General features: G+C 38.7%; 4 protein-coding genes and 1 long non-coding RNA gene across 7 annotated transcripts; 2 read left to right on the forward strand and 3 right to left on the reverse strand.

Annotated features, from left to right (window-relative positions):
• Nucleotides 1-15,999: 15,999 nt before the first annotated feature.
• Nucleotides 16,000-17,491, forward strand: LOC103035980 (histone H2A, sperm). The gene is made up of 2 exons (XM_007254817.3): nucleotides 16,000-16,044; nucleotides 16,978-17,491. Exon 2 carries the CDS (start codon nucleotides 16,988-16,990, stop codon nucleotides 17,414-17,416), a length of 429 nt encoding a protein of 142 aa, XP_007254879.3. The 5' UTR covers nucleotides 16,000-16,044; nucleotides 16,978-16,987; the 3' UTR covers nucleotides 17,417-17,491.
• Nucleotides 17,492-27,598: 10,107 nt separating this feature from the next.
• Nucleotides 27,599-60,825, reverse strand: pspc1 (paraspeckle component 1). 2 transcript variants are annotated; one of them, XM_022674835.2, is made up of 9 exons: nucleotides 60,316-60,825; nucleotides 57,453-57,754; nucleotides 57,254-57,349; nucleotides 56,967-57,163; nucleotides 56,757-56,841; nucleotides 56,518-56,641; nucleotides 48,046-48,103; nucleotides 45,480-45,625; nucleotides 39,189-41,096 (listed from the first exon to the last, which is right to left on the reverse strand). In XM_022674835.2, exons 1-9 carry the CDS (start codon nucleotides 60,688-60,690, stop codon nucleotides 40,887-40,889), a joined length of 1,593 nt encoding a protein of 530 aa, XP_022530556.1. In that variant the 5' UTR covers nucleotides 60,691-60,825; the 3' UTR covers nucleotides 39,189-40,886. The 2 variants fall into 2 exon arrangements, with proteins under 2 accessions (XP_007254882.2, XP_022530556.1); XM_007254820.4 differs by lacking the exons at nucleotides 39,189-41,096; nucleotides 45,480-45,625; nucleotides 48,046-48,103 and adding an exon at nucleotides 27,599-28,126.
• Nucleotides 60,826-65,951: 5,126 nt separating this feature from the next.
• LOC103025817 (gap junction alpha-3 protein-like) lies at nucleotides 65,952-74,484 on the reverse strand. Its single transcript, XM_022674834.2, has 3 exons — nucleotides 74,327-74,484; nucleotides 72,922-72,977; nucleotides 65,952-69,487 (listed from the first exon to the last, which is right to left on the reverse strand). The coding sequence occupies exon 3, from the start codon at nucleotides 69,468-69,470 to the stop codon at nucleotides 68,112-68,114; it is 1,359 nt and encodes a 452-aa protein (XP_022530555.1). The 5' UTR covers nucleotides 69,471-69,487; nucleotides 72,922-72,977; nucleotides 74,327-74,484; the 3' UTR covers nucleotides 65,952-68,111.
• A 466-nt stretch (nucleotides 74,485-74,950) lies between these two features.
• LOC103035666 (gap junction beta-2 protein-like) lies at nucleotides 74,951-76,926 on the reverse strand. The gene has a single exon (XM_022674389.2). The coding sequence runs from the start codon at nucleotides 76,874-76,876 to the stop codon at nucleotides 76,076-76,078; it is 801 nt and encodes a 266-aa protein (XP_022530110.1). The 5' UTR covers nucleotides 76,877-76,926; the 3' UTR covers nucleotides 74,951-76,075.
• A 35,998-nt stretch (nucleotides 76,927-112,924) lies between these two features.
• On the forward strand, nucleotides 112,925-116,285 carry LOC125785883 (uncharacterized). 2 transcript variants are annotated; one of them, XR_007428193.1, is made up of 3 exons: nucleotides 112,925-113,233; nucleotides 114,589-114,631; nucleotides 116,151-116,285. It is a non-coding gene; the product is annotated as an uncharacterized LOC125785883 (long non-coding RNA). The 2 variants fall into 2 exon arrangements; XR_007428194.1 differs by lacking the exon at nucleotides 114,589-114,631 and adding an exon at nucleotides 115,257-115,299.
• The last annotated feature ends 24,396 nt before the right edge of the window (nucleotides 116,286-140,681 follow it).

Genomic DNA, 140,681 nt, shown 5'->3' on the forward strand with positions numbered 1-140,681 from the left:
TCATTCATGATTTAATATATAGCAGAAATCCAACTAAAACATTGTTACATTTTTTATTTGGTGCCCACAACATTGTCAAAACAGTGTTACAACATTCTAAAATATACTGTTGTTAATAGATAATATTATAAGCAAGAAGCAATGTTACCCAATCATGAAGTTGCAACAACATTGTGAAAATATTGTTAAATCATTTTTACAACGTTCTAAAATATACTGTCCTATCAGAAAATGAATAATGGCATATGATTAGAAATTTGGAAAGTTGTTAATAGGTAATATCATGACCAAGAGGCAATGTTACCCATTGATAAAGTTGCAACAACATTATGAAAACGTTGCAAAAAACAATATAAAATATAAACAGTGGTTGTAAGGATGTAGAAATTGTTGGGAAAGCTTTGTTTGTTTGCTATTAAAATTTAAATCCAAATGTAATGATGTTTAAACCCTATTCATCCCCATTCATTCATAATATAAAATAAAGCACAATGTAAATCTGAAGAACATAATTGGCTTGTTTTGTCTTGAAGAACGGTTTTGTATTCTGTTGTGTATAAATGACTCTGATACTCATGTACTGACGTTAAAAACTCTTTTTTGAGGTGAGTAAAGGTAAGAAGAAAAGCTGAAGTTGCTCTGACAGTGAAAGAACCACTGGAACAGCAGATGAGAATCGGTTCAGTTCACTGAGTCTGGTTTTAGGCAGATTAAAACAGATTTGCCTCTGGGTCTTAAAGCCTTTCCCGTATTTCCAGTGGTTCTTGATGCTGCAGTAAGCCTAGCTTACTAAATTTAAAACTTTTGTTGTAACAAATCACTTAAGAATTTCAAGTCCATGTAATATAATTTTTAAGTACATTTTGTTTTGTAAGTAAGATTTTACCTGAACTAATATAATTTATTTACAAAATTATTTCCTCAAGAACTATATACTACATTGTTTTTAGTAAGGATTACATAATTGATATAATTATTTTGTTCTTACAGCCTACAAAACAGAGGCCAAGCAATTAACCATAATATATAACCTACAAGTTTATCTAAGGTAGCCCGTGGGGGGATCACTACAGACTGATAGTGAATGTCAGGAAATATGGGACACATTCAGTGTGTAAATAGATTGTGCCAGAGGCCAATGGAAAAGAAGCTGCCAATGGCAACATTTGATTAAACTTAGTACTAGTATTTACAGCTCTGGAAAAAAATTATAGCCCACTTCAGTTTCTGAATCAGTTTCTCTGATTTTGCTATTTATAGGTATATGTTTGAGTAAAAATAACATTGTTGTTTTTTTCTTTAAACTACAGACAAGTTTTCTCCCAAATTCCAAATAAAAATATTGTAAATTAGAGCATATAATTACAGAAAATGAGAAATGGCTGAAATAACAAAAAAGACCAAGAGCTTTCAGGCCTTAAATAATCTACGTTCATATTCATAAAGTTTTAAGAGCTCAGAAATCAATATGGTTTTTAATCACAGTTTTTAGCATCTTGGCATGTTCTCCTCCACCAGCCTTACACACTGCTTTTGGATAACTTTATGTCACTCCTGGTGCACAAATTCATGCAGTTCAGCTTCGTTTGATGGTTCGTGATCATCCACCTTCCTCTTGATTATATTCCAGAGGTTTACAATTTGGTAAAATCAAAGAAACTCATAATATTTAAGTTGTCTCTTACTTTTTTCCGGAGCTGTATTTAAAAGAATTTTCCAAACTGAAAAACCTTCACATACACTCCCCTACAGGACACACATTGCTTTTAAACTCTGAACTGGGGTTACTGAAGGGGCAGCTGGTAAAAGAACCACACTCCAGTTCCAGTTCAAGGTCCATTAATCTCTGTTGTAGTGTCTGTCTAATCTAACCCGTAATCTGAATCATGACTGTAGTCATTGAGGATGTTCCAAGATACTCATCCACTTTGCATTCGTCTCAAAAGACAAGCCACTGAATCCTGCTAGATACAGCAAGTCACAACAACTCTAGACTGCTTTGTGTTGGCTACTGAAAGCTAACAGTGGCCTGTCACTCTTTTAGCCGGTGATCTAAGGGTTGCTTAAAGCTGGAAACAAAAGGCCAGGGACAGCATTTGAAAGTGGCCAAAAGCGAACCATTCAAAACGGCAATAAACATTTTATTATTCTGCGTCTCCCTCTGCGCAAGTCAGCTGGGGCCTGTTAGGACGATCCGTTTTACGCTGCAAGCAGAGAACAACTCAATAAAAAAGCAATTACTGGGTTAGTGTAAAAACTGAGAGGAAAAAAAAGTGTCCCTCATTGTAAATTGTGTTAAAAGTAAGGGAAAGTAGGCCATGAACTGTGCTACAGTTAGCAGAGGCTGACTGAAGAGGGGAGGGTACTCTGGAAACCTCATATAATTAAGAAGACCAAGATAAACTCCTTCAAACAATTAGAGAACCATCATAACGATGGCAGCAGCCCAGTGCCCCAGGCAACAGCGACCAGACTCTTCTTCATAAAAAAAAAAGTTTGGAGTGTTAGATGATAAATGGGGGAAAAAAAGGTTGAAAAAAGTAAAGTCATAATTATGGCATCTCTCTTGAGGATGGAAATGATCCATCTGTGTCAGCTCATACTACATTAAAAAACATTCTAAAATGTTCTAATGAGATATAGGATATAACAGGATATAACAACTGTACTAACTGTACTAACTTTTTTTTGTTCTTCTCATGGGACAAACAATGTAAACATAACCTCACAGTTGTAAAATGTACAACATATGGCCTCACTCACAAATCATTCTTAGTTGGGAGAGGAACTTTTTCCCCAAGTAGTGGATCTATTGCATATCTCTTTACTCAGATAAAAACACACTCATACCCTGAGGCAGAGGCGTGCAGACATAGACATCAGGTGGTACTCATTTATTATTATTATATTATTATATAATATTATTATATTATATTATTATTAAGATTTACTGAAGCCGGTTTAAAATTATCTTTTGAAAACCTGAGCGATTAAAAACGAGTGAAAACAGAATGCCCTGAAATCAGCTCGCACACACCAGACCTCTCTCTTCCTCTGTCACGTGACCCTGTGCGGTCACACGCAAGGCACACTAGATGCACTGCAGCAGCAGTTCAGTTCAGCGAGTCCTCAGCACAGCACGCACGGCACAGATAGGCTTCTTCTCCCCTGTGTCCCACCAGCCAGGTAACATACACATCAAGTAAAATCCTACCGTTTGCCCTCTAAGCCCAACGTGAAATCATTTTGTTGTGCAGTAAAATGTCTCATACAGCACCAAACTACTAAGCATCTTTAGCCGACTGCTCACCAGATAAACTAGCCGCTCTAGCCCAAATCAATGATAGATAACATGAGGACCACCACATACAGCCCCGGTTCTGAACTGATTTGCTTGGGGGGCAGTAAAATTAAGTGAGCAGGTTGATATTCATGTTGAAGCCAGGAATATATTCAGGGCTTGATTTGTACATATGGTATTGATAAAAAGTGCCCTTTTTCCCCCCTGAGCACTTGCCCCCCAAAATGTCTGTGCACGCCACTGCCGTGAGGAACAGTAGCAGGAATGTTTTATTTATTTTTTACTTAACTAAAGATACTAAAGCCATACCCCTAAAATAGCAGCATTTGTAACCTGAAAGTTAAAAGGTAATACAGTTTTTTTCTGAGAGTGTAGGAATACATAAGCCCTATTCAGACGGGATCACTTTCTCAGGTGGATGTTTGTGAAAATTATTTCACACTTCTACTCAGTAATAAAATACGGAGCCCAGGAGGGTCATGGATAAAAATAAATAAATAAATAGAGTGAACGATATAGCATTTCTTTCAGAGAAAGATCTGCAATTCATGCTCATGATATTACCTGTAGCATGTCAGTTTATAGCAGCCACATACTGACTGCAAATGTCACAAATTATTAAATAGATCCTTAAGTTGTTTTATTTGATTTAATTAATTTATTTATAACTATTTATTAACTTTTTATTCTAATGTGTTTATTTTTTATTCATATTTTCATTATTATTCATTTTATTATTTCTTATCATTTTACTTTTTGTACTTTTACTGTTATCTTTTTATGTATTTTATATTTGATAAATTCTTTACTTTTTATGTCAATTTGTTTTTATGATCCTTTTTTACACAAATATTTTATTAATCTATATTAAATGCTGATTTAAAATTTTCATTTTTTTATTTATAATTTTGTTCACTATTTTGTTCCTTATTATTTCAATTTTTGTAATAAATGTTTTCAATTTTTAACTGTAAATGCTCGGCAACACTGTAAAAGAGGGTCATCCTCAATGCATTCCAGAATGTAAATAAAGGTTGATTGAGTGATTGGTTGATTGATAAAGTCCTTGCTGCTAACTTCTTTCACATTAATCCTGACTAACTCTTCCATCTAGTCTCTAAATGAATGGGTCAGAAACTGTCAGCAAAGGTTCATCAGCCTATTTCTGCACTTTCAGTCAATGTGAGTGAGTGAGCTCAGGCTGTGATTAAATACTGAAGCAACATAATCTAATAATGAATAAGAATGTGGAGGAGGACATTATCTGATTGTAGGAGGCCATAAAGAAGAAATAAGACTACTGCTGTTAGTTCCTTATTTCTACCATATCTTCTTGTTTACTTGAAAAGACTGGAAATAGAGCATAGAGAGGAGCAGCCAACCAAACCAGAAGGTGATCTTTTTCTTTATTTGTCCATAAATTCTCAAAATTCTCTTTGAATGGGCGTCCAAAACATAAAGCCAACGGTACGTAAATCCCTGTTGCTTTTTCCATGGTAAACCTATAAAATTGTAAGAATTACTGTCATATCAGGTTGAATTAAACTCTCTCCAACTTTTTTCAAAGCATAAAAAAGTTGAAGAGTTGGCGACTTGTTCCTTCAGACTGTCCTTCTCCTGAAGAAAAGCCTGCGAGGCTAATAAAAAAGGGGAAAGGAAAAAAAAAGGTTTTAGGAGCATGTGCCGTCCCCGCCCTCCACAACACGCTGGCAGAGGACAGAAATAGACAAAGATGGAGCCCTAACCAGCAGTCTGCGCTTCCCACCAGGCACTCCTCTCTGTAATTTGCTGGATCGGTCATGGAACGGAGCGAAGGGTTGGGGTTTAGTGGCGAGAGTGCGAGAGCTCTCTTTGTGTTTTTTTTTCTGGCCCATTCCAGATTTCTGTCATTACATCTCTCCAGCACGACTGACTGGGAGGGAAGTATGGTCGCCACATGGGGCTTGAGGGTATGCCTCATTCGTCTTCGTGCCAGTTTGAGAATCTGCGATCCTATTTTTTGCCAAAACTAACACAGCAGCCTGTTATGAGCGAACACGCCAGTATATCTTGGTAGCGACAAAATTATGATGCAATCAACTGTGGAAGGGTTTTCCAGGCCCAGATTCAGCCTGGACTGAAATATACTGTCAGTGGGGATTCTCTGCAGGAAATCTCTCTACTCTAGGATTTGGTCTGGTCCAGAAAGCAGGCTGTAAAATATGCAGGAATTTAGAATTAACATTCTTGGTTTGCTGTCTGAACTGACTTTAAGGATGAGCTGTCTTTATTAAATATGGAATTCCTGCTCCTGATACGATTCCTAAATGGTCATGGACATATGGGTCTTATTTGTTGTTATCAAACTTTTACATTAAAAAAGTTACAGATACTACACACTTTCATACTCAGTCTCATTTAAACTGAATGCCTCTTAAAGGGCAACACCCAAAATGCTTCATTCATGAGTTAAAAAAGAATGTTTATTAAGGATGGTCGACCAGTGGTACACTTCATTCTTTAAAGGGTCACTAAACCCCTTAAATTTTAGCTGACTCCACCCTCAACTTCGAAAACTAGTAAAAAGTAGTTTGGAAGGGGCACTTGATGATGTATGGGTTTGGGGGTGGGGCAGGACGGAGGGGGCAGATTGGTTTAAGCTGTGTGGCTCTGATAGCAGTGAGATTCAGATGGTTGGAAATCAGCAGGGGGTGGAATTATTAATTGATTCATTTGCATATTTTGACGTGGCTGCGTACCAAAGTATATGGACACATCATCCATGCCTATGGTATAGCTGAACCTGTGAAAAAAAACACTGCCTGCCCACACTAAAACTGATTGGCTGGCTCACAGACTCTTTGCAGAAAACAGGCCAATCAAAACCCTCTCTGTTTTGCATGTGCTTCATTAATATGCACACAAGAGGAGCGTATTTCTCTCCCTCTCTTGTTCTCTCACACACGACTGGGTTTAAAAAAGTCTCTGTCGCCTTTGTGTGCCTTTGTGTTCACTTTTGGGCCACTTGTTCTAGATTCCAAGAGATTTTATCTGACTTGCGGGCATCACGGAGATTTTATTGATATGCGGTAGACGCACGAATCTTCCGGGAGACTTATACTGTGTATTTAGCATCTATGAGTGTTCATAGATAAAATACATGAACATATGAATTTGGTGCAGTGGGCATAGAAACCTATGTAAACAAGACAAAAATGCAAACAGTTAGTGTGGGTATTTGGTAGAGTTTAGCTGATGTATGGTCTAGGGGAAGAATCTCTTCTAAAGTTTGTTTTTCTGATATGTGATGGACCTGGACTGTCTCCCAGAAGGCAGCAGATCAAACAGGAGATTTCCAGATCAAACACGGGATGTCTAGATCAAACAGGTGATTTCTAGTCCAGTGTAGGATAGGTCTTTGAGTATGTTAGCTGATTTGCTGAGAGCAGCCAGTGATATTCTGGGAAGTGGTGATGACCCTCTGATAAGTTTCTTCTGATAATGGAACCTGATGATTCTATACAGCAGTTCTTGAGTCCACCGTCCTGACCTTTTCCAGAATTGACTGGTTTGGTTCTGCATTGGGAAAAGTAAAAGGTAAGTCATTATCAAACATTCTGACAGAATCCTTTAAAGAAGCAAATACAGCAAAGGTGTTCAATCTTATCTGTTAAGAGACTGACCAATTGATAAAACAAGTGGAATCAGATGTGCTCTGATCACCAACAAGCTAGTTCACGCACGACAGAAGCATAAAACTCATTATTCGAAAGTACTTCCTGTACATCTTCCTTATCTGCTGACTTGCCGCAGGCAGTAGTTACAGATCCCTTCCTCAGACGAAGCACCTTGCTGGTAAAACCGGCAATTCGAAATTGCCGATCTTGGGTCTCTGGGGGGGTTGATGGGTGAGGGGTGGTGCCAGAGTGGTCCTTGAAGGTTTCCTTATCGTGATATCACGATAAGGGAACCATCCAAACAGCTCATAAAAGAAATACGTATGATCCCTGACACCAAAATCTTTCAAATGACTCAAAGAAAATGGACTTGGAGTGTTTATATGATTAAAGGGGCAGTTGAGACCCAAGTGGAAATACAAAATCTCGCATAAAGTGAGTTTTGCTTAATATATGTCCCCTTTAAATTAAAAATGACTGTTTAATTCCTTTGTCTGTTGCCTACTCCCTTGACCACAAGGCCGTTCCTTTCTTCATTAGGCCAATTAAGCCACTATCATACGCAGTGTCAGAGAAGTCAGGCTTCCAGCGAAGTAAGAACTTTTAATTGCCAGCTTTCTACAATGTGCAGATATGATGCTAACAGAAGGTGACATCTTTTATTATAGTTCAAACACCACCTCATAAATTATGGTGAGATAGAGGATCAGAGACATGCTCAGGCCAAAAGTGGTTGATGAGGAAGATAATCCTTTAGGAAAAATCTAACGCGAAATGTGGTGGGCAGACAGGGTGGCCTTGTGTGAACAGAAAATCTTAAGTGGTTTCGTAAATCTCCTGGAAGACCATCCTTCTCCTATGTATTCATTTAGCTAATGGAATTACATGAACTATCAACTGCTTTAGGTGAGCCACAAATAACGCATCTACTCTTCATGGCCAAAACGCCGTCCACACGGCATTCCTACAGCTGGTAATTAATCAGTGTATGAACAAGTTTCTTCCCTCCACATTTTGCAATGAGATCAGAATGAAGAAAAGACTGACCTCAACCTATAAAATATTTTCCTCTAGAGCTACATTTTCCTCTGCTATGAGTCACTGAATCATTCACTGTAATGTCAGGAAAGAGCCAATATTAAGCATGCAAAGCCACTTTAATAAGAAAATAAATAAATTAAATTAGTGCTACACTCAAGGTTCATGCTATAATATGTAATATTGGCTCTGCTACAGAGTGTTGTAGATCAGCACTGTCGTGCCAATGTTACACATTATAGCCTGAACCACGAGTGTATTATTGCGATTATACCACAGTTCCATTATCACTGGTTATTAAAACATTTTGATTGAAAGAGGACGAGAAAATACGATCTGTTTCTCCACTGCTGCTCTGTTTGTAGCTGCGCTTTTGGTTGGTAAGCTCTGCATCATTGCTAGGTTACCTGTATGGGCGGAGTAATACATGAAGAGGTTCGGTTTCAGTGCATTACCAGCTGATTACGGCACTCATCGAACACCTCTCAGCCAATCACTCTGCAGGGTGGGAACTAACTGTAATATAATGGCTAATAATTAAAATTCTTACAATATCCACATAATTCCTAAAGGGACTTTCGCTTCAGTGTCTTATTTTCTTGACTCTCCTCCAATCACTGCTTAGTAACTGTTGCTATCTGCCATTGCTTTAGGCCTTCAGTTATTTATCACCATCCGAATGTTTGAATAGGACAGCATCAGCCAAAAGATAAAAGAAGCATAATCCTTTATATAATTTTCAAGTTTCTCATTTTTTGAAATTTGAACCTGGAACCTTATATCTACAGTATTTTAAAAGCCACAAAATTGTACGTAGCTAAGTTGGTGATATAACTTCAAATAAATATAACGGTTAATTACATTTCACCTTGATTACACCTAATCAGAGGTGAATATTATCAGCCTGTAGCCTGCTTCTAACTCCGGCTAGCACTGCTGGACCAGCATTAGCATTACCCGCTAACCGTGCTTTTAGATGTTTAGAGGAGAGTATTATTGGCCAGTAGCCTGCAGCTAACCCCAGCTGGCACTGCTTGAGCAGTGTTAGCATTAACCTTTTAACTGTGCTAGCTCTTTCACTGTTCAAAGGTGAGTATTATTGGCCGGTAGCCTGCTCCTAACCCCAGCTAGCACTGCTGGAGCAGCATTAGTTAGCATCACCTGCTAACCGCGCTAGTTCTTTTGCCGTTCAGAGGTGAGTATTATCAGTATTATCTACAGTATTTTAAAAGCCACAAAATTGTATGTAGCTAAGTTGGTGATATAGCTTCAAATAAATATAACGGTTAATTACATTTCACCTTGATTACACCTAATCAGAGGTGAATATTATCAGCCTGTAGTCTGCTTCTAACCCCAGCTAGCACTGCTGGAGCAGCACTAGTAGGCAATACCTGCTAACCGTGCTAGTTCTTTTGCCATTCAGAGGTGAGTATTATCAGTGTGTAGTCTGCTTCTAACCCCAGCTAGCACTGCTGAAGCAGCATTAGCATTACCCACTAACTGCGCTAAGCACTAGCTCTTTCACTGTTCACAGATGAGTATATCAGACTGTAGCCTGCGTGTTTACCGTGTTAAAACAAGCCATTAGCGGCTAACTGTTAGCTCTAGTGGTTAGTTGTTAGTGCTAATGTTCCAGCTTTAGTGAAAATCTAAAAAAAAAATTACTGTAATTTAACAGTATTTTTGGGAGAGAAATCTGAATAGATTGTATAGAATGACATCCAGAGCTCATTTGACTTGTCTAAAAAAGTTTTTTCTGTAGTGTGAACAGCATAATAACTAATAACTCAGAAAGTTGTGTAGTGTGAACGTTGTATAAGTAAACACAGTGTTTCAGTGTTTCTTGCTCTTTTTTCAACACAGAATGAGTAGAAACATAAATTACGTAAAATGACCAGATTATGTCAGATCTAGGATCACTGCACAGCTATACATGACATAATCCCAAAACACATTCTACCCAGGTGGCCTACCCACTTTTTCACAGTCAGCCCATCCAAAAAAGTGTATTTCTGTAAACAGAAAGGAAGTTATAAAATTAGCTCTCCAAAGCACGGCCGGTGTGTTGACCAAACTTTGACTTTCTTTGGTGAACCTGCAGGGGCATCAGTCCAACCAGGTTGCATGAGGCCGCACTTAAATGAATAACATGGGAGACAGGCAGCGAAGAGTAATGAGATTAGACACAGACTGTCTGGGCCTAGAAGAGGGGGAAAAGAAAAACAGATGTGAGACACTTTCATTCATTTTCTGCTCCTACAACTTGCCTATAAAATAAATGTTTGGATGTACGTTAAGACTTTGCTACTGAATGCAGGGAGGAAAGTCAGGGAGAGGCACATACACTATACTAATGCATCTCAAAACATTAGAATAACATTGAAAAAGTTACTTTATTTCAGTAATTCAGTTCAAAATGTGAAACTTATATATTATATAGGTGTATTACACACAGAGTGATCTTTTTTTAAGTGTTTATTTCTTTCATTGTTGATGATTATGGCTTAAAGCCAATATAATATAAGACCAATTGGTACTTTTGGCAGTGTGCCAAGTCCTGCAGGAAAATGAAATCCACATCTCCATAAAAGATGTCAGCAGAGGGAAGCATGAAGTGCTGTAAGATTTTGTGGGAAAACACTGTACTGACTTTAGACTTGATAATAAAACACAGCAGATCAACACCAGCAGATGACATGTCTCTCCAAACCATCACTGATTGTGGAAACTTCACACTAGACCTCAAGCAGCTTGAACTGCTTGAACCTTGAGACTCTGCTCCCTTGATTTCCGAACGAAATGCAAAATGTACTGATCAGTGATGGTTTAGAGAGACATGTCATCTGCTGGTGTTGATCCACTGTGTTTATTATCAAGTCTAGGATTGTGGATCTTGCTCATGAATATACATACATGCAAAAATACAAACATATCATCTCTGATTGGCTAACAGCACTGCGAGGCAGTGTGACGAAGAACAGTTAGAAATGTTTAAAAAAAAAAAAAAACATTTTTACACTACAGCAGTCTTTGCAATGTCTAATGTTACTTTACAACCTGTGTAATGCCCTTCTAAGAGCAGTTGACTAGTCTGAACTAGTCTTAGAGTCTCTGTAAAATGCAAAATCCACCGGAGATCCTATGTAAACCACACACAGAGGTGGGTAGATTTTTATTATTACTTTATTATTACTGTAAACAGAACTGTTTTAAACATACACCTACCTATATCAATTGTACTTCACTGGTGATGTTCCATAGACAAATTCTAACCATTTGTTCCTCAGCTCTGAATTACTGGGTAAAGCATATAACACTGATGTGATATTTGCACAAATTTGCAGGAGACGATGTCACTGCTTAGCTTCAGCTCTGCCTGTGGGCGGTCGCAAGTCATGGTGGGTGAGGCCTTGAATACTAATTCACGAGTTGATGTAGACGCTGCGCTTTTTTTGGATCGACTTGTTTTTCTAAATATTCTCCTGAGAGCAAACATTCTTTTCACAAATGTTTGTAGAAGCAGTCTGCATGCCTAGGTGCTTGGTTTTATACGCATGTAATCATGAAAGAGATTAAAACACCTGAATTGAATGATATGGAGATGAGTAAGTGAATACTTACACTACGTAGCATTTTTTCCTCTTAAACCAACATTTTCCTTAAAACTGCAGCTTTAAAATCCTGTTTATGCTCTGTTGATGTATAATAAAGATTATATATAGCATCTCTGTTGTTGCTTTTTCAAGCAGGCAGCACAATTCTTGTAATCCAAGTCATCGTCACGTAAGTATCTGTAATTTATTACATAACATAATTATTTCACTATTAGAAACATTTCTGTATCCTTCAGCTTCTTGAGAAATGAACATTGGGTGGCACGGTGGTTTGGTGGTTGGCACGTTTGCCCCTCAGCCCTGGGGTGTTGGGTTCAAGTCCCGATCTGGGTGGAGTTTCCATGTTCTCCCAATGTGCCTGTAGGCTTTCTCATGGGACTCTGTTTTCCTTCCACATTCCAAAAGAGTACACTGTGTGCACTTGGCTGCCCTTCTCGTCGGTGTGTGCTGGTTAAGTGCAGAGTATATAGGATTGTGTAGAGATTACCATTATGTAGCCTAAGAGATTATGTATCCTCCAAACTTCAAGTCTCCCTTTATTAGAATTAGATATGGATTATTTTAATGCAGCCTACAAAGGTCAATGTGTAACGCTGAGCTTCATCCAATGTTACATAAGAAGACCACCTGCACAAATGATTAAGGGCGTTTTCACAACTGTAGTTGGTTTCTATGGTCCGGATCAGCTGATGAGTTTGTTTACTTGGAGCGTTTTCTTCCTCTGTTTGGTTTGGTTTCACACAGGCCCATTGTCTCCTCTGATTGGTCCGAGCTTTAAGCAAGAAAGTAAATATAGCAATAAAATGATGTGTTCTAGCTTGTATATCTGTGCTGTTTAAAACTGCTTTAACTCAACGTTTAAACATAGTGTTTTTAATAGGATGTGCGGCAGGCAGCTGCGAGTCAAGCAGCTGCGAGTTAGTGAACGCAGCACAGACCAGACCATGCATGTAAACAACATGGAGCAGCAGAGACAGCGTTTGTTCAAAGATGTGGTAAATAATGTTAATTGGCTAATATATCAGAAATAAACTGTGCCTTATCAGCAGTTTAGCGCAAATAAAAGGAGTACATTTAATAGCTGGGTCGGATCAAGATCGGATTACTTTCTCACCACAAGTGAACCTCTCCAGAGTGCGATTACTGTTTTCACACCTGCTCAATCGAACCGCACTAAGGGTGCAAACAAACCAGAGTCTGTTTTAACTGGACCATGGAAATACTGCTGATGTAAAAAAAAACAAACAAAAAAACACCCTCAGTAAAGAACAAAGGGTCAAGCTAGGTTTATTAGTCATACTGAGTTCTGAAGAGATCCTTGAATCCAATGAAAGTCTTTATTGGCAGACTGAAGAACATGCATTTTAATTACTATTATGTGGACAAATTACTTAATTGGACATATATTTGAGATATCCTTTGATCTTTTGTCATGTTTTGACTGTTTTAGGCATTAAAGATCCAGTTTCTGTACATATGCGACTGTGCTGGAACATAAATTGTGCTAGTGTTGAAGCCCCCCTTGATGTGGACATGTGTGCAAGTGCAGTAGCCATACCAAGCTATAAAATCAAGCACATTTTTTGTGCATTACGGAGGCTGCCTGGTGGCATTGCAAAGATTTAGTTGTAGTCAGGAAACTAGTAAACTAGCTAGTTCTTTTGAAACTCTTTCAATTCTTTTGGTGGAAAAGCTCTCACAGTAGCATAGGGTTTAAATTGGAACCTAGTAAACTGAGATATGCCCCAGTAGTGAAATTTGATGGAAATCTAAATTGTTTGGTACAATAAAAATAAAATCCCTGAATTACAATTTTACTGAAAATGTAATAAAGGTGGGCTGAGACACTTTCTGGGAGAAGGTGCAGAGCTATTGAATTAGAAGGCATGGCTGGTTTCTACTGTGCAGACTCAGGATGTAAAAATTATCATGGCATTTTGACTTCAATTCTATGGAATAGAAAGGAATGGAACCACAGTGTCTACATTTTTCAACAGTCACTGATCTCTTCCAACCTTTCATTTTGTCTGTACAAACAGGCTATTAAGAAGAACAGCCTGACTTTTCTAATGAATTTACAGGAAGTGGTGACACCAAATCCCTCTAATAGCAATATTTATGTTTTACATTATAAAAATGCACAAGGCCACAAGTGGGCTTCTAGATCCTTCTGCAGACATTAAGAACCAAGGCAAGGATCATTTCCAAATTCAGACAAAATAAGGGCCTTATAATGTCGTTCTTTATAACACAACTAGTGTTTATTTTAAACAGGCTTCTTCTGTCCTGACTGGGAGGAATGAGGGCTTGATAAGTCTAATTTGAAGATTGCTATGTTCTGCTATTAGCACAGCATCGTGGTTCAGTGTCAGATTCTGATGGATGGCTTGCTACTGACAAATGATCATTAGAAACCACATATCTTGTGTACTTTCCTGCATTTTTTTAAACCCTGCCCCCCCAATGGAAAACCTAGATTTTTGTATACCATTCTTTTCGTACACCATTGCAAAAGAAAGGTAATGTTAATAAAGCAGCGTTAAAGCATCACCTATAAATTCCTCAGTATTTCCACCAAATACCAACCACCCAATGCTAGCATCCCACTATTCTGTGGACAGAATAGACAAACTTGGCTAAACTAAGCTGTAGTTAATACAATGTAGAAAGTAGGACCTGGATTATTCATATGCTTTGGAGTTATTCTGAAGGTTGTTTGAGAGCATAGAAAGGTCAGGACAAACCATGAAGATGAAAAATGGCTTTGCTAATTGTTAATGTGACACAGAATTCTCTTCTTTGTCCTCTGCTTGTTTCTTGCCAGAGAATACAGAGAATTGGTGCACGTGACAAATATTTATAGGGGCTGTTAGTCACTTTTTCGCTCCAGCCATACAGTTTTCCTTCTGTTTATGAAGAGATCTTTTCTACACTGTTCACTCTGAGTGAAGCAGTGTTTTTGTTTAACGAAACAATGCTTGACATTTTCAATCTGTTTCATTAACAAGAACCAAAAGCATCAGCCAGCAAAGTCTTGCTCTGGATTTTATATAATATAGGCTAAATACAGGAAAACAATACAACATGCGTTACATTTACACTAAGGTTATGTTTACGTTGCAAGCCACACTGCTCAAATCCGATTTTTTAGGCTGTCTTGATGGTTCACATTCTCAAATGTAAGTGAGCTGTATCTGTGTGTAATGTGAACGAATCTGTCCCTGAAACTTGAAACGTCACATGGGCACAAAGATACATGTATAAATGTTGCCTTCTTCACCAACAACAAAATACATCATATTCGAGAGACGACTCTTAGCTTTCATATGTGGTCCTACATCGGATACCTATCCAATCTATGAACATGGGACACGAATGTGAACGGTTAAATCTGAATTCTGCAAAAACAGCAAAAGCAAGCTGCCTGGTCTTTAATCTCCTCGACCTGAGCATAATGTATAATGTGAGTGTAATGTGAACGTATAGCCAAAGTAGATTTGGTACGTTCTCACAGCCATAAAAAAAAATCAGATCTGAGCCACATTGAGCAAAAAATCAGATTTGAGTCACTTCATCCAGGTAATGTGAACTTTGTTTTACAATTGTGAATGTGAACCATCAATATAGCCAAATCTAATTTGAGCACCAAATCGGATTTGAGCAATGTGGCTTGTAATCAAAAGTGTAGGAGCAGGTTTGACATTAGGGGGGACACATTTGCTAAAATGAGACAAAGTCCACCCTAAAGTGACTTAGAACAACATTTGCGGATTTACAGTTAATTACAAAAAACGAAATATATATTTTCTGTACTTCTGTTTATTATTAGTTAAATCTAATTAAAGGTGACTTTAAACCCTAAACGTGTTACTCCACATTACATTTACTGTTGTTAAAAAAATGATGCGTGCAATGTCTAAATTATATATATAAATATATATATATATATATATATATATATATATATATATATATAAATTCTATATAAATTAATATAATTAAATCATATATATAAAATAATAATAAATCAATAGCGTTGGGTCCTATGTTTTTTTTTTTTCTACTGAAAGCACTCCTTGCTTTTTATTGAAAAAAAAAAATGTAACTTTTGGCAGCAGCTGATATAAACATTAGATCACCTAAACCCTTCTGGTCTGTTAGAAGAACAAGACATTATCCAAAAGGTATTTTTATTGCAGTATTTTGTCATTGTTGCGATTCATTGCTCTCATCACATTGCTCAATGTGAACGCAGCCTAAGATCACGTGGTTTTAATCATGCCCTCTCATCCAATCACAGAGGTGTGTGACTGACTGCACAGGTGAACTGAATCAGGCCTTCACCTTCACAGTATAAGAGCTGCCTGCTGAGATGAACTCTTCAGTCAAGCTGATATTTTACTATTGCTGTCCTGCACATCATCTAACAGAGGTAAGCCACTTTTGTTCATGTTGTTTCTGCTGTATGTTTGAACCCAACATGTTCTTTCAGCCAAGGTTGAAACTTATTTATTTTGTAATATAAGTGATGCATTCTTGGTTATACACTATTTGGACTAAAAGCAAACTTTAATTACTGTTTATTAGGGTTTTTCTTTAAATGTTACGCTTGTAGATGTGGCTTTAAATTGAATATAAACTTATATATAATATAATATATATATAATATATATAATCTTAAAAGCCTGCCTTCCATCCATTTTACCAATGGATGTATTTATGTACATCCATTGGTAAAACATTAGTTTCACACCACTAGTCTAGATTTTCTCAGCCCTGGTTCATCAGGACCAGTGCATTGCACTTTTACATACTAATCAGCTCATTATTGGCCCAAATTTATTTAGTGGGCCTTAGTTAGCTTCATTTATAACAGAAAATGAGTGCTTTTAACAGCTCCCTAGCAGTACCACTTTACTCTACTGGTTAAACATTCGTGTCATTAGCTTCTGGTGTAATGCTTGTAATCAAAAGGCTATTTAGTTTTTTGTTATTTTAATACAAATTGGCTGCTCTGTACATGCTTACGAACTGCTGGAGTTGCAGTGTAAAACTACAGTATGATTAAGGCATATAGTTTAGGCAAGGTGGGCTGGAGTTCACTTAAATTTGCTCCTTCCCTTTTTTCTTGCTTAGCATATCTATAAATCCTAACGGTTTCAGCTTTTTGGGGAAAAACCCACCAAACTGTAGGAATCCAGCACTACAGCACAACCAGAAATGCCCATCTCTAGGTTTAGACATTAGGAGCTGGTGGGTCAAACCCCTCTGGTCCCACTGCTTCTCCTGTTCACACCTTTCAAAGCAAACCTGATCCAGGTGAATTGTTCTCCAAGCGTCTCTAAATCCAATTTTACAATTTCAGACCTGCTATCATGTCTGGCCGTGGAAAGAAGGTGGGTGCTGCTGCTTCCAATCGCAAGGCCACAGTGTCCCGGTCGACCAGGGCAGGCCTCCAGTTTCCCGTGGGCCGTGTCGCTCGCCTGCTGAAGAAGGGGAACTACGCACCGAGGGTGGGAACTGGGGCTGCAGTCTACCTCGCTGCAGTGCTGGAGTACCTGAGCGCTGAGGTGCTGGAGTTGGCAGGCAATGCCAGCAGAGACAACAAGAAGCGCCGCATTTCCCCACGACACATCCAGCTGGCTGTGAGGAACGACGAGGAGCTGAACGCGCTGCTGGGTAGCGTCACCATCTCTGAGGGAGGTGTGCTGCCCAACATCCAGGCCCAGCTGCTGCCCAAGAAAACAAAGGCTTCCAGAGATGCTGCTGACAGCAGTAAAGAGGTCCAGTCTCAGGAGTTTTAGACCTTGATTATACATCTTTGTTGCCACTTTTGTTAAATTATTATTTTTTTATCAAATAAAATGTTTTTAAAGTAACTGCTGGTTGTCCATGAATTCTGTGACTGGGCTCCTTTCCCTAGAGTTAGTCCTGGCCTCTAGTACCTTTTTTTGAACTTAATTACAGTATCAGAGTTAAATTAATGTTTAGGGTAATCTGCTGTAAAACAAACGTCCAAATGCAAATCAAAAAATTAAACAGTCTCTTTCATTGTAAATTCAAGATTTCTAACTGGTGCATCTCATGTTAGAGTGTCACTGAAATTTTACTTTACTTCAGTAATTCAGTTCATGTGAAACTTAATGTATGATACCAAGTTTCTTGATTATGGCTTACAGCCAGTGAAAACCCAAAAACGAGTGTCTCAGATTTAGATTATATTAGACCAATTGGTACTGTTGGCAGTGTGCCAAATCCTGCTGGAAAATTAAATTTGCCTCTCCATAAAAGTTGTCAGCAGAGGGAAGCATGAAGTGCTGTAAGATTTTTCTGGGAAAACACTGCACTGGCTTTGGACTTGATATAACTGTAGGTTCTTTTCCAGCGGAATGGTGCTGGTGTTGGGTTCCCAAATGGTTCTTTGCGTTTCCACTGCAAAATCACAGGATCTCAGTCAGAAAAGACCACAATCTTGCTGGTCTGGAACCAGTGAACCTGTGACTTGTGTGGCCAAAGGGGGTGTTACAGCGTCTTCGGGGCAAACCTCACCTCCATTCTCAGCTAAGAGCAGCTAAATGAAGGAAAAATGAATCAACAGTGGTCCACAGAGGATGGCAAAAGTTTCAAAAGGAGCTTGGGTTCCGCCATGTTTTCAAATCGTCCCCCGACTTCTGTTAATGCCCACATTCACATATGTAGTGAGTGACTCCTTGAAGCAGTGGAAACACGGGCCGCTTCGCAGGAACCGGTACCAGCACTTTGTTGGTGGAAAAGAGGTAACAGTGGACCAACACCAGCAGATGACATGTCCAAACCATCACTGATCAGTAAATTTTGCATTTCATTTGGAACTCAAGGGAGTCTGGAGAAAGAGTGGAGAGACACACAGTCCAAACTGCTTGAGGTCTAGTGTGAAGTTTCCACAATCAGTGACTGTTTGAAGAGTCATGTCATCTAAATAAATTAAGCTTAAATCAATTAATTCTAAAGCAGTGTGGCCAATGTTGGCCCGGCCTACAATAAATACAGGTATTTGTTTGAAATATCTAGCTATCATTGTATTTTCAGATATTTAAATGGTCATTTCAATGTTTACCTTTACCACAGATACAAAATTATTTAGCTTCCTGTTACTTTTATCCAAATTAAAAGTTTAAAATGGCACAATCAACTTAAAACCACTATCCAAAGAAAAAAATATATGGGTAATGGACTCACATGCATTATGTGACCTTTCTTCTAACAAAGGGAACAGTATCTGCTCAGTGTGATAAGCGAGCTACAGTAATGTAGTAATTACATTTCTGGTGTCTTAATTGGAGACCAGTGGACTTCTATTTTCAGCTGCCACTTTAAAGAGACTCAAAATGTCAATCAGCATGGCGATTGTTTCTAACAATGGATCTTCCATCAGTTTCAATCACCCACAGTAAGATAGACTAGTACAGGCCTTGAACTTCCTAGAAAATCAGTTGGTATGAACTATTCTCTTAAAACAAACCTGTGAAATACAAAATGTCCCAGCATGGTTTCTGGATATCATTTCTAAAGCTCTACTTATCTTCCACTGGACAGATAATCTTTTGTATTCAGATGAAGATATAATATTCATCATAGATGGGATTTTCTGATGCTGATGATCAAAAACATTTATCTAAATTACAGCACTGCTAATGCCACAGATTACTTTTCCTCCAATGGTGGGCCATTTCTAGGTCAGATTGTGCTAGTTCTAATAAAAGAACTGATTACACCCATTCAAAATATGATTAATATATCTGCTTCACACACACTGAAACATTAGTATCAGTCTCTTCAATATATTTTAATGTGAAAATGGAGACCTTTAACCTTTAGAGATCACGTGTACTCATGTGGACATTACATTTCTACTTCTCTTTACCATAATACTTTATTTTTAAAACTCTAAAGTTTTAGCCCCATATGAAGACACTGCCAGTATTATCTAGTGCTCACATGATAACATTACAATCAAGTGACTGAAAACAAATGGCAGGAATCACATTTAAAAGTTTCTACAGCCAATCCAGACAGAAACATGAGTCAGTTAAAGTTTGTCATCATATTTTATGTTTGAAATTGGTCCTTATTGTAAGAAGGTAAAATTTAGTTTTTTGGACTAATTAGGTCATTCTGATCCTAAATGGCAGGGATACTTTTTAAATAAAAAAAACTACTGTCCCCATATGAAGACATTGTTTTTTTGCAAAACAACTCTGAGAAAATTAAAGGCTGAATTACCTACTGTTTTTCACTGAATTCTGTGGTCCTCCAGTAATTTTAGTCTCGTCCGGACGCACATCTCTGAGTGTCGTCTCCTCGCGTTTTATAATATAACTATTTGTGCGCTGCCACGCACCATAATTACACTTTGAGCACACGTTTCCATGGAGATCCACATAAACACAACAGCGAGTGGAAATGGAGAAGCTACTGAATGCGATGTCTTGTGACTGAGAAAGCCACAAAACTTTTTTATTGCAGTCTGGATACAAGAGTTTTATCACTGAGAATGAAAAATCATTTAATTTTCACAAACTAATGCCATCCAGATAGGGCTAAAGGTTAGTTTTTATACTTGTTAGGTCCTACTAATTCCAAATAGCTATGAGAAACTAAAAATGGACACCAAGCATAAGTCTGGTTCTTAGAAGGTGAAACAGTTTGAGACAGAATAAGAAAGAAAAACAACCAAATGTAGAGAAAGTAGCAAAATAGAGAAGTACATAATCTGTAACTTACCTGGAGAACTACCTTGAGGTAATGTGTCTTTTTAATAAACTATTTGTGCACCTTTAAAGTTCTCGTTTTAAATGTCAGGGCCCTCAAAATCCTACCACTGAAATGTGGAGCTACTTTGAGTGTGTTAATGGTGTAAAAATAGTGATTTCTTTGCATGGGCAACACTATGCCCAAATCGCTAGCATTGTAACCTTATTGAGAGAACTGGCTAAAAGCGCTGTATTTTGGAATACTGGGAGTGAACAGAGGTTGGCTATTTAACACCAGATTTATTGTTTAACAAATAATGTTGATCTTTCCGATTCTATGTTGAATAATTACAATGATTATAAATAGTCCTAGTGTTCCCCCTAAATTGTGCAGTTTTAGCTTGTGGCTCCCAAGTTCTTTATCTATTATCTGTTTGCCACAAAAGGAACTGAGATTCACCAGACCAACCTATGGTTTTCTAGTCTTAAGCTGTCCAGTCTTTAGCCTGTGCCCACTGCAGCCTTAATTTTCTGTTCTTGGCTGAAACAAGTGGAAACTGACAGTTTTCTACTACTGAAGCCAAACACCTCAAGGCTGGACACATTCTGAGACACTTTTTTTTTCATTTACTTACCACAATTGTACAACGTATTTATCAAAGCTTTTCTTTCTGTCAGATAAAAACAGAATGACCATTCTCTTTTCATCTCTCCCAACGAATAGGACTCCATCAGCAATAGTGGATGTTTTTCGCACTACAATATGAAGTTGCATTCACAAATGCCACTTAAAATTGTACAGTGGAAAACAGAAGTATTATGTTACCTGTGTCAGAAGCTGGAATCCACTCTGGGCTGGGAGACATTTGGAGTAGACCATCATCTTTGCAGTGAATTATCTACCATGCAAATTTTACTTTCTCTGGCGAGTCCTGAACATTGATTAACTGTGTACAGTGTAACCTATGTACAGTGGTATGAATGATTTTCCTTTATAAATCATTGGTTTTTCGGATCTGCATTTTCAGTTAAATATATCATATAGCAGATGAACACAGTGATATTTGAGTAAGCTCATTGACCCTTGACCTACATACACAGGTGAATCCAATTATAAGAAAGAGCTAAGGTGGCCAATTGCAAGTTTTTTCCCCTCTGTGGCAACATGGGAGCTTCAAAACAACCTAAACTCTCAAATGACTTGAAAACAAAGATTGTTCAATATCATGGTTTAGGGGAAGGATACAAAAATCTCAAATCTCAGAGATTCCAGCTGCAGTTTACACTGTGAGGAACATAGTGAGGAAATGAAAGATCACAGGTACAGTTCTAGTTGAAGTGGCAGAACAAGAAAAATCTCAGATAATCAGAGGACAAGGATGGTGAGAACAGTTATAGTCAACCCACAGACCAAGATCTACATCATCATCTTGCTGCAGATAGAGTCACTGTGCATCGTTCAACTATTCATCGCACTTTACACAAGAAGAGTCTGTTTGAGAGAGAAATGCAGAAGTGTTTTCTGTGCCACAAACAGAGTCGCTTAAGGTATGCTAAAGCAAATTTGGACAAACCAGCTTCATTTTGGAATAAGGTGCTGTGGACTGATAAAACTAAAATGCATTGCGGAAAAAGACCACAGCATTCCAAGACAAACACTTAAAGCTACCCACAGTAAAATTTGGTGGTTGTTTCATCATGCTGTAGGGCTGTGTGATCAGTCCACTATCAGCTCCTTTGTCTTGTCTGTGTTAGAGGCTGTTATTTCTGCAAAATCTACTAAATATTTTTTATAATTTTTCTGTTGGGGTGCCCAAATTTCTGCACCTGCCTAATTTTGTTTAACAAATTATTATACTTTAAATAAAAAAGTATATATACTTTCTGTAAATCCTGTAAACTTCATTTCACTTCTCAAACATTACTGTGTTTGTCTGCTATATGATATAATTAACTAAAATAGCTGATCCAAACAACCAATGATTTCTAAAGAAAAATCATGAAAATGATCAGGGGTGCCCAAACTTTTTTATACCACTGTAGTTACTGGAGCAAATGGATAGTGAATGTAGGAATAAGAAGGTCTTAATGTTATGGCTAAGCAATGTACATGATCATATGACTGCAGTATAGTCAGGAGTCTGTAGGATTTCAGTGCAAGTGAGGGTGTATGTAAGAACTAGGACATAGAAACCTTGTGAGAAGTGTAAACCTATATAAATGTTGAACTATTATTCAGACAACCCATTTGATCCACAAACAAAGCTGAATTGATACTGTTGAGTGTTGAAACTTTATTGCCTGAGGCACGTTGGAATTGGATACATCATTATGACCTACTTACTTTATTTGTTACATGTTCTAAATTTCTGAATCTGATAATGAGAGAAAAATGGGGGAATCGGGGACAGCATTATCCAGGTTCTGAGCATCAACCTCGTTTTCTGGCACCGTTTTCGTTCTTACGCTGACCTCAATTTAAATTAAATGATCAAACGTACAGCAGAAATAATACTTTAGAAGTGCCGGCAGCTTTTAGAAAAATGCACTCAATGTGTGTCACCAACTATTGAAGTACATGGCGTGAGATGTTTTGTAGACAAAAAAAAAACTTGAATTTACTTAATGATATTATAAAAATGCTTCTTGAACAGGAGTGCTTAAACGTTTCAGAGAACCATTTTAGCTTCAACAGATGCAAAATAAAACTGTATCTGTGTTTACATTTATCAGTGTTTACCGCTAAAGTCCTAAAGACCTTATCCTTCAGTGCATGTATGTTACTAAGGTGACAACCTCACAATGCATGCTGTGTAAACCAAGATACCCTCCTAACCTCCACTAAGACCAGAAGAGGACAATGGTTCAATAGGACAATAGTAAGAAAATACAGCAGACTGTAAACACAGGCACACACAGGCGTTGGTGTCCCACCATTCGTTCTGCGATCATATTTTAAGGTGCACAAAATATGATGCTCTTGTTTTAATTTACATTCAATCTCACAATTCTCCACACATTCTCAACTAAAGATTGATCAGGACTGCTGGTAGTCCAGTACCTGTAAACTTCTTTTTACAGCCATGCCTTAATAATGTTTGCAGCATGGGGTTTTGCATTGTCCCCTACGGAGCCCGGGAGGGGCCGTGGATAAAAAAAATAATTAAATCGAGTGAACGATGTAGCAGTTCGTGCTCACGTTTTCTTTAATTCGAGTGAACGATTTGCAATTCGTGCTCACGATTTCTTTAATTCGTGCTCACGATTTCTGTAATTCGTGCGCACGATTTCTGTAATTCGAGTGAACGATTTCTGTAATTCGAGTGAACGATTTCTGTAATTCGTGCTCACGTTTTTATGCGCAATAAGACAAGAAGCTCGGAGGGAAAGGAGCATTTTCTCTCTTGATCTGTTACAGGGGTGCAGTAATGATAATCAGTTATCTACCTTTATAACCTGCTGTTATTAATGCACTAGTGTTACAGTTAGATGTACAGTACAGTGAGCAGATTTTGCCTGGTGGTGGAATCTCTACAGCGCGTGGGGGAGAGCCGTCCGCGGCATCGGTTCCCCCGCCGCCAGACACCTGCCGCGCGCGCAGGTCTTCACGGAGCTTATTTACCAACAATGTAGACAAATACAGTCAATTCCAGTCATGAATAAAGGAAACAAACATTTTACTGATGCAGGACAACTGTGTGTTATTAAAACCAGATCAAAACAAAGTTATAATGCAATGTGCAAATGTGTTTATTAATTTCTAAATAACATTCAGCCAGCCTCCAAGGAAATGCACACCTTCTTAAATCTGGTTACATCATTATTACTTTTATGATAGATTTAATCTATATTTTAATAATTTGTATAATAAATAAACACATAATTCAGAAAATATACATTTAAGAAGTTTATAATTATTATATTTTTTTATTTGAAGCTTGTGGCATGTTTCTGGGCAGGACACTGTGATTTGAGAATAAGCAGATATTCAGGACATTTCATCAGATATAGAAACTTAATTATTTTAGGAAACATATTGGAATAAATTATCAAATTGATCCAAATTATTATATGAAATGCCTATTTACTAAATATCTTAATACATTGTATTAATAGTATTTTAGACCAGCTATTTTGATTTTATATAGTGTTACATATTTAAAGCAGCTCTTATATGAGCCATTCATAGACAACTGTCACACCTTGCATTAATTTTGTATTATCTTTATTAACTTTTACAGTGTACATTTGGACCTAAGTCTTATAGCTGTATATTTATATAATTATACTTCTTTACGTTATACTATTGTTGAAAATAAGAAATTATAAACAGTTCCACATTGCATTATAACTTTGTTTTGATCTGGTTTTAATAACACACAGTTATCCTGCATTAGTAATGTTTGTTTCCTTTAATCATGACTGGAATTGACTATATTTGTCTATATTGTTGGTAAATAAGCTCCGTGAAGACCTGCGCTCGCGGCCAGGGAACCCGTGCCGCGGACGGCTCTCCCCCACGCGCTGTAGAGATTCCACCACCAGGCAAAATCTGCTCACTGTACTGTACATCTAACTGTAACACTAGTGCATTAATATCAGCAGGTTATAAAGGTAGATAACTGATTATCATCACTGCACCCCTGTAACAGATCAAGAGAGAAAATGCTCCTTTCCCTCCCAGCTTATTGTCTTATTGCATAAAAACGTGAGCAGGAATTACAGAAATCGTTCACTCGAATTACAGAAATCGTGCGCACGAATTACAGAAATCGTGAGCACCAATTAAAGAAATCGTGAGCACGAGTTGCAAATCGTTCACTCGAATTAAAGAAAACGTGAGCACGAACTGCTACATCGTTCACTCGATTTAATTGTTTTTTTTATCCACGGCCCCTCCCGGGCTCCGTAGTCCCCAGAGGTGTTAAAAATTAAGTACAAATACTTCTTTACTTAAATAAAATATTTTGATAATCTATACTTTACTGGAGTTATTGTTTTTAAGCAGACTGTGTACTTTACTTTTTAAATTTTTTTTTCACACAATTAAGAAGAGCAGGAACATAGCAGACGTGTGTAGCCTAGTAAAAAAGATCTCAAATGTATCAACAATTATATTTTTAATGTAACATTATAGTCATTGGGTTTTTTTTTTTTCTGGGGGTGGTTGTGGGGGTTGTGTTGCTGGTGTGTGGGGGTAGTGCACTATAGGCTTCTGTGGCGTGGCCCTAATGGCATTTTTTTTTTTACCTTACTTTTACTTTCTTTTTTTTAAGTAGTTTGGAAATCAGTACTCTTACTCTTTAACTTAAGTAAAACGCTTGAGTTGATACTTCAACTTTTACAGGAGCATTCCTGAGCAGAGAGGAGACAAAATATTGTGTTTAATGAGACCAGTGTCCTGGGACGAGCATCATTGCTACCTCTAATAAATTCATTCTAAAAACTGTGGTGTCAGGTCGAATCACACCCACCCAGTCTAAAACGATTCTTCCGCATGCTCAGTGCAATTACCCATTCTCACCAGAGAGGGCCCTAAATCCCAAAACTTACAGACATCAGCTTTAAATGTGGTTTTCTGTGTTAAAGCTGCCCATAAAGAAGGGTGCAATTACCTTGACCTTGACTGCTCCTCAAAGATTTGTACTTATGATACTTATGATTACAATCATGTGTTTAAAATCATGTATTTTTTTAACAGGCCTGAAATGCATGAATGGATGCATTAATAAATAAAAGGAAACTGAAAGTATAAAAATATTAAAAGTCTGCTATCAAATAAAATTCAAAGTAAACACAAGAAACACTTTTATTCATTTAATATCATTATTTTGTATTTGAAGTGTTTGCTAAATGCCCCAACTGTTTCCTGACTTGCCGTAAAAACGTATACTGCTCTCCAAATGAATGTTTAATGAAATACTGCCAAGGTCATCTCTTTCACACGAGGCCACTTCTACAGGACTAACGAGGACTGTAAATATATACTGATTATGACTTGCAGTAAGTGCTCATCACAACACTGCTTTCTTAAGTTGCGAGTGCTCCTTCTCAGTAATGATAAATCTGTGCAATATTTATTTTAAGGACCAGAAATAACTCGCTTCAACAATTCCAGCAGCAACAGCTTGCCTCACTGATCTCCTCTTGACTTATTTGGAGAAACGGCTTTGCACACTCTTAAAGAATTCTAAACAAAGGCTTTCCATGTAAGTTGGAGGGCTCGAGGATGCTATACGAATGTTATTGCTTCCACAGAAGACGCTGGACACGGCTTACTGACCTACATTCAGAGCCACATCGATATTTACTTGAAAGTGGCGAAGTTATTACGGGAGGTGTGAGAATTTTCACTGCCACTTCATTTGGCTTGATTGCAGAACAGTGTCAAATGTAATCTAATGAGTGCCTCGTGTTTGTGCAGGATGTTCTTGCATCAGTGAACAGCCACAATGTAATGTATATAAATAATTTAATGATCTACAGATTATATGATAAATCCTGCAAAGCCTTTGGGTGATTATAAAATCTGATTTAACTTGATAAAAGGTCACGTTTCACTTCAGGCAGTTACACCTTATTTCAACGCACGTGTAACCCTGCTTTGTTTTAAAAACAGATTTGCCAATATAGGCACAGAGAAAACTTGCTGTTAGAATTAAACACTGGAGATGGAAAGAGAGTTTAGAGGAGATAAGTAAGATGGACAATCAGATGTTTTTTTTTAATAGAAAAATATGGCAATAAGCAGAGCTCCAAATTATACTGGAATCAGCCAGCAGAGGTGCTAGACCTGTGGTCACAATAATTGATGTCCAATAAATAGGACTGTCAACATTGTCAGTGACACATTAGCAGGTTTATTTAAGATCAGCAACAGCACTGCTTGCAGTTAAATTTCAGAGGGTAGATTATCTTTTATTTATGCTGAAGTTTATGCTCTCTCTCCATCTCACACTTGCATGTTCATGCACACAAACACACACAGCTGATCACAATTTTTTTTTTAAGCTGTTAAAGTGGAATATGAAGCTACTACTCCATTAACTCTCAATTTATCTCAGTACACAGTTTAAAAAGCATCAAAACTACCCCAATATAATATAGAATACAGTAAAAACAGGATCTAGTCTGTCTAGTACATTATCACTGTCCCTTTCCCAAAAATACACTTAAGTACCTTTTATTATATTGTGATTAATTTGACAAAAAACATTAAAAGTCAAATGACACCATTAGTAATAAGCAACAAAGTTTCATTAAAAAGAATACTTTATTTTGGCAATTCTGTGGATAAAAAAATTAATCACAGCAGAAATCAATTTACTACATTACCTTTTATCAAATATATCCTTATTTTACTGAACTTACCTGTATTAAAAATATAGACTTCAAATACAGAAAGTGGGCACTCACCTCCATTGGCTCATATAAACATGTATCTTTCTAACTGTGTTTTAATTGTGATGTAGCACCACCTAGTGGACATAAATATGGCTACTCGAATGATTCCAGAACTGCATTATGAAACTGTGCTTCACGCTATTAAAAAAAGACTTTTGTATGTATTGTATGTATGTGAGCATTTGCCACATGGGATACTACTTACCTGTTGGGTTACAGCAACCATAAATAACAGTAAATGATTTAAGAAATCCCATGATTCATAGGAACTCCTTCATCCTCAACAAAAATGACAGACACCATGTGTTTGGAAGTGGGATGTGTTTCACTTTCTGGTCCTGGTCTTTTCTAGCACACACTTTGTAGGCCTGAAGATACCTGGGAAAAGAGAAAACAAGAACACTTGTTTCAAAAAAGTGAAACAGGACTATTTCTAGTCTAAAGCAAGTGTTATGAAAAACAAGCATATTCTCTTGTATTCATATAGATTATTATGATGTGAGGCAGAGAAACCGTCATATGGTCAATCAATGCTACACAGTTATATCTATGACAGAATATAACATACATCTAAAGCATTTAAGGGTTCTTTACTAAAGGCAATAGCATTATCAAGGCCAATGACAGATTACAGATTAAAAACAGAAAAGAAATGTATATGGTTCTTTAGAGATTCGTTTCAAAATAGTCCTTCTATTGTTACAAGTGGAGAAAAAAACAATTGTGCTTAGAGTAGTGACCAGTTTCTTACAGTTACATGCATGAAATCTGTTGCTTTATGATTTCGTGTAGCATCTAAGCCAAATCTGCTGATCCCAAGCAAAATCCTGAAACGTACACTTAGACAATGCAGACTAAAAACAGACTGCCAAATTGGACTAACAGGCACAGATGTGCACACTTAGCAAATGTAGCTTTGAGACTGGCTACTTATTTTAGTTTAAACGAAATTTAAACACACAAATTGTGTTGCTAACTGCTGAACTGTGAGGCAAATATCACCCAGATCTAATGCATTATAAAAAATACAGGAACGAAGCAAAAACTTTATTTCTATTTTTGTTTTGGATCTGGCGGACATCCTTTACATTATAAACCATCAATAATAAAATATTTTAAAGATTTTTAATGATTTATAATGACTTCCATTAAGTGTATTAAAAAAAAAATATTGTTGCATGAAACATCTGGCCCGTTAGGTTGTTTGAACTATAATGGAAAAAATAATTAAATGTCTCTCTGGCCAGATTTTGTGTACATTCCTCCATTTTTTCTCTGTCGCTCAACTTGACTTTAGTTTCCACCCTTTCTTGTCTTTCCGCTCATTCTCGAGCTCCCCATCTCCTTATAACGGTGTTTTTTCACAGCTGTGTCCCGATTCACTAGCTGGGGCAGCGGCAGTATATGCAAGGAGTTTCTTTCTTTCTTTTTTTTTCCCTTCCCCAATCGCCCCTTGTTGCCCACCACGGAATGATTTGGAAAATATTTGGCCCGCAGCCAAACTTAATTGCCGACCCTGATCTACAACATAAAACAACACTCTTCAAGAGATTCCACTTTTTTTTCCATCACTGCTCAGCGATATCTATAACAAATTTAGTTTGTTAGTAAAAATAAGAAACAGATCTTCAAATGCAGTTATATATTATCTGTGAAGTTCTAATATTTAGAGAAGAAAATTATGTGGACATTACAGATTTATACCGATTAAGATTTTACACAAAGCATTAAGAATCATAAAATATCACCTAATGTTTAACCTGCTCCCGACTACTAAACTAATTTACTGACTTTACTCCATTTCCTTATATCAGCAGACGTGCCAACCTTGAAAAAATTGAGTACAAATCACCCCTCACACCAGATATGAATTTACAGTAACTTCTATACTTTTTGACAAAAACGCCTGCACTTCTTAAAGGAAAATAACTGGTTTCTCAATGTATTAATTAAAAGGCAGATTTAAGGCATTTTTTTTTTCTTGAAATAAACAAAAACATTAAGCCATTAACATTAATCACCAGTGCACGTGTACACCATGTGACCTCCCAGAAAGGGTATTTAAATATAAATAAACTAATCAGCATTAGATTAGATTAAAGATATTGTATATTATATATTTATACATACATATCATTGGTGTCAATTTAAATGATGGTACTTCCTGTATTATTTTAAGGGGGTACAGTAATAATAAAGTTATTTAGGTCAGGTATACTAGATCCTTTTTACTGTATTATAACATCTCAGGTGAGAGAGGGTGTGAGAGAGAGTCTTCAGCACAGTGACGGTGTGTCAACAGGTTGGAGAAAAAAGAAGCATAGATGAAAGCAGCGGATGATGAGTAGCTTGCTGAATTAGCATTGTTTGCTAACTGGGCAGCATAAACCGTGAACAAACTCAACAGACAAACTTGGGATGAGACGGTGAAATGTGAAAACAAATAATATGAGTACTTTACAACGTATAATCTTACAAGTTTACTAGGAAGTAAAAATGCAAACCGTTTGTGCAAAATGCATACATGTTGGCAGGTCTTTATCAGTAAGAGACTGGAAAACTAAAAGCCTGTGCTAAAAAGTGTGATATTGCACCTCATTTCCCATGATGCAGAGGCCAGTGTAATTAATGACAATAAATATCACAGAATGCTCTTCAAAAGAGACACGCCCTCCTAAAGGGGATGACTGGTTGCTGGGTGCTCTCTGTGCTGCCAGTGTAAACACAGTTAGTGCAGCCTGGTCAAGCAATGAGGAAGAAAGAAAGACTCAATAACAGTTTATTACACATCGCACACTTCTGAATCGTAATCCAATCATAAGGTGCCTAAAGATTCTCACCTACGGTAATTGTGTAATTTTTTAAAGATTTGGTAAGAATATGAAAAATATTTAAATTAGGGCTGCAACGACTATAAAAAATTGTTGAGGTGAATTTTTTGTCGACGGGTCGTTATTGTATGATGAAGCGAGAGGAAAAAAAGCTCACATGAGAGGAAAAAAAGGGAAAGAGAGGGAGACACAGTGAGAGTAACAAATCCTGGGCATACTGATTGGCCTCTTCTTATGCTTGGTTGGCCAATGAGGTTTTAGTGTGGGTGGGACATGCAGTGTGTGAATGGGAGAAAAAGACATGCATACAGTGTAATAGCAGCGCTGTCTCCATTAAACACAAATACACATTTTACTCCACAAAACTCTACAGTCAGTCTTTGCTAGTTCTGTACATGTACAATTACTGCAGAGAGCTGCCGAGATGCGTTTAATCAGGTTTCACTTCATTAACATTACTAACATTAGTTAACGTTTAGTTAAACATTAGCTGACTAAGTGTTAGGGAGATACTTTACTCTGTCCACTCCGTTAAAATTAAGTCATGTTATAGTAAATACGTTACATGTACAAAAAATATATTTTATATACATACACACATATACACACACAAGTATCCTAAAATCTTCTGAAAATAACATGCAGCCTGTGTGAATGTTTCCCATAATATACGTATAAATATACTAAATGTTTAGCTGTCCTCAGCAGTGGGAAGTACAAAAAATTGTGATTAATCGAACAAATAATCGGCAGATTAGTCGACTACTACAATAGTTATTAGTTGAAGCTCTAATTTAAAAATGTGGTATTTGCACGTTTCAAACCATTATTTTATTTATTTTTTTTTTTTTTACTTAGTCCCCCCACTAAATACATGCGTATGACAAGCAGTGGAAAATACGTGATGTAGATTTGCACATTATTATGCTTAGCTGGACTGCACTACAAAATGTTGAAGAAAGCATATATTCAGTGCATAAAAATACAGTAATTTTCAACAGAAGTAATAAAGCTGTCTCTGTATCAATGATTGCAGTAAATAGTACAAAAATTTGACACACAAGTAGGGCTGGGTATCAAAAGTAGATATCAAAAAGGCACCGACCAAAATATCTTGCTACTACCGGGTACCGAAAGAGCTTAAAAAAAAAAAAAAATTGGGTGCCTCTGTCTTCTTGCTTGCTCTCATTTGCTCTGGCCTTCTCATTTATGTTCTCTCTTTCTCACTCTGTCCCTGCTCATTCTACGCTGAATTATAGTATAGTAAAAAGTATCTAGTCTGCCAGACCCAAACCACACTACTCTATTATTACTGTCACCTCACAATTACAGAATTTCACTGATTAATATCACTCATATCACTCAGATTGATCTAACTCATATTACTTAAAAAGAACTCAAAACAAAAATGCATCCAGTGATATGCATAGGGAAAATATTTGTAGTTTAAGCAGTTATGGTAGGCTCTCATGATGACAGTATGAGTATGAGACTCATGTCGGACGTTAAATAAATACTTTCTGAGAATAACTATTGCTTTTTGTAATTTTTGGTGAGAATTTAAAAAAGTATCGAGAAAAAGTATCGTTTGGGTATCGATATTAAATTCTAAGTATCGTACCGGTACTGAGAATGTTTGAACGATACTCAGCATTATACACAAGACATAAAAGTATGTAAAAATGTGAGGTTAGGTTCCTGACAAACACAAAACATTGACAGTGCTACAGTGCTTTATATGGGTATTAGAAGTTGAGATATTGCATCAACTAGGGTTGCAACGGTATGAGATTTTCACTGTATGATAACCGTCTCGGAAAATACCGCGGTATCACGGTTATCACGGTATCACAGTTTGTTACTTATATTATTAAACTGACCCTTAAAGAAATTACAACAAAGGTTTTTTGTTCAATTAACTATTTATTGTAGAAACTACACCATCAGGTGAAGGAAACCATGTTTTTCCACTACTCTTAAGGGCATTAAGAGTGTATATATATAAAAAAGTTGGTATATAACCAGATACTGCAGAAAGAGGGGATTTATTTCTGACATGATCCTCACAATAGAGATTTCTATTTTAAGGCTTTCATACCTTAAAACCTTCAACATATGAAAAACAGGCACGTCAGAATTTGAAAATAAACGCATGTAAATGAATGGCGTCTTTCACATCCAGTCCGGCCAGGACCTTTACACGGACACGTGAATCCATCGTAGCACGCACTTCACGCCTGTACCTGCGTGCCCAAATTTCGGATAACTCAGCGCTTTTGCGGGCGCTTACCGCATGGGTTGTGCACGACTACAAAGAGGTTTTTATTTATGTTCAGATTAAAATTATAAACTGAACACATACTTTCCGCTGCACAGCGGGGTGGTGTTTTCGAAGATGGGAGAACAGGTTTGATGTATTTCCTCCTTTAGCTGTGACTTTACGGCCACATTGATTACAAGCTTGTTGATTACAAGATTACAAGTCTGTTTTCAGGCTGTTTGAATGAGCGAAATATGATCAGAATTATGTTAATTAACACTAACATAGAAGCATAGAACTATTATTTAATTAAAATTATTTTTAAGAACAGCTAAACACAGTGCGGAGAAGTTCACGTGCGAGAGAGAGACACAGAGAGAGAGACACAGAGAGAGAGAGAGATTTGCGTGTTCTGATATGAGCTACTCACAGGTAAAGGTTCTCTTTTATCTCCTCGTGCTCATTTTAGTCCAATACATAATTCTGCAGTTTCTCAGTGTTTTCTGTCGTATTTTGCGGCTAGCGCGAGCGCTTACAACTAACACCGCGGACCGCGAGGTGCTGCCGCTGTTGTGCCGAATCCGACTCCCTGCTCAATCCGACTCCCGCTTCGCGGACAGAATCAGCACAACACCTCCCGCTGTAGAACTGCGGGAGTGAAAACAGCGCTTATAAATAAGTTAGTTAAGTTTCACTTTCAGTTTTCGTTATTTGGTTCGTTTTCATTAACAATAATAATTGTTAATGAAGCTCTAGTCTAGCACTTTCTGCCGTTCTCACCGCTGTGTGCTGAGTAGCTGAAGCGGAGCAGAGTTGCGCATGCGCGGGTGAGTTTCACCGCTGGCTTGCGTTTTACCGGTAATAAGCAAACACACACGGTATGATAACCGTGCATTTTAATACCACGGTATACCGTGAAACCGGTTACCGCTGCAACCCTAGCATCAACCTTGTTTTAAAAGTACCTTTGCTAAACTGCATCTAGAGTATGCCGGACAAGATTGCACATGTAAAGAATGCCATAAAACCACAATCACAGCCGCTTACACTGTACCAACAGACTGAATGGTATATGTGAAGTTATTGCTTACCGAGGCTTTTCATGATATGACATCCCATTTTGTAAGGCATCAGTAGTCCATCAAGAAACGCATGTCCTGCTCAATTCCTCGTAACGAGCCGTTCAAACCATCGGAAACAAACCTGTACTCCTTTCCACATTTTTGTGTGGATCAAAAGAGCAAGCAGTCCATTCATCAACATTCCACCACTCCAAAAAAATAAATCAGGCTGTTAATAATCTTAACCAACCGATTTTAATGTGTACTCTCTCAAGGACAATTTGTTGTCTCATTTGATTAAAGAAATAAACTGGTGTGTGCTCATTGTTGCTTGCAGCTGTGAGAAAATTTGGCAACCCTCATGAGCTTGGCATCTAGGGCACAACACTATGGAAATTGGACTCTTATAGCCATTTCACACACTTACTTTGATTTTTTGCTGATTATTTCCTTTCAGCAGTAATGATCTTCATGTATAGGATGAAGAAATGTATTTTTTTTCCCAAATTGTGAAAGATCTTGGCATGTTTCTCGCAAATTCACAGCCCAACAACTGAGGAAAAACTCTGTCAAATCTGATGTGACAAAGGTCTTTAATTTCTAGTTCCACAAGACCAGACAAAACTGATAGTCATATTAGACAATTAAAAAAAACATTTTAAATTCACTGAAAATCCTCTTGAGTAATTTGTAGGGTTTTCCCCAATTCTGCATAAATACATGACTTGGTCTGGCTACAGATCTCCACATTGGGGTGGGTGGGTGCTTCCCACCAGTATGTTAATCCTCCTTCACTCACAATGTACAAAAAAGATGTCCCTATCAGTTATTTTAACCAGTGAATCCTTATTCCCATCCTCCCTCTAAAGGCGACTAAGAAACAGGTCAGATGCATTTATATCAAGTCAAAATCCAATCAAAATCATAATTGATTAAAAAGGCTTGTGATTAAATGTAGTTAACACTCTTAGAAAAGTAAAAACCTACTGAATGTACTAAAAACAGTTGGAGATCCCGGTTTCTGTGGAAGTAGGCAGCTTTATCATATTCAGTTTCTTGACTGCTGCACTTGCTTTAATAACTTTATAATATTTAATATTATTCTAAATTTAATATTACAATTCATCAAAATATCAGGTATTTTGATGAATTGGATACTGGTTAACCCAAGTCCAAGCTTCTTCATCTGATCCTCCCTTTTGCTTAACATTTATGTTCTCACTGTAGAAGTGACATTAGTAGACACAGCCTGCAGCTGCAAGGAACAAAATATATATATAAAAAATATATATATATTTATTGTATCTCTGCTTCTTGAGTAAGAATAAGCTTACAATGGAGTGTTATCACAGATCACTACAGCACACCGTAAGTTGCAAACCTTCAAACCAGCTACTGTTAACAAATGGCTGTGTGCACACTGATTGCTTAAACAAACCCACCCACATAAAGTGATGAATGCTGTCGTGGTGAAAGGTTTATATACACTCACCTTAGTGATCATGACTGACTACAGCTGGTAGCTTCCCTTTGCCCACATATAGGATTTGAGAGTGCTCACTCGACTGACCAACAAACAGTACAGAAAGTATGGGAAGGACTGAGGAGCAAAAGGCACATTTAAGAAGGATAATCACAGATTTGTTTCCTTTTTTTGCCATTTTAAAACAGCTGTTTTTAGAATGTGTAGGTGTTTTGTCATTGTCTGTATAGAGGAATTAAAAGGAATTTGTTTTCTAAAAACTGAAAGTCTGCAGGTAAAAGCCCCTGATACACATTCATCCTCAACTGATGTTTGCAGGTGACCACATGGACCACAAATGGAGTTGCTTGATCATAACAACGACAGACAGGATGTTTGAAGGTGTAAGGTTAAGTCATTTTACCCTGTACCAAGCATTACCCTGTTAAGCATGCTCTGAAGCTCTTTATCTTTAGTTTGTTTAATGTGTTTACTCAAGGATTTTGTTTGTTAGTGGCAGAAGGCCTTCAACCTTTGCATGCGTTAGCTCACCAACATACTGGCTGCCTTAATAATTCTGTTGTGGCTTTCTTGGTTTCCATATGGGTTTAAGGAAAATTAACAAAAGCAGAAATTCAACACTCAATCAAAATTCTCACACAACACATTTGTTTGTGACACACACGCACATACACTAAGGTAAGTGTAAGGAAACAAAAAACATCTGTACAGCACTAAATTAAAATGGCTGTTAAAACCATTGTGTTGTGCCACATGTACTGAAGGCTAAGTGAGACAGATGCAAGCAGTATTCATAACGAACAACTGTGGTGTCTATGAGGATAATTCATTACACGCGCAATCAAAAGTTTGGACTTTTCAATGCGTCCTTGATTTTCTTATGTTCTACACAGTAAATAAAACACCAAAACAACTAAGGGACACATGGAATCACATAGTTAACAAAAAACATTTGTGCCATTCACAATCTCTTGACCTAAACCCAATGAGATGGGTGAATTGGGATGAGCTGGAGCTTCAAAAAAAAAAATATGTAAAAAGTAAAAAATATTGAGTGAGAAGATGTGTGTCGAAATGTTTGACTGGTAACTGTATAAACAATATAGCCATATATATATGCGTATGTATGTATGTATATATATATATATATGATATAATATAGCCCTTCCAAAAGTATTGGAACAGTGAGGGCAATCCCATGATTTCTGCTGTTGACTGGACACATTTAATATTGACATTAAGAGATAAGGTGGAAAATATCCATAGTTTAGCTTTTACTTTCAGGTATTAACCTCTGAATGTGATACACAGTTCTGAAGAATAAGAATGTCTACACTCAGTTTCAGATTTGTTTTACGCCTCTGCAGTACGTGCAATTATAGTTAGAGGAATAACCAATAAGAACACCAGAGCGCTGTCTATGGGTGAACAACAACCAATTGTGAAGCTGCACAAATATTGACCATAGCCAGCACAGCTGTTTGGAACGTTCAGAAGAAAAAAGTCGTCACTGGTGTACTACATTACAGATATAGACCACAGATAACAGGTAGACCAAAGACAACAACAGCTTTGTATGAGGAAAGCCTTGTGAGTGCTGTTAATAAAGTCCCTAAAACACTGTTAGTGACATCAGCAGCAACCTCCAGAGGGCAGGACTGAAGTTAGCAAAATTTCCTGTTTGCAGAAGACATATACAAAAGTACAGAGCCTTCACCAGAAGATGCAAAATAAAATTTGTAAAAAAGTGCAAACAACAAGCTTTATGGTATGATAACAGAGATTAACAAAGATTGACCTTTGCCAATGTGATAGCAATGCTAAAGTGTGCAGAAATAAAGCATCTAGTCATGATCCCAAACATGCACGCTCATCTATGTATTACCTACATAGTGTAGGTAATGTAATGACTTGGCCTTGTATGGTTCCTTCATTGAGGTCATTTATGATAGCAACAGTACAATGAACACAAATATACAAAAACATTTTGTCTGTCAAATAAAAAAGATGCAATCAAACTGAGCAGGAGATCCTTGGTAATGCAGCAAATTAATGAGTGGTTTACCTGCAAAAAAGGAGACTGAAAGGAGTAACTTCCCAAAACAAACCCCAACTGAAAGAGGTTAATGCCAAATGTATATTTCTGTGTCAAATCTACGCCGTAGCCTGTGTGTATCCAGCTAGGCACAGGAGTGTGTTTATACTTCTGCATGCGCATATCAGAGGCTCTGCGTCACCCTGCACCGTGAAGGTGGGAATGTGTGGAAGGGGGCACGAGGCCCGTCGGACCAATCACAGCGGCGGCTGTTCGCGACATGTACTTACATTTTTAGAAAGAGGAGCTTCAAGCTACGACGTAGGCTACGGTGTAGGGTATGTGGTGACGTGCAGGCTATGGCTTAGGTTCAACGCAGAAGTAAAAAATTACCTAAAGGTAAGACATGACAGTTAGTCACAGGCTTGATGCAGATATTAAAAGCAAAAGATCTGCAACAAGTCTTATTTAGTTTTATTTTATTTTGACCTGGTTCAATGCTTTTGCATACAAGAAAAATGTGTGGGTTGTCTCAACCCTTTGTCTGAAAGGTGCTTGTCTTCTGAACTGTGTATCACATTCAGATGCAAATGCTGAAAATAAAAGCTAATATGTTGCCATTTTGTGTCATTAGTGTTTAAGGGTATACTCACACTAGGAACGGTTCGGTTGAAATGTGCTGGAGCACGGTTCTACCCCCACTTCCCCGCTGGCATGCACTCACAGTGCTTTTAAACAATCTGTGCCTGAGCACACATCAGTCATTACTCACTGCTTAGTGGGTTTGCAGGTGTTGTGCCGAATTCAGCATCCCTGCCATGAAAAGTGGAAAGCGTCTCATCTTGATAAAAGCGCCGATATTCCCCTTTAACTTAAAATACACGCCAAAAGTCATAGTTATCTTAGTGACAGGTGCTCATGCTCTAGACAGGTGGTGCTTTTTCTGAAGGCAGTGCTGAATTTGGCACAGCACCACCATGTTTGTTTACAGGGACATTGCATCGCTAACTTCATCTTCTGTGCTCAGGCAGGGATCACCCTCACACTGTGTGAGCACCATGCCCGAGTCCAAGTAAACAGTGTGGTTCAGAGCGATCACAATAGCCAATTGAGCTGTGCTTTGAGAGATAACTGTGCCCAGGTACGGCACAAATTGCCTGGTGTGAGTACACCCTTAAATGTCAAACTCAAGTATTTTCAGTCTACAGCATAAAACACACACACACACACACACACGCACACACGCACAGGTTATCGCAGTCATGCAAAAACCTTTTAATAGTCCTAAAGTCATGTTGAAGCATTTTCAAAAAGCATCTGAAAAAAGCACTTTTTTGAAGATTTTTTTTCTTGGAAAACGGTATTTAAAAATGTAAATAACTGTACTGTAACCATCACTCAAGATGCAGTACTTCAAACAAATAACATTTAGTGTTCAAGTTTCTCTCTGTTCAGGAACAAGAATCAAAATCGGTACCATTTACCATCAGTCAATGCAGACAAGATGTGTACAAACTGTCAACGTAGTAATATTGTAAGAAGGAGGTGTTTACACTGCTGCAACGTCTCAAATGAGTCTCAGACCATCTCATGAAGTGGAATGAGGATTTGTATTTGTTTTAAATGTGTCGTGAGTGTGTTCACACTAACATTTTAATGTACCTTAGTCTACACTAACAAAAAATGTGAAGAGGAACACTGAAAGCCAGCTATATAAACTGAGATTTCAACAACTATAAATATTTTCTGGTAGAGGCACAAATGCACAAATGTTGGTAAGCATTTTTATTTCAAAGGACTGCAATTTAGGAGAAAGCAGAACAACTCAATAACATTCAAAACTTCACTGAAAAAAAAAAAATACTGCTAGAAGGCATGCACGTTCTACATGACATACACAGGCAAACCATCACTATCCATTTCAAATACAAGAGATGCACTAGAATAAAAAAGGTATTGAACATATTGTCACAGTAACTGCAGGTGTTGTGCAAGTGATATTGTAGTGTGGCTTTGCTGAGCAGCAACAAGTCTCTGAACTAAAAACATTTACCTGATGACATGGGACTTGGATAAAATAAAGAAAATGAAACTCTTATTCTTTACTTCCCCAAAGTAGATGTAGGGGCTGGACAATATTGGCCAATAGTAGGGGTTGGACGGTATGGCCACAAATTACAAGTAAATATAAAAAAATGAGAATATTTATTTCAGTAATTCAGTTCAAAATGTGAAACTCATTATATAGATGTATAACACAGAGTTATCTATTTTAAGCTTTTAATTCTTTCATTGTTATTTATGGCTTACAGCCAATGTAAACTCAAAATTAGTGTCTCAAAAAAATTTGAATATTATATACTAATTGGTATTATTGGCAGTGTGGGCAAATAGATCACTATGTGTGTAATACATCTATATAATATGAATCACATTTTGAACTGAATTACTGAAATAAAGTATCTTAATATTCTAATTTTAAGAAATTTAAGAGTTAAGAAATTAAGTTTCTTAATTTTGGTACGTGATATAATTTGCCACAGAAAAACTGCCTAGAACACCCACATTGAACATAGAAGCTTGAACAGTTATTGTCCAGCCCTTTCCCAAACACTGTTTTTTAAAGACAGACAATGAAAACAAAAGAAATCAAACAAAAAACTAAAAAAAAAATAAATAGACATTTAAAATATTTTTTTAAACCATTTTGCCAAGCTAAAGAATATGGGCCACATGGATCAAAGGTACCACACAAACAGGAGCAATAATGTATTGTCGCTATTGAACAAAAAAACTCTTGCCTCTTTATGCTTGACATTATTTAAATTTGCCAGCTGTTCTATACATTGTAAGTTTTTAATGATGGCTAAACCAACAGTAGAAATGGTTCTATAATGATAAATAACAGAAACATTCATCATTGAAGAACAAGAGAGATAATGTTTTTGTATGACAGCGACAATATGAAAGTTTTAAATTCCCACAAAATCAGGCAAATTTTAAAAAGACAAGAGAGACTATGTCTATCTCAGCAAAGAGATGCTTAAAAAGCAACACATGACCTATAGCAGAAGTGTCAAATTCTAGGTTCTAGGTGCAGTGCAGTACCATCCCAGCTTTACCACATCTAACACAACTGATGAGCTTATTACACAAGATGCTCAGCAATAATCAGATGTGTGAAGCGAAGGAAAAGCAGTCAACCTGTGCACTGTGGACCATCAAGAGTCTGACACCCTCTTAAATGCAATCACAATTAAGGCAATAAACAGATTTGTTGGTTCACATTATCGTTAATCCTGGCTCATGCTATGTGTCAAGGTTCTGGGTCACTGGACAAAAGCTGGCGCTGGTCAGAAAGCAGTGCCACTGAGGACGTAAGAATGTGTCAGCTGGTATCAAGCAAGACAAGGGATGCTCTGGGTCTAAAACTGATCCACACAATAATAAAGGTGAACAAAAGTGAACTTAGTATCTACGACGTTTGTTGTTGGGCCCATCAAAGCCACCCCCCACTGGGTTTCCTTGCCCAAAGCCACCCTGACCACCCATACTGGGCACAGGGCCTGCACCACCCATCACAGGCGATTGCTGCTGCTGGGGAGAGTCAACACCAGGTCGACCACCCATGGGAGAACCCATCTGCGGAGGTCCTCCCTTAGAAAACCTCTCATTACGCTACAGTGCAAGAAGTATAGATGTGAGATATGGGCAAGAACATCCATCAAGGTAAGGTCATTTTTGTTGATGTACATTTCAGGTGATGAAGAGGCAAAGTCCGAAAAGGGCACAATTTTGAATGTCACAATGAAGTCGTTCCCAAGTGTTGTTGATGAAAAGCAGCAGAGTCCAGGTACCAACAAAGAAGGAAACAAATTTCATTAGTATGCAAAAAGACTATGTTAAAGACTTCCTGATAAATATTTACTTTAAATACAATGAAAATGCCAAAAATATGCCAGAAAACGACCATAAACTCTGCACCCGGTAGAAAGTATTTGATTGCAATGCCATTTGAAAAAAAGATACAAGATTACTAGGGACGATACATTTACAATTTATACTGATAAGGTCAATATTAATATAACATGCTAAATATCTGTGTGTGGAGGTGCTGAGGTTTGTTCAAACTACATTAATTAAATGTAGTTTGAATATTGAACCTCATTAAAGTAATGTTGGCTGCCACTCTCTGCACCGTGACAAAAGCACAATGAGCAAATATGTTTTTATTTGTTTTTTTCCTGGTAAACTTTATCTTTCTTCCAAATAGCACTGCAATCTAACACCTGCAACTACTTTCTGATAGTGTAGTTTAACAACTCTATAAAAAGCTCTAATACAAAATTGGGTTTGCTGACCACTGTAAACTCTAAAAATACCACTTTCTTCTTGCACATGCAATAAACAAATAAAATAAGCAAAGTAAGTCAAGTAAATGAGTATAAGGTAGAGGAAAAGAATATTCAGGGACCACAAAAGAGGAGAAAAAGTAGCATGGTCACTAGATACCATCATGTCACTTCTACAACTCAGGTCAAGTAGATTACTGTTTCAAAGTTTGGTTCAGTTGATAGTGACTTTTAACTGTCAAAAATGTTACTGATTACAAAATTAATTTAATAAGATTTATCACTACATTTAGCAAAAAATATATATATATATACAGGTGCTGGTCAACGAATTAGAATAATTTGAAATAGTGCAATCATGAAATTCTTTGAATGCATTTTTTGTGCAGAAAGCAAATCAGGTGTTCACCGCACCTGTCCTACTCGTTAGACTAATCACAGAACTCATTACCTGGAAAAAAATTTGCTCAGCTGAGCTTTCCAAAAGGCCCATTTAGGCCATTTAACTGTGACACTGTTGTTTTATTGAATTAGAATAATGGAGAAACCGTTTCATTGAATTAGAATAATTTTTATTATAATTACAATCATCACTTTCTCAGTATTTTGTGGCTGCCCCCTTGGCTTGTATGACTGCCTGAAGTCTCCGCGGCATCGATTTGACCAGCTTGTCGCAAGTTTCCGCACTCACAGCTTCCCAGGCAGTGGCGATGTTCTGCTTCAGTTGGTCCAGCGTAGTAGGCTTTCTGTTGCGAATTTTCCGCTTGACGATGGCCCAAAGGTTTTCAATGACATTGAGGTCAGGCGAGTTGGCCGGCCATGCCAAAACTTCAAGCTGTTTTTTAGTGAACCAATCTTTGGTCGACTTTGCCGCATGAGCCGGTGCAAGATCCTGTTGAAATATGAAGTCTTCTTCGCCAAACTGTTCCTCAACAGCATTGACAGTCTTCTTGAGGAAGCAGAGTTTCCCTACACCTCGAGTGGACATGCATCCCCAGACCATAACGCTCTGGGGAAACTTGACGGATCTTTTCACGCACTCGTGGTTGTAGGTTTCGCCACCACGACGCCAGACACGAGGACCTTGGTCACCGAAGGAGATGCAGAAGCATGATTCGTCACTGAAGACCACTTTCTGCCAGTCTTCAGCAGTCCACTCGCCGTGTTCTTTGGCCCACTTCAGCCGTTTCTCCATTTGTTTCTTGTTCAGCATCGGTTTTACTGCTGGAACGCGAGATTTGAAGCCGAGTTCGCGCAGACGACAGTAAGTGGTTGATCTGGAGACGTCAGCGCCGGTCTGCTTGTTCCACAAGTCGGTGAGCTCGGAAGTGGACTTGAACCGGTTGCTGACTGCGATCTTTCTCAGCTGCTTGTTGTCGCGAGCAGAAGTTTTTCGGACGCCGGAACAGTTGGTGCGCTTGCTGCAGTTTTTCTTGAGAGCTTTGCAGACGGAAGACTGGCTGATGCCGAGCTGCTCAGCAATTTTAGTTTGGGTCAAGCCTTGTTGGCGAAGGGCTTGAATTTGAGCCACTATTCCGGTTGAGAGGTTGCGCTGCTTACCCATGATTGATTTTACAACTTAGAAATTCTACTCAACCCTGACTTTATACTGCACAGTGAACACTCTTCACAGAAAACAAAAATTCGAGCATTTATTCTAATTCAATGAAACGGTTTCTCCATTATTCTAATTCAATAAAACAACAGTGTCACAGTTAAATGGCCTAAATGGGCCTTTTGGAAAGCTCAGCTGAGCAAATTTTTTTCCAGGTAACGAGTTCTGTGATTAGTCTAACGAGTAGGACAGGTGCGGTGAACACCTGATTTGCTTTCTGCACAAAAAATGCATTCAAAGAATTTCATGATTGCAAATTATTCTAATTCGTTGACCAGCACCTGTATATATAAAATAAAATAAAACTTTCGCATTAAGTATAACTGGTTTAAACATTTAAAAAATGACAATAGATTCTGTTCCCAGAATCAAAAATTTGAGAGGAATTGAAAGATACAGCACGTGTTTAAACACACCATACACATTGATGTTGAAGTGAGCGAGTTAAACTTTCGAAAACGTGACCTACTTGACCCTGAACTTCAAATGACACATTCTAATCTCTGAACAGAAAAATAAAAGGAAGCGTTATGATACAAGGAACTTGTAAAATTGATAAAAAAAGGAAAAAAGTCTTATTTAATAATGATAAAAAAAAATGATTAGTAGTTGTAGTGGGAATAAATGTAGAGGAGGGAGTCATGTCATGAATCACTATAGCCTTTTGTTAAACACAAAGCTGTGATAAAATAATGATGAAACTAATAATAGTGTACAAATAGTGCTATGTAATACAATTTTAGTGAACATTTTTAGCGCTCTGAATTTAGGGCCTTTTCACACCAGTACTATTTGGTCCGGTTAAAACGAACTCTGGTTCGTTTGTAACTTTAGTGCGGTTCGATTGAGCAGGTGTGAAAACAGTAATCGCACTCGGGTACCAAACGAACTCTGGAGCGGTTCGCTTGTGGTGAGAACGTGATCCGGTCTAGATCGGATCCAGCTATTAAATATAAGCCATTTATTTGAGCTAAACTGCTGATAAAGCAAGCACAGTTTAAACTGATATATTAGCCAGATAACGCTAATTACCACAGCTGTAAACAAACACTGTCCATGCACGGGCCGCTGCATTCACTGCTCACAGCCGCGTGACTCTGTTTATTATGTATAAATCTGCGCTGCACGTAGAAACACTGTGTTTGAAAGTGCAGCGTTTCAGCGTTCAGTGTTAAAGCACAGATATTTGCGCTGGAACACAAAATCTTCTCGCTGTATTTACTTTTTTAGTATATTTATATTTAATGTACTCCCGTGTCAGACAGCTCTGACCAATCAGAGGACACAGGCTGCTTGCGTGGTTTATTGATGCGCATTTTGGTGCGTTTACATTTATGCCTATGTGAAACCAGACCGAACAGAGCGAGAAAACGCTCCAAGTAAACGAACTCATTAACTGATTCGGACCAGAGAAACGAACTACAGGTGTGAAAACGCCCTTACAGATGCATGTGACTAACAGAACAAAACCATCTAAAAAAGCCGTGAATCTAAAGCTCAGCTTGTTGTACAGCAGTGGCTTAACTAGCAAATTTAAGGCTAATTTATGCTCCTTTTAAAAGCATTATTAAGCAACAAGAATACCACAATTCAAACCACTCTATTACGTTAAATGTAATGTTGAAGACTTGTGAACTGAAAAATACTAATGAATTTTTGGCAACTATTTAACAAATTCCTAAGTTAGAAATTTGGTTTGAAAATGTGAAAATCACACAAAAAGCACCTGGTTAGTCTACCCTGGCACATCCAAAGTACGTTTTATAAACAGAGGGTGGATGGTTAACCAGGTACATTTAAAGTTAGCCACAAACTATTTTAAGTACTTTTTTTTAATTATAAAACTATAAAAATGAAACAAAATTGCAGTACTTCCTATTATAAGGCAAAGACTGAACAAATAAACAGATAATACCAAACAAAAAAAATGACCAACTCTGGTCTTTTTTGTTACACTATTTACAGAACATAGTTAGAGGTTGAAGAATGCTAATTTGACAATTCATTTTACTGATGTTGCAACTTACTCAACAGAAAGACTTACAAAACACACAAAGTTATTACATAGCAAACAATAGGTCACTGATACATTACCATCGCTCCGTTATCAGGAATGAGGGGTGCCCCCATATTTGTTGATGCCTCAGGCCCCATGGCTCCACCCCGGCCTGACATTCCCATGCCCATCATTTGAGTAGGGCCCTGGTTACCACTAACAGCAGTGGCGGGGTTAAATGAATCTATACAAGACAATGTATAACCCATATTAACCAAGACAAGTCTCGGACCACCTTTACACTAAAAGCAAAAAGTAAAACTTCACTATATTGCCAAAAGTATCTGTTCGGCTGTCCTTGCTTTTGGATTTGTAGGGCTTGGATGGACATGGAAACCCATCTATGAAGCTCTCTATGCTCTTATTAACCTTGGGCTGATTTGGAGGCCACGTTAAGTTTGTATGACAATCATTTGAGCGTCTGACTGCAGACTGACTCTTTTATTTAACGTTGACGTTGTCATTTCCAGTCACTTCCAGTTTGTTATAATATCACTGACCGTTGACTGTGGAATATTTAGTAGTGAGGAACTTTCATGACTGGACTTGTTGCACAGGTGAAATTCTATCACAGTACCAGGCTGGAATTCACCTGAATTCACCTCAGAACAACCCATTCTTTCACCAATGTTTGTAGAAGCAGTCTGCATGTCTAAGCGCTTGGTTTTATACGTCTGTGGCCATGGAAGTGACTGGAGTTCAATGATGAATGGGTGAGTGAATACTTTTGGCAATATTGTGTAATATGCATTGTAGTTATCTATAAAAAAACAGACATTTGTAAAACACCAAAACCTACTCAAATATTTATAAATAAAACGTACTTTATTTTTAATATCATGGCCAAAAAATTTGTTAAAAATACCAATTGCTCAAAAATACTGTGGACATACCAAAGAATTATGTCCAAAAATAATTTCCCTTAAGGAATAGTAAATTATTTAGCAGAATGTACACCCTAATAATGGGCTTTAGATTAAAGGAAGGTTTTCTTAGAAAATCTTTCAGTTCTCAAATAGTTTTAGGACTACATTTAAAAGTGTAAGAGGAAAAAAAAATGTATATATCACTGCAGCATGAAAGGCTGAACATTTCTCACGCAAATCCTATACACTCATACACGCAACCCACATTATGGACAGAGTAATACAGAAAACCATAAAAAACAGTGCCATGCAAAAGTATTCAACCAACTAAAATGGCTCAAAATGCTGTTTGTAAGTGTTAGAAAGACTGCCATTCATATTGAGTCCTAAACAGTACCTGAGCTAACGCTCATTATTACAGTAAGTATTCAAACCCAGTGCCAAAGAGGTGCCAACAATCACCTTTAACGTGGTACTGAGTTTAGTGGTTGAGAGTGGAACAAAGAAGCACAGACAAAGGTCATTAACTCCATATATAACAAGCTTTTATAAAATGTTAACTAGAAAAATACCAGTAGTAAAAAAGCAAGCACACACACGCACACACACACTTCTTCAACTGTGAGTGGTTCTCAATTATGATTTCAATAGGTTTGTTCTTAGATTACTGAAAAATACAGTTTTACTGGTAGATGTGCCAAAATAGCAACAGTATCATTAACTATCAAATATGCAAACTAATGTTTGATTTTTATTTATTTTCAAAGGAGTCAAAACCTGTATGAGAAGTTTAAAATAAAGGTTTAATTTACCTATTTACAAAATTGTAAGCAGATTTTATTTTAAACATGGTGCAAAAAAATAAGATGCAAAGAAGAAAAAAGTGCAAAGTATGAAAACTCACTGGCACACAAAAGAGCACATCTTCCAAGCAGCTCTCTGATAGGTTTTATATGTAAAGATGTATAAGCTCATTTTAGTGCAAAAAATATGGCAACTCTGCCTACAAAGCAAGAAAAGAATACAAAAACACAGTGTTCTCCAGTTCATAACGTCTTCAAGAAAGCCCAGCTAACGGGTCATGTAGATACAGAGAAGGAAAAGCTGGATGATGACCCTGAACACATCAAAACCCACAACGGGCTACCTTGTGAAGCACAAGTTAAGGTTTGTCATAGCCATGACTGTCTCTTGAATGATTTTGAGTAGAGTCCTCAAAAAAAAAGCAGTGTACCCAGATGCCTCAAGACGTCACAGAAATAGAAGCCTTTAATACGTAGGAATGGACAAAACTAGTTTTTTTGTATTTGGCTACCAAAAACATTATTTAATTGTTAAAAAAATAAAAGATGAAAATAAAATAATTAAAAAATTAATACTTAATTAATAATCTCTTCTGGCACAGGTTGTCCTGCAACTGCACTGCAAGACAACAGATACCAGTCTACTAAAGCTCAGGAGAAAATTTACCTTTCAGTAGGTCAAACACACACACACACAGCTGTTACCACAGCAAGGGGTTGAATACTTATGCAAGGCAGAACAACCTGTCTAATTTTTTTGTAATCCTGATGAATCCAATGACTTAATGATGTTGAATACTTTTGCAAGACACTGTACATTCAAGGTTACACAAAACTTTGCTTTTGCAGTGTTAAGCCTAAAAATAGAATTACAAAAAATACGCAGATGCCTCGAACATTGTGGTTAAAAATTAGCTGGAGATTTATGATCATACCTCCCATATTAATGGCTCCACGCGCCCCCATTTCACTCATTCTCATATCCTGTTCTCTCTGGAAGTAAAGAAAAGGTATGCAACTGTAAGCCTCAATTACATAAAATGTAGATTATCGGAAATCTCAAGGCTTGCCGGAGCGCGACACTGGAAACGTATGTGTACTTTCAGCTGGTTTATCTGTAGTAAGTAAAAGGTTAGTAGATGATTCAAGTTGTTACTGAGCAGCAATGCAACAGGCTTTGATGTTTCCACACAAAACCTTAATTGTGTTTATTTCTTAGATTTTACTTATATCATTGGTTTCACACAACAGGCCAATGCACCATTTAAAGCAATTTTGCAAAATGTCGGCACAGATACGTACAAAAAGCCAATGAGAGCTTTGATAAGAAACTGAGAACTGATCATAGGAATTTTAGGTCTTACTGACCTATAAGTGAAAATTTAACCAGAGGTAATATAAAGAAATTTTTAAAATCTGAATATTTACAAAATATTCAGAACAGTCATTTTTGCACGACAAAACATTTTTTAAAATGATTAGATAGATTAGTATGGGAGCTGGGTCTAGCAATTAGCATGCTGATTGACAGGCCTACAATAAACAAGTAAAAATCACAGGAAGATCATAATCCCTGTGTAAGCAGTTTCTCCGATTCCAGGACAATGTAGAAAAATGTTTTTGCTTAGATATGAGTAAACCTCTAAAGTGCAAAGCATTTCCTGTGTTTTAGGACTTGTATGGGTATGGTTGCCCCTTCAGAAAGCGGACAAGCCACATTGGTGGATGCATGCAGATCTACTTATTCAAAGCTGAGGGATTCTTTTAAAAGAGGAATACATTTTGGACCCACATAAATGACTGTCTGTCTACTATCTATATATTAATGTAGAAAGACCAGGGCATTTCAGTAAAAAAAAAAAAAAAAAAAAAAAAAAAAAACATGAAGTGAGTGACAAAAATGCAGTGTGTAATGTTACTTACCTTGTTACCACAAAATATGTCCTCATAAACTTAACAAAAAAGGAAAAGACAAACTACCAACAAAACGTTTATTTAAAAAAAATAAAAGTAAAAAAAAAAAAAAAAATAAATAAAAGCACAGCAACTTACTCTTACACACCCACACCTCACCTCAGCTCACACACAAACACACACACCTCACACAAACGTCTCCTCACACACTTCCACTAGCAGATTATGCAATTGTCAATGGACCAAAAAGTTAAACAAGTTATATAAACTTATAAAATAAGATGTAGAGAGATCATATGATCATACGAAACATTTTCTGTGAGCTCCTGCAGGCAGTGTTTAAATACCCACTCTGTGTGCAGATGGATTGTGAAGAGAACCAGGCTAGTTTATTTGGGCATTTCTAATCCAAACTCATACATAATATATTTACAGTTAAGCATCAATGAGTATTAGCAAACAGTGAGTCAGGACAGCTAAGACAGCTAACATCACTGTAAGCTACATAGCACAGTAAATAACATCTAGTACAATTTGGCCTGGAGTTCACATGTTCTTGACCATGTTTTGAATTTAGCTGATTTCAAATTGTAAATTATGTTTTCATTTTGTTTTACAACTCTGGGACATTACAGAAGCCCTGCATATTCAGCATTACCAAGTGTGCCAGGAAAGGTATCAATTGGCTTAAAGCTTTGTATAAAAGGTGATCAGCAGTAAGTTTCCACCCCAATCAATCGAGAAAGATTCTGTTTAGAAATAGCCAAAAGCCTCATTTAACATTATTATCTCTTGCTGTCTGCCTTAACTGTCCATATAATAAATCTTTCTCAGTTTTGTTGCTGCCCCTCTGAGATTATTGGACAACTCTCAAGTACCAAGGTTTAACTCTGCTTCTGACTTTGGCAGAAGGGTGGTTGAGATTTGGTTAAAATGAGCACTGTAAATAAACAACTTCAGATACACAGTCAGACAAAAAGAGAGAGAAAGACAGAGAGAGAGAAAATAAATTAAAACACGAAGAGAGAGATTTCCACCTGATGTTGGGCGTCTTGAGATTATCAGAAGAAAATCAATTACATTGTTTATAAAGTAAAAAAGAAAAAGAAAACTAAAAATCAGGAATAAATTAGCAAACAAATAAAGACTAATCATACATAGAGTAGAATGTACTTCTGGTCAAAAGTAAATAGGTAAGAGTAATAAATGAACAGATTACTATAAGGCATTGGGTTAAAAAAAGAAAGAAAGAAAAAAATATTCTGAATAAAATACTAAGCAAAATTACCCAAGCAAAATTATTAATTTCTTATTTTGTACATTTTTAGATAGAAAAAGAAAAGTGCACCTTGCAAATGTGTTTACATCCCAATAGATTTGAACTTTTTTTCCAAACAGGCCTGGTTTTGCCATGGCCCCAAAAAACTCACTGATTCAGAAGGCTTTCACACAAAAGAAAGTGTGAAAACCCATCAAAAAGTTAAATCTATATCCATTAAATCTGGTAAAGGTGGTGTTCCTAAATTCTGACCAAAAAAGCTGCCCCAAAGACGTTTCCTTTGTTATTTAGATTTTTTTAATCTTGTTTAAAATATTAAAACTTTCCTAAACTAAACCAAGGGACCACGCCATAAAATATATAGTTTTTTGGGCAAAACTTATTACAGCCTGAATAATGGAATTCAGGTTGTTTATATTTTTCATTACTTAGCATTAAGAAATCTTGTAAAGAAGAGATTTATCCAGTTTCAGCTTCCAATGCAGGACAATCTTCCCATCAGTATATTCCATGATCAGTTGCTTTTTTTCAGTAAGTTGTTTCTTTTGTACATGTTTCCCAGTCATAACTTGTTTCTTTTAAGATGTCTGAAAGACCTTCAGGGTGATCCACTGTAAACTTAATTATTCACAACCTGTCTGGTAGGTGGAGATCATGTGCACAAGACATCAATGCTCTAACCCTAGGCAATGTTCACACTACTAGAAATGTTGGTACAAATTGAATCGCTTTCGTTAAGCATTCGTTTATAGTGCACACTAGAACAGTATTTTAGAGACATAAAAGTTAATCATTTTGGAAAAATGAATAGGGCAAAGCAGTTAAAAAAAATGTCTGAATAAGAAGAAATAGGTACTTTTAGCAATGCTTCGTGCTGTAGCCATTTTCTGAAAACAAAATAAAGCCTTCGGAGAAGCAGCACAGAATCCAGAATGAAAATGAATTAAGCAATGTTGACTTAGGAAATCTAAGGAAGGATCTTGTCAACTTGAAGCAAAAACACAGAATGTCTGGAGCAACTGACTGATGTGCAGCATTGTTGGACTTAAGAAATGACAGGGGAATATTTGACACATTGCAAGACGAGCAAGAACTTTAAGGCTTTGGTTTGCCGTTTTCAGGAGGGCGATGATGGGCAGAAAAAGAGCAGATTTCATCTTTTCCTGGTTTTTATTTTTGTCCTGTGCGTACAGAACCGATAAACAGACCAGAAACGCAGCTCTTCAGTATGTGACTGACTTTGCAAAATTTGTGATTACCAGCACATCTGAATGGTGACGTAACCTGCGTTTAAGGCTCTATATCCGCACAAGTGTCCAGCTTCAATAAAGCAATGCAGATTCCTTCACTCTCTGGTGTTTGGTGGATGTCTGGCCATGAAGAAAAACAAAGATGAAAGCAAAGATGATTCTGCTAAGCTAAGACTAAATTCAGTCTTTCTATTTTGTGTGTTTCAATGTCATTTGTGATCATGGTAGCCTACATTACCTGAAGTTCCTTCACATACACTGGCTTGCAAAGATATTTATACACCTTGAACTTTCACATTTTGTCACCTTACAAATCTGTCGTTATTAGAAGAGTTGCAAGAAAAGCAGGGAGAAAAAGTGTCATTTGTAGTTTGCCACAAGCCAAGCAGGGAATGCAGCAATTGTGATTCACCTTTTAGCAAGACAATGACCGTAAACATACAGCCAGATCTACACTGGAATGTTTAGATCAAAGAATATTCATGTGTTAGAATGGCCCAGTCGAAGTCCTGACCTAAATCCCATTGAGCAAGACGTGCTGTTCACAGATGCTCTCTATCAAACCTGGGTCAGCCTGAGCTATTTTGCAAAGAATGGGCAAAAATCTCAGTCTATAGATGTGCAAAGGTAGAGACGCACCCCAAAACACTTGCAGCTGTAATTGCAGCAAAATGTGTCTCTAATAAGTATTGATATAGGGGGACTGAATACTTTTGCATGTCACTTTCCAGAAGTTTATTTTAAATTTTAAAAACCATGTATCATTTTTGGTTCCATTTCACAATCATGTGCCACTTTGTGTTGGTCTTTCATCTAAAATCTCAATAAAGGTGTAAGGTGATAAAATGTGAAAAAATGCAAGAGGTATGAATACTAATGCAGTCCACTAAAATCTGTAGTGGAAGGTAAAACAGCTTTTGTTCTGCTAAGTACAGAACAGAAAGACAACTTCTGCAAAGCACTTGGATAAAAACCCAGGTTTCCAACTGATTTTAGGGATGAACTTTTGCATTTGGTTGTTGTTTATCTTTTGTCCAAATCTGGTCATAAGGCTGCAGTTTCAGAGTAGGTTTTAGCAGGCCAGCAGCTAAAAGTGCTTTAAAAATGGAAAGCGATCATGTTTTCAATGTCTCTATTAATCTTTTGTCTCTCTGCCATTATAAAATACTTAGTGTATGTGTATATTAATTAATTTAAAAAACAATTAAATTAAATTTAATTTAAAAATATACTGATTATTATTAAATGCATATGCCCCTGTCTATCAAAATGACTAGCTCATCTTCTGTGGGGGACCTGACCAAATTTTAAAATTCCAATATTTACATAATTTAATTTGATGGGATGTTCTCCACTCACAGGGACAAACATGAGATAAATTAAGACAATCAAAGACAAAACAATAGAAGCATAAATTCAAATGCTGTAATAAAAAAAACGATGAAACGCTACTGTACAAGATAGTCTAAATGAGGGACATTGCACTCAATTGTTTGTTGTGACACTCAATGAAATATCCCATTGAAAGGTCACCTGCTTTATAAATCTTCGCTCATTTTTATTTAACTGTTTTAATTCAGCTCAGTAAGTCCTCAAACTCCAAAGCAACCTGAAACAATACCAGAAAAAGTGGTTTTGAAAAGAGAAAGAAGATATTATATAGGCTTGTCGTTCATATGAACATACTTAAAATGAATCAGAAAATTAGCAGTAAAGTCTATATAAAACACATGCACACAGTATATCTTAAAGGCATAAACAAAAAGGCAAAAACAAGCTGAAAAGAGAATAAATTGACAGAAGGTGTCAGTAAAGTACACTCTATACTTGCTTAACCCTGGTCCTGGAGGTTCCCTGTCCTGCAGGTTAATTTCTATAGATGGGACCATTCCGAACCAATAATAATAAACTAATGTATGGAAAATTGGACAGACAGGACAGATCCACTTATCAATCCTGATTCCAGTCGTAAACCAGACCGTAAACCAGTAATGATACATTACTAGTCCAGATTCCAGTGATACAATTTGGCTGTCATTTAACTACCCTAATCAAGCACCTGTATTTGTGATAGTATTTCTCTTCTAATGTACAGAATTAAAGCTAAAAACTGTGGAACATCCTATTAGTATTTTTTTTTCCCATGGCTTGTCTTAACACATAAATCAGCTAATCAGCTGCCTTTCAGAACTTACTAAACTAATAAAACGTGCAGATCACTTCCAAGACCAGGGTTGAGAAATACTGCTCCCATTCTATTACACAACAGAGCACAACATGTTTAACCAACACTCATTATAAATGAATATGAACATAAATGTTGCTTTTAACCTTTTAAAAGCTCTTGCCTAGTAATCAGACCGTAAAAGAGTGGTTGGTCCCTACAAATAGATTTTTTAACTTTCAAGCTACAGCATCATCTACATACCTAGAAAACTCAGACAAGGACAGATAGGAAGACAGACAAATAAATAGATGTTTCCAAAGATAAGTCTGGAAAGTAAACTCAGGTCATTTAAAATAGATTGTAGTTCACATGAAGCATCAAGATTTCAAAATATCATTTCAGGAGAAAAATGCTGTCTAATCACATAAGAAGTATGTGATGTGTTTCTCAATTCATCGTGCTGAGTTAACAAAACATTACAAACTACAGTAAGATTGAGCATGTTCCAAGTACATTAAGTTGAAGCTGTTCAGAGCAAAGTTGTACTAAAAACGTTATTCTCAAAGGAGAGATGGCACAACAGCACGTGACAGTATTCTCAATATACAAAGAACAGTCTACAAAAAGTGTTTATGAGAAACAGATCAGTTAATGAGTTAATTCATACTAAGTAGTATTAGTATCCTACTTATTTTACCAGCTTATTTCTATTTTTCCTATTAAGCTATAGATTAAGTAATATTCTATAACTTAATAGAATAGTACATTATTAAGTTATACATAACTGTTAACAAGAATGATTTATTTTCTTACCAATATTTTTCTAAATTACTTAGACGCATTTAGGTACTCTCTTGCAGTTTGCATCATTTTGTGCTACCTGCGACAGCTGAATGCAACTTCCATTAAAACTATAAGCTTCTCTGCCAAGCTTTTGTATACATTTCTCCCGTCTCTCTGTCGCGCTCGGCGTGACTTTAGCTCCTGCCCGTTCTCAGACTCCCCATCTCCTTATAAGGGCGTTTTTTCACAGCTGTATCTCAATTTGCTAGCCGGGGCAGCGATGACGTGAGGAGCAGTGTGTTTATTTATTTATTTTTCCTTTCTTCTTAGGTTTACCTGCTTTGAGATCAACTGTTGTGCAATTGGGTTCAACAACCCTCTGGGCTGGAGATCTACTAGTCTATAGCATTCCATTACACTTCATTTTCCAAAACAGAATTTCTTTTGTGACTCGTCGTGTAATGGCTTGGAAAATATCTGGCCCGCAGGCAAACTTAATTGTTGACCCCTGGAGTACAGTATCTCCCTGACATCAGCTAACATTAGTTTAACTAATGTTAGCAATGTTAATGAAGGAGTATAGCCTGTTTACACTCACTCTCTTCAGTAATTTAACTCACCACGGGTAATATAGAAGTCAGTGTTTAAGCTTTACAGAATTAGCAAAGACAGAATGTACAGTATTGTGGAGTAAAATGTGTTTATTCGTGTTCAATGGAACACGCTGTATGCGCGCCTGTACCGCTCTCTCACGTGCTGCAAAACCCACCAAGACTGAAACCACTTTGGTTAACTAAGCATGAGGAGAGGCCAATCAGGATGGTCAGTATTTGTTACTTTCTCACTATGCGTGTCTTCCTCGCCCTTACTCTCTCGTGGTCGCAAAATCTCTCTCTCTCTCGCTCCATCACACCTCAAACAACGCATCGACAATAAAATTCTGCGTCGAGAATATTTTATAGTTGACGTTGTCGATTATGCAGACTAATCGTTGCAGCCCTAATTTTATACAATAAAATTACATTTTTATATTTCATGTAATACCAATGTAATTATATGGTTTTACTCACAATCTTTTCAAAGACTAAATGTCCTGACATAAGGAAATAAAAATAATAAACCACAGATAAGTTAAAGAGAAGCAATTACCCCAGTACTGGTGATCACTACAATACCACGATACAATGCTTTAGCAAGTTCCCCAACTAGAAAAGCAATTTAACAGAAGTTCAGTACAAATTTGCACTCCAACATAAAAACACAATAGACACTAAATGTCTATTCACGTATTCACAAGTAAAAAAGCCAAAGCAGAAATGAGCACAAAATGTATCACATCTACACCAAAACTCTTTTTTCCCCCCTTTCAGAGCCTGCACCCTTTTCTGCACGGTATAGTTTAGTTATTAAAAAACAATACTAGACTGAATAGGCCTTAAATGTAAACTGGATCCAAAATCCAAATATTTCGTTAGACTGTTAAAAATATAATATGTTCAGTTTGTCTCCAACAAACAGTGATAATGTAATCTGTAATGACTAATTCTCACCATTACTGTTAAAGATCAACTTCTGATCTGATCTGGTCTTCTTTTTTTTTTACCAGAATTTAACAAATGCTGAGATAGGGGTTATGGCAAGAGTAACATCAGCAAGGAAGAAAAAAAACTGACTTTGAAACAGGGCAACTTGGGATACACAACATGGTGTTATGGGGAAGACAGATTCCAAAGAAGTGACACAAACTGTTGTGGCATGTACTGAAACCTAACCAAGATGCATTGCTAGCAGTTAGCTTAAATTAAATTTAAAAACAGCAACTAGCATCCCTGCATACGAATGCTGCCGTTCCAACAAAGTTACACCTTAAATCAACCAACTAAAACATTGGCAGAGTACAAGTGACTGATGCACGGAAAAATGGATAAAGACATTTACTGCGTCATAATTGCAGCAATTGGGAAGATATATCTATGACAAAGTTTTACAAAACAATAATCTGTTTTGTACTCACGCCATCCATAAAGCCAGGCTTAAAACCGTCACTTTGGCGCCTCATCTCATCCTGGCGCCTCATGTCATCCTGGTCTCTGTGGCGCATCATTTCCTCCTCACGTCTACGCCGCTCTTCTTCATGCCTGGAAACACAGAATATGTTAAGAATTCCTTAATTCCTCAACTCAACTTTAACACTCATGTATGACGAACTGGTCATGAATAAAAAAATAAAATGAATAAACCCTGACAGTGTACCTCATCTCCATCTGCTTGCGCTTCTGCAGTTCTTGGTTTCTTAGTTCCTCCAGGCGGCGCAACTCTTCTTGACGCCTCATGAGATCTATTGATCAAAGCCCAAAGAATGTGTTAGTAAACTGAACTGTTACTCATTAAAAGATCATTTAAAGGGTACAAATGAGTATTTTAAATTTACAGGAAACATTTATGTTTCTGCCGTCTTGGTACCTTGTCTCATCATCATGAGCTGGTGCTCATGTTTTGCTGTCTCCATCTCAGCCTCTAGTTTCTCTTTGGCTTCTTGGATGTTCCTGTTCACCTGGTCCCTCTGCTGTTTTTCCATTTCATCAAGCGCCTTCCAGCGAGATGAGTATTCAAATTCAAAGGTTCCTGGCTGAGCAAAGCGTGGCGGCTGCTCCCTCTCCCTAAAACCAGAAGAAAACAGCATTGAGTGATTAACTAAAATTTTATTTAAACACATTAAAGGCAATTTCAGAAGTAAAACAGGAACATACTTGTAATATTGTGCTGATTTTTGCAACAGCTTCTCTTGAAGGCCATCTTCATCATCAAACTGTTCTGTTGGTTCTACAACAACTGGACGGGGGGAACTAGAAAGCAACAGCAAGCAAAAACTCAATTTTGACAAATGACAAATTTTTCACACTGTTAACATCAAAAAATCAAAACCTTAAAATGTTAGATGGTACTTACGTGGTAAGTAGAAGGGCACCTTCAACACACCGATCAAGAGCCTTTCTTGCAGCAGGTTTATTAGAAAACTCCACAATTCCCTTGCCTGTGGGTCTTCCACGGTCATCTACTACTACGACTGCCCGCTCAACTGGCCCAAACTGTGCAAAACTCTGCTCTAGAAGCTCATTGGTAACCACTGGTGAGAGATTTCGAACTGTGAGTGCAGCTCCATGAGTGGCAAAGCGAATGCGAATAGGCCTGTTTCTCAGAACTGTGCCATCCAACTCAGCCTTGGCGATCTCTGCTAATGTTCTGGTTTCCTTTACAAAAACAAAACATAAAAAGTGTTGGAGAAACAGCAATACAGGTGAGCAAGCTACAGTTATTTTTACTACACTAAGTTTGTATATATTTTAGAACATTAAAGCAAGCTACATACTGAAATTGTCTGTTTACACATTTCAGTTTCACATATTTAGCTTGTTCATGAGAAACAAAGATAATCTAGAACATCAAGACACTAATATTAAAATCAAACAAACAAACAAAAACAAGTAATAGGTTACACCTCTTGATAATATGCATTTCTACTTTCTTTTTTTCATAAGGAAACAACTGCTCTCTGCAAGCAAAACTTTACAAAGTAACAATTTTCTTACAAACTGAATATATGACTGAATATTTGATATATGAATATGACTATAGCTATATAAAGAAGAAAACAAAACAGCACTGTTGGGTTTGTTTTGATTCATGCCATATTAAGGTTTAATTGCTTGAGTAAATTGATTCTGAAAAACATTTAATATTAGGGTGAGTTTGGTATTTCATCAGGTTTATGAAATACACCTCAAAAGACTGCAAAACATTTAAATTATCCTAAACCAACAAAGATAGCTAGCAAGCCATCTGGTTTAATAACATAAAACTAAACAAATGTAGCCAAATTATCTTCTTGCGACAAAAGCTACTTTACATCAGCTTTTGCTAGGTTCTTAGCTTTAACTCAGGTGCTGCAGAAAACCTTAAGGATTGTTTTATTAGCATAGCTTCAATTTTTGAAAAACAGCTGAGAGAAATTTTTATTTAATTTACAATTGTTTAGCTCAAACCCTGAAAATACTGAGGGAATTTATAACTTAAGGGACATTTAGGGAAAAATTAACATTAGCTCAGCTTCAAGCCTTAAAGAAAAATTAAAGGAAATTAACGTTAACTGTACATGAACAACTAGTTAACTACCCTATCTTAGCTTTAGTTTTTTTTTTTATAACAAATAATAATATAATAAAATAATAATAAATTAGCTTAGCTTCAAGTATGAAAAAATGTATGCTAAGCTAACCTAGCTTAGCCGCAAGCTCTGAAAATAAACTGTTGAAAAACGTTAACGTTAGCCCCTTAGCCTTAAAGACATTTTGGAGGATATTTTAAAGTTAGCTTAGTTTCCAGTGAATAAAAAGGGAAACATTTAAATGATGGTTTAGCTTGAACCATTGACAAAAAAAATGAGAAGCATTTCAATTTAGCTGGATAGTTAGCATAGCTTCAAACCCTGCCTAACACTGAGGTAAATTCAAACGTTTGGTGAAATTGTACCGTTAGCTTAGCTTCAAACGCTACAGACGTTTTAAGACATTAACAGTAACGTTACGTTAGCTACCCAACTAGCGTTAACTAACCTAGTTAACTTTAAACTACGGGAATCTGGCAAAATTGGAACCTTTGCTCAACTTTATTCCCTAAATAAGAAATGGCTAGCTTAGCTTTAAACCCTGAAAAAAATGAGTGATTTTGTAACTTTCTGCACATCTACAGAAATTTTAATGTTAGCTTAGCTTAACGGTGTGCTAGCCAAAACTGAGGTAAACAGGTAACACCTCTTAGCCCAAGACTTCAATAAAAAAAAAAACTAGAACTTAGCTACAAGAAAAAAATGAATGTAACCGTTAGTTTAGTTTGAAGCGCTGAATGGAACTTAGCTTAGCTTCAAACTCTGAAAAAAACGGAGGAAATATTTAACTAGGTTAGCTACATTCGGAGCATTTGAAGAAATTTTATGGTAAGGTTCGCTTTGAACGGCACATACATTTTTTGGGAAAAAAATATGGAAATAACATTAGCTAGAAAGCTACCTAACTAACCTAGTTTCAAACTGCGGGAATTTGGCGAAACTGAAACCTTAGTTTAACTTCAACTGAGCAGATTTGTAACTTTCGGCACAATTATAGAATTTGTTTTATGTTACCATAGCTTAGCGGTATGCTAGCTAGCTAGCTATCCAGCCAACATAGCTTAGCTTCAATCTTTAAAGGCAAACTGAGGTAAAAACGCAACCTTACCCTCCTACCTTAAGTCTTAATAAAGAAAAACTAATTCTAAAGGAGAACTTTAAATTTTGCTGTTAAACGTTAAGGCTGAGGAAATGCTTAACTAGGTTAACCTAGCTACATTAGAAGAATTTGGGGAAATTTAAAGGTTAGCTTAGCTTTGAGCTCTGAAGAGAAACTGAGGTAAAACGTAACGTTAGCCTCTTAGCTTAAGCCTTGAAGAAAAACTGGAGGAACTTTTAAGGTTAGCTTAGCTTATAGATGTAAAGAAAAAAAAACATGAATTTAACTGTTGGTTCAGTTAAAAGCTCTGAAGGGAACTTTAAAGTTAGCTTAGCTTCAAACCCTGAAGAAAAACTGAGGAAATATTTAACTAACTAGTTAGCTACATTAGGATCATTTGGGGAAAATTTTAGGGTAACGTTAGTTCGTCAAGCTCGTTAGCTAAACTTACCTGCTTTAACTTAAAAATGAAAAGCATTATAAGAAGAAAAATTTGTTTTAACTAAGCTAGCGTTAGGTTAGGATAGCAGTCTAAGAGCTTAACCTACCAGCCGGATGAAGCCGAATCCTCGCTCTCGGTTGATGAACACCTCGTTAGCCTCGCCATATTTAGCGAACAGCTTTCTGAAGTCGTCCTCTGTGAGGTCTGTAGGAAGGTTGCCCACAAACAGTCTGCACCTCTGTGTGAAGGTTTTTTCTCCAGGTCTCCTGAAGCTCTTCAGGTCCAGGGTCACTTCTTGCGGCTCGCTTTCTCCTTCAGCTTCTGGAGGGGGGCTGGAGACTTTAGGTGATGGCGTCGCGGCGGCCTCCATCTTCTGCGAGCGCTCTGCAGACGGGGAGTCCGTGGTGCGCTTTGGGTTTCCAGGCTTGGGGGACGGAGCGTTATTCTGAATATTCACCGGCTTCAGGTTACGATTTGCCATGGCGGGTGCAGCAGGTACAGTATCCTACAACAGAAGCGTTTTCTCTTTGTGCAATCAGGTTATTCCCTAATCCCAGCCTGCTCTGTGGTTGGGTTGCTGTTGCTAGCTAGGTTGGTAGTCACTCAACTGAGTCTGCGCAGTACTCAGACCGTGTGTTTGGGTCCGTTGGCAATATGTGTGGAAATTTGTCTCCATCTACCGGGAATGTGGGGAATAAATATGTTTTATCATTGTAAAACCCCAGCTCCAAAAAGTTGGGATGATGTGTAAAATGTAGATGAAGGTCAATAAAGGAGAATACAGTGATTTGCACATTTTATACTCAAATATTTATTCACAATAGAACATAGAAATATGTATGAGAAGCTGAAAATAAGGCATTTTACTGTTTCGTAAAAATGCAAAGATTCCCAAAAACAAGCAACATAGTCACATAACCTGCTATAAAAAGAGCATTTTTAAAGAGTCAGAGTATCTCAGAACAAAAGATGACATATTTTTTTTTATCAATCTACAAAAAAAATATGTAATAATGTAAAATGTAAAAGACTTATCTTATTAATATCCCATCATCCACATACACATTATCACCAAAACGTTCTGATAATCTGGAGATATACCTGCAGGAATAGGACATAGTCGATGGTAAATATTGGATGCTGGTAATCTTTAAATCCTCAGATGTCACTTAATACAGGCATTAAATACAGGCATGATTCTGTACTGGAAATCATTGCATGCTAGAAATCATTGTCTGTGAACAAAGTTCGTCATGCAACCCTACATATACAAATACAAGTTAATCACAGCACAATCCAAATATGCTGCTTTTTCTCTGGACCAGTGCTCTTGTATTTTGGACTGAGGCAAAATGGAAAACTGTGGTCAGGTGAATCTAATTTAGCCTTTTGTTTCTCCTCTCCTAACTTTTTTTGAGATGTCAAGTTCTAAATAAATTAATGTTTTACATGAAATGGAACTTCACATTAAACAATACAAGAACACATATAGTACTTGTCAAAAGTTTGGACACATCTTAAATGTAGTGGTTATTGATTTAAAAAAATGTCTGCATTGTAGATTAATACCAAAGTCATCCAAACTATAGAGAAACACATATGGAATTATTTTAGCACATTTTTAACTTTTTACAAAGTAGAACATGTTATATATTTTTGATTCTTAAAAGTAGGCACCTCTCGCTTAGATGCCAGCTTTGCACATCTTGGCATGTTCTCATTCAGCTTTATTATGTAATCCCCATGAATGGCATTCAGCTGTGTCTCATCAAGAGTTAATAACTTGAATTTCTTGCCTCTTAATGTGTTTGAGAGCATTAGTTGTGTTATGAAGAGGTAGAGTTGGTATACAGTGAATAGCTCTATTTAAGTAATATTCTAATCCATATAATGGTAATAACTACTCAACTAAATTAAAAGAAAAATTACTTTAAGAAATGAAGGCCAGTTAATTCAGAAATTTCAAGAACTTTGAAAGTATCCTCAAGTGCTGTCTTAAAGACGATAAAACACTTTGATGAAACTGGCTCTCATAAGGACCACCCCAGAAAAGGAAGAGAAAGAGTTACCGCTGTTACACAGTATAAGTTACCAGCCTCAAAAAACAGAAGGCAACAGTAGCCCAGATAAGAGCGCCCTAAATGCTTTTTTTTTGTATTTTGGTTTGTTTAACATTTTTAAGTTTCCTACATGATTCCTTATGTATTCCTTCATAGTCTGTATGGCTTCATTTTAATTTATGTAGGGAAAAAAAAACATTGAATGAGAAGGTGTTTCCTAGCTTTTGTATGGTACTGTATATAAAATAACATTAAAAATACATTAACAAAAACTGTTTAAATCAGAAAATACAATTTCTTAAAAAATTTAATTATTTTGGGACATTTTACATTAGCAAATTATGACACGTATTTTCATAAAAACATATAAAAATCCAAAATCAATAATCTTTGAGAAACCAGGAACATAAATATGTCACAGTTTCATCAGATGATATCAGTTCAATCAATGACAAAACATGTGATTATGTGGCTGTAATGCTGATTTGTGTTAATGTTGATTTAACGCAAAGGTTCATTTGTAAAATATCTGATCATATAACCTTACTAGGGGTGACTTTTTACACACTCATTGGCAAATATGTAAATAATTACCGGTACAAGGGGTTGTCTGATGAGATGCTGGGTCTAGCCACAAGAGAGCGTAAAAGTGCTTTCTCTGATTATGATTCCAGGTACTGTTTGCGATTTGATAACGGTTGGTTCAAGTATGGAGGCATCAATCTTGTCTTTACTGTGGAGCAACACACTGCTCCAACTACTGGTATGATGATCTGCAGAGCCATCATATCACTTGGTCACTCCTAGTAGTGATTTCCCAGGAATGTGTTTGTCAGATTGTAAAACCTCCTTGGCCTTCTCAGTTGCTAGATTTACTACCAATCAGGAATTTGTGGAATCAGCTGGGATGCCAACTTTTGCTGTTTTCTTTGAGTGAGTTTTTTGTCAGTGAGTGTAGATTTCCTTATTAAAAACATTTGGTTTTTTTTCAGGTTCTTTCTGGTCATTAGTCACAAAGGCAGAAACATCCTTTGGACACAGTACATCTCATGGTACCACACACTCTCAGTCACTCACACCTAGAGAAAAAATTAGCAAAGCCAGCTCGCATACCTTGATGTTTTGGGAGCTGAGAGAAAACTCTTTTTCTATTTGATAAGAGAAAAAACTGTTGATGGACAGTGACCTGAGCAAGGATTGAACCCACAACTCCAGGGTCCTAGAATCATACAGCACACACACACTGTCTGGTGTACCACCACACCTGTTTGAACCAGTAACATGAAAATGTATCTTTATGATGCAACTCAGCATTGTTAAACGTTTTGCTGATTTCTGTGAGCCCAACAATACCCAAAGTCAAACCTGGGTCACTGTGGTATATGGGTTTGCAGACCACACGTACCATGTGGTTATGGACTGCAAACCACACTGTATTGGAAGTCTGAGACAGGGCACGTGATGTGGAGTACAGTGAAAGAGACACAAAAGGCTAAGACTGTTGGTATTCATGGACAGAGCCACAATAGCAGGTTGGTGTGTGGTCACATTTTTGCTCATTGTAGTAAAATAAAGCGGCCGTGGGAGAGTGACCTTTGCACAGCAAAAGCAAAGGCATCACTAAAATACCTTGGAGAGGGATTTTGGAACAACATACAGGATTGGGTATTGAAGACCATTTAATAATGTTAATTCAAAAATGTGTTCATTTTCAAAAGAGGTTTCAGTGAAAAATTGTTTCAAAAAACCTACCCTACCCCACCAGACAAGCAGCACTAAAAGCACTTATATTAAGGTTTACTCTGACTTCACATCCACAGGTTTTTTCGTCAACCCCATCTATTTGAGAAGATGAATAATTCATTGCTGTGGATCTGAAAGGATGTGGAGCTGATTAAGAAGCTCTCACTGAGAAAAAAAAATCCCGGATGTGATCAAGTCAAACTAAAACAGAACTAAGGCTGCTGATGTTCTCACAACAATAGACTGCCAATCCAAAAGGTAAGACCTCAACATCATTGAGTGCATTTGGGACAATGTGAGATGTAAGAATTCCAACTTTGGAGCTCCCTGCAGATTTCAGAAAGTTAGTATCTTGCAAAGAATTGAAGCTGAATAAAGGTGAAGTATAGACACACAGAATAATGATTTTTTTATATTATATGAACTATTCCATTGTTATAATATTTACTTATGTTTGGGATTTGGTGTAATGTTTATGTTTGTTTGTAATTATCTTTTATTTACTCACTCACTCATTCACACACTCATTCACATACAAAGTCAAATGTATGGCATTCCCTATGAACTAGCAAACGACCCAACCCCTTTCACCCTCACTCCTTTTTTTCTTTTTGTTTCATCTCAATCCCCTGCCCATTCAGGTTGCATAAAGAAAGTGCTGTGATCAGCAGGGCCATGTGGCATAGTTGTACCAGAGAGGCGAGGGGCTAACTATAGGTGGTGATTAGGAACTCAAACAGTCTACAAATTATCATCCGATAAAGTGATACTTACATTACAGTATATTTATGACATAAAAGATATGCAGGGAGCATTTAAGAAGAAAGATAAAGAAAAATCTAGAGCCACTACAACAGCAATAGGTTACTATAGAGGCACTTAAGAAATGTCTTCTGTATTGGTCCTCCTCTTGCATCATTCAGTGTGTTCTGACATGGTCTATTGGAATTTGTAGCTACAGTGCAAAGAATGCAGTACATCCAACTGTGCAAATCAGAGATGGAAGGAAAGTGATGGGTAATGTCTTTAATCCAAGATAGATATATAGTAAATTAATTCTTGCAAATGTCTAACCTGTGACTGATCAAGAAAACAACACAGTATATAAGGTACAAAATTTTTATTTGTCCACTGTTTTGTAAACATTTGAGGTAAATGAACATTTACATCAACTTGTTCTTACAAAATTTGACACAAGGCACTTTTTGACAGCAATGCAGTGGGCTACTTTTGTCATGTTTGCTTGTTTTTTTCCGTAGGCCAGAAAATAAATAAATAAAATTAAATTAAATTAAATTAAATTAAATTAAATTAAATTAAATTAAATTAAATATAGTAGTTCTATGCACATGACAGCCTACCAGATTCAAAATGTCTAAGTAACTTTTGAAACATCTTGCTAAGAAGGAATTAATTCAGATCAAAGCAAATACAGTCTAATTATGATTTAATGGATGAAGAACTAAGAGAATACTGTGACAAGTCTGAAAATCAAAAAAATTGGATTTTGCAAGTTTTCACTGTAGGTGTGTATATAAATACTGATCAAGTTCTTGTACAAAGAGTGTTATCCCTTTATTAATAAAATGTTTTCCAGATTTCTTTGGCGGAGATCCCTCATGCAAATATAATATAATGTCGTAACATTTAATATCTTCATGAGCTAATTTGCCTATATGTACAAAATATCATCATTTTATTCCAACAAGTAAAAACTGTTTATTGTAGGTCATTTAAAAAAAAAATTATGTTTTCCAGCTTTTGATTTAATCCAGCTACTCTGTGTTGAAGAATATTTAATCAGCATCTTATCCATTAAACAACTAAAATGTTATGGCTGAGATGTGTTCAGAACAGTCAAAAAAGTAGCATTTAGGTAACTGCAGGAAAAATGCAAAATAAAGTTGATTTAGTAACCTTCATGTAAACTTCATGAAATAATATTTTTGTATGTTTTTGCCATGTTTATTAAATACATTTATTTTAAATAAAAATTGCACTTTACCACAAGGACAAGACGTCTTAGCATGGAATCTATCAGTTATATATTTTGAAATTAAACATGTCTGCTGATAAGCAGGTAAATTAGTAATCTCTTCATTTCTTCTAATCTTTGGGTCATTTGAACATCATACATAAGCGTTTTAGCATGACTCTAGCCACTAGTAATTTAGTAGCAAAGAGGACAGCCTAAATTGTAGCACAGCAGCATAATGAAAATCATATCTCAGCAAAAACTCACATTTACAGTCCTGTTTTCAGCTCATAATCCCCACACCTAAAGATTGCACTTAACAAATAAGAGGAAAGAGCATTAATACCTTGCAAAGTGTCTCTATAGACTTTTTCACACATTAACAGGGGGTTTCAAATCAATGCAGCTTAAGGCCAACAGACCACTCACGAGTGAGTTGGTTTTTAACACGAACAAAATTCGTCAAATAATAAGCTTAAAACTAGGGGAAGCTGTTTTAGTCTTAAATGACAACTGTGATATAAGTCCTAACTCAAATTACATATTTCTTTAATGCAGTTCTTCATCATTTACGATATATGCTTAGAAATGCTTGCCATTTACAATATTATCAAATGTACAGACTAGCATAAATGCTAATTCAAGATATCTTTCATTTGTTTTAAAGTAGTTGTAATGTGCATTTCAGATATGTGCAATGTTAGATTTCTGTAACATAATGTATGTGTAATTTGTATTTTTACTAGTAATATAATATTATTGATATTTAAAACAACTGTAGATTATAATTAAATTAATTTATTTACAATTTATTACAATTACTGGAATTGTATTTTTCAACAATAACTAGAGAGAAAGTAATTGTACATATCTGCAACTGATATGGTAACATACAACTAGTCAAAATTACAATATGCATATATATTGTCCTGGCAATGTAACTGATCAGAATAGCATTATTAATCTGTAGATCTGATATCAATAGTAAATATTTTATAGCTGATCTCTAACATTTAAGTCACAGCTTATATTACTGGTGTCATTTTAGGCTAAAACTGCTTCCCATGTAAAACCACCTCCTCAATGTAAAAACAAAATAACTGGAAAAGTAAACTAAAGGGAGGTCAGTGAGAAAGATAATTTTGTGGATTGAGCCATTTTTGTTTAAAAACTGGCAGGAATTTATAGTTACAGGGAAATTCTCAAAATCTTATCACAATATTCTTCAAATTGCCTAAATACAAAGACAAATACTATCAATGCCTCAAATCTTGCCTCAAACCTTTTCTAACTACTCACTCTATCTAGCAATAGTACTATAGCATTATCTCTGCCACAGCTATATTCACACATGAGCCTCTATTTACAGGATAAATCTCGAGTATTATTGCTGCTTACAAGAAAGGCCTCTATGCTGCAATCACACTGCAACCAGTTATATTCATAGTTATTCATATGATTGTATTTATATACTGTATATATGTACACATATTGTTTAGTTATGATATTTATATCTATTTACCCCTGATGAAACTGCAATAATAGCAAATACTGCATATTCTTAAGGACAATCATAACATGACTCTGGCATGTCAGGCACACACTTCCCAGTTATATGACAGAGCTACAGCACCCTAGCTTGCATATTCTGTAGGCTCAGCTCAACTTCATGTTTGCTAATCCGAGTCTGTTAATGACATCTCACAGTGAATATGCTCCTCATTAGTTTTTTTTTTTTTTTGGTCTTTTGTGGATTTACAGAGGGTCAGATATAGGCCATAACAGCTGGACAGACGTCGAGTAAAAGTGTAGTGACACTGACACACCAAGGCACAGAATGGTGGAGCTCAAACATGTGTTACAAAAATGAAAGTGCATACCTCTGCCAAACTTTGCCAAAAACTGAAATAGAATTAACAAGCTAAAAGCTTTCCCTCTTTTATTTTAAACAGGGTCAGTTTGCTTTTCCTTCATCATGCTCGTAAACGTGTTCACGAGGGGTTTTGCACCGTTTGTGATGCTTGGGTCATGTGCTGGTACTAGATTTGTTAGACAGGACTTGACAGTTGCAGCACCCTCCCATTAAAGTCCTGAATTTTATCTTCAATGTACTGATAGGCTCGACTAGACTGCCAAGTCGTCAGGTCTAGCCCTGATGCTGCCTATTTTGCTGGCTCTGCTCAAATGACAAATATCAGTCATTGTAACAGGCGGTTGATGCATCTCTGCAGTGGTGGTGGTAAAAACAGGCCCAATGTCTGGTTCACTTCTCCCATCACTGAGAAAATCAGCAGTGCAGATAGAGGAAGGGCGAACGGAATCTCTGCTTTCCAAGTGGTTGCTTAAGGAGGAGCAGGACGATGAGGAAGTAAGGCTTGAATTTGGGGGCTTCGTTTCATTTTTCTGTAACTCAGCCATCTTGTTAGCCCAGTTTTGCTCCATTGTCAGATGGTAGTTGTTGCTGTTGTAATTGCTGTTGTATAGGAAGGATTGAGGAACATCATTAAGTGGATCAGCCTTGCACTCTGCCTCAGCTGTGGGTACTAGAGCTAAGGTTGTTGAGGGCTGGATTGCATTGCTTCCCAAAATGGCCATATCTGCATAGTTGGGAGGCTGGTTAAAGACAGGTGGAGATGAGCTGACCACAGGGAGGATTGTGACATCATCAACCCTTCCAGGTTCATTAGCGTTGTAGGGTAGAGATTCATGCTCTGGCACAAACTTGTTGGTCACACCCTGCTTGACTTTTTTCCATCCCAGATGATAGATTTCTAAAAGGTTCAGCACAAGAGACACACAAGCCACCACAAGCATAAATATAATAAAAATAGTCTTTTCTGTGGGCCTGGAGATAAAGCAGTCCACTGTGTTTGGGCAGGGCCACCTTGCACATTTGTAAAGGGGCCTAAGTTGGAACCCATAAAGGAAATACTGGCCCAAGATGAACCCCACTTCAAACAGAGTTTTGAAAATAATATTGAAAATGTAGGTGCGCAGGAGAGCACCTCTGATCCGGATTTTGCCATGCTCATCTCGTATTGGAGGCTTCTCTTTTTTGCCACTGCCACCGCCTCCATCGCCTGCTCCTCCTGCGCCCCCATTCCTGTAGAGATCTTTCTCTTCCTGAAATCTACTGGCCTTGCGCAGTTCCTCCTCTTTCTCCTTGCGTTTTTCCTCCATCCGGACAATGTGAAGTACATGGCCCAGGTAAATGAGAGTAGGTGTGGACACAAAGATGATCTGTAGCACCCAGAAGCGAATGTGTGAGATTGGGAAGGCCTCATCATAGCATACATTCTCACAACCAGGCTGCTGCGTGTTACACGTAAAGTCTGACTGCTCGTCCCCCCACACTTCCTCTGCAGCAGCACCCAAAACCAGGATCCTGAAGATGAAGAGGACTGTCAACCAGACTTTCCCAATGACCGTTGAGTGTTCCTGTGCATTTTCCAACAGCCTCCCCAGAAAGCTCCAGTCACCCATGCTTTACGTTTTCTAGCCTAAGGAAAAATACAGTCCGAGGTCAATCAGAAAGTAAAAGAATGGAAGTGTGTTGAAATTATGAAATGACTGGATTACAGGAAGAATCACATTGAATATTTGTAAAAGTCTTACTCTCTAAAAGTCTTATAAAGTGCTACTGTGTGATGCCTAAATCCCTATTTATTCTAAATGTGACTAACATATTTACATCAACCCCTGGGAACCTAAATCTGAGTTGTGTTTCTAATTAAGTTATTCTGGCTCTCCAGGGCACCCAGTGTCAATGTTCAAAGTACTGCATAATTATGAATATTCTCACCTAAGTCCAATAAACATCTAAACAAATTCTACTCAATGTAGAGCAAAGGCAAATACATACTTCTGTGTCGAACCTACGGCGTAGCCTACGCGTCGGAGCGTACCCTATGCCAAAATGCAAGTGTGTGTAGTTATGTCAAAGAAATCTGGGTTTTATCCAAACTAGACCTTCTCAGCTAACAGAGAACGCCATAAAAAAGTTTAGAGATATTTTGAAAAGGTTCCAGGAAGGTTATCCCATAATGTTACAGAAATAATGTTCCGGGAACATTCTGAAAATGTGAAATAATAATGGTTTGCATCACAACATTATTAGAACATTTCTCACATAAGATTCCCAGCTAGACAAATACTAACACAATGGAAACGTGAAAAATACCATTCCCAAAACTAAATATTCCAACACTGACAAGAGTCACATTGCAGTGACGTTACCAGAATGTTTAAAAATGTTAAATACATTTTTTTAAGACTGTCCAGACAGTTTGACTGACTAAACGTTCTAAAAACGATAACTGTAACTTTCAGACTAAACGTTCTACCAACCAAAAATTATTATTTGGGAAATAGAATATGTGCAATGCACACAATGCATTACTTTGCTATAATAACTGCAGATAACATGCCAAAATGACTGCTTACATTGTTTTTACATGGTTTGACCACCAAAAACAAGCCCTGAAAAACTCATGTGCCCAAGAGACACAGTCGGGGTAGGCCAGCCCTTGGTAGCACTGTTCTATGAAGACTCCATATAAGTAGTCCGTGTGTCACACACATGTAACAATCTAACAATTCTTTGGTGACATGGTGACGTGATGCCTATTTTATTTCTTTACAGAAGTTAGCCTTTTTTGTAGTGCTGTTTCTTTTTTTTTCCTGGGGAAACGGGGGCTGCAAAGGGCACAAGTTACGTCCTTTAAATTGCTTGTAGTATAGACTGCATTTGTTCTGTGATGTAGCTATGGTGTATTTGAATTACCATTGATGGTACTGCAGTATCAAGCATTCACTAGTGCATATGAAATCTCGATACCACTTTAAAATAAGACTACCTTTAAAGAGAGTTTATAAATGGTTTACAATTAGTTTATTAATGGTTACTAATTAGGTTGTAAATGCCTTAAAAATCATTAATAATCAGTTATAACACATACGTAGAAAGGTCATAATATAGATGGCTGTGGGTTCACTATTTGGCAAACAACAGGTCATTGTTGCCCTTTTTACATATGTGTTATAAATGATTGTTAATGATTTTTAAGGCATTTACAACCTAATAAGTAACCATTAATAAACTAATTGTAAACCATTTATAACCCCTTTATAAAGGTAAAGGTCTACTCACCATAAAGGTCTTTTATTGATATGTATCCCTGAATTGACTCACTGACTGGCTCTGACTTACCGTAGATTTTAGCCCATTGTAAGACGCTTAAAAAGCTCTTGTCAGCAGAGCCAGTATTTTCTTATTTGAACCGTGTGGTAAGTGACAGAAATCTGTGTGTGTTGTAGTTTGTAAATATGCCCACTGCCTTTCCCCAGGTCCTATTTCCACACAACAGTATGCAAACTGTGTGCTGCAGCCATGAAAGTGGGTGAGCTGGCTATTTTTCTGCTGAGCATGTGATCACTGAACTTCAGTAAGGTTGCTAAGCATAGCAAGGCAAATTTTCACCACCACTGTCGTGGCAGAAACAGGCATTTTGGATTCTGAAGCGCAAATATACATTGATTAGCTACAGTGAAATACTCGCCATTGTGTGACAATCTGGCAACCCGTGTGAGTTTTGTGTCTGTAGAGGACTCCTGTAGCCATTTTACACTCTCGCTCGCATTTTTCCTTTTTTCCTTTTTTACTAATCCACATATATAATGTTTTTTTTCCTGTAAGGATATCAAGTAAAATGAAATCAATGTAATAAATCTTTTACTTATGTTACTCATTTTGGCATGTTTTCCACACCTTAGTGTTTGAACGCAAACTCACGCATTGTTTGTATTTTATTTTACAGTTTTTACTGTAGTGATTTTTTACAAATTTTTTCCTCTCCATACACAACACCCAGGTTTAATATTAAACAAAATTTTCAAAATGTGTTCCCAGGGACTTGATGAGTATGTATGTAGGCCAACACTAATTGGTTTGGACAAACTACTATAAAAAACACTTTTGCCTTGTTCTAAGCTGCTCATATCATCGGTGTCTAATGAAAAACAAGTATTTCCATTTTTGTTGATTTTCAGTTACTGCAAAATACTACAACATGACCTGAAATAAACTGTTCATACACTGACTTTTATTGAAAGTTTAGAAGTTTTTGTTCTCTCTCCTGTAAAGTTGCTGTTTTCTAGATACTTGTTTTTTAATGGACAGCAATGTACTACTCAATATATTCTATATTCTGTCCAAAATAAACAATTTTTTTTCTGCCATACTCCTTTTTCCCCCACGTCATCAACTAATTTAATTAACAGAATTATTTGGCAGCAAAAAAGGTTTTTGGTCATGTGCGCTGGAGATTCTGATAAATACTTGAGAAATTTCACAAAATATGACAGATTAGCAGTAATATCACCTATTTGCTGAGTATAGTGTTATCTATAAGGTGCAAGATTCCACATGCTAATGAGATTAGGCCCCAACAGCTCACCGTTCCTGGAATTACAATATCTACACGTGCCATCATTGCTCGGCACACTGCATCGATGAGCCAGACTACTGAAGGTGTTAGGTCTTCATTCTGAGCCTTAGCATGTACGTGTTTATAGAACTGTCAAGTGTATCTAAAATATAGCGGATTTGTGTCACGGTCAGAACACTTTAATCGGAGGACTGCAGTCTAGCTCGGCATAAAATATAATAAATCTGAACATGTGTAACTTTGTCTTTAGGCAAACATTTACATACACTAGGTTCACAACAAGGGGAAACGAAATGCCTCTTATCAAACATTGTTTTGCTTAATAGCCTGATTGTACTAGCCTAATTAATCATCTATTCAATTCAACACAAGCAGAAAAGACTAGTCTCTTTGTTTGATTAAGTAGGCTTCCTCATATTGATTGTTAGTGCACACTACTCACATCACTGCACACCATAGAAGCAAAATTGCAGAAAAAGGCAACTCACTACAATGCTGTTTTGTGAGTAATAAATCCATCGACTAGGGCTTGAAATATATACACCTGTTGGTGAAAAACAGTAGTGTCATATTATGGACTGCAATGCGAATATAAACTGTATATTCGGCATAACAATACAGTAACTGCTTTAAACTGCTTTAAGTGTAGTTACAGGTCAGTGAGTAGGCTTTCCCCCTCAGATCTCAGCTACTGCTGTAATATTAAAAAAGACTGAGGTACTTGTACCTATTATTGATATTTGGCAATGTCGATTGGTTTAGCACATTTGATGGAATCCTGCAGGGTTCTATTTTAGGGCCTGTTTTTTTTATTCTAAAATTAATAAAAATGTGATAATTAATACTTAAACAATTGTGTAACTGTGTAGTTATGAGAGTGACTCATAAGTTTGGGCATATCAACAGCTCTAACAGCATTTGATCTATACAATTAATTAAAAGTTATAATTTATCTCTTGAAGATGGAACAATAAAGCATTATGAGATCTGAAACTGGTAAAGATGAAGTATGAAAAACACAATGTTATATCTATAATGATGTAAAAATGTTTCTAAATCTATATAATCTTTAATCTTTATAAATGCTGGTCTCATCAGAAAGTTAGAAATTGATGTCATTTGGACAAGATAAAGCATGCAGTAAAAATAACAAAAATATCTACTTTTTAATTTTTAAAGTAAATGAGTAATAAAATCGTACTGTTCCAATATACTGTACTATTTCTACTAATAATTCTAATATTAAAAGTTATCATATTTTAGTTAATAATTTGCCTTGTATTTAAATAAAGTAGAGAGTTAGTTAAAATACATACGATTTGAGTAAGTATACAGTATATACAGTGTGTACTCAATCTAATAAGTGAAATTAATGAGTCTATGACATTGAATGAACAATATAATACATGTTTACTCTTTTGAAATTTTGACGCGATGACAAACTGTCTGTCAATCTCACAATAAAGAAGGTGCCAGATTTTCTTTGTGCCTGCTGGCACAATCTATTGACGCATCATTGCCATTGTTACAGGCTTATTGTCTGATCTGTGTGCCACACTGAATGGTTTATCAACAGTGGTAGGCAAATAACTTAACTAAACTAAAACTAAAACATCTCCCAGATGTTCACATCCAAAACTTGGAAACTTGGAAAAAAGTAGTAAAACTTCAGCCGCTGCCACATCGAACTTACTTTTGCTGTATGTACTCTTTGCCTTTTTCGAACCTGGCCTTCATCTTATCTTCTATTAAATGTTTTTTTTTTTCCTTTTCAATCGATATCTGGGCGGCCATAACGCTATGTATTGAGGACATCCTACAGAGCCCAAAAGGGTTGTAAAAGCCCTCCCCTCTCCTCCCACTCCCCAAATCCCAGGAGCTTTGTCAGCTTACCAATGTCCTTTGAAATCAGCCAACCAAACTTCCCCCCAGCACAGTCTTCTCCGCGTGGTGGAGTCAAGGCCAGCTAGTTTATTGGGGAGATTTGAACTTGGAGATGGGCTTCAGCGAAGCGCAGCTGCCTCCCGTTCCAAGCCATCCCGACTGTCACATTGGGTGACTATGCATGAGTGCATTCATAGAGCTGCTACTCTGCCCGAGTTCATGCCACGCCCCTGTCTGCTGCCCAAATTCATCACCAACCTTCTAAATAGCTTGTTACATTCATGGATTCTATTAAACAGGAGGGAGAAATAAAAAAAAGATGATATATGATTGGATGTCAAAGTGTTTTACAAAAGTTTATTACACTTTTTCCCATCACTTCATTTAAAAATGAATTAATTTCACAACAAAGTGTTTGTTGTAAAATGAAAATGACATAAGCACTTTTCACACTTTGCTTTCTCTTTTACCTGTCATAGAATGTCAGGTTCTAAAACTAACTGACAAACACCTTGTATATTAAAGTAAAAATAACAAAAGTAAAGAAACTTCGACTAAAATGTTTTATGTATTTTTTCTTAATGTATTTATTGTTTTCATAGTATTTAAAGTAACAACCAGTAGCGAAAGATATTGAAATAAAATGCATCAGAACATCTGTACATTGAACTAATTAGGTTATTCATCATCAATTATGTGTGATTCTCTAAATAAACATCTACAAATTACAAAAGCACACACACACTATGCTTTATCCAACTGAATTAGTATATGCAGATTGACCACATTTTAACCACCTATTAACAAATGATTTAGGCATTAAATACCTAATATTGTAAACACAAAAAGCAAAAACAAAATGGATTACTAAAAATAAAAGGGCCCCAGGAAATCCCTACTTTTTTTTTCTTTGTTGTCACATTTTTGTCTTCATATCTGACAGGCGTTTTTATTTCAGGGTTCTCTGCATCACGGAAATCATAGGGCCCTAAAAGAAGGATTAAGGCACTAAGGCATTAAGGCATGGTGAATTAAACACTGGTTAAGGGTTACAATCCAGTCACTTACAAAATATACTTATAAATCTTAATGGCTCATTTTAAGGCACTATATATTTAGCAGTTTATAGACTATTACATACGTTGTAATAACATTTTATGTATTCTGTGAAGCAAGGTAAATACAGTGAAAGCCTGTAATATATAATTTTTTTCTTTTTCACAGTTGGATTCAGTGATAATATAGTACTTGTGTATAGTACTCATGACAGTGACTGTTAAAAGTATATGTTCTTTGAGAAACTTCAGATTGAAGAACACCTAAAGGTTCCTTAAGGAACTTATACTTTTAACAGTGTACCACCACCCTCCTAATCCCAAGCATTAGCAGATACTGTTGGTTTTACAGGATTCACATTCAGTATTGTATTCTAAATGTTAGTTGTTGACCACATAAAGCAAGTTATTTTCATAGTAATATTTTAATAATACATAGGCATGCTTAGCCTATGGATGTATTTAGTATGTTATAACACACTGTAGATTGTTCTAACCCAGATTCTAAGCATCTCAGGCAGGAACTGTGGGCTTTGCCACTAGATGTCACTAGAGCTTCTTGAACGAGTAACATTTAGCATGAGTTGCAGAATACTGAGCAAAGGCTTGTTTAGTGGTGTTTGGTGCCATAAAATTTGAAAAAAAAAAAAAAAAAAGCAAGACAAAAGAACGGAAACGGAAGTCAATACACAGGACACTGCTCCTACACTGCTTTGCAAGTGGATGACACTGAAGATGATGAAGACAGCAGTATTTCATTCTTCTTGTTCTGCAGCAGGCCTTTGTCTTTACCTGTGAGATTTGCACGGCCCTTCCCAGCATTCATCCTCATGCACTGTGTTGCACCTTTAGCTACAAGGTAGGCCAGCTCCGCCACATTCAGCACCATGCATGCTCCAGAAGATGCTGCCATGAAGACAGTGAAGACGGTTTTCTCGGTGGGTCTTGACACAAAGCAGTCCACCTCATTGGGACATGGCGACACCTCACAGCGAACCAACCTGGGAAGCCAGAAACCGTCGTAAATGGCGTACATGGCATAAACGAACACCACCTCAAACAGTAAGCGGAAGACCAGGCTTATGGCGTAGATCCACCACAGTGGGCCGGCAATGGGCAGTCTTCTCTTTTTCAGACTCTCCAGGTCTTCTTCCTGCTTGGCCTTTGACCTTTTCTCACCCTGCAGGATTCCTCGCTTGTCTTCATGGTTACGGTAGGCGACGTACATGGCCACCAGTAGCGCTGGAGTTGAGGCAAATATCAGCTGCAGGCACCAGAGGCGTACGTGTGAGATAGGGAAGAAGTGGTCATAGCAGACGTTCTCGCAGCCAGGCTGCAAGGTGTTGCACACAAAGTCGGACTGCTCGTCACCCCAGACAGTTTCGGCAGCCACTACCAGGATGGTGACCCGGAAGATGAAGAGGACGGACAGCCAGATCTTGCCAAGGCTGGTGGAGTGGCGATTAACTCCAACCAACTGGGTGTACAGTGTACCCCAGCTCATTCTGGTGCTTCTGCTGGATTAGACCTTCTGGGAAGAAACAAAAGACATATTCTTAGTATTATCTAAACAACAATTTTAGTTTAAAGCTGCCCTTTCAGTGAAATAAAATTAAATTAACTGTTTACTGTATTTCTTGTCTTCATGGCTAGTTTAGTACTGGATCTATTCATTTGACTAAATAGTACTTTTTATTTCAGCATAGCAATGCAAATTTCATTATTTGAACTTAGATGGCAGAATTTCCAAGTTGCAGTAAGAAATTTCAAGTAGAATGCCTAGATTTCCTGCTCAGAATCCAAGATGGCTGCCCTGCATATTAACAATAGCAAAAGAAGTAGAATACTATATTGTATTATATTTGGGGACACTCACTGACAAGAGTGTGGATCACCTCTATAAAAAGGCGAGGCAGAGACTCCCTCTTCTTTTTTTCTCTCCCAATTTAGCTAAGCCAACTGCCCCACCTATTTAGTTGCCATTTAGCTGTATATCACTAGTGATGCCACAAAACAAGGAGGGTGAAGACTTTAAACTGCTGTTGAGCAGCATTGCCGATTAGCATCACAGTGCACTCGTAGGAAAGTGCAGCGACTCGGTTCTGAAACATCAGCTCACAGACGCCTTGTGCTGCTAGACATCACCCTATTTTCCATTTAATGTAAATTTAATGGACAATAAAGTATGTGATAAAGAATGAGATAATCGTTTATAAGTCTAAAGGTGGAAAAAGGTGTATTGGATGATGCCAAATACTGAATGAATTATTAGTATTGGCTGGTATAAGCGAGAGAGAGAGAGAGAGAGAGAGAGAGAGTGGTTTAAGCCCACATGGTCCATACACTATCCATTTGTGAAATACAGTGCCAGTCAAGTGTTTGGATCCACCTCTCCTCATTCTTTATTTCTATTATTTTATACATTGCAGGTTAATATTAATGACATCAAAACAATAAGACTTTGAATTATGCAGTAAACAAATACATTTTAAGTGTTCATTTATAGTTTCATAGTTTTGATGTCTTCAGTATTAACCTACAATTTAAAAATATTCAATGAAAAGGGGTCTAAACTTTTGACTAGTACTGTAGTAAAGTATATTTAAAGCCATAATTTACAGAAATAAGTTTGTTTGATTTCTTCAAAATTACACCTAAACTTACAACAAACTGAGTGAAAAGTTGACAACTTAAACTGACAACAATAAAATATATAAGTTAAAGTAATTAAAAAAGGACGTCATGGTAAATTATTCCTCAGGCATTTTTATAGTGATATAAAGTTCAATGAGATTTTATTGGCGAGAGAATAGACGGGAAAGAAAGGTGATTTGCTGTGTAAAAGAAGACAGTCGGCTATATAAAATGAATCACAATGAACCTTACAAATCAGTCACGTCTTGAATAGAATGTTATCAACTTCTTCCGACTATTTGAAGGAGCTCTCTTTTTATGGTAAGTCGGCTGAATAAAATAAATGGGACCTGCCACTCATCCGGTACTATTCTGGGTTTTTTGTCAGAAAAGCTGGAATATTTTAAAATATTTTTAGATTAGTTATTAGTTCATTAAAATTACAGAGGTGTCCGGTACGTCTGTACAGCATGAATAACGGGAGAAGCAGTATGGTACAGTATAATAGGGCTCTGTTTGCTATACAATAGATGCTTCTTAATGCTTTCCTCTGACGGACAGCAGCGTTTGAAGCCGAGCAAACAGCTGAAGAATTATTTCCTATTGGTAAAAAAATAAAAATATAATTTTTGCAGGAAGCTGCGTATTTTCCGATGCTGACCGCTTGGACTATATCTCAACTATATTTTTTCTACTGTAATACGTAGTTCTGTTGTTAGCGGGCGTTTCTTTTTTATATCATTAAAAATTAAACAGAGATTACACCCCATGCCGTTCCCAACAGATTATTAGCGCTATAACGAGAGAAAAAAACAGAGAAAAAAAATATTGGCACGGGGGACTGGCAATTAATTTCGTATCATACCTCACACCGAAAGGAAGCGGATTATCTCCATGATGACGAGATGGCAAGTGATGAAGTAAGTCTCCTGCTGATTTAGGCGCTTGGGACGCCCATCTATAGATCTGCACGCCTGCCGAAAAGCACCTGAATTTGGAGGCTCACCTACGTGACATCAGCGCAGAGGCGGAGACTGCATGTCCCCATGTTCATGTTTACAGACTTTTTGGATACGTGAGGAGACGGTAGATCATATCAAAGTGAACATTTTATACCTATTTTATTCTTTTTTTTCCCAGAAATTCAGAGCTTCCAGGACTCTTGGCAAGTTGAACTGAACAAAAGGGATGTTTTCAGAAAGGTACACAGATTAAAAGCTAATTAAAAAAAAAAAAAAAGCATCCTTAATTTTTTTCTTTAGCCTACAGTGCTGCTTGAAAGATTGATAACCCCTTCGAAGTTTCTATGTTTCTGCAAACATCTTGTGTTAAACTTAAATTAAAATATTTACAGAAGTCCTAAAACTCAAAAGAATGAGATCGGAGTATTAGACTTGGTCAACTGTTTGTTGAGGAAAATGATGATCTATTACATAACTGTGAGTGACGCATCTGGTGCTATCCCATTGTTCAGTAATAACTGCAAACTGTTAAACATTTCCGGTAACTCTTTGTTACCTGCACATTGGCTTGAAGCAATTTTAACCCATTCCTCTATACAAATCAGCTTCAGCTCTGTTATGATGGTGAGTTTCCACACATGAACTGTTTGATGATTCAGGTCCTTCCACAATATCTGTACTGAATTAAGGTCAAGACTTCAACTTGGCCATTTCCAAATATTAACTTTATTCTTCTTTAACCATTATTTTGTTGTCTTGCTGCATGACCTACGTTTTCTTAAAAATTTGCTGGTATAATTCAGACTTTATTGTTTCACCAATAATGGCAAACCGTCCTGGACCTGATGTAGTAAAATAGACCCAAATCATGATACTACTACCACCACCATGTTTCACCTTTGTTTGCACCAAAATAAACATTTACAAACACATGTTGTGAAGATCAGACTTCATTTTGTTGACTAAAAACACCTGACCCTTTCCTTTCTCCTCCAAATTAGCTGTAATATTGGATCATTTTCCTTAATACATAAATTCTTTATTTGAATATTATTTGTTTTGCTTCTCCTTATCTACTTTTAAGACTTCAGGTAAAAATCTATGCAGAAATAGGGTTCACAACCTTTTAAGCACCACTATACATATCATGACAGTTTCCCACATAGCTACATGATCGTGTAAAAACAAAATGTACCCAACCCAATACCCACCTCGACCCACCCATCTACCTTGTGCTGTCTCAATCCTGTTTCCCAAACAAATGCCCACTTGTTGCTCAGGTAAAAGACAGTTTCTTTTACAGTGTCTTTCTTTCATGGCTCTCAGGCAGCTCCCACCATATTATGTTTCTTTTGCCTAATAGTCCCAAAGCTGCAGACATGAAGTGACTGCAAAATCAGATGGCATGAAAAAAATAAATAAAAAGCTGATATGGTTAAAAGATATGCCTCCGTCTGTTTTTGAATAAGCCACGCATTTGTTTGCTTGGCTTTTTGAACAATTTCAGTCCATTTATATGCATGCTGGTGAATCCTACCTGAGGGTCGTCATGTCAGATCCGCTCGCCTGTTCACGTTTCACGTTACAAAGTCTTGTTTTGTTCCATTCAGCTCAGTGCTGGAGACTCTGCCAATACGGAGGTTCTCACTCATGTCCCACCAAAGTGAGGGCTTGGCGACAAACTGAGACTCAGCAAAAGGGCAGCATGTATCTTGCTTATCAGGGCAGAGTAATGTAACTCTGGTTAGAAAAAGCAGCATTGTTATTTAAGACTACTATATAAACTATATACTATATAACTATACACTATATAGAGACTGTTGTTTTTTATTATATTGCACTTCTAACTCTTCATACATTTGGTTGTAAAAAGTCTATAAAATGCATTCATACTCCTTGAACTTTTCCACATTTTGTCACCTTACAACCACAAACTTAAATGTATTTTATTGAGATTTTAAATGATAGACAAACACAAAGTATTGCATAAGTGTGAAGTGGAATGGAAATAATTCTTTATTTAAAAAATTGTATCAAATAAAAATCAGAAAAGTGGGCGTGGAAAAGAATTCACTTTTACTCTAAAACCCCTAAAGAAAATCCAGTAAATTTCAACTGCCTTCAAAAGTTGCTAAATAAGTTAATAGCTGAGTGTAATTTAGTCTCAGTATAAATACACCTGTTCTGTGAAGGCCTCAGTGGTTTGATAAAGAACACTAGTGAACAAACAGCATCATGAAGACCAAGGAACTAATCAGTCTTGTCAGAGATAGAGTTGTGGAGAAGTTTAAAGCAGGGTTAGGTTATAAAAACATATCCCAAGCTTTGAGCATCTCAGGGAGCACTGTACAATCCATCATCCAAAAATGGAAAAAGTGTTCTACACCTGCTAACCTACAAAGTCATGACCATTCCCCCAAACTGACAGATCAAGCAAGGAGAGCACTAGTCAGAGAAGCAGCCAAGAGGCCCATGGTCACTCTGGAGGAGCTGACCTGGGATAATCTGGGATAATCTGTATACAAGACAACTATCGGAAGTCCTGCGCTCCAAAAATACAAATGCCTTTATGGAAGAGTGGAAGAAGAAAACCATTGTTAAAAGAAACATATAAATTGCTGTTTACAGTTGCAGCAAACGTGTGGAAGAAGGTTCTGTGGTCAGATGATGGGACCAACGTTGAACTTTCTGGCCTAAGGGCTGTATGAGGAGGAAAAGTAACACTGCTCATTACCCTGAAAACACCATCCCCACTGTGAAACATGGTGGTGGCAGCATCATGCTGTAGAGATGCTTTTCTTCAGCAGGAACAGAGAAGCTGGTCAGAGTTAATGGGAAGATATAGCTAAAACAGGGCAATCCTGAAAGAAAACCTGTTGAAGGCTGCAAAAAACTTGAGGTTAGGAAGGAGATATTTACCTTTCAGCAAGACAATGACCCTAAACATACAGCCAGAGCTACAGTGGAATGATTTAAATCAAAGAATAGTCATGTGTTAGAATGGCCCAGTCTTAAACCGCTTTGAGCTTTGTGGCAAGATGTGAAAATTCCTGTTCACAGACGCTCTCCATCCAACTTGTCTGAGTTTGAGCTCTTTTATAAAGAAGAATGAGCAAAAATCTCAGTCTCTAGCTGCACAAAGCTGGTAGAGAGAAACCCCAAAGCACATACTGTTGTAATTGCAGCGACTGGTGGCTCTACTGGGAATCGATATGATACCCAGTAGAGGGGGCTGAATACTATATAATAAACTGGGAAATATGACATCCACACCAATTATTTTCTAGTGTTTACTAGTGTTTTATATTAATGTTTCTGATATTGTTATGTAATTGATTAAGTAATGCATCAACACATTAAAACAAAAAGTTTCAGGACCCTGGATAGCACCATTATGTGACAAAATCATTAAGTTAAAAATGACTTGTTAATAATAAGTTAATAAGTGAATAATACTTGCCAAGGCCTCTTAACTTGATGTTAGTGCTCATGATTGACTATAGCCAGTAGTTCCGCTACAAAACAAATGGTGCTTTTCTACTTGACTCAACTCGGCTCACTTTTGATGCCTGTTTTTTGGTTTTCCAGTTGTTGTACTACCTTACGTCCCCTCTGAAATGTAGCCGGTGACATCCCAGCACTTGCTGGATTCTTTCATCAGCCCCTTATCTAACTAAAGTAAGGTAACTTGTAACTTTTCAAAAGACCACAGGAGAATTTACTGCTATAATTCAAGCTATGATTGCTACTGCTGAATCTGAATTGAGTCTTGGGTCTTCCAGCAAGACGATGACCCAAAGCACACAAGTGTTTAATGCTCTAAAATTTAACAAACGGCAAGCCTGAGCTGGATATTGTGATATTGATATTGCATTGTGGCACATAAATCAATTATTCTCTCTGGCCAATCATTAGAAACTATCTCAGGACTTCCGTATGAGCACAAATTATTTTGCAGCAAGACGATGACCCACAGCACACAGTGTTTAGTGCTCTGAGATTTTACAAACTGCTAGTTTGTGCTGCTAATTGGCATTGTGTCACATAAAACTGTCGTTGTCTCTGGACAATCAGTAAAGGACGACTATCTCAGGACTTTTAGATGGGAGAAACTTTAACAAAACAGGACAGTGAGCCTAGGTGGTTGTGAAATTGATAAAAACAGGCTATTATCAAGCCTTTGAAATGGCCTTCCTGATTTTTTTTATGCAATAGGTTCTTCAGCACTTGGCCGCCCATTTCAGTTAGTTCTTTCCCCATGGAGGGCTGGGAAGAATTCATTGGTATTCACTGGTATTCTGACAGAATTCTTTTTTTAACATGCTTAGTGGGCAGCTTTAATGCAATAGTGGTGTTAGGAATCCCAAAGAGGAAAAAAAATAAATATGCAATACTGAACTAAAGCAGAGAGAAAGAGGAAAGAAGAGGGAGGGATTATTTGGAAACGTGGGAAAGGATAAAAAATAAAGAAGTAAAGCATCTATAAGAACCATGAGCATCTATGCAGCTTTCTGCACATCTCTGCCTTATTCTCTGTGCGTGAGCCACAAAAGAGGGTATATTGTTTGTTAAAATTGCCCCCTGCATCAGTGAGCCAGCAGCAGAACAACGGAGTCCAGTGTGAATGGGTGCAAGGCGGGCTGAATGGCAGGGCAGAAAGGACTTGCTCCGGAGAAGCATGTGACTGAGCGGCACGGTTCTAAAAGAGAGAGAAAAACGGAGAGAGAGTGAGCCCTCGATGTCCCACACCATTTCACATAACTTCCATTTATGAGACGAACTCAGTCTCTTACATTCACACACACACACACACACTCACACACGCAGGGTCAGAACAATGCTGGTCTGGTTGTAGAGGAAGAGGAGGCCTGCAGAAGTTGCCAGGATGAGGGGGTGGGTTCCAGTGTGTGGACACAGATGTGCAAAGCCTGCTATTCTGAGTGCTGCATGCATCCCGTACACTTTGGCACAACATAAGAGGAATGCATGGGATGGAGATTTAGCTCCAGCTTTAGTCATTCAGATGCCCTTTGATGGTCAGCATTGAGTGGCCATCATAGAAATTCTAATATTTGAACTATTGTATGTAGCTAATATTATTCTATAAACTACTGACAGCATTTTATCCACTGCTTTATGGCTTCAAAATATACAAAGAAAACAAGTGTATATTCATATTTATAAGCAACAACAATACTAATAGTTTTATGGTAGAATTCAGAATAGCAAATATTTGGTAGAATAACCCTTTTTTTCACAGCTTTCTCGCATCTTGGCATGCTCTCCACCAGTTTTTCACACTGCTTTTGGGTGACCTTATTCGACTCCTGCTGCAAAAAGTCAAGCAGTTCAGCTTTATTTGAACGCTTGTGAACGTCTGTCTTCCTGTTGATTATATTCCTCATTATTTCCCCCCCTCAGAAATGATACAGCAGAAAAAGCAGAAATGGTTTTCACATTCAACACCCCTGCCAGAAAAAGCATACCCTCTCATGAGAGGTTGCAGGTGACATTTCTTTTTCCTTATTTCTTATGAGTCAGCATAGCTTAGAACAGTATCTTGGGTATTTTCATTTTCTAAGTAAAGTTAAAGCCAAGAAGATATGGGTGTGCTTCCGAGAGGGGGTGCTTTTCCTGGCGGGGGTGCTCAATTCTGCACAACAACGGTCAGTGATGAGAGCAATGAACCACAACAATAACTATATACTGCAATAAAAACGGCTTCTGGGTAATATCTTGTTCTGCTAACAGACTGGGAGGGTTTGGGTTATCTAATGTTTATATTAACTGCTGCAAAAATCTCTATGAAACAAAAAGTTACATTCTCTTTAATGAAAGGACACCATCATCAGTGCTTTTAGTAATCTGTTGTTATATTATATTAAATATTAGGTGATTTTAATATTAGGTGATCAGGTGAACTAAGCAGTTTTTGTAATATATGTATATAATTTAGAAATTACACACATCATTTTTCTAACAACAGTAAATGTAATGTGGAGTTACATGTTTAGGTTGTAAAGTCACCTTTATTTGGATTAAACTAATAATAAACAGAAGTACAGAAAAAAATGTAATTGAAAAATGACATTAAAAATGTAATTAAAATGTATGTAACTTAATGTAATGTAATTAAAAAATGTGATTAACTGTAATTCCGCAAATGTGTAAGTGACTACAGGTTGGGCTTTGATTCATTTTAGCAAATGTGTCACCCCCAAAGTCAAACCCACTCCTATGCCTTTTTCTGGTTTCTGTCTAACCATAAGATGACCAGATGTTTTTGATTTTCAAAAGTTAAGAATCATCACCAAACTACAGTATCACACTACAACTCACAGTTGCTTCACAGTTGTTATAAATACTGCATACTTCGAATATCAGTGTCAGGTTTTCACCAGACATAAAGTAGCCTATATTGACCGATAAGTTCAGTCAATTTTGAATTAATCTCTTCCATACATGTTGCAGTGCTTTCAGACCTTAAACAATGCAAAAAAGACGAGTTCATATTTATTTTGAAACAACAAAACTAATGTGTATAATACTTAGGGATAGTTCAGAAATCAATATTTGGTAGAATGACCCTGATTTTTACAGCTTTGATGTGTTCTCCAGGTTCTCCTCCACCAGTCTTTCACACTGCTTTTGGGTGACCTTATGCCATTCCTGGTGCAAAACTTTAAGCAGTTCGGATTTCTTTAATGGCTTGAGACCATCCATCTTCCTCATGTTCAAGTGTGGAGATTCGATTGACCATAACAGAGTCTTGATCTGGTGGCCCTTATCCACAACTTATCTAGCTGTGCTGCATGGAGCATTGTACTGCTGGAAAAAAAACAGTTCTTAGAGTAGGGGAACATTGCCAGAGCAGAAGGAAGTAAGTTTTCTACCCAGATAACCTGGAAGCATGAATGTTGCTTGATTCACGTGTCCTTTGCAAAGACGAATCTGCATCCACAGACCCTCCACCAAATTTGGTCTTTGCAAAATACAGTCTGGCCCTTCTTTGCTTCTCATTGATGGGGAACATTTAATAGCTGTACGTGATGTGAGCCCTATCTTTCCATGCACTTCACCTCAGCTGTCATTTGCCATTCTTCTTGTAGGTCACTTGATTTCATGTTTTCATGACTGATATTCAGATGCATTGACGGTCAGATTCCAGATCTGAACCTCTTTGAAAACCTCTGGAATGTAATCAGGAGAAAGATGGAAGGTCATAAGCCATCAAACAAAGCTGAACTCCTTGAATTTTTGTGCCAGGCGTAGCATAAGGTCATCCTAAAGCAGTGTGAAAGGCTGGTGGAGGTCATGCCAAGGAAATCAGGGTTATTCCATCAAATATTGATTTCTGAACTTGTTTCTAAGCAAATATGAACTTGTTATTTTGACCATTTCTAATTTTCTCTAAATGACTCAAAATGACAATATTTTGGGAGAAATATTGTCAGTAGTGTAATAGTAGTGAAATAGTGTCAGTATGTTCTTTTAACTCAAACATATAGATACAAATAGCAAAATTAGAGAAACTGTACATGTTGAAGTGGTCTCTTTTTTTTCAGAGCAGTAAATATTGATATTTACAACCATGTATTGATAAGGTGTCCTAAATGAAAACGATACAAAATTTTCGCTAAATCAATATTTTGTTCCACCCCTACAAATGATACACTTCTATTGCACAGCAAATTTGGTAGCGCTTTACTTGAGTGGTTCATTTGATGGCCTCATTGATGCTCAACTGACATTCAACTAACAATCAACTGCATATACTGTATATTAAATGCAATTGAAATGAATGGTGAAAGTAAATGATTCTCTAACCACACATGCAACTCTAACCCAAACTAGGTGTAGGGTTAGGTTCTATGTTGAATAATTAACATTCAACATAGAGTTAAGTTGCATTTAATAGACATTCAGTTGAATGTATGTTGAATGTCAGCTGAGCATCAACGACACCATATAAAAGGACCATCCAAGTAAAGTGTTGCCGCAAATGTGTGTTTGTGTTAAATCAACAATGTTAATGTTACATAAAAAAAAAACACAGCTTTAAAAATGCATGATCTTCTGAAACCGGTCAGATCTGGTCTTCATGCTTCTGTACCTCCTGCCACTTGAAAAAACAAAACACTGTGAGAACATAGGCAGTGGCTTGGGTGGGTAAAGTGCTTTATAATCCTCCTAGTCTTTCTCAGACAGCGGCTGGTGTATAAATCCTGAAGATTTGGAAGCTGTACCCCGGGGATGTGCTGGGCTGTGTGCACCACCCTCTGCAGAGCGTTCTGCTCCAGAGTACTGCAGTTCTCGTACCAGGTAGTGATACAGCCTGTCGGGATGCTCTCCACAACGCCCCCTGGCAGCTTCGTCCAGATTTCAGAGCATGGAAATTGAGAGTATTTCTGCTATATCTGCTGTAGAATTAGATTACATCTCATATAATATATAATGTGAAAAATGGAAATTCACTGTTTAAAAGCCTAAACGTAAAATTTCTTTTAGAACACTTTAGAACACAGAGTACAAACAACAAAAAACAACAATAATGAAACTAGAAATATTGATTCCTTCTTATATTTTTTCATTAAATATTGTGTCATCACTTGTTTTGTGCATTATCTCACAAAAGCTGTCATCCTCACACTTTTCCAGGGGATGGCAGCAGCAGCACACATGCAGCTCCCAGACTCCCAAGAGGTTTATCTGTTCACTAATCTCCTAACAATGCATGCTAAAAGCAAACATTATTTTTTTATTGTAATTTTTTATATATATTTGTTTTATGCATGATGAAATCCTATGCAAATCACGCTATTATTCTATTCCCTATCACGATGAGAAATTCAATTACACTGATCTGTCTGCGTTCTTCAAGGTAACACTGAATCATTGGAGCAACATTTGAAATCAGCACGGGCTTGCCTCTTCATCATCACTTCATCATCTCTCCGAGCACAACAGCCGAGCCACGAGACTCGCGCGCGCGCGCCGTTCAAAACACCCAATCATCCGAATGTTTCATAACTAGCGCTGGACCGCTTTAAATGATTTTCCACCCAGGCACACATATCTCCCAGGTGACAGTCTTTTCCCTTTGTCAGTATGCAGAGAATGACGCCTCCCATCCTTGTCAGTTCGTTCACGCTTTGCCCTGTCTGCCTGATGCCGGAACATAATTGGCAGAGTGTGTAATTACAATCAACGGCTGTGGGGGAGACTGGCTGAGGTAAGCCCTGAGCAACAGAAGAGAAAGAAAGAGAGAGAGAAAGAGAGAGAGAGGAGCAGACACTTGTTAAAGGATGCTGTCCACCTGGAATGATTCTGCATTCATTGTGATTTAAACAGAAAAACGTGTATGAGATACGTATATCCAGCTCCTTTTAAATTCCTGTGTGAAAGAAAACATTTATAGTCTTCACAAGCATTGATTAATCTTAGATTTGTCATAGGAGAATTTTACTAGATTCATTTTGTCATTGTCAGTCAGATTTATGATGGCACTAAAACTAACACATGCCTTAAATTTAGTGGTTTTTCATCATTTTATATGCTTATGCATTGTAGATTAATACTCCAAACAATCATCCAAATTATGAAGAAAAACATGTTGGTAAATGTCGTCGCTGTCCAATGACAAACACTTTACAGTAGAGAGAAAAAACCTTGTAAACTTTCAGTGGAAGTCAATGTAAAAACAGTTTGTTTCAGGTCATTTTGAAGAGTTTCTATTGGTCCGTTCATCAAGAAATTTTGGCACAGTGTAAGGAACAGTTTGTCAGTTTAAATTCTGTAGTAAACTAAAAATCATCAAAAATGGAGAGAAGTGTTTTTCACAGGACAGCGACGATATTTAATAAAAAGGGTTAAACAAACCAGAATGTTTTATACTCTATTTTAGATTCTTTAAAGTTGACAAATCTTGCATAGAGATTGACTAAGCCACTTCAAAACGTTCATTTTCTTTTTTAGTACTGATTTGACTTTTTTCCCATTTTTCCTCCCAATTTGGCTATCCAATTGTCCAACACCTTTGTGCGTCCCCATCACCAATGGCGCCTGCAACCCTAGGAGGGTGAGGACGAGCACACGCCTCCTCCGACACGTGTGAAGTCAGTCATCCCTTTATATATCAGTTACGATATATCCGCTCACAGATGCCTCATGCCCCCCGGCGCCACCTTTCAGCGTGATGGGGAGTGAGCGCCATCTACCCACTCGGAAGGAGTAAGGCCAATTTTGCTCCCTCTGGCCGCCGGAAGCTGATGGCAGAGCTACATAAACGGGATTCGAACCTGTGACCTCCCGCTGCAAAACTTTCATTTTTTCAAAACTTTGCGTCATTGTCCTGCTGCAGAACCCAAGTACATCTGAGCTTAAGGTCACAAACTAATGGTTGGATATTCTCACCATGTTTAACTGAACTATAATTATCTTATTTTTAAATGCTGTTTTGATTTTACATTAGATGTAACAGCACACACACCTTTCAGAACATTTTTCCAAAGTCCTGTTATGTTGGCAAATGTGAAACGGGTCTTGCCTCCGTGGTTTTGCCTCGGAACTCTCCCATGGATACCATTTTTACATTACATTTTAGATGTTATTCTCAATTTATTTTGTGACCTCCTGAATGAGTTGTCCATGCCCTTTTGGAGTAAATTTGCTAGGCCAGTCACTTCTGGGCAGGTTTGCCAGTGTTCCACATTTTCTCTGTTTGTAAATAATAGCTCTCACTGTGGTCCACTGGAGTCCCAAAGCCTTAGTCTTAGCCAGACTCGTAGATGTCAATTATTTTGTTTTGTCATCTGTTCCTAAATTTCTTCAGATTGTGGTGTAGTGTGTTGCTTTTTGATCAAAATAAAAAATATCTGTAACAAGGCAAAGTTTGAAATAACTGTTTGATTGTGACCTTTTAAGGTCTTTTAATTTTACATCAGTTTTATTTTGTCAGAATAACATTTTAAAGAGATGACAGTGATTCTTACAGACGTTACAGTAATACGCCAGTGGAGAAGAAAAGCAAGTTACTTAAGAAAAAAATCACTTCCCATATCTATGACTGATTTACGCCTTGGGCAGTTCGAGGGATACCCTGCCATCTGCTAGACTGGCTCTGGCCCAATTTCACTTCCAGTGCATCTGCCCTCATCTTATGAATACCAAAAGCGTGGGCTGGATATCTGCTAAGACATATCTGCATGTTTTTTTTATTCATTATGTAAGTATTGGGGAAAAAAACAGAACAAATAAAAGATTACAAGGCTGCTGCATCTAATGTTTGAATCTGAATAATATTAACAATTACAGCTTGTGAAATGACTGCGCTGCCAAAGGACTGAGGGGAATTTTTGCACTTAAAAACAAACTAGAGAGTCAAGAGCTAATAATATAAGAATCAGTTCACCAAAAAAACAGAATTTTACATAGATTTAAAACAAGAAATGTCTGTCATTCTGTTAAATTTGCAATTCAAATCTAAGCAGAAGAGACCACTTATGACAGTTGTTATGATCGTTGACAAAAACTATACTCAAAGAGAAATTGCAGATTCTTCCACACTTGCTCAGTCACGTACACAGACGCCCAGCAAATATTTACATGTTTAATACCAGACTCAGTCGGCGACTGGGAGTCAGGAGCCACTGAGAAGAACCAACCTTACTAAAATGCAGTTAAACTCACTCTCACTGCTGTGAGAGAGTCAACATATGCACCAAAGACAATTAAAAAGAAGAAAAATCTGAAAATACTGGTAATTTGCCAAGAGTGCTGTCCAAGACTGAGTACAAATACTATCAATCAATCAATCCACCTTTATTTTCACTCTGTAATACTTTGATTGTAAACCTTGTTTTCAATGCAGCCGAGGATTTACAAAATTAAAAGGACTGAAAAATAAGTTTAAATTATAAAAACAAGCAAACAATATAAGATTTAATTAAGAAGACATAACATAATTCAGAATAAAATGATATGCAGACAGAAATAGAAAGAAATAGAGGACTTAAATAACACCAACATTTAAAAAAAGTTAATTGAAGGAACTTATAATAAATAAATAAATAATAAGTTAAAAAAGTATAACAAATCAAAGAAATAAATAAATGAAATTAAAAGGTAAAAGGCCAAAAGTAAAATCAGCAATAAAACAAATAAAAGAATGCAACGAATAAAATAAATAAAAAGGCTAAAAGGTAAAACATAAAATTAGATTATTAGATTATTAGATTACATTATTTAATTTCTTTTCTACATTGTAGATTAATACTAAAGACATGAAAACAATTAACAGACACATATAAAAAAATACATAGTAAACAAAAAAAAACTGTTTGTCCTCCACAATCCCCTGATCAAAACCTGATGAACTGAGATGGTGATTTGAGGTGATTTGGGATGAGCTGGAGCTTTAAAGCGTGAAGGAAAAGCGGCAACTATTGTTCAGCACCTCCAGGAACTATTTCAAGAACTCCTGCAGATTAGAAAAAAAGAGAGTTTAGAGGAGACAAATAAGTTGCGACATGGGCAGTTGTGTTATTGAAACATGTGGTGATGGGTGGAGCTACTGTAGATACTGTACATGTTATACTGCAACCAGTCAGCAGAGGTGCTAGACCTGTGGTGGCTTCTCTTTTGAGAGATAGAGGGTTGCACTGCCTGTACTTTTCAGCAGTCATTGGTCTAATCAATGAATCACAGTACATCCTCACAACTTTGCCCTTTGCATTTACCTGACTGCCAATGCATGCAGTTAATTACTCACACAGTGAGACTGGAATCCAGCATCCCGGGCTGTAAACAGTCCCCCTCATCAACTGCATGCACTAACAAGTCACAGAGCTTTCCGCTGACTCCGCCGTTAGCATGCTAACTGAAATCAGATGCTCTCATTACATGTCCTGTGAGAGGCCTCATGAATCAAAGGTGTTTAAACCACACGCTGCAGCAAAAGTTTTCCAGCCCTTTACAGTTAGAGAGACTATCTTACACCCTGTGCACGGTGCATCACAATGCTCATTGCTATCTTACACGCTGAAAACAGTCTAATTTCACACCTTATGTCTGCAATGTTTAACCTGTTCGCATTGGATCTGGAAGTGAGGTGTGTTCAGGTAAAATTCTGGTGAAATTGCTATCTTGGTAATAGAAAACACAGGTGCATCACTGATAGATTAGAACCCTGACAACAGTCAACTATCAGACAGACGTTCATTACATTTTCATTGTATTTTTTTTTTTTCAACTATAATTTTGTTTTGCCTCGGTACACATGCATTTCTGAACAAGCTGAAAGATGTAGGAAACCATCACAAAAAAAGCGAGAGTAGAATATGGACTAAGCTGTCGTTTCTTGTATTCCTTCTGGGCTCTAAACTGGGCTCCATCTTTCAAACACATTGCCAGTATTTACTCGTGTTTTCTTTGTCCCTGGTTATGAAACATTTTAGAAGAATGTTGAAGCTGCAGCAAGCTGTGTTTTATCAGAGGACAGAATTTTCATTTCAAGGGAGACTATGGGCCCTATTTTATGTTCTGTGCAAGGGCATAAAATAGGATGCTCATTGCTATCTTACACAACGTGACAAGTCTAATTTTAGACCCTGGGGCTGCAACGTTTAAATAGCATTAGATCTAGAAGTAAGGTGTGTTCAGGTATATTTCTAGCATATTGCTATCTCGGTAATACAAAACACAGGTTCACCACTGACTGTTTAGAACTCCGACAACAGTCAATCCTCAGACGTTCATCATATTTTTCTGTTTTTGTATGAAAAATACAAACAACAGCAGAAATAGCATGTTAATCCTACTATGAGTCACTCTGTCAGTATACAGTGGCTTGCAAAAGTATTCAAACCCCTTGACATTTTTCTTATTTTGTCAGTGTATTGTTCTAAAATCTGTTGGTGGCTGCAAAAGTTTCGAGACTGGGAAGGAGATTCACCTTCCAACAAGACAATTAACCTAAACATACAGCCAGAGCTACAGTGGAATGATTTAGATAAAAAAAATAATTCATGTGTTAGAATGGCCCAGTCAAAGTCCTAACCTAAATTGAAAATTGCTGTTCACAGTCGCACTCGATCCAACCTGGCTGGGCTTGAGCTGTTTTGCAAAGAAAAATGAGCAAAAATCTCAGTCTCTAGATGCCCAAAGCTGGTAGAGACAAACCCAAAAAGACTTGCAGCTGTAATTGCAGCTGTACTCAAGTATTGATATTTGGGGGGCTGAATACTTTTCATACACTTTTCAGATTTTTATTTGATTACAATTTTGAAAACCATGTTTTGTTTTCATTCCACTTCACAATTGTGTACTACTTTGTGTCAATCTATTACTTAAAAGCTAAGTTTGTGCTTGAAAGGTGACTAAATGTGAATAAAAATGAAAGAGTGTAAGCTTTTTCCAGCAAATGAAGTAATTCTGGCAGATGTTTTATGGGCATCGCATGACTTCCCTCTCGCTCCAGATTGATTAATCATCACTCCTAATTTGAGGGCTCATCATTTGATATTATGTCCAGTGCTCATCATCCTGTGCACTAGACTGAGAAAATGCAATGACACAGTTACTAAATCTTCATTTGTCTGCCCACCGTTCACTCCATCTCCCAAACAATAGGTGAATTATTCCATCGTTCTTTCTGTGTGTGAAATGATTAAAGCTTTGTGCGCCGTGTCTGTGTCTTTATAGCATTCGGGTTTACGTGTCATCATTTGACACATGACTCCAACGACATTGAATTCCGTCTGATGCTTAATTGCAGACAATATCCATCCATCTAGAGTCTGTCTATCTGTCCATCAAACCTGTCTATTCGTCTTCAGGCCACAGACCTTGCAAAAAAACGTGAATAACGACGTCTGAGCATATTGGAACCACCCACTTAGTCCTGCCACCTGCATGGAGGGCATTCCAAGTGATTAACTAGCTGTGAAAACACCTGCGTAATCTTGTGCCACTATTATCTATGTGCTTTCATCCTTCGTTTGTCCGTTCATTTGGCTGGCCTGGAGATGTTTTTGTGTGTCTGTTTATTCCTGGAGAGCAATCAGTCCAGCTCTATTTATAGCAACCCCCCCCCCCCCCAACTTTCCTCTTCCCATTGTGAGCTCAGGGCACTTGGAAAAATTGGCAATTTAAGGGCGAACGTTTCACATCGTCAAGATGCATCAGTGAGGCGGCAGCCACTTCAGGTACGGAGCAAAACATATTAGTGACAGTGGATATGGTGAGGAGGCAAGTGAGGAGGAGACCACATGAAAAACCAAGAAGGAAAAAAAGGTAGCAAAATCAACAACAAAAAGGAACATTATAGAACTAGAAAAGGCAAAGTTCGTGAACGAACTTTAAGTTGGCTTGTCAAATAGTTACTAAGTTGTGTAGTGTGTGTGTGGTGTGGAGTGTGTGGGGTGTGGAGTGGGTTGTGGAGTGTGTTTGGTGTGGTGTGTTTGGAATGTGGTGTGGAGTGTGGTGTATGTGTGGTGGAGTGTGGGGTGAGTTGTGTGTATCAGGTGTGGAGTGTGTGTGTTGTGGAGTGTGTGTGGTGTGGTGTGTAGAGAGTGTGGTGTGGTGTGTGGAGTATGTGTGGTGTGGAGTGTGTGTGGTGTGGTGTATGTGTGGTGGAGTGTGGGGTTTGTGTCAGGTGTGGAGTGTGTGTGGTGTGGGGTATGTGTGGTGTGAAGTGTGTGTGGGGTGGAGTGTGTATGGTGTGGGGTATGTGAGCTGTGGAGTGTGTGTGTGGTATGGAGAGTGTGGGGTATGTGTGGTGTGGGGTGTGAAGTGTGTGGTATGTTTGGGGCGGAGTGTGCGTGGTGTGAGGTATGTGAGCTGTGGAGTGTGTGTGTGGTATGGAGTGTATGTGGTGTGGGGTATGTGTGGTGTGGAATGTGTGTGGTGTGGGGTATATGAGCTATCGAGTGTGTGTGTGGTTTAAAGTGTGTGTGGTGTGGGGTATGTGTGGTGTGGAGTGTGTGGTGTTGTGTGTGGTATGTGTGGGGTGGAGTGTGTGTGGTGTGGGGTATGTGAGCTGTGGTGTGTGTGGGGATTTAAAGTGTGTGTGGTGTAGGGTTTGTGTGGTGTGGGGTATGTGTGGTGTGGGGTGGAGTGTGTTTGGTGTGGGGTATGTGTGGTGTGGGGTGGAGTGTGTTTGGTGTGGGGTATGTGTGGTGTGGAATGTGTGTAGGGTGTGGTGTGGAGTGTGTGTAGTGTGGGGTGTAGACTGTGTGTGGTGTGGGGTGTGTGTGGGGTGGAGTGTGTTTGGTGTGGGGTATGTGTGGTGTGGAATGTGTGTACTGTGTGGTGTGGAATGTGTGTAGGGTGTGGTGTGGAGTGTGTGTAGTGTGGGGTGTAGACTGTGTGTGGTGTGGGGTGTGTGTGGTGTGGAGTGTGTTTGGTGTGGGGTATGTGTGGTGTGGAATGTGTGTAGTGTGGGGTGTAGACTGTGTGTGGTGAGGGGTGTGTGTGTGGTGTGGACTGTGGAGTTTGTGTGGTGTGGAGTATGTGTGGTGTGGAGTGAGTGTGGGGAGTGGACTGTGTGTCGTGTGGTGAGTGAGTGGAGTGTGTGTGGTGTGGGGTGTGAAGTGTGTGGTGTGGGGTATGTGTGATGTGGAGTGTGTGTGGTGTGGAATGTGTGTAGGGTGTGGGGTGTAGACTGTGTGTGGTGTGGGGTGTGTGTGGAGTGGAGTGTGTTTGGTGTGGGGTATGTGTGGTGTGGAGTGTGTGGGGTGGAGTGTGTTTGGTGTGGGGTATGTGTGGTGTGGAATGTGTGTAGGGTGTGGTGTGGAGTGTGTGTAGTGTGGGGTGTAGACTGTGTGTGGTGTGGGGTGTGTGGTGTGGAGTGTGTTTGGTGTGGGGTATGTGTGGTGTGGAGTGTGTGGGGTGGAGTGTGTTTGGTGTGGGGTATGTGTGGTGTGGAATGTGTGTAGTGTGGGGTGTAGACTGTGTGTGGTGTGGGGTGTGTGTGTGGTGTGGACTGTGGAGTTTGTGTGGTGTGGAGTATGTGTGGTGTGGAGTGAGTGTGGGGAGTGGACTGTGTGTCGTGTGGTGAGTGAGTGGAGTGTGTGTGGTGTGGGGTGTGAAGTGTGTGGTGTGGGGTATGTGTGATGTGGAGTGTGTGTGGTGTGGAATGTGTGTAGGGTGTGGTGTGGAGTGTGTGGGGTGTGTGTGTGGTGTGGACTGTGGAGTTTGTGTGGTGTGGAGTATGTGTGGTGTGGAGTGAGTGTGGGGAGTGGACTGTGTGTCGTGTGGTGAGTGTGTGGAGTGTGTGTGGTGTGTGGTGTGAAGTGTGGGGTGTGTGTGTGTGGTGTGGGGTATGTGTGGTTTGAAGTGTGTGTGGTGTGGTGTATGTGTGGTGTGTGCGTGTGTGTGGTGTGGTGTGGTGTAGTGTATGTGTGGTGTGGGGTGTGTGGTGTGGTGTGTGTGTAGTGTGGTGTGTGTAGTGTGGTATTGGTTCTGGTGTGAGTTGTGTTCAGCAGTATCTTCTCCATACAGATACAGTACTGAGGAGCAGGGCAGAGAGGGGGGCCGTGCGCAGGATCGGCTGGTGTGTGTGAGATGGCCAACATTCCGCCCATTCATTCCTATGGGGAAAGTTCGTACGATAATTTTACGAAAACCGTAAATCGTATCGGTGAGATCAGCATATCGTCTGAAACGTCTCTGCAAGTTCTGTAGGTCTTGTGAATTTCGTGGTTCTAGCTTGAAAATTGTGACTTTTAGAGCAGTTTGAAAAAAGTGTGAATGGAAGTCTATGGGGAAAAAAGTGACTTTGACGGAACCGTGCTAGAACCCTGGTTCTCCGATCGCTTAGAAAAGCACAAGCAACTTAAGTGGCTATGGGTTCTACCATCCTGTGAAGTTTGGTGGTTCTAGCTCGAAAACTGTAGGAGGAGTAGCGTTGAGAAATTTTAGCGTAGAATAATAATAATAACTAGAAAAGGCAAAGTTCGTGAACGAACTTTAAGTTGGCTTGGAAAAGTACGCTAATAACGTTGAAAAGTTAAAATGGTTGCTTAGTGGTTGCTAGGCAGCTGTGATCATTTCTAAAGTGGTTGCTAGGCAGTTGCTATCATTACTAAAGTGGTTGCTAAGTGGTTGCTAGGCAGTTGCTAACGTTTACCTAGTGGTTGCTAAGGTGTTGCTAAGTGGTTGCTAGGCAGTTGCCATAATTTCTAAAGTGGTTGCTAGGCAGTTGCTAACGTTTTCCTAGTGGTTGCTAAGGTGTCGCTAAGTGGTTGCTAGGCAGTTGCTATCATTACTAAAGTGGTTGCTAAGTGGTTGCTAGGCAGTTGCTAACGTTTTCCTAGTGGTTGCTAAGGTGTTGCTAAGTGGTTGCTAGGCAGTTGCTATCGTTTCTAAAGTGGTTGCTAAGTGGTTGCTAGGCCGTTGCTATCGTTTCTAAAGTGGTTGCTAAGCAGTTGCTAGGCAGTTGCTAACATATTCCACATGGTTGCTAAGTGGTTGCTAGGCAGTTACTAACATTTTCCAGGTGGTTGCTAAGATATTGTTAACTGGTTGCTAGGCAGTTGCTATCATTTCTAAAGTGGTTGCTAGGCAGTTGCTAACATTTTCCAGGTCGTGGCTAAAGTGTAGCTAACTGGTTGCTAGGCAGCTGCTTACATTTCCAAAGTGGTTGCTAAGCGGTTGCTAGGTAGTTGCTAAAATATTACACATGGTTGCTAAGTGGTTGCTAGGCAGTTGCTATAATTTCTAAAGTGGTTGCTAGGTGGTTGCTAAGGTGTTGCTATGGTATCCGGGGTGGTTGCTAAGGTGTTGCTAGGTGGTTGATAGGTGGTTGCTAGGGTGTTGCTTGGTGGTTGCTAAGGTGTTGCTATGGTATCCGGGGTGGTTGCTAAGGTGTTGCTAGGTGGTTGCTAGGCAGTTGCTATCATTTCTAAAGTGGTTGCTAAGTGGTTGCTAGGCAGTTGCTAACATTTTCCTAGTGGTTGTTAAGGTGTTGCTAAGTGGTTGCTAGGCAGTTGCTATTGTTTCTAAAGTGGTGGCTAAGTGGTTGCTAGGCAGTTGCTAACGTTTTCCAGGTGGTTGCTAAGTGGTTGCTAGGCAGTTGCTATAGTTTCTAAAGTGGTTGCTAAGTGGTTGCTAGGCAGTTGCTAACGTTTTCCTAGTGGTTGCTATGGTATTGTTAAGTGGTTGCTAGGCAGTTGCTATCATTTCTAAAGTGGTTCCTAAGTGGTTGCTATGCAGTTGCTAACGTTTTAATAGTGGTTGCTAAGGTGGTGCTAGGCAGTTGCTATCATTTCTAAAGTGGTTGCTAGGCAGTTGCTATCGTTTTCCTAGTGGTTGTTAAGGTGTTGCTAAGTGGTTGCTAGGCAGTTGCTATCATTTCTAAAGTGCTTGCTAGGCAGTTGCTAACGTTTTCCCAATGGTTGTTAAGGTGTTGCTAAGTGGTTGCTAGGCAGTTGCTTTCGTTTCTAAAGTGGTTGCTAAGTGGTTGCTAGGCAGTTGCTAACGTTTTCCAGGTGGTTGCTAAGTGGTTGCTAGGCAGTTGCTAACATTTTCCAGGTGGTTGCTAGGCAGTTGCTAAGTGGTTGCTAGGCAGTTGCTAACGTTTTCCAAGTGGTTGCTAGGCAGTTGCTAAGTGGTTGCTAGGCAGTTGCTAACATTTTCCAGGTGGTTGCTAAGTGGTTGCTAGGTAGTTGCTAACATATTCCAGGTGGTTGCTAGGCAGCTGCTAAGTGGTTGCTAGGCAGTTGCTTACGTTTTCCAGGTGGTTGCTAAGTGGTTGCTAGGCAGTTGCTAACGTTTTCCAGGTGGTTGCTAGGCAGTTGCTAAGTGGTTGCTAGGCAGTTGCTAACGTTTTCCAAGTGGTTGCTAGGCAGTTGCTAAGTGGTTGCTAGGCAGTTGCTAACGTTTTCCAGGTGGTTGCTAAGTGGTTGCTAGGCAGTTGCTAACATTTTCCAGGTGGTTGCTAGGCAGTTGCTAAGTTGTTGCTAGGCAGTTGCTAACGTTTTCCAGGTGGTTGCTAAGTGGTTGCTAGGCAGTTGCTAACATATTCCAGGTGGTTGCTAGGCAGTTGCTAAGTGGTTGCTAGGCAGTTGCTAACGTTTTCCAGGTGGTTGCTCAGTGGTTGCTAGGCAGTTGCTAACGTTTTCCAGGTGGTTGCTAAGTGGTTGCTAGGCAGTTGCTAACGTATTCCAGGTGGTTGCTAGGCAGTTGCTAAGTGGTTGCTAGGCAGTTGCTAACGTTTTCCAAGTGGTTGCTAGGCAGTTGCTAAGTGGTTGCTAGGCAGTTGCTAACGTTTTCCAGGTGGTTGCTAAGGTGTTGTTAAGTGGTTGCTAGGCAGTTGCTAACGTTTTCCATGTGGTTGCTAAGTGGTTGCTAGGCAGTTGCTATCATTTCTAAAGTGGTTGCTAAGTGGTTGCTAGGCAGTTGCTAACGTTTTCCAAGTGGTTGCTAGGCAGTTGCTAAGTGGTTGCTAGGCAGTTGCTAACATTTTCCAGGTGGTTGCTAAGTGGTTGCTAGGTAGTTGCTAACATATTCCAGGTGGTTGCTAGGCAGCTGCTAAGTGGTTGCTAGGCAGTTGCTAACGTTTTCCAGGTGGTTGCTAAGTGGTTGTTAGGCAGTTGCTAACGTTTTCCAGGTGGTTGCTAGGCAGTTGCTAAGTGGTTGCTAGGCAGTTGCTAACGTTTTCCAAGTGGTTGCTAGGCAGTTGCTAAGTGGTTGCTAGGCAGTTGCTAACGTTTTCCAGGTGGTTGCTAAGTGGTTGCTAGGCAGTTGCTAACGTTTTCCAGGTGGTTGCTAAGGTGGTTGCTAAGCAGTTAATAGGTGGTTGCTAAGCCTTGGCTGGGGTGCCGGGGTGTCCAAACTTAGTGAGAAATATAGAAGTAGAGAGAGTGAGAAATAAAGAGAAATAGAGACGTAGAGAGAGAGTGAAAAAGAGAGTGAGAAATATAGAAGTAGAGAGAGTGAGAAATATAGAAGTAGAGAGAGAGAGTGAGAAATAGAGACGTAGAGAGAGAGTGAGAAATAGAGACGTAGAGAGAGAGTGAGAAAGAGTGAGAAATAGAGAAGTAGAGAGAGTGAGAAATAGAGACGTAGAAAAGAGTGAGAAAGAGAGAGTGAGAAATAGAGAAGTAGAGAGAGAGTGAGAAATAGAGACGTAGAGAGAGAGTGAGAAATAGAGAAGTAGAGAGCAAAAGAGAGAGTGAGAAGTAGAGAGCAAAAGAGAGAGTGAGACAGAGAAGTAGAGAGCAAACGAGAGAGTGAGAAGTAGAGAAGTAGAGAGCAAAAGAAAGAGTGAGAAATAGAGAAGTAGAGAGAGAGTGGGAAAGATAGAGTGAGAATTAGAGAAGTAGAGAGAGAGTGAGAAAGAGAGAGTGAGATAGAGAAGTAGAGAGAGAGTGAGAAATAGAGACGTAGAGAGAGTGAGAAAGAGAGAGTGAGATAGAGAAGTAGAGAGAGAGTGAGAAATAGAGTGAGAAATAGAGACGTAGAGAGAGAGTGAGAAAGAGAGTGAGAAATAGAGGAGTAGAGAGCAAAAGAGAGTGAGAAATAGAGAAGTAGAGAGCAAAAGAGAGAGTGAGAAGTAGAGAAGTAGAGAGCAAAAGAAAGAGTGAGAAATATAGAAATAGAGAGAGAGTGGGAAAGAGAGTGAGAATTAGAGAAGTAGAGAGCGAAAGAGAGAGTGAGAAAGAGAGAGTGGTTGCTAAGCAGTTAATAGGTGGTTGCTAAACCCTGGCTGGGGTGCCGGGGTGTCCAAACTTTTGACTGATAGCTGCTCCATACAGCAGCTCCTCCATACACTCACAGTACTGGAGGAGCAGGGGAGAGAAGGGGTTCCGTGCGCAGAGCTGCTCGTGTGCGAGATGGAACTCTGGGCCCCCCATTCATTTCTATGGGAAAACTTCGTACGAAAATTGTACGAAAACCGTACGTCGTATCGCTTCGCAACCTGCTATTAATTTAAAGATCTCGATAAGATCTATAAGCTCGCCAAATTTGGTCTTCGTATCTCAAAAATTGTGGCGGTTACGGACGTTTAAAATTTCGCCCCATTCATTCCTATGGGGAAAAAATGCGTACGTTTACGAAGTTTTTACGAAAACCGTACGATAAATCGCTCCAAAAAGCACAAGCACGCTAAGTTGGCATAGGTCCTACGATCCGTGAAAGTTTCGTGATTCTACGTTGAAAGCTCTAGGAGGAGTAGCGTACAGAAAAAAAGGCGTAAGAATAATAATAATAACTAGAAAAGGTAAAGTTCGTGAACGAACTTTAAGTTGGCTTGGAAAAGAACGCTAATAACGTTAAAAAGTTAAAATGGTTGCTAAGCTTTTTCCGTCTGAAGAGTGTGAAGAGTCATTGATTTGCTGTTAACGCTAAATGCTAAAAACGCTGAAATCTAAAAACATTTGGTTAAACGCTGAAATCTAAAAATGTTTGATTAAACGCTGAAATCTAAAAACGTTTGGTTAAACGCTGAAATCTAAAAACATTTGGTTAAACGCTGAAATCTAAAAATGTTTGATTAAACGCTGAAATCTAAAAACGTTTGGTTAAACGCTGAAATCTAAAAACATTTGGTTAAACGCTGAAATCTAAAAACGTTTGATTAAACGCTGAAATCTAAAAACATTTGGTTAAACGCTGAAATCTAAAAACGCTTGTTTAAATGCTGAAATCGTAAAACTTTTGGTTAAACTTTTGATTGCTAATGTGTTGCTAGGCGGTTGCTATTATTTCTGAAAAGGTTGCTAAGCTGTTGCTAGGCAATTGCTAATGTTTTCCAGGTGGTTGCTAAGCTGTTGCTAACTGGTTGCTAGGCAATTGCTAACATATAACAGGTGGTTGCTAGGCAGTTGCTAAGTGGTTGCTAGGCAGTTGCTAACGTTTTCCAAGTGGTTGCTAGGCAGTTGCTTAGTGGTTGCTAGGCAGTTGCTAACGTTTTCCAGGTGGTTGCTAAGTGGTTGCTAGGCAGTTGCTAACATATTCCAGGTGGTTGCTAGGCAGTTGCTAAGTGGTTGCTAGGCAGTTGCTAACGTTTTCCAGGTGGTTGCTAAGTGGTTGCTAGGCAGTTGCTAATGTATTCCAGGTGGTTGCTAGGCAGTTGCTAAGTGGTTGCTAGGCAGTTGCTAACGTTTTCCAGGTGGTTGCTAAGTGGTTGGTAGGCAGTTGCTAACGTTTTCCAGGTGGTTGCTAAGTGGTTGCTAGGCAGTTGCTAACGTTTTCCAGATGGTTGCTAGGCAGTTGCTAAGTGGTTGCTAGGCAGTTGCTAATGTTTTCCAAGTGGTTGCTAGGCAGTTGCTAAGTGGTTGCTAGGCAGTTGCTAACATTTTCCAGGTGGTTGCTAAGTGGTTGCTAGGTAGTTGCTAACATATTCCAGGTGGTTGCTAGGCAGCTGCTAAGTGGTTGCTAGGCAGTTGCTAACGTTTTCCAGGTGGTTGCTAAGTGGTTGCTAGGCAGTTGCTAATGTTTTCCAGGTGGTTGCTAGGCAGTTGCTAAGTGGTTGCTAGGCAGTTGCTAACGTTTTCCAGGTGGTTGCTAAGTGGTTGCTAGGCAGTTGCTAACGTTTTCCAGGTGGTTGCTAGGCAGTTGCTAAGTGGTTGCTAGGCCGTTGCTAACGTTTTCCAGGTGGTTGCTAAGTGGTTGCTAGGCAGTTGCTAACGTTTTCCAGGTGGTTGCTAGGCAGTTGCTAAGTTGTTGCTAGGCAGTTGCTAACGTATTCCAGGTGGTTGCTAGGCAGTTGCTAAGTGGTTGCTAGGCAGTTGCTAACGTTTTCCAGGTGGTTGCTCAGTGGTTGATAGGCAGTTGCTAATGTTTTCCAGGTGGTTGCTAAGTGGTTGCTAGGCAGTTGCTAAGTGGTTGCTAGGCAGTTGCTAACGTTTTCCAAGTGGTTGCTAGGCAGTTGCTAAGTGGTTGCTAGGCAGTTGCTAACGTTTTCCAGGTGTTTGCTAAGTGGTTGCTAACTGGTTGCTAGGCAGTTGCTATAATTTCTAAAGTGGTTGCTAAGTTGTTGCTAAGTGGTTGCTAGGCAGTTGCTAACGTTTTCCAGGTGGTTGCTAAGGTGTTGCTAAGTGGTTGCTAAGCAGTTAATAGGTGGTTGCTAAAACCTGGCTGGGGTGCCGGGGTGTCCAAACTTTTGACTGATAGCTGCTCCATACAGCAGCTCCTCCATACACTCACAGTACTGGAGGAGCAGGGGAGAGAAGGGGTTCCGTGCGCAGAGCTGCTCGTGTGTGAGATGGAACTCTGGGCCCCCCATTCATTTCTATGGGAAAACTTCGTACGACAATTGTACGAAAACCGTACGTCGTATCACTTCGCAACCTGCTATTAATTTAAAGATCTCGATAAGATCTATAAGCTCGCCGAATTTGGTGTTCGTATCCCAAAAATTGTGGCAGTTACGGACGTTCAAAATTTGGCCCCATTCATTCCTATGGGAAAAAAATGCGTACGTTTACGAAGTTTTTACGAAAACCGTACGATATATCGCTTCAAAAAGCACAAGCAACCTGAACCGCTATAGGTACTACGATATTGTAAAATTTCGTGATTCTACGTCAAAAACTGTAGGAGGAGATGCGTACAACAAAAAAAGCGCGGAATAATAATAATAATAATAAGAAGATTACGAAGAACAATAAGTTGGCTTTTCCAAGCCAACTTAACTAGAAAAGGCAAAGTTCGTGAACGAACTTTAAGTTGGCTTGGAAAAGAACGCTAATAACGTTAAAAAGTTAAAATGGTTGCTAAGCTTTTTCCGTCTGAAGAGTGTGAAAAGTCATTGATATGCTGTTAACTTTTGGCTAAACGCTAAATGCTAAAAACGCTGAAATCTAAAAACATTTGGTTAAACACTGAAATCTAAAAACATTTGGTTAAACGCTGAAATCTAAAAACGTTTGATTAAACGCTGAAATCTAAAAACGTTTGGTTAAACGCTGAAATCTAAAAACATTTGGTTAAACACTGAAATCTAAAAACGTTTGATTAAACGCTGAAATCTAAAAACGTTTGGTTAAACGCTGAAATCTAAAAACGTTTGATTAAACGCTGAAATCTAAAAACGTTTGATTAAACGCTGAAATCTAAAAACGTTTGATTAAACACTGAAATCTAAAAACACTTGTTTAAATGCTGAAATCGTAAAACTTTTGGTTAAACTTTTGATTGCTAATGTGTTGCTAGGCAGTTGCTATCATTTCTGAAAAGGTTGCTAAGCTGTTGCTAGGCAGTTGCTAATGTTTTCCAGGTGGTTGCTAAGCTATTGCTAACTGGTTGCTAGGCAATTGCTAACATATACCAGGTAGTTGCTAAGGTGTTGCTAGGTGGTTGCTAGGGTGTTGCTAGGTTGTTGCTAAGGTGTTGCTATGGTATCTGGGGTGGTTGCTAAGATGTTGCTACGTGGTTGCTAGGGTGTTGCTATGGTATCCAGGGTGGTTGCTAAGGTGTCGCTAGGTGGTTGCTAGGGTGTTGCTAGGTGGTTGCTAAGGTGTTGCTATGGTATCTGGGGTGGTTGCTAAGGTGTTTCTAGGTGGTTGCTAGGTGGTTGCTAAGGTGTTGCTATGGTATCCGGGGTGGTTGCTAAGATGTTGCTAGGTGGTTGCTAAGGTGTTGCTATGCGGTTGCTAAGGTGTTGCTATGGTATCTGGGGTGGTTGCTATGGTGTTGCTAGGTGGTTGCTAAGGTGTTGCTATGGTATCCGGGGTGGTTGCTAAGGTGTTGCTAGGTGGTTGCTAGGTGGTTGCTAAGGTGTTGCTAGGTGGTTGCTAAGGTGTTGCTATGGTATCCGGGGTGGTTGCTAAGATGTTGCTAGGTGGTTGCTAAGGTGTTGCTATGGTATCTGGGGTGGTTGCTAAGGTGTTTCTAGGTGGTTGCTAGGTGGTTGCTAAGGTGTTGCTATGGTATCCGGGGTGGTTGCTAAGATGTTGCTAGGTGGTTGCTAAGGTGTTGCTATGCGGTTGCTAAGGTGTTGCTATGGTATCCGGGGTGGTTGCTAAGGTGTTGCTAGGTGGTTGCTAGGTGGTTGCTAAGGTGTTGCTAGGTGGTTGCTAAGGTGTTGCTATGGTATCTGGGGTGGTTGCTAAGGTGTTGCTAGGTGGTTGCTAGGTGGTTGCTAAGTAGTTGCTAGGTGGTTGCTAAGGTATTGCTATGGTATCCGGGGTGGTTGCTAAGATGTTGCTAGGTGGTTGCTAAGGTGTTGCTATGCGGTTGCTAAGGTGTTGCTATGGTATCTGGGGTGGTTGCTACGGTGTTGCTAGGTGGTTGCTACGGTGTTGCTATGGTATCCGGGGTGGTTGCTAAGGTGTTGCTAGGTGGTTGCTAGGTGGTTGCTAAGGTGTTGCTATGGTATCCAGGGTTGTTGCTAAGGTGTTGCTAGGTGGTTGCTAGGTGGTTGCTAGGGTGTTGCTATGGTATCCAAGGTGGTTGCTAAGGTGTTGCTAGGTGGTTGCTAAGGTGTTGCTATGGTATCCTGGGTTGTTGCTAAGGTGTTTCTAGGTGGTTGCTAAGGTGTTGCTAGGTGGTTGCTAAGGTGTTGCTAGGTGGTTGCTAAGGTGTTGCTATGGTATCCGGGGTGGTTGCTAAGGTGTTGCTAGGTGGTTGCTAGGTGGTTGCTAGGGTATTGCTAGGTTGTTGCTAAGGTGTTGCTAGGTGGTTGCTAAGGTGTTGCTAGGTGGTTGCTAAGGTGTTGCTATGGTATCCAGGGTGGTTGCTAAGGTGTTGCTAGGTGGTTGCTAAGGTGTTGCTAGGTGGTTGCTAAGGTGTTGCTATGGTATCCGGGGTGGTTGCTAAGGTGTTGCTAGGTGGTTGCAAGGTGGTTGCTAAGGTGTTGCTAGGTGGTTGCTAAGGTGTTGCTAGGTGGTTGCTAAGGTTTTGCTAGGTGGTTGCTAAGGTGTTGCTATGGTATCCAGGGTGGTTGCTAAGGTGTTGCTAGGTGGTTGCTAAGGTGTTGCTATGGTATCCGGGGTGGTTGCTAAGGTGTTGCTAGGTGGTTGCAAGGTGGTTGCTAAGGTGTTGCTAGGCGGTTGCTAAGGTGTTGCTATGGTGTCTGGGGTGGTTGCTAAGGTGTTGCTAGGTGGTTGCTAAGATGTTGCTATGGTATCTGGGGTGGTTGCTAAGGTGTTGCTAGGTGTATCTAACTGGTCGCTAGGCAGTTGCTACCATTTCTAAAGTGGTTGCTAAGCAGTTGCTAGGCAGTTGCTAACGTTTTCCAGGTGGTTGCTAAGGTGTTGCTATCTGGTTGCTAGGCAGTTGCTAACGTATTACACATGGTTGCTAAGTGGTTGCTAGGCAGTTGCTAATGTTTTCCAGGTGGTTGCTAAGGTGTATCTAACTGGTTGCTAGGCAGTAGTAGATAAAAAGAAAGAGTGTTAAATGTAGAAGTACAGAAAAAGGGAGAGCCTGAAATAGAGAAGTAGAGAGAAAATCAGCGTGAGAAGTAGAGAAAGAACACTCGAGAATGTGAGAAAAAAAGTGACAAGTAGAGAGAAATATTGAGCGAGAGAAAGAGAATTAGGGAAAAAGAGAGATCGAGAAATAAAGAAGTAGAGAAAGAAAGAGGATGTAGTAGAGAGATAGATAGAAAGAGAAAGCAAGACAGAAAAGTAGAGTGAAAGAGAAGTAGAGAGAAGAGCGAGAAATAAAGAGAGAGTGAGAGAGAATAGAGAAATAGAAAAGTAGAAAGAAAGAGACAGAAAAGTAGAGAGAGTGAGAAAGAGAGAGTGAGAAATAGAGAAGAAGAGAGCAAAAGAGAGTGAGAAATAGAGAAGCAGAGAGAGAGTGAGAAATAGAGAAGTAGAGAGAGTGAGAAAGAGAGAGTGAGAAATAGAGAAGTAGAGAGAGTGAGAAATAGAGAAGTAGAGAGAGTGAGAAATAGAGACGTAGAGAGAGAGTGAGAAATAGAGAAGTAGAGAGCAAAAGAGAGAGTGAGAAGTAGAGAAGTAGAGAGCAAAAGAGAGAGTGAGAAGTAGAGAAGTAGAGAGCAAAAGAAAGAGTGAGAAATAGAGAAGTAGAGAGAGAGTGGGAAAGATAGAGTGAGAATTAGAGAAGTAGAGAGAGAGTGAGAAAGAGAGAGTGAGATAGAGAAGTAGAGAGAGAGTGAGAAATAGAGACGTAGAGAGAGTGAGAAAGAGAGTGAGAAATAGAGTCGTAGAGAGAGAGTGAGAAATAGAGTGAGAAATAGAGACGTAGAGAGAGAGTGAGAAATAGAGGAGTAGAGAGCAAAAGAGAGTGAGAAATAGAGAAGTAGAGAGCAAAAGAGAGTGAGAAGTAGAGAAGTAGAGAGCAAAAGAAAGAGTGAGAAATATAGAAGTAGAGAGAGAGTGGGAAAGAGAATGAGAATTAGAGAAGTAGAGAGCGAAAGAGAGAGTGAGAAAGAGAGGGTGGTTGCTAAACAGTTAATAGGTGGTTGCAAAGTGCTGGCTGGGGTGCCGGGGTGTCCAAACTTTTGACTGATAGCTGCTCCATACAGCAGCTCCTCCATACACTCACAGTACTGGAGGAGCAGGGGAGAGAAGGGGTTCCGTGCGCAGAGCTGCTCGTGTGCGAGATGGAACTCTGGGCCCCCCATTCATTTCTATGGGAAAACTTCGTACGACAATTGTACGAAAACCGTACGTCGTATCACTTCGCAACCTGCTATTAATTTTAAGATCTCGGTAAGATCTATAAGCTCGCCAAATTTGGTCTTCGTATCTCAAAAATTGTGGCGGTTACGGACGTTTAAAATTTCGCCCCATTCATTCCTATGGGGAAAAAATGCGTACGTTTACGAAGTTTTTACGAAAACCGTACGATAAATCGCTCCAAAAAGCACAAGCACGCTAAGTTGGCATAGGTCCTACGATCCGTGAAAGTTTCGTGATTCTACGTTGAAAGCTCTAGGAGGAGTAGCGTACAGAAAAAAAGGCGTAAGAATAATAATAATAATAATAACTAGAAAAGGCAAAGTTCGTGAACGAACTTTAAGTTGGCTTGGAAAAGAACGCTAATAACGTTAAAAAGTTAAAATGGTTGCTAAGCTGTTTCTGTCTGAAGAGTGTGAAGAGTCGTGGATATGCTGTTAACTTTTGGCTAAACGCTAAATGCCAAAAACGCCGAAATCTAAAAATGTTTGGTTAAACGCTGAAATCTAAAAACGTTTGGTTAAACGCTGAAATCTAAAAACGTTTGGTTAAACGCTGAAATCTAAAAACGTTTGGTTAAACGCTGAAATCTAAAGACGTTTAGTTAAACGCTGAAATCTAAAAACGTTTGTTTAAATGCTGAAATCGTAAAACTTTTGGTTAATCTTTTGATTGCCAATTTGATGCTAGGCAGTTGCTATCATTTCAGAAGTGGTTGCTAAGCTGTTGCTAGGCAGTTGCTAATGTTTTCCAGGTGGTTGCTAAGCTGTTGCTAACTGGTTGCTAGGCAGTTGCTAACATATTACAGGTGGTTGCTAAGGTGTTGCTAGGTGGTTGCTAGGTTGTTGCTAGGGTGTTGCTATGGTATGCGGGGTGGTTGCTAAGATGTTGCTAGGTGGTTGCTAGGTGGTTGATAACTTGTTGCTAGGTGGTTGCTAAGGTGTTGCTATGGTATCCGGGGTGGTTGCTAAGGTGTTGCTAGGTGGTTGCTAGGCAGTTGCTATCATTTCTAAAGTGGTTGCTAAGTGGTTGCTAGGCAGTTGCTAACGTTTTCCTAGTGGTTGTTAAGGTGTTGCTGAGTGGTTGCTAGGCAGTTGCTAACGTTTCCCAGGTGGTTGCTAAGTGGTTGCTATGCAGTTGCTAACGTTTTCCAGGTGGTTGCTAGGCAGTTGCTAAGTGGTTGCTAGGCAGTTGCTAACGTTTTCCAAGTGGTTGCTAGGCAGTTGCTAAGTGGTTGCTAGGCAGTTGCTAACGTTTTCCAGGTGGTTGCTAAGTGGTTGCTAGGCAGTTGCTAACGTTTTCCAGGTGGTTGCTAGGCAGTTGCTAAGTTGTTGCTAGGCAGTTGCTAACGTTTTCCAGGTGGTTGCTAAGTGGTTGCTAGGCAGTTGCTAACATATTCCAGGTGGTTGCTAGGCAGTTGCTAAGTGGTTGCTAGGCAGTTGCTAACATTTTCCAGGTGGTTGCTCAGTGGTTGCTAGGCAGTTGCTAACGTTTTCCAGGTGGTTGCTAAGTGGTTGCTAGGCAGTTGCTAACATTTTCCAGGTGGTTGCTAGGCAGTTGCTAAGTTGTTGCTAGGCAGTTGCTAACGTTTTCCAGGTGGTTGCTAAGTGGTTGCTAGGCAGTTGCTAACGTATTCCAGGTGGTTGCTAGGCAGTTGCTAAGTGGTTGCTAGGCAGTTGCTAACGTTTTCCAGGTGGTTGCTAGGCAGTTGCTAACGTTTTCCAGGTGGTTGCTAAGTGGTTGCTAGGCAGTTGCTAACGTATTCCAGGTGGTTGCTAGGCAGTTGCTAAGTGGTTGCTAGGCAGTTGCTAACGTTTTCCAAGTGGTTGCTAGGCAGTTGCTAAGTGGTTGCTAGGCAGTTGCTAACGTTTTCCAGGTGGTTGCTAAGTGGTTGCTAGGCAGTTGCTAACGTTTTCCAGGTGGTTGCTAGGCAGTTGCTAAGTGGTTGCTAGGCAGTTGCTAACGTTTTCCAAGTGGTTGCTAGGCAGTTGCTAAGTGGTTGCTAGGCAGTTGCTAACGTTTTCCAGGTGGTTGCTAAGTGGTTGCTAGGCAGTTGCTAACGTTTTCCAGGTGGTTGCTAGGCAGTTGCTAAGTGGTTGCTAGGCAGTTGCTAATGTTTTCCAGGTGGTTGCTCAGTGGTTGCTAGGCAGTTGCTAACGTTTTCCAGGTGGTTGCTAAGTGGTTGCTAGGCAGTTGCTAACGTTTTCCAGGTGGTTGCTAGGCAGTTGCTAAGTGGTTGCTAGGCAGTTGCTAACGTTTTCCAAGTGGTTGCTAGGCAGTTGCTAAGTGGTTGCTAGGCAGTTGCTAACGTTTTCCCGGTGGTTGCTAAGTGGTTGCTAGGCAGTTGCTAACGTTTTCCAGGTGGTTGCTAGGCAGTTGCTAACGTTTTCCAAGTGGTTGCTAGGCAGTTGCTAAGTGGTTGCTAGGCAGTTGCTAAGTGGTTGCTAGGCAGTTGCTAACGTTTTCCAGGTGGTTGCTAAGGTGTTGCTAAGTGGTTGCTAGGCAGTTGCTAAGGTTTTCCAGGTGGTTGCTAAGGTGGTTGCTAAGCAGTTATTAGGTGGTTGCTAAGCCCTGGCTGGGGTGCCGGGGTGTCCAAACTTTTGACTGATAGCTGCTCCATACAGCAGCTCCTCCATACACTCACAGTACTGGAGGAGCAGGGGAGAGAAGGGGTTCCGTGCGCAGAGCTGCTCGTGTGTGAGATGGAACTCTGGACCCCCCATTCATTTCAATGGGAAAACTTCGTACGACATTTGTACGAAAACCGTACAACGTATCGTCGAAACGTTAAAATTTTCGGAAAGAACGCGGTAAGTTCTATAGACCGTCCGATTTTTGTCTTTGTATGTCAAAAATTGTTACCTACACAAACGTTCAAAGTTGTCCCCCATTCATTTCCTATGGGAAAAAAAAGCGTACGTTTACGAAGTTTTTACGAAAACCGTACGATGTATCGCTTAAAAAAGCACAAGCAACCTATTCGGGTATAGGTCCTACGATACTGCAAAATTTCGTGATTCTACGTCAAAAGCCCTAGGAGGAGATGCGTATAGAAATTTGAGCGCGGAATAATAATAATAATAACTAGAAAAGGTAAAGTTCGTGAACGAACTTTAAGTTGGCTTGGAAAAGAACGCTAATAATGTTAAAAAGTTAAAATGGTTGCTAAGCTTTTTCCGTCTGAAGAGTGTGAAGAGTCATTGACATGCTGTTAACTTTTGGCTAAACGCTAAATTCTAAAAACGCTGAAATCTAAAAACATTTGGTTAAACGCTGAAATCTAAAAACATTTGGTTAAACGCTGAAATCTAAAAACGTTTGATTAAACGCTGAAATCTAAAAACGTTTGGTTAAACGCTGAAATCTAAATACATTTGGTTAAACGCTGAAATCTAAAAACGTTTGATTAAACGCTGAAATCTAAAAACCTTTGGTTAAACGCTGAAATCTAAAAACGTTTGGTTAAACGCTGAAATCTAAAAACGCTTGTTTGAATGCTGAAATCGTAAAACTTTTGGTTAAACTTTTGATTGCTAATGTGTTGCTAGGAAGTTGCTATCATTTCTGAAAAGGTTGCTAAGCTGTTGCTAGGCAGTTGCTAATGTTTTTCAGGTGGTTGCTAAGCTGTTGCTAACTGGTTGCTAGGCAGTTGCTAATGTTTTCCAGGTGGTTGCTAAGTGGTTGCTAGGCAGTTACTAACGTTTTCCAGGTGGTTGCTAAGTGGTTCCTAGGCAGTTGCTAACATATTCCAGGTGGTTGCTAGGCAGTTGCTAAGTGGTTGCTAGGCAGTTGCTAACGTTTTCCAAGTGGTTGCTAGGCAGTTGCTAAGTGGTTGCTAGGCAGTTGCTAACGTTTTCCAAGTGGTTGCTAAGTGGTTCCTAGGCAGTTGCTAATGTTTTCCAGGTGGTTGCTAAGTGCTTGCTAGGCAGTTGCTAACATATTCCAGGTGGTTGCTAGGCAGTTGCTAAGTGGTTGCTAGGCAGTTGCTAACGTTTTCCAAGTGGTTGCTAGGCAGTTGCTTAGTGGTTGCTAGGCAGTTGCTAACGTTTTCCAGGTGGTTGCTAAGTGGTTGCTAGGCAGTTACTAACATATTCCAGGTGGTTGCTAGGCAGTTGGTAGGCAGTTGCTAACGTTTTCCAGGTGGTTGCTAAGTGGTTGCTAGGCAGTTGCTAACGTTTTCCAGGTGGTTGCTAGGCAGTTGCTAAGTGGTTGCTAGGCAGTTGCTAACGTTTTCCAAGTGGTTGCTAGGCAGTTGCTAAGTGGTTGCTAGGCAGTTGCTAACATTTTCCAGGTGGTTGCTAAGTGGTTGCTAGGTAGTTGCTAACATATTCCAGGTGGTTGCTAGGCAGCTGCTAAGTGGTTGCTAGGCAGTTGCTAACGTTTTCCAGGTGGTTGCTAAGTGGTTGCTAGGCAGTTGCTAACGTTTTCCAGGTGGTTGCTAGGCAGTTGCTAAGTGGTTGCTAGGCAGTTGCTAACGTTTTCCAAGTGGTTGCTAGGCAGTTGCTAAGTGGTTGCTAGGCAGTTGCTAACGTTTTCCAGGTGGTTGCTATGTGGTTGCTAGGCATTTGCTAACGTTTTCCAGGTGGTTGCTAGGCAGTTGCTAAGTTGTTGCTAGGCAGTTGCTAACGTTTTCCAGGTGGTTGCTAAGTGGTTGCTAGGCAGTTGCTAACGTATTCCAGGTGGTTGCTAGACAGTTGCTAAGTGGTTGCTAGGCAGTTGCTAACGTTTTCCAGGTGGTTGCTAAGTGGTTGCTAGGCAGTTGCTAACGTTTTCAAGGTGGTTGCTAAGTGGTTGCTAGGCAGTTGCTAACGTTTTCCAAGTGGTTGCTAGGCAGTTGCTAAGTGGTTGCTAGGCAGTTGCTAACGTTTTCCAGGTGGTTGCTAAGTGGTTGCTAGGCAGTTGCTAACGTTTTCCAGGTGGTTGCTAGGCAGTTGCTAAGTGGTTGCTAGGCAGTTGCTAACGTTTTCCAAGTGGTTGCTAGGCAGTTGCTAAGTGGTTGCTAGGCAGTTGCTAACGTTTTCCAGGTGGTTGCTAAGTGGTTGCTAGGCAGTTGCTAACATTTTCCACGTGGTTGCTAGGCAGTTGCTAACGTTTTCCAGGTGGTTGCTAAGTGGTTGCTAGGTAGTTGCTAACGTATTCCAGGTGGTTGCTAGGCAGTTGCTAAGTGGTTGCTAGGCAGTTGCTAACGTTTTCCAGGTGGTTGCTAGGCAGTTGCTAAGTGGTTGCTAGGCAGTTGCTAACGTTTTCCAAGTGGTTGCTAGGCAGTTGCTAAGTGGTTGCTAGGCAGTTGCTAACGTTTTCCAGGTGGTTGCTAAGTGGTTGCTAGGCAGTCGCTAACATTTTCCACGTGGTTGCTAGGCAGTTGCTAACGTTTTCCAGGTGGTTGCTAAGTGGTTGCTAGGTAGTTGCTAACGTATTCCAGGTGGTTGCTAGGCAGTTGCTAAGTGGTTGCTAGGCAGTTGCTAACGTTTTCCAGGTGGTTGCTCAGTGGTTGCTAGGCAGTTGCTAACGTTTTCCAGGTGGTTGCTAAGTGGTTGCTTGGCAGTTGCTAACGTATTCCAGGCGGTTGCTAGGCAGTTGCTAAGTGGTTGCTAGGCAGTTGCTAACGTTTTCCAAGTGGTTGCTAGGCAGATGCTAAGTGGTTGCTAGGCAGTTGCTAACGTTTTCCAGGTGGTTGCTAAGGTGTTGCTAAGTGGTTGCTAGGCAGTTGCTAACGTTTTCCAGGTGGTTGCTAAGGTGGTTGCTAAGCAGTTATTAGGTGGTTGCTAAGCCCTGGCTGGGGTGCCGGGGTGTCCAAACTTTTGACTGATAGCTGCTCCATACAGCAGCTCCTCCATACACTCACAGTACTGGAGGAGCAGGGGAGAGAAGGGGTTCCGTGCGCAGAGCTGCTCGTGTGTGAGATGGAACTCTGGGCCCCCCATTCATTTCTATGGGAAAACTTCGTACGACATTTGTACGAAAACCGTACGACGTATCGTCGAAACGTTAAAATTTTCGGAAAGAACGCGGTATGTTCTATAGACCGTCCGATTTTTGTCTTTGTATGTCAAAAATTGTTACCTACACAAACGTTCAAAGTTGTCCCCCATTCATTTCCTATGGGAAAAAAAAGCGTACGTTTACGAAGTTTTTACGAAAACCGTACGATGTATCGCTTAAAAAAGCACAAGCAACCTAATCGGGTATAGGTCCTACGATACTGCAAAATTTCGTGATTCTACGTCAAAAGCCCTAGGAGGAGATGCGTATAGAAATTTGAGCGCGGAATAATAATAATAATAATAACTAGAAAAGGTAAAGTTCGTGAACGAACTTTAAGTTGGCTTGGAAAAGAACGCTAATAACGTTAAAAAGTTAAAATGGTTGCTAAACGCTAAATGCCAAAAACACGGAAATCTAAAAATGTTTGGTTAAACGTTGAAATCTAAAAATGTTTGGTTAAACGCTGAAAACTAAAAATGTTTGGTTAAACCCTGAAATCTAAAAACATTTGGATAAATGCTAAAATCTTGAAAGTGGTTGCTAGGCAGTTGCTAACGTCTTACAGGTGGTTGCTAAGCTGTTGCTAAGCGGTTGCTAGTTATTTGCTAATGTATTACACATGGTTGCTAAGTGGTTGCAAGGCGGTTGCTAAACAGTTGCTTACGTTTTCCAGGTGGTGGCTAAAATGTAGCTAACTGGTTGCTAGGCAGTTGCTAAGTGGTTGCTAGGCAGTTGCTAACGTTTTCCAGGTGGTTGCTAAGTGGTTCCTAGGCAGTTGCTAATGTTTTCCAGGTGGTTGCTAAGTGGTTGCTAGGCAGTTGCTAACATATTCCAGGTGGTTGCTAGGCAGTTGCTAAGTGGTTGCTAGGCAGTTGCTAACGTTTTCCAAGTGGTTGCTAGGCAGTTGCTTAGTGGTTGCTAGGCAGTTGCTAACGTTTTCCAGGTGGTTGCTAAGTGGTTGCTAGGCAGTTGCTAACATATTCCAGGTGGTTGCTAGGCAGTTGCTAAGTGGTTGCTAGGCAGTTGCTAACGTTTTCCAGGTGGTTGCTAAGTGGTTGCTAGGCAGTTGCTAACGTATTCCAGGTGGTTGCTAGGCAGTTGCTAAGTGGTTGCTAGGCAGTTGCTTACGTTTTCCAGGTGGTTGCTAAGTGGTTGGTAGGCAGTTGTTAACGTTTTCCAGGTGGTTGCTAAGTGGTTGCTAGGCAGTTGCTAACGTTTTCCAGGTGGTTGCTAGGCAGTTGCTAAGTGGTTGCTAGGCAGTTGCTAACGTTTTCGAAGTGGTTGCTAGGCAGTTGATAAGTGGTTGCTAGGCAGTTGCTAACATTTTCCAGGTGGTTGCTAAGTGGTTGCTAGGCAGTTGCTAACGTTTTCCAAGTGGTTGCTAGGCAGTTGCTAAGTGGTTGCTAGGCAGTTGCTAACGTTTTCCAGGTGGTTGCTAAGTGGTTGCTAGGCAGTTGCTAACGTTTTCCAGGTGGTTGCTAGGCAGTTGCTAAGTGGTTGCTAGGCAGTTGCTAACGTTTTCCAAGTGGTTGCTAGGCAGTTGCTAACTGGTTGCTAGGCAGTTGCTAACGTTTTCCAGGTGGTTGCTAGGCAGTTGCTAACATTTTCCAGGTGGTTGCTAAGTGGTTGCTAGGCAGTTGCTAACATATTCCAGGTGGTTGCTAGGCAGTTGCTAAGTGGTTGCTAGGCAGTTGCTAACGTTTTCCAGGTGGTTGCTAAGTGGTTGCTAGGCAGTTGCTAACGTATTCCAGGTGGTTGCTAGGCAGTTGCTAAGTGGTTGCTAGGCAGTTGCTAACGTTTTCCAGGTGGTTGCTAAGTGGTTGGTAGGCAGTTGTTAACGTTTTCCAGGTGGTTGCTAAGTGGTTGCTAGGCAGTTGCTAACGTTTTCCAGGTGGTTGCTAGGCAGTTGCTAAGTGGTTGCTAGGCAGTTGCTAACGTTTTCCAAGTGGTTGCTAGGCAGTTGATAAGTGGTTGCTAGGCAGTTGCTAACATTTTCCAGGTGGTTGCTAAGTGGTTGCTAGGTAGTTGCTAACATATTCCAGGTGGTTGCTAGGCAGCTGCTAAGTGGTTGCTAGGCAGTTGCTAACGTTTTCCAGGTGGTTGCTAAGTGGTTGCTAGGCAGTTGCTAACGTTTTCCAGGTGGTTGCTAGGCAGTTGCTAAGTGGTTGCTAGGCAGTTGCTAACGTTTTCCAAGTGGTTGCTAGGCAGTTGCTAACTGGTTGCTAGGCAGTTGCTAACGTTTTCCAGGTGGTTGCTAAGTGGTTGCTAGGCAGTTGCTAACGTTTTCCAGGAGGTTGCTAGGCAGTTGCTAACGTTTTCCAGGTGGTTGCTAAGTGGTTGCTAGGCAGTTGCTAACGTATTCCAGGTGGTTGCTAGGCAGTTGCTAAGTGGTTGCTAGGCAGTTGCTAACGTTTTCCAGGTGGTTGCTAAGTGGTTGCTATGCAGTTGCTAACGTATTCCAGGTGGTTGCTAGGCAGTTGCTAAGTGGTTGCTAGGCAGTTGCTAACGTTTTCCAGGTGGTTGCTAAGTGGTTGGTAGGCAGTTGTTAACGTTTTCCAGGTGGTTGCTAAGTGGTTGCTAGGCAGTTGCTAACGTTTTCCAGGTGGTTGCTAGGCAGTTGCTAAGTGGTTGCTAGGCAGTTGCTAACGTTTTCCAGGTGGTTGCTCAGTGGTTGCTAGGCAGTTGCTAACGTTTTCCAGGTGGTTGCTAAGTGGTTGCTAGGCAGTTGCTAACGTATTCCAGGTGGTTGCTAGGCAGTTGCTAAGTGGTTGCTAGGCAGTTGCTAACGTTTTCCAAGTGGTTGCTAGGCAGTTGCTAAGTGGTTGCTAGGCAGTTGCTAACGTTTTCCAGGTGGTTGCTAAGTGGTTGCTAGGCAGTTGCTAACGTTTTCCAGGTGGTTGCTAGGCAGTTGCTAACGTTTTCCAAGTGGTTGCTAGGCAGTTGCTAAGTGGTTGCTAGGCAGTTGCTAACGTTTTCCAGGTGGTTGCTAAGTGGTTGCTAGGCAGTTGCTAACATTTTCCAGGTGGTTGCTAGGCAGTTGCTAAGTTGTTGCTAGGCAGTTGCTAACGTTTTCCAGGTGGTTGCTAAGTGGTTGCTAGGCAGTTGCTAACGTATTCCAGGTGGTTGCTAGGCAGTTGCTAAGTGGTTGCTAGGCAGTTGCTAACGTTTTCCAGGTGGTTGCTAAGGTGTTGCTAAGTGGTTGCTAGGCAGTTGCTAACGTTTTCCAGGTGGTTGCTAAGGTGGTTGCTAAGCAGTTATTAGGTGGTTGCTAAGCCCTGGCTGGGGTGCCGGGGTGTCCAAACTTTTGACTGATAGCTGCTCCATACAGCAGCTCCTCCATACACTCACAGTACTGGAGGAGCAGGGGAGAGAAGGGGTTCCGTGCGCAGAGCTGCTCGTGTGCGAGATGGAACTCTGGGCCCCCCATTCATTTCTATGGGAAAACTTCGTACGACAATTGTACGAAAACCGTACGTCGTATCGTTTCGTAAAGTATATTTTCGGAAAGAACGAGGTAAGTTTTATAGACCAGCCGAATTACGTCTTCATATCTCAAAAATTGTGACGTTCACGGCCGTTCAAAATTCTCCCCCATTCATTCCTATGGGAAAAAAACGCTCACGTTTACGAAGTTTTTACGAAAACCGTACGATATATCGCTCCAAAAAGCACAAGCAACCTAATCGGGTATAGGTCCGACGATCCTGTAAAATTTCGTGGTTCTACGTCAAAAGCCCTAGGAGGAGATAGTGATTAAATTTTGCGAATAGAATAATAATAATAATAATAATAATAATAAGAATAAGATTACGAAGAACAGTAAGTTGGCTTTTCCAAGCCAACTTAACTAGAAAAGGTAAAGTTCGTGAACGAACTTTAAGTTGGCTTGGAAAAGAACGCTAATAACGTTAAAAAGTTAAAATGGTTGCTAAACGCTAAATGCCAAAAACACGGAAATCTAAAAATGTTTGGTTAAACGTTGAAATCTAAAAATGTTTGGTTAAACGCTGAAAACTAAAAATGTTTGGTTAAACCCTGAAATCTAAAAACATTTGGATAAATGCTAAAATCTTGAAAGTGGTTGCTAGGCAGTTGCTAACGTCTTACAGGTGGTTGCTAAGCTGTTGCTAAGCGGTTGCTAGTTATTTGCTAATGTATTACACATGGTTGCTAAGTGGTTGCAAGGCGGTTGCTAAACAGTTGCTTACGTTTTCCAGGTGGTGGCTAAAATGTAGCTAACTGGTTGCTAGGCAGTTGCTAAGTGGTTGCTAGGCAGTTGCTAACGTTTTCCAGGTGGTTGCTAAGTGGTTCCTAGGCAGTTGCTAATGTTTTCCAAGTGGTTGCTAAGTGGTTGCTAGGCAGTTGCTAACATATTCCAGGTGGTTGCTAGGCAGTTGCTAAGTGGTTGCTAGGCAGTTGCTAACGTTTTCCAAGTGGTTGCTAGGCAGTTGCTAAGTGGTTGCTAGGCAGTTGCTAACGTTTTCCAGGTGGTTGCTAAGTGGTTGCTAGGCAGTTGCTAACATATTCCAGGTGGTTGCTAGGCAGTTGCTAAGCGGTTGCTAGTTATTTGCTAATGTATTACACATGGTTGCTAAGTGGTTGCAAGGCGGTTGCTAAACAGTTGCTTACGTTTTCCAGGTGGTGGCTAAAATGTAGCTAACTGGTTGCTAGGCAGTTGCTAAGTGGTTGCTAGGCAGTTGCTAACGTTTTCCAGGTGGTTGCTAAGTGGTTCCTAGGCAGTTGCTAATGTTTTCCAAGTGGTTGCTAAGTGGTTGCTAGGCAGTTGCTAACATATTCCAGGTGGTTGCTAGGCAGTTGCTAAGTGGTTGCTAGGCAGTTGCTAACGTTTTCCAAGTGGTTGCTAGGCAGTTGCTAAGTGGTTGCTAGGCAGTTGCTAACGTTTTCCAGGTGGTTGCTAAGTGGTTGCTAGGCAGTTGCTAACATATTCCAGGTGGTTGCTAGGCAGTTGCTAAGTGGTTGCTAGGCAGTTGCTAACGTTTTCCAGGTGGTTGCTAAGGGGTTGCTAGGCAGTTGCTAACGTATTCCAGGTGGTTGCTAGGCAGTTGCTAAGTGGTTGCTAGGCAGTTGCTAACGTTTTCCAGGTGGTTGCTAAGTGGTTGGTAGGCAGTTGCTAACGTTTTCCAGGTGGTTGCTAAGTGGTTGCTAGGCAGTTGCTAACGTTTTCCAGGTGGTTGCTAGGCAGTTGCTAAGTGGTTGCTAGGCAGTTGCTAACGTTTTCCAAGTGGTTGCTAGGCAGTTGCTAAGTGGTTGCTAGGCAGTTGCTAACATTTTCCAGGTGGTTGCTAAGTGGTTGCTAGGTAGTTGCTAACATATTCCAGGTGGTTGCTAGGCAGCTGCTAAGTGGTTGCTAGGCAGTTGCTAACGTTTTCCAGGTGGTTGCTAAGTGGTTGCTAGGCAGTTGCTAACGTTTTCCAGGTGGTTGCTAGGCAGTTGATAAGTGGTTGCTAGGCAGTTGCTAACGTTTTCCAAGTGGTTGCTAGGCAGTTGCTAAGTGGTTGCTAGGCAGTTGCTAACGTTTTCCAGGTGGTTGCTAAGTGGTTGCTAGGCAGTTGCTAACGTTTTCCAGGTGGTTGCTAGGCAGTTGCTAAGTTGTTGCTAGGCAGTTGCTAACGTTTTCCAGGTGGTTGCTAAGTGGTTGCTAGGCAGTTGCTAACGTATTCCAGGTGGTTGCTAGGCAGTTGCTAAGTGGTTGCTAGGCAGTTGCTAATGTTTTCCAGGTGGTTGCTAAGTGGTTGCTAGGCAGTTGCTAACGTTTTCCAGGTGGTTGCTAAGTGGTTGCTAGGCAGTTGCTAACGTATTCCAGGTGGTTGCTAGGCAGTTGCTAAGTGGTTGCTAGGCAGTTGCTAACGTTTTCCAAGTGGTTGCTAGGCAGTTGCTAAGTGGTTGCTAGGCAGTTGCTAACGTTTTCCAGGTGGTTGCTAAGTGGTTGCTAGGCAGTTGCTAACGTTTTCCAGGTGGTTGCTAGGCAGTTGCTAAGTGGTTGCTAGGCAGTTGCTAACGTTTTCCAAGTGGTTGCTAGGCAGTTGCTAAGTGGTTGCTAGGCAGTTGCTAACGTTTTCCAGGTGGTTGCTAAGTGGTTGCTAGGCAGTTGCTAACATTTTCCAGGTGGTTGCTAGGCAGTTGCTAAGTTGTTGCTAGGCAGTTGCTAACGTTTTCCAGGTGGTTGCTAAGTGGTTGCTAGGCAGTTGCTAACGTTTTCCAGGTGGTTGCTAAGGTGTTGTGAAGTGGTTGCTAGGCAGTTGCTAACGTTTTCCAGGTGGTTGCTAAGGTGGTTGCCAAGCAGTTAATAGGTGGTTGCTAAGCCCTGGCTGGGGTGCCGGGGTGTCCAAACTTTTGACTGATAGCTGCTCCATACAGCAGCTCCTCCATACACTCACAGTACTGCAGGAGCAGGGGAGAGAAGGGGTTCCGTGCGCAGAGCTGCTCGTGTGTGAGATGGAACTCTGGGCCCCCCATTCATTTCTATGGGAAAACTTCGTACGACAATTGTACGAAAACCGTACGTCGTATCACTTCGCAACCTCCTATTATTTTAAAGATCTCGATAAGATCTATAAGCTCGCCGAATTTGGTGTTCGTATCTCAAAAATTGTGGCAGTTACGGACGTTTAAAATTTGGCCCCATTCATTCCTATGGGAAAAAAATGCGTACGTTTACGAAGTTTTTACGAAAACCGTACGATATATCGCTTCAAAAAGCACAAGCAACCTGAACCGCTATAGGTACTACGATACTGTAAAATTTCGTGATTCTACGTCAAAAGCTGTAGGAGGAGATGCGTACAACAAAAAAAGCGCGGAATAATAATAATAATAATAATAATAATAATAATAAGAAGATTACGAAGAACAATAAGTTGGCTTTTCCAAGCCAACTTAATAAGAAGATTACGAAGAACAGTAAGTTGGCTTTTCCAAGCCAACTTAATAATAATAATAATAATAATAAGAAGATTACGAAGAACAGTAAGTTGGCTTTTCCAAGCCAACTTAATAATAATAATAAGAAGAATAAGAAGAACAGTAAGTTGGCTTTTCCAAGCCAACTTAATTATTAGAGGACAGGACTTTCCAGGAGCATTGTGTGAGAATTGATATTGTTTTGCTCTAAGTCGCCCCTGATGTACATGCTATACACATGCATTTCTGGACAAACTGCAAGTTAGAGAACCATCACCGAAAGTGAAAGAAGAATATTGACTGAGGTTTCATGTCTTGTAGTACGTCTGGGGACTAATCAGGGCTCTATTGTTCAAAAACATCGCCATTATTTACTCATGCTTTACTTTGTCTCTGGTCATAACATTTTAGAAAGGTGTTGAGGCTATGAAAAGCTGTGTTTTATAAAAGGACAGAACTTGGTTGCTTTAAGTCATCGGTGCTGGACATGCTGTACACATGCATTTCTGGACAAGCTACAAGTTAAAGAACCATCACCAAAAGTGAGAGAAGAAGATGGACTGAGGTTTTGTGTCTTGTAGTACGTCTGGGCTCTAATCGGGGCTCTATTGTTCAAAAACATTGTGATTAATTACTCACATTTTATTTTGTCTCTGGTCATAAAACTTTATATAAGGATGTTACAAGCTGCAAGTTAAAGAACTGTGAGTTAAAGAACTATCACTGAAAGTGTGAGAAGATTATGGACTGAGGTTTCGTGTCTTGTAGTCTGGGCTCCAATTCAAAAACATTGCAATTAGTTACTCACGTTTTCATTGTCTCCGGTCATAAAACAATTTAGAAGGTTGCTGAGGCTGCAAAAACCTGTGTTTTATCAGAGGACAGAACTTTCCAGCAGCATTGTTTGACAACTGTTTTACGTCTGGGCTTCACCTAGAGTTGGGAAGTAGAAATTATGCTTTTAATCACCCCTGATGGACAAGCTGTGCACATGCATTTCTGGACAAGCTGCAAGTTAGAGAACCGGCACCAAAAGAAGGAGAAGAATATGGACTGAATTTTCGTGTCTTGTAGTCCATCTGGGCTCCAATCTGGTTTTCATTATTCATGCTTTACTCATGCTTTACTTTGTCTCTGGTCATTAAACTTTTTAGAAGAATGCTGAAGCTGCATCAAGCTGTGTTTGTCTCTTATTATGTTCTATACCCCAGTCCTATTCTATACAAGTAGGACTGGGGAATGGGAAATGGAGGGATCAGAGGTAAAACAGAAGAACATATTGGCTGTCAAGAAATGCCAGTGCTTAAACTGATCATTTATCGAGTTAGTAAAGAAAATAAAATGAATTTTGTTTGATTAAACCATTAAATAGAAATGATGGAAGGCTACAGGCAAATGTTTATTTTAAATGACTGGGTAAGGGGTTGTATCGCTGTAAGAGAATTAGCAGCACACATCAAGGCAATTACATATCCAGTATGAACTGTGTCAAAACATCTGCCCACAGCAGTCCACAGTCAGCAACTGCGAGTCATGAAAAGGCTTGGGGTGGCTTACAATTAAAACTGTCACAGAGTGATTTCATTATACAGTTGAGTGATAACTGCTTTGCCGATGGCTTTTTCAAAGCGTGCAATGGCAATTTCAATTGCTGTTAGTTTTTTTTTTAGTTTAGTTTAGAAGATTTATTCATTTCATTATAAACAAAATACAATTTTACAGAAAAAGAGAATTGCTTGAGAACTGCTTGAATGTTTGCACCAGGAGTGGCATAAAGTTATCCAAAAACAGTGTGTAAGACTGGTGGAGGAGATCATGCTAAGACGCAATGAAAAATGTGATTAAAAACCAGGGTTATTCCATTCCATTATACCAATATTGAGGTCTGAAAGCTCTGCATCTTTTTTGGTTATTTCAGTCATTTCTCATTTTCTGCAAATAAATGCTTTAAATGACAATATTTTATTTGGTATTTGGGAAAAATGTTGTTCCTAGTTTTTTATAGAATCAAACAACAATGTTCATTTTACTCAAACATACAGTATACCATTTACCAAAAAAATTATGATTGAAAAAGTGCTGAAGTTATCTTTGTCTGATAATAAACTTTGTTTGATAATCAGAACAATATTAATGTGACAAAAAAAACACAAAAGAAATCTATAAAGGGGCAATACTGTACTTATTCATGCCACTGTATTCTATTAGTCTGTATCAATATTGTATCTAGATTATGGAATTTCAGGCTAGACTGAGTGTGACTCATACTGGTGGCGTTTTTGTTTTGGTTTTGAGGAGCAAATGAAATCCAATTATATACGTACATCTGAAATGCCAAATGAATTGGCAAAAGCTTCAGGTCTTACGAGAATGTGTGTGACCAACAGGATTAGGGATTTATCGAGGATTTGAGTCAGTGCATAATATGTCTGTTATCATGGTGGAGATTAGACTTAGTCAGATATCAATTCACCCCCAGGAATCATTGGAAGACAACCTCTTTTCTGTATTTATGTGATCAGTCCATTAGGCATAGTGTATATGATATGATAACACAGCGACAGACATCAGCCATTGTACATAATCAACTGCTAACATTTACTGTTTTAAACCATATTGTATAGAATGTATCTTCTTTATTTTCCAATCATCTTGTGTATCACAGCCTACAGTGCACTGTAGTAATCAACTGCTGTAAATTTACTGTGGATTTAAGACAATATAATACTGTATTTTATAATAATAGTATGTGGTAGTGTGGGTGGTGTGGTCAGGAGGTACCGCTGTTGAATAACGACTTCACGGAAAGGATGCAATTGGAGCAGTTGTAAGCTGTTCAGCTGCAGCAGTTTATTGACAAAAACAAAAAAACAAAAAAGTACAATAGACCATATACACTTTCACTAGGAGCAGGCAGAGATAAGTGGATTATGCTAGCACTAGTTAAGACTATAAGGGGAAACCATAACCCAGTCCTGAATAGAGTTCTCAAGCTTTTTAGCCCCAGTGAACATGCCTGTCCCACAGAACTCAATCAGCCTCTCTTCCACTATAGGAGCGAGGTGAGCCGCCTGGCCTCCTGGTGCAAACACAACAATCTCTCTTTGAACACAGAGAAGACCAAGGAGATTGTTGTGGACTTCAGGAGAACTCACACACTGCACACTCCTCTGTCCATCAACGGAACTGCTGTGGAGAGGGTGAGCAGCACCAAGTTCCTGGGTGTGCACGTCACAGAGGACCTCTCCTGGAGCACCAACTCAGCATCACTGGCCAGGAAGGCAAATCAGGGTCTCTACTTTCTCCGCAAGCTGAGAAGAGCTGGAGCCCCCACCCCCATCATGACCACCTTCTACGGAGGGGCCATCGAGAGCATCCTGACCAGGTGTGGTATGGGGCCTGCACAGCATCCTGCCGCAGGACCCTCCAGCGCATCGTGAGAGCAGCTGAGAAGATTGTTGGCACCTCTCTCCCCTCCCTTCAGGACTTGTACAGCTCCCGCCTCACACGGAAAGCCCTCCGTCTGGCAGGAGATTCATCCCAACCACTACACAGCTTCTTCAGCCTGCTGCCATCAGGGAGGAGACTGCGGAGTCTCGGGGCAAGGACCAGCAGACTGCGAGACAGCCCCATCCATCAGGCTGTGAGGATGCTGAACTCTCTTCCTGCTCTACCCCTCATCCCAATCCTGCCCCAGCACACACTTACTCAGCATCCTGACCCCCCACTAATACAGTACTGAAACTCTGCACTACAATGCACAAAGTACTGGTCCCTTCCAAACGGACTTGCACTACACAATACCTGCACTACTGCTATACTTGCACTGTCAATACGCACTTTAATTCCACTTTAATTAAACTGTGAACTTTAAGGACTTACGCACCCATTCACTTTACCAGCCTTAAGCTATATACCATATACCCTATTTGCACTACTGTTATATACTATTTATACTGTCATTCCATCTCAATCACCATCAATATTGCACTATTGTCTTACGTATGTTTATTGTGTCTTGTTGTTTTGTACATATTGTGTCTCCCACTCTTTTATATTATATATCTATTTCTTTTTTTACTTATATTTATATATCTATTTCTCCCCCACACTACTGCACCTTGTTTTTGTCTCATGTATGTCTATCTCATGTATGTCTATTTTATCTAGTGTCTCCCATTCTCCTTTATTATATCTATTATCTGTACTTGCTGTAAAATTGGGAAGGAGAGTAACGTAATTTCAATTCTCTGTATGTCCTGTACATATGCAGTATTGACAATAAAACTACTTGAACTACTTGACTTCCCCATAATGCTCACCCTATACCCCTTAAATACCCCCCAGGCTAAACCAAAAGGAGTACATGGGTGAGACAGCTACCAACAATTACACATATAACAAATACACACACTACACAGTACACAGGACTAATAGGACAGGTAAGTATAATACCAGAGGTGGAAAGTAACGAATTACATTTACTCAAGTTACTGTAATTAAGTAGATTTTATGAGTAATTTGTAATTTTTAAAGTAGTTTTTAAAATAATTAATTTTACGTTTACTCAAGTTCAATTTGACACTTCACTACATTGAAAAACTCCCTGTTACTGAGTAACAAACTAAATGCTGGGGGGTGAACTAATTGTCTGAATAATAATAAAAAAAGAATCTTCTGTCGTTTTTTTTTTGTTCTTTGTTCTGTCGAGTTATGCTACCCATCAACATTTTTTTGTATGTTTTCATGTTTTTAATGATAATTACTTACGTTTTTATTGGGAATATTAAACAATCTGCTTGGATGTTAAAAAAAATAGCAAATAGCAGTTAAATCATAGCAATGGCAAGTTATATAATAATGAACTGTAAAACTATAAAAATACGGTTTATAATCATGACCATAACTGTTTAACTTTTTAACAGTAAAGAAAAAAACAATGGATCAAAGAAACATATAACCTATGCCACTTGTTCTTGAAAATGTTTTATGGGCTGGTCTGAACAAATACTGCCTGAAAGATCCAAATTATTATTTGGAATAATAATTCATTAAAAACGATTTAATTCATGATTTGTAATTTTTTTTTTGCATCAAATAAATAAAAGTAACTATGTAGCTTTTACTTAAAGTAAATTTATAATTGAGTACTTTTTTACTTTCACTCGAGTAGATTTTTAGATGGGTACTTATGGGTACTAATTTTAGCAAAGTAAAGGTACTTTAGGTACTTAGGTAAAGGTACCTAAAAGGTACTTTGTCTGTGGTAAAGCAATGCTGAAACTAATTGAGTACTGTTCCCTACAGCTTCAAAAGACTCTTAAAGGAAACTGGAGAAAACTGATACAGGAAGAGTCACGTCTGGCTGACCCACATGGCAACTCCTTTAGCTCAGCTTCAGTTTCAGCAGTGAAGAAAAGACGTCTGTTGGAAGTCTGTCAGCAGCTTGTCTGGGACATACAGCACAGCTATTGGACAACTAAACATATGGGTGTTGTAAATGTTTGACGTCAGCGTAAATCTGAAATTAAATTTTAAGGATTTAAGGAATTTTAAGAAGCACTCCCTTCACATCATGCAAATATTTAATTCTATCTTTTCATGGGGCAACACTATAGAAATTAAACCCTTGATAAAAATTGTTGTGTTGTCGGTGTATTGCTTGTACAGCAGTACAGATTTATTGTACTCTGTAAATAACCTGACACATAATCATATTTTTGTGATTAATCAGATTACATTTTTAATCGATTAACACCACTACTTTTTTATCATATAAACTCTGCCTTCATTGAAACACTGACACCATCTGGATCTACCATAGTCTCTCCTCTATCATCACCCAGTCCTCACAGATATGATGACTTTGCACAAAACTGGCCTGTGCTCATAAATAATGAGAAGTGCACCTACATTACAGAATCTACCAAGATTACAGATACGTCTATCTCTGCCTCTGCACCTTGCTGTGGATTAGCATGCATATGTTTTCACATTTATTAAACGCTGCATCATCTGGCAAGATGGAGGTGACAAACAAGCAACACATGTTGGCAGAGAGCCTTCAAAGCTCCTCTAGTGTTCAATTCTGGAGCTGAGATAAAAAAACAGAGATGAAAAGATGTCAGTAATGAGACTGCATTCCCTTAGCACCTGATTTCAAAAGCCAAAGCAGAAGACCCAACATCTGCTGACAAATGCAACATTTGGCTGCCACCTTTCCTGTCAACACATTTCTTTTCGTAAAATGGCATTGCATCATTTTTGTGTTGTGAATATTTCCTTCATTTTTAGTGAAATTTGTTTTTTTCCCCCTTAAATAATTGATGGAGATGTTCTTGTCTAGACAGGAACTGTAACACAGAAACTTCAAATCAGATGTACATTAAAAGACGCTTTGCTAAAGGTCCATAAGGCAAAAAAAAAGGAGGTTGTGTTTATGTCCTAGATTAGTTTGAATTGCATTGAAACAATTATTTAAACAACTATTTTCCATTTAATTGAAGAAAAAAAAGTGAAACATACTGTTTTAGCAGTTTCTTTTCGAGTACATGGCAGACAGCTTATGTTTGTGTGTGTTGTGTGTATTTTACTTGACAGTACTGCCAGTGGATAGACCAAAAATGACCAAATAGGTCGTATTTTTGGACTGGAACTTTCAACGTTGTATGGATGTTTTGGATTCAGACAGGCTTTAACCCTTTAAGACCTGAATTATGTGCCAAGGAAAAATCTAAATGATAAAAGTGCTGTTTGTCTGTAATGCATACAAGGGAAAACTCTAATATTCTAATATAAAATCTATATGAAAAATCTCTATAAACATTAAATCCAATCCAAACTAGAATAAGTAACTGTTTTTTTTTTATGTCTATTGGATTGGAAGGAATGCTTAACATTTTTATTTGAGATTTTTAGATATTGACATTTTTGTTTACAAACCATCCATAAACACTAAAATAGACACGATACAATGTGTTCTAAATACCATACAATTAGTTAACATTTTAATGCCAAGATGCATTGAAAAACTGGGATTAAAAACAGGGTTATTCCACCAAATATTGATTTATGAACTCTTAAAACTTTATGAATATGAACTTGTTTTCCTTGCATTATTTAAGGTCTAAAAGCTCTGCATCTTTTTTTTTTATTTGAGCCATTTCTCATTTTCTGCACATAAATGCTCTAAATTACAATATATTTATTTGGAATTTGGGAGAAATGTTGTCTGTAGTTTATAGAATAAAACAACAATGTTCATTTTAGTCAAACATATACCTATAAATAGCAACATCAGAGAAACTGCTTCAGAAACTGAAGTGGTATCTTATTTTTTTCCAGAGCTATATATGAGATTTGTATTTGCATTCTCTGTACCGTTTCAACCTTTTCTGATTTGGTGTTTCTGTGTAATTCTAAATAATGTGAACTTTTAATGACCTAGCCATCTTTTGTGAACCTGCAAGCTAATCACTGCTAAAATGTGAGTGGTGCAACACTGCCCTGGTTAATTCAGCAGATGTTTAGCACTCCAGACAGGCTCTTTGAGTCTGGCCTTTGTGTTTGTGCGTAATGAGATGACCGCCAATAGACACTGACCTTTAGCTTCAAAACTCCTGCCTTGTTAATGAGGTCCAAGTGGAGTGACAGGGTCTAAATCTAAAACCACGCTCAATACTTTATGCATTGTAAGACGCGGCCTGTCAGAGCAGGGCCAGACTGTTTGAAGTGCTGAATTTGATTAGAAGAGTAAGTGTCTTGAAAGACAGTTTGATCATCTTTAAACGTGTAAATCTGTCACCCAGCAGTGTCTGAGACAGTGATTTACTGTGATCTGCTGAGAAAAATCTTCTGGGAATTGTTGCCAAAGGGAAAGATTAGATACGTATAGATGTTGACTGAAGTTTAAAAGAGCATGGGAAATTAAATACTGCTTAAACAGAGGTCAAAGGGAAATGTAGGTCACACCCACATAAGGTTCAATCCAGCTGTATGATTTGATTGACTTTAACAGGTGCAGATGAATCAAATCTGAATCAAAATAAATGAAAATGATGTCAAAGAGGGCGTCATCCTTCAATTTCTTTTTTTTTATTTTCAGTGCTTCACAGGAAGTTTCAGTTTAATTTTTGTCAGCATTATATGGGAGTTCCAGTCACTGACAGCTGGGATTATCATTGAGAATATTGAGATCGACCGATATAAAAGTTGCTGCAATTCCAATATGGCTGTTCAGACACAAGTCACATTGCTGCAAAACATATCGAATATTAATCAGATTTCAGTACTGCATTTAAAACATGCCTAAACTGAGAGTTGTTAAAACTTTATTTAACATTTTTTTCATTAAAACATTTAATTTTTTTTACTGCAGCTAAACAGGTGCCTTTTATACAGAATGCTTTTGCAAAATCACAGGACACATTTTTATTTTGAAACTTTATTCGTCATTTTAAGGTGATTTTAGGAAACAAATCTACAGAAAATACTGTAACATTTACTGAGACAGCCTGAAAATATGTTTTAGTACCACTTCCTATGCATCCTTTACTAAGAATATTACATTATGTGTATACATATTACCTATAATTACTATTATAAGCTTGAACAATAACTCATAAGTACTTATAGCAACATACATAGCACATTATTAAGTCCAAGAATGTAACTTTATGAAAAGAGGTTTTATAAATATAGTATCTGTTCATAAGATTTCAATTATTCTCTCACACATTTGTTACAAACCGGAGGTGTGATGTCAAAAAAATGATGTCAAAGAGTGTGTCAGCCTTTCTTTTTTATTTAAAGTGCTTCACATGAAGTTTCAGTTTCATCTTTGCCAGCGAACAACTGATATAAAAGTTGCTGCAATTCTAATATGGCTGTTCAGACAAAGTCACGTTGCTGCATATCTTATAGGCTATTAATCAGATTCCAGTACTGCATGTGAAACAGGCCCAAATTGGAATTTAAATAACATTCAGATGAGCTGTGTATTGGCAAGAACTTGGCGATACAATCGCTAGATCACAATAAATTGCGATACTGAATGGAAAGTGATAAATTAGGATTGTTTTAATAAATGTTTGAAAACTGTTTTATTACAAAACTACACTTTTAAAAAAATATATCTGAATAAAAACCAGAACATCGGCATCTAATGAAAGAGTGTGTAATGAGGTAAGGTACCCCTAACAAATCACCAACCTAGACGATTGTGTACTAACCTGTTTCTATATAGCACTGCTCTGTTATACTCACCTGTAGGGTCCTAAAAAAGTATGAGTATGGGTGAATCCATCCTCTGTAGAAAGGGAGGGGAAAAAACTGGAAAAGAGCATATATGTTAGGTAGTAACCTGCCAGAAATGATGGAAAGTCAACCAGTCAAGCTGAGATGTGACTGAGTCTCAGAGACAAGGAAGAAAAGTTGAGGAAAAAAGAAAATAGGAACCAGCACTGAAGCTAAGGGACACCAGTTAAATCTTCACATGCAGCAGATGAAGATTCCCTCAAAGCATATCAAGACTATCTTCATAAAGAGCCATTGATTCCAACACTTTAAAAAAAAAATCTAATAATACAAATCATACTCTAAAGTAAAAATGTATATACAAATACCTGAAAATGTCTGTAAAAAATAAGCAGTAAAGTTAAGGTCATTGTCTTGCCGCATGGCCCACCTTCAGTTCCGTCAGTTCATGGACAAATGTCCTGACAAGGCTTCTTTTCTCACAGTTTCTTATTGTCTGTAAGAAAAGTAGAGTTTAATTTAAATTAACAACAAAAAGTGATTCAAGTACATTATTAATCTGCCAAAATAAAAACATTAACTTAATTTTTGCCCCATTTACATTTTTTATGGTTCATTTAAAATCTATAAAAAATGAAACAAAAACAAATTAATTCAAATGTGTATACTGCACTATACTGTAATGTTTAGTAATTTAGTAAAGTGTACTATGGGAGCGTCAAGTGATCCGGCATTCTAAAGCACTGCCACTATGATCAAGAGATCGCTGGTTCGAATCCCAGTCATGCAGCTCCCTGAAAAAGCACAATTGGCTGACTACTCGGCAATGCTGCATCAGCAGCAATTCAAAAAGGGGTGGTGGCTGACTTCACATGTATCAGAGGAGGCATGTCATAGTCTTCCCCCTTCACAGCTAAATGGTTGGTTAAATTGGGAGATAAATATTTGCATTTTTCTGTTTTAACAGTCATTTAACAAAAAAACACAGTTTATTATGCCGATCCAGTATTCTTTATTTTTTAATGGTTGTAAACATTTCTGCTGGAAAAGAACTAGCACATAATATTAGCGTACAGCTAACATGTCAAATCCATTGCTACTGATGAATGTAAAAGCCACGTATCCTGTGTTAATTTGCCATCACTGCCTTCACCCATTCCATTCTACTGCCCTCATTCCTGACAAGGACACGAATGAAAGCCAAGGGTATCTCTTTAATCCTCCTCCAGTTGCTAAACCTTGTCTTTGGTGGGATTTTCTGCTTAGTGGTCCCTAAGAGATTGTGCTTCGTCAGGAAATCTGTTTGGTCAAGAGAAAAAAATGCAGTTTCCCACAGAACCAGCAAACGTATCAATGAGGAGAGACTGGAACTGCTTTCTGTTACTGATACACTCACACTTCCCACTACTGCTCACAAGAACACAAAATCACCTACAACTAGTGTGCTGCTTTAGAATTAGAATATAATAGTTATCTCATTATATACAGGTTGCTTATGAATTGTTATTTCTATACTGAAAAACAGTAGAGAAGTATAGCATGAAGTTCTCAGGTAAACTGTTAGATTTTATTGTTTTCATATAGTGGTAAAATATGTAAAAATATATATTTTTGTCAAAAATATTTTACTGCATTCTGCTATATATTGCCAGAGCAGTAATTATTTGTATGCAGTCCGCTATGCAAAATGAATCAGTTGAATTATGTCATGATTTTTTTTTGTTTTCTAAGAATTGTTTGTTTTCTTCCTGACTTTCCTGCTCTCTTTTTTCAAGTTTGATAACATTTAAACACTAAAAATATTTTTTTCCTGTAAAATAGTTTACTGATAAATCAAATTTAAATGAATGTAATACAATATATTACTGTTTAATATGTTTTATGTAATTTTACTTAAATTCTGTTCAGGGGAATACTTGATTTACTTTCTTTTATACAGCATTTTAGACCAAACAAATCATATTACGACAAAGTAGCAACATGCTCTGTTCTGATTAAATGCTATTAGTTGCTTAATTTTCCACATTTTTTCAAAACTAAACATCTGTAGAATTATTTTGTGAAATACCAAAATAAATCAAACCAATGCATCTTGTCACTTTCCAAACAAAAGTCAGATTATTATTATTTTTTTTTAACAATTATTACTAGGGATTTCAAAGTCTCAAGCTCAGGTGTACTTGGGTTCTGCAGCAGGACAATGATCCAAAGCAAATAAACTAAATGAAGATTTTGGAGTGGCCAAGTCAAAGTCATGCTGTTGCATGATCTTAAACAGGCTGTTCATGCTGGGAAAACCCTCCAATGTGTTTGAATTAAAACAGTTCTGTAAAGTAAAGTGAAACAAAATTCCTCCACAGAGGTAAAGCTTGATTGCAGTGTTTGCTGACAGGGGTGACACAACCAAGGGGGAAAACACTTTTTTCTCAAAGGGCTAGATTGGGTTGGATAGTTTTTTTTATAAATAAAATTATAATTAAATGATAAATTATTTTAAATTATAATTTAAAAAGTGATTTTTATATTTATTTAAATTATCTTCGTCTGATTTTAAAGTTTGTTTGATAATGTAAAAAATGTAAGTATGACAAAAATATAAAAACAAAAGAAATCTGTAAAGGGGCAAATACTTTTACACTCCACTGTAAATAGCACATTTCTACACAACTTTCTTACATAAAAAAAGAATAAAAGCTGTTAAAAACAAATTGAATGAATGTAATTAACAGGAAATTAAGACATTGCATCTGTTTCATGTTTTTATAGATTGCCATACTGCGAAAAAACTCTTACTATACTTAAAACAAGCCTAAGTCCATTACATTCTCACCCATGTGACATAAGTGCCCAATAAATGTGAATGTGGCACACTGGTGTGGAACGTGCAGGTCATAAAAAAGAAAAGAAAAAGCCAACGTCCAATTAACGCACAGTGAAGAGAAACGCAGACCCTCATTAACCTTTAATGACTTGACGAGGCGGAGAGGGGAGGAGAATGGAGATGAAGTGGACACATGGTGCATTTACACTGGGAGAGGGTCTGTTAGGAATTATAATCAGGTAATTAGTTTCTTAAGTACATACAGGGAACAGTTGAGAAAGCATGAACTACAGGAACATGTTCTTGGGATGCAGAATTTATTGTTTATTAAATGTTATTGCCATGTTGGCCTTCACTATGCTAATTTTACATACAGTTGTATTGCAGTTTTATACAAATGAGTGTAATGAGTCACTGCTGTGTGAGTAAATAAGCTTTTCTATAGTACAGTAGATTATCACATTATCAGAACCCTACTGTTTCCACAGTAAATATACAGGCTAATTTCCTATTAAGCTTAAAAGCAGACATACAGTAAGTATTTATATCTGCATTTTGTATATTTGACTTGAATAAACTTAAATGTGCCTTAATAAAGTTTCAGATGTAAAAAAAATCTAATACATAAATTTTCAGTGAAAAAAACAGGTCCATAAAATTTCTGATGAAAAAACAGGAAAATCCATGAATTTTTAATGTAAAAAGATTATATTCATAAATAGAAAAAGAAAAATCATATCCACACATTTGCAGACAAAAAAAGTTTCATAGTTTTTTAGATGTAGACAAAATCAGATTCATAAATTTTCAGATTGATAAATTTTTAGATGTAAAAAATCAAAGCAATACATTTTCAGATTAAAAAAAAAATATTAATACATTTTTTGATTAAAAAATCTGATTCATCAATTTACAGATTAAAAAAATCAGAGCCATACATTTTCAGATTACAAAAAATCAGATTCATGATTTTTTTTATTTAAAAAAATCTGATCCATACTTTTCTTTAGATTAAACAAATCAGCTTCATAACATTTAAGATAATAAAATCAGATCCATACATTTTCCAAAAAAAAATCTGATCCATACATTTTGAGATTAAAACAATCAAATAAAAAAGGACATAAAATTCAGATTGAAAAAAAAAACTAATCCATACATTTACATCTGAAAAAAAAAACAGATCCATGAATTCACAGCTGAAAAAAATCAAAGACATACATTTTCAGATGAAACAGAAAAAATCAGATCCATACATTTTGAGATTAATACAATCAGATTAAAAAAAATTAAAGATGTAAAAAAATCTGTCACATCATGGCCCTGTTCTATGTCTGTCCTGTTCTGTCTCTGTGTTTTTACTGCTCAGTGTTTGTTTACCTTTCCTCCTCTGTGCCTGTGTCGTGCTCCATGTGGTGCTGTGTTCCTCCTGTGTCTCCGCCTTTAATGTTTTAACCTGTGTTCCATTAACTCGTTACCTTTGTTCAGGTGTTTCCTGTTTCCTATCCCTTTCCTTATATATAGCCCTTTGTTTTCAGTCAGTTCTTGACAACCCAACAAGAGAACCAAGACAGAAAACAAAGGGCTATATATACATAAGAGGACAGGAAACAGAAAACACCTGAACAAAGGTAACAAGGGGGCGGTGCAGCTTCATTTAAGGCGTGTCAGTGTGTCTTCGCACATCTTAAAACGCACACAAAATATGTACTAACTCTTTTGAATAATCATAGTGTATTTTGGGCGTAACATACAATAAATTAATCAGCATGTCACTTACGATTCCCATTCTCAGCAGAGGAAACTGAGCTGTTCGTTCATACTGTGAAGGTGCACAAGCTTGTCATTTACAGGAAAAGAAATGTTATTTAGTTCTTTATTCTGTTTATTGTTGATTTAAAAGGTGGATTTGCACTTTGCATCACATTCATGTTTGTGTGTCTGTAACAAGCGGGGATGTACGTGCACGGGTACCTGCATAGCTAAGATAGGTAATGACGTCTGACTGTTGACCGTTGTCAGGGTTTTAATCAGTCAGTGGTGCACCTGTAATTTCCACCGCCAAGATAGCAATACACCAGAAATTTACCTGAACACACCTCACTTTCAGACCACTGCGCCCATCAGTGTAGATACATTTCTAAACTCTGTCTTTATTTTAATGGTGCAGGCAGAAAGCATGAAAATAGACTGTTGGGTGGGTGTAAGATAGTAATGAGCATCATGACACACCTCCTTGCACAGGGTGTAAGATCGGGCCCCAAGAGTTATTGCTTCACAGTGTATTTTTTCAGAGTTAGAAATATATAAAATAAAAATTTTAAGCGAATGAGAAGGTGTGTCCAAACTATGGACTGGTACTGTATATCAATAAAATCTACCCAACACACACAATTCTGTTCTTTAACGTTTAGTCTGATGGATGTAAGTAAGGATAAGGTGAGATAGCGAGAGAGAGGGAAAGAGAGAGAGAGAGAAAGAGAGAGAGAGAGAAAGAGAGAGAGAGAGAGTGAGTAAACGAGATGTGTCTTATCCTGCCCTTTTCATTACCTGTCTGTCATTCTTTTACCTTTGCCCCTCAATCACACCTCACTTCCTGCTGCCCTCCAGAGAGATCATACACACACACACACACACACACACACGCATGCGGCTAGTGAACGAAAGAAACAGAGTGGAGAATTTTCTCTCCCCCATAATAGGATTCCTTCAAACACACCTGCTGCCAGAAATGCCATTAAATGTCATCCGTCTGTGAGACGTGGCTCCTCTCCGGCGTCGTGGCGGAGACGTCTCCGCTTCCTGAGCAAAAGTCAAGGTCAGCCAACAGGTTAATGCCACTCACTTCAAGCATTTTTCCATGTGTGATGGTCTACAGGTGGAATGCGAGACATGAGAGGGATTCTATCATGTTCTGATGGTCTGTGCGCTGCAGTTTATACTGTAAGTACTTTTTCTTGCATTGTTTCTTTACAGCAGCATCATCACTGTATTTTTATAAGTAGTATTTGGGGCATTTCACCGAACGGGTGCCATTTGCCTGTTGAAACTCTTCCAAATTAAATCTATTTTTTTAAATCTAATAATAACATGTATTTAACTATTCAAAACATGTACTGGTCAAACTCAGGCAGATTTACTTCATTTTTACAAGGTTTCTAATCTGAAGATGGTTACAAAACTCATGTGAGAATGTAAAAAAAAAAAAGCATGTTTAAAAGCAAGTCCACTAATTCCTTTGATTTCCTCTCAAGAAAGTCTTTATTTTAAAGAAATGGTCATAAATTCATATTTATGACAGAAAAAATTACTCCTGTTACTGGAATTAACTCCTGTTATTGTCACTCACTCCTGTTACTTTTTATGTTTTGAGTAACAGGAATGAAAGTAACAGGAATGAGTTTTTAGCATAGAATTAGCCAAACCCTGACAAATAGCTATAGTAAATAGCAGCTATGCTAATAGCATGAGGACCCTGAGAACATTCTAGTGATTTTCCCAAAATGTGTATTTTAAAAATAAAGAAATAAGATCTAAGAATTCATTTAGGTAACAGGAAAGTGTGTTGAGATTGAGCTCCTCACTCATCGTTACAATTAGATCAAATATACAGAAAAACTAATGAGGGAACTTAATGTTGATCTTCCCATGGTCTTCAGAAGAACCAACTGATGTAACTTCCTGTAGTACATGTGACTTGTTTTGTGGAATGTTCCAGATGTTTCAGATGGTTTAATGTTTTACGGTAACAGGACTGAGTGACACCCCGGGGACACAACTAAAATGTGTATTTTAACTTAAATATTATGGATTTATTTAAAAAAAAATTAAGCATAGATGGAATTTAATATCAGGATTGTAATAATTGTATTTCATATTTTTTTACCCTGTGTTTTACCCTGTGGCAATAGGCCTGCACAGCATCCTGCCGCATGACCCTCCAGCGCATCGCAAGAGAACCCCTCCCTTTAGTACAGCTCCCGCCTCACATGGAAAGCCCTCCGCCTGGCAGGAGATCCCACCCACACACTACACCATCAGGGAGGAGACTGCGGAGTATCTGGGCCAGGACCAGCAGACTAAGAGACAGCTTCATTCAACAGGCTGTGAGGATGCTCAACTCTCTCCGTGCTCTACCCCCCCTCCCCCTTCTGCTCACAGCACACACATATTCAGCATCCTGTACACACACTTGTACGCAGACATTCACTTTACTAGCCTTAAGAATTCACATCTCTATATTTGCACTGCTGTTTATCCGTTTACTACAGTTTGTTTATTTTACAGAGGGAAATGAAGGTATGCTGATACTGAAGCATTGTCTGAAGCATTGTTTACTTGCCATGTGTATTCAGTGTCCTGGATTCTGTTTGCTAGATAATTAAATATCCATAAAAAATATTTTATGGTCCCATTAATTACTAAATCACTCTTTACCAACATTTAAGCTTATTTTCTATTTCCACCCATTTCAGTTTGATTTATTTTTTTCTATTTTCTATTCTATTTTTTACCCATTCCCATTATCTTCCTCTTTATAATTTTTTCCCCACTTCTTTTTTTTTTTCTTCCTTATCTTTTGTGAATTTCATGTTTACTTATCTCCCTATCTCTTAGAGAGGTGGGTGGTGTGTGACCCTTGGGGTGGAGTGGAGGGAATGGTGTGGTGTGGTAAACTCAAGCTATGGCACGATTGATTCAGCTGCGGTGTTGTGGATGCTGCTCCCGGCCATGGAAGGAGATAAGATGTGGGTGGGCGGGTGCTGGCAGATGGTGTCAGGAGTCACTTTCTCACACGAAGAATGACGCACTCTGTTGGAGTGGGAAAGCAAGTGAGAAACCACTGGTGTTGGTAGACGATGGTGTGAAATTAGGGGGAAAGAGTATGCTGAAATGTTCTGACTAGTAGTGCATGCTAGTCTTGGTCAAAATCCTATTTTTGCTTTTGGATCTGTCTACATACCCATGAACACTTATCATTTGGGGATATAAGGACATATCTGGTGATGTGGCTGGATATGCCATAGTGTCTGTGTCTTCAACCCAAGTTCTTAAGATGGCTGCAGTATGTGAATGAGCATTGTCCTGTTGGAAAAGTGCAGTGTGCATTCAAAAAGATAAAAGGTAGGGCCACTGATTAAAGGACCTTATTAATGTAATGTTAGCCTGTCATAAGGATTGTAATATAGACCAAAGGTGAACTGACATTATACAAAATTGCACCCCCCACCATGACCCTATTTATATTTTTATGCTTGGTCAAGTTTGAAATTTTTTTTTTGCAATTTTTCCTTCAAAAATTGGTGGTCTGGGGTTTGCTTCAAGTAGACTTGGGTGCAGACAGGTTTGGAAGATATCTGACTGTGGGTTCACATGCAGGGTGGTAGTTAATTTTGTAACACAATGCTTCAACTTATTGCATTATTTCCCTCGCCATCAGTTAACATATATAAGGGCTGGCTTTTTTGCCAGAATTGGCAATTTTCCTATTTTTGTCATAACATTAATTATTAACAGATTCCTGAAGTATTATTACTTAAAACTTATGTGATTAATACTATGGGAAGTGTCACCGGTAGTTTGTTTTTATAACACCTTGAATTTCTTCTTTAATAACACTTTAAATTGTGGTCTATACATAATGTAATGTTTAAAATAAATTGGATTTAATCTGAAGACAGATTAATTTTAATTTTAATTTTAAAAGAGAGAGATTTACCTTAAGTTAATCCTTAAGACTTATATGTCTCTGTCTGGCAATCTGATAGACGAATCTGCAGGGTTAGGCGCTTGCCAGGAGAACAGTACTTGTCTGACTGCGTTAGGCCAGGTGTAAAGTTTGGTGGAGGGGGGATTATGGTTTGGGATTGTTTTTTGATTCTGATTATTTTGGGGTTGTTTTTTTCCATGAACACACTCCTAAACCTTGTGCAAAGCCTTTCTAAAAAAATTAAGGCTTTAATAGGTGCAAAGAGTTGGCTAGCCTTATATTAAAGCATATGGATTAAGAATGGGATGTCACTCAACTGTATATTGGTAAGAAAAGGCAGACACAGACTGCCTGGCACATACTGTAACTTCATTTCAAGTTTTGCAGCGATACAGAGTGTATTTCATGACATTTGATTGATTCAACATTGATGTTTCCATATTTCCATGCAGATGTTCAGATAAAAGACAGCTTCACACAACCTTCCCAGTGCATCTTCAGTGTTGCTGTGTCAAGGAGCTGAGCTTTGGCATGGAGAATTCCATAAAAGATAGAGACAAGATAGCATGACAGCCGACTTTCCCCACTCTCAGTTATGGACTACAAGAGCTCAATTATGGGAAATGACTGTCACTATGCACAATCTATCCTGCTTTTCTGTGGACCAGAAAGCTACCTGGTTGACACAAATGCTCCCATTACAGACCTGCTCAGGCCTGATCAGAGCAGGGAGAATCGTTGGAGTGCGAGGAGAACACTATTTATTTCCATTTGGCACTAAACGGTGAATCGTAGCCACTCTAAGGGCAAGTCCCAGAGGGCGTGGGGATGCATAAGCCAGAAAAAATTAAACTAAGGCCTCGCTCTGCGACGGCGTCGACATGATTTATCGCTGGATGGTTTTGGTGCCATAGAGAGGTTGTCACCTGCCTCTAGATGAAAGATGTCTTGATTATCCAGGGAAGGGGTTCTTTGAATTGATGAAGTCAAGTAACTCAACACATTAGGTATGCGGCAAGAGGGTGCCTATTCTATTTTGTCTTTACAATCTTTTCGCTTTGATTCCTCTGAAAACAAACAGACACAGGTGTGCTATGTAGATAGGAACACACATGCACGCAAACAAATAAGCAGGAGAAGACCCTTGGGAGCAGATGATGAATGAGGCTGAAGATAGTAGAGTGCACATGCTCTAATACCACATAATGCAATTTGCATCTGTAATTCCAGCTGGAAATCTCAGTAATGTGCTAAAAGGTATTATAATCTAGAGACAATGGAGCAGATAAACACTGACAGCACACTTCAACTGTCAGTCTAAATTTATTGACAGCAGCAAAATTGGAGTGTTTTAAAATATTTCAATTACATGTTAGGGCAATTTGCAAGGAAACAATAACAGCAAAAAAAAAAAAAACATACAAATATATTACACATAATTAATTCTGTACATTTAAAACTATATACACCCATTGACGAAAAACAAATGACTACAGGTGTGTTCTGATTAGACACTTGGGCCCAATCCCATTTCGCCCATTGGCCATACCACTACCCCTCTGTTTTGGGTCTAATCCCATTTCACCCATTGGCCCTACCACTACCCATCTGTTTTGGGCCAAATCCCATTTCACCTATTGGCCCTACCACTACCCCTCTGTTTTGGGCCCAATCCCAATTCACCCATTGGCCCTACCACTACCTCTTTGTTTTGGGTCCAATCCCAATTCACCCATTGGCCCTACCACTACCTCTTTGTTTTGGGTCCAATCCCAATTCATCCATTGGCCCTACCACTACCTCTTTGTTTTGGGTCCAATCCCAATTCACCCATACCACTACCCCTCTGTGAGTGTCCTGATTCTTGTTAGGCTGGAGGGGTAGGGGGAAGAGATTTTTCAGAGGCACACGCAAAACAGAGGGCTGAGAATCACTGACAAGATAGCTGCGCCACAGTTGACCAAAGAAACCCACACATTTGAGTATTTTCCTTGTTAAAAATTACGATAACCAAAATATTACCGCAGTTGAATGTGTAGTTTCAACGGTTTATGAAAAAAACAGTTCTTCATAACAAGCATAAACAAGATCGCTAGAAGTTTGTCTCAGTAGCTACCTAGCTGGCTAACTTTCCTGTTCCAGCATTTAAGGTGGAACAGAAAAATAAAAGAAAATAAGAGGTAATAAAACCTAATTTCAGAGGAATTCACAGAGAAATTAAGGAACAATAATGGACAATAAAATTATTGACTGCACCACCTGTCCCCTTTCTGAAGACAAACAATGCCCTACTAGTTAAGTCAACTAGTTAATCAGCAGGTAGGTTGCTGAAATTTAGTGCTACACTGGTATAGATATATCTGTTTTTGGTGCTTAAGGGTTTGTCTCAATTTTCAGGCCCAATCCCATTTCAATGGGTAGGGGTG

The sequence above is a fragment of the Astyanax mexicanus genome, chromosome 21, assembly GCF_023375975.1.
Source record: "Astyanax mexicanus isolate ESR-SI-001 chromosome 21, AstMex3_surface, whole genome shotgun sequence".
NCBI lineage: Eukaryota > Metazoa > Chordata > Actinopteri > Characiformes > Acestrorhamphidae > Astyanax > Astyanax mexicanus.

What these genes read in the sequence shown, in the direction of transcription:
- LOC103035980 (XM_007254817.3), top strand. Translation starts at nt 16,988, where the DNA reads ATGTCTGGCCGTGGAAAGAAGGTGGGTGCTGCTGCTTCCAATCGCAAG.
- pspc1 (XM_022674835.2), bottom strand. Translation starts at nt 60,690, where the DNA reads ATGGCAAATCGTAACCTGAAGCCGGTGAATATTCAGAATAACGCTCCG. An exon ending in GATTCGGCTTCATCCGGCTG is followed by an intron (nt 57,755 to 60,315) that starts GTAGGTTAAGCT and finishes GTTTTTGTAAAG; the next exon opens with GAAACCAGAACATTAGCAGA. An exon ending in TGGAGCCATTAATATGGGAG is followed by an intron (nt 45,626 to 48,045) that starts GTATGATCATAA and finishes TGTCTTGTATAG; the next exon opens with ATTCATTTAACCCCGCCACT.
- LOC103025817 (XM_022674834.2), bottom strand. Translation starts at nt 69,470, where the DNA reads ATGGGTGACTGGAGCTTTCTGGGGAGGCTGTTGGAAAATGCACAGGAA.
- LOC103035666 (XM_022674389.2), bottom strand. Translation starts at nt 76,876, where the DNA reads ATGAGCTGGGGTACACTGTACACCCAGTTGGTTGGAGTTAATCGCCAC.